The sequence below is a fragment of the Phodopus roborovskii genome, unplaced genomic scaffold (assembly GCF_943737965.1).
Source record: "Phodopus roborovskii unplaced genomic scaffold, PHOROB, whole genome shotgun sequence".
Taxonomy (NCBI): domain Eukaryota; kingdom Metazoa; phylum Chordata; class Mammalia; order Rodentia; family Cricetidae; genus Phodopus; species Phodopus roborovskii.
The window spans coordinates 9619679-9763857 of record NW_026126412.1 but is presented as its reverse complement, the minus strand read 5'-3'; the positions used below and the strand labels follow the sequence as shown (position 1 = coordinate 9763857).

General features: G+C 38.3%; 1 protein-coding gene across 6 annotated transcripts; it reads right to left on the bottom strand.

Annotated features, from left to right (window-relative positions):
• Positions 1-61823: 61823 nt before the first annotated feature.
• Positions 61824-127937, bottom strand: Tmem161b (transmembrane protein 161B). 6 transcript variants are annotated; one of them, XM_051182813.1, is made up of 13 exons: positions 127638-127685; positions 102575-102678; positions 93688-93754; positions 89988-90071; positions 88305-88402; positions 82490-82646; positions 74027-74178; positions 73455-73515; positions 72752-72892; positions 70056-70169; positions 65229-65403; positions 64159-64255; positions 61824-63064 (listed from the first exon to the last, which is right to left on the bottom strand). In XM_051182813.1, the coding sequence occupies exons 6-13, from the start codon at positions 82552-82554 to the stop codon at positions 62793-62795; spliced, it is 1077 nt and encodes a 358-aa protein (XP_051038770.1). In that variant the 5' UTR covers positions 82555-82646; positions 88305-88402; positions 89988-90071; positions 93688-93754; positions 102575-102678; positions 127638-127685; the 3' UTR covers positions 61824-62792. The 6 variants fall into 6 exon arrangements, with proteins under 6 accessions (XP_051038770.1, XP_051038771.1, XP_051038768.1 ...); XM_051182814.1 differs by lacking the exon at positions 127638-127685 and adding an exon at positions 97934-97958; XM_051182811.1 differs by lacking the exon at positions 93688-93754 and having other exon boundaries at positions 127638-127924.
• Positions 127938-144179: the final 16242 nt, after the last annotated feature.

Genomic DNA, 144179 nt, shown 5'->3' with positions numbered 1-144179 from the left:
GAGTTCATAAGAAGTAGTGTCACTGGGAGGAAAGCTGAGTACATATAGAAAGCATTTGTGATCAGAGAGTGGATATTACAGTAAGTTTCCATGAAAATAACAACATTACCATGACTTGGAAGCACAAAAAGACAAAGGTCACCTCTGGGCTCCTTAGAATCTCACATATTCTAGCTTGCAAATCAGACCTAAGTATGGAGTTACTTTATCCAATTAATTTTGACCCAGTGATTTCGTTCACACCCAGTGGGAGCTTTGTAATCTGTTGCACAGTTCACCACCTATCTCTTAACCTGTGTTGTTCAGAAGCCTGATTTAAGGTGCGGCTTCAGTGATCTGAGACTTGGATGACTAAAGAACAGGACCTCCTTTCCAACTCATGACACACAGTTTTGCATGAGTGCAAGCTAAATCTTGGTTGTATTTGTTACTGTAGCCAAATCTAATCTGACTGATAGAAACCCAAATAACTAAGAAAAAAATTGAAATACATTACCCCAAATATGGTTTACTCATAGTCTATTTATTTTTAAAAAAGTATCCTTAAATTATTATAAGAGTTTTTCTAAGGCACACAATCCCCCCCAAAAAATCTAAGGCACACAATCCCCTTCCCCCCCCCAAAAAAAAATCATGCTAATTTAGGCAAGAATGTGCCAAGATTCAGAAACTCTGTATCCATTTGTAAAGAGCCAGCAGCACCCTGGACCCACTCCAACTCAGATGCCTTAGCACCACTGAGCCACATAACCCAGAGAACATAACGAATCACCCTGAGTGGGAGACTAGTTCTGAGCTGTAGATGGGAGTCACAGCAGACAAGAACTGTATATGCCTGGATGGTATGCAGAGAACAGAACAAAACACGGTCAGAAAACAGGTCAGATACTCACTAGGCACAGAATCTCATGGTATGAAAGGCAACTAACTCTCATCTAATGTTTGGCAATTTAGCAGTGATCAAAGAGGCATATAGTAACTATGGTCTTTTGAGGACTGATATTGTCAATGAAGGGCAGCATGGAGAGAGTTCTCTGCTTCCTGTTGGGAATGTCTTCTGTCTTTCACATACTAGGAAATTTGGTAAGAAGAATTTGATGCTGCAAAATGACTACAGTTATGCTTGCCAGCATTCACAAAACTTTTCATCAGTTTATGATGCTTTTATTCTTAAAATAGCCTGGTAGTGATGAACCTAAAGAATCTGCCTCCTAAATCAAAGAAGCACAAAACATATACCTAATTCATTGTTAGTCAATGTTCTCATTTCCCGGCCCACAAACTCTTGCTCATCTAACAATCAGGGATGTTTTTTGTTTATGTGTGTGTTCCTGCCTCCCATTGAATGACTCTAGCAGAAAGCAGCAGACCCCCCCAAGCAGGATAGCCTCACTCTGAGCTGTCATTTATGGCTTATAATATATAGTACACTAATAACTTCATGACATGGTTATTTCCTTTCTTCACTGTTCAAAGGACACCTGGCTCAATGGAATGACTAGCTTATTTTGTCACACTGTAGGTCATCCCGACCCTTAGAAACAGAATTGGAGAGAGGAGAGAGCACCATGCAATTGTCACACCATTACTCTAAGCCCTAGAAATGCAATGAAATACCAAAGTTCAGAGATGCAAAAGAGGCTGCTGGGAAGGGTGGCAGTTCTCTTAGATCTGACAAAGATAATTCCAGAGCTTATGGCTTCTAATAATAAAGTTTCAAATTGGCATCATTTTGATGTATGGATGCTACTGACAGAGTCCTCTTGAGGTTACATGAGGGCTCTCAGGAGTTAACACCCTAGGCCACAATCTAGAAGATGAAATGAGATGAATTTATGCATTTCGGTAAGATGTGTATCAATGAAGGGGAAAGGGAGTAAATAGAGGTTTTGCACGTGAAGATTCTGAATAAGCATTGCTTATCTATTGTTGTCACCATTAGACTATTTTCCATGTATTAAGCATTTTCAAAGCCAAATGCTACAATGGAGCTTCTTTTGTTGACTTTACATCTTCTTCTTCTTTTAATGAACGAGTAGGGTCTGCCACCTTAATTACATAGAATGATATTTCTTCTCCCTTGTCATTTAAATTCTGTGTAAGCCATGCAATAAGGTGCCACTTCCATTTAAACAAATTAGGTTAATGGAGTTTTGATAACTCTGCCACTTTTATTCAAAATAAGCCTAAATTAGACATAGGTGCTGTTAACTCAGAAGGGAGTTTTATTTGAAAAGTATGTCATTGGTTAGATAAGGCTTTTTCCAGCTCTCACAAAATACTTCTGACTTTCAGTGACTTGTATTATTCATCTTTGTGATGCAAAACTTGGTTATGGCTGGGTTTTTGCCAGGCAAGAAATTACAAAGAGAAATGAGAAATTATTTATCAGAGCAATGACCACAGTAAGGAATCTTCCCTAATTATGGGTTGTACCACCATGGACTTGGGACTGCAACTCAGTCATTTCAGCAATAACTCTTGGACTTTCAAAAATCCCCGGCTGTGATGGAATAGCACAGCTGGAGTTTACTTGTTTACATACAGAAATATAGCTGCCTGGCTCATTTTCCTCCTCTTGCTGCATTAGAAGGATTGGATATAAATACTTCTTTATTCTCCAAGGAATATTTGAAAATGATTGGGAGGAAGGTGACATCATAAACAGGTGATCCTGTTTCCAAGGAATATTGAGAAAATGAAAAGAAGAATATTCTTTAAAATAGAGGCATAGAAACTAAAACAAAGTTAGAAGATGAGATCTAAATGAGACTCCTCTTACCAAGGGCTTTGTTGTGTTGCTTTGTTTTGTTTTGTTTTCCAAGCCAATCACAGTTTCTCTTCCCTTCCTCCTTTCCTCCCAGTCCTACACCCCCCCCAAACTCCACCATCCACTCTAGTTCCTTTCTCTTCAGAAAAGTAAGGGCCTCCCATGTATATTAGCTAGCAATGGCATATCAAGTTGCAGTAAGATTAGGCCATTCATCTCTTATCAAGACTGCATGAGGCAACAGGAGGAAAGGTTCCAAAAATCAGGAAACAGCATCAAAGATAGCCCCTGCTTCCACTGTTAGGATCCTACAAGAAGACCAAGCTACACAACTGTAACACATGCAAAGGGCCTAGGTCAGTCCCATGCAAGTTCTCTGGTTGGCAATTTAGTCTCTCTGAGTCCCTGTAAGCCCAGATTAAGTGATTCTGTGGGTTTTCTTGTGATGCCCTTGACCCCTCTGACTTCCACGAGATTCCTCAAGGTCTGCCTATTGGTTGGCTGTGGGTTTCTGCATCTGTTTCCATCAGCTGCAGTTCCACCAGCAAAGTTCCTCTAACGACAACTGAGCTAGGCAACCACATGTAAGTACAGCAGAATAGCATTAAGAGCCATTCCATTGACTTTTTACCAGTTCTGTTTGGTTCTATTCTAGGTCTCCATGCTGTCCTGCCTCTGAGTCCTGGCCCTCACCCAGTGCAGGGGTAGGTTCCCTCTCATGGTACCCCATTACAAATTGTAGACAGGGCAAATTGTAGGTCAACGATTATGTGGCTGGGTTGGGGGTCCCAATCTCTCTGCTGGAAGTCTTTCCTGGTTACAGAAGATAGCCAGTTCAGGCTTCGTATTACCCAGGGCTAGGGATCTTATTTGGGGTCATCCTTATAGATTGCTGGGAGTTCCCATTGCACCAGGTTACTAGCTTATCCCAGAGATGCCCCTAATTTCAGTTGTCTCTCCCAGTACTCTCTTCTTCTATCCTCCCTCCACTTGATTCCCCCTGTTCCAAACCCTCCTTTGAGACCCCTTCCTAACCCATACACCTGTGATATATATTCCATTTTCCCTTCATGGTGAGATGTGTGTGTCTCTCCTTAGGTCCTCCTTATTCATTAGCTTCTTTGGATCTGTGGATTGTAGCATGGTTATCCTTTAATTCACAGCTAATGTCCATTTATAAGTGGATGTGTACCATGTTTTTCTTTCTGGGTCTGTCTTACCTCATTCAGCACAATCTTTTCTAGTTCCATCCATTTGCCTACAAATTACGTGATGTAATTATTTTTAACAGCTGAATAACACTCTATTATGTAAAGGTATCATTTTTTTTCTCCATTCTAGTTTGTTTCCTGTCTCTGGCTATTGCAAATAAAGGTACAATGAACATAGTTGAGCAAGTGACATAACTGAGCATATTTTGGGTATATGCCCAGGAGTGGTATAGCTGGGTCTTGAGATAGGTCCATTCTCAATTTTCTGAGAAACCACCTATTGATTTCTAAAGTGGCTGAACAAGTTTACAATCCCACCAGCAATGCAGGAGTGTTCCCCTTGCTACACATCCTCACCAGCATGGTCTGTCACTTGTGCTTTTGATCTTAGCCATTCTAACCAGTATAAGATGGAATCTCAAATTGAACACAAAGAAAGATCAAGAGAACTACAAGACTGCTCCCAACTAACAATCTCAGCTTCCGTGGAAAGGCTATCATAAATGCCCTTCCTGGAGAGTGAGATCAACAACTAACTTCTCCATGGAGCCCTCAACTAATGCCTGTTGAAAATAGGAGCAAACACCCATACATAAACACTGAGTTGAACTAGAACCCAGAAGCAGATGGAGAGGACAAGACCATGCGGTAGAAGCACATAGAGACAGCTTACCTGAACAAGGAGGAGCTAATGGCCACTAGACTGATAGCTGGGAAGCCAGCATGGGACTGACTCGGGCCCCCCTGAATATGGGTCTCAGCCAGAAGGTCTGAGCAGTCTAAGAGACCTCAGACAGTGGAGCCAGGATGTATCCCTGGTGCACAAAAGGACTTTGCGAACACATCCCCCATGGAGGGATAACTGCCTTATTCTAGAGACAGGAGAGAAGCCCTAGTCCCTACTTCACAGGACCTGTCAGATCTACATGACCCCAACTGGATGGCATTCCCCTACATATGGAATTGTGGTGGGGGGATGGGAGGGGAGGGTGTTTAGAGTGCATGTGAGAGGGCAGAGAGGGTAAAAGGGAGGGAAGGAGGGAGGAAGGGCTGGGGGGAGGGAGGGAGGGAGGGAGGGAGGGAGGGAGGGAGGGAGGGAGGGAGGGAGGGAGGGAGGGAGAGGGAACTGGGATCAACATGTAAAATAATAAATTAAAAAAAAAATGCTTTGACTCCAAAATTTAACTTGAAGAACAAGTTACTGGGGAAAAGGATTTCTATTTTTGTTTCCACAGAAAATGAAAAGATGTGGATTCCTTCCAGACTAATGTGGTTTGATCACGCCAGACCGCCTGAAACAGAGTACAAGCTGATCCTACATTCAAAACAGCTGGACAAAACAGCCCTACAGACTACAGCTGGGATATCTGAATCTTCTTCGAATCCCCCAAGGCAGCAACCCTTACCAGCAGGAAGTAGTTTGGAAAGAACGACGCCCAAATTCCCAAATATTGTGTATAAATGTTTGTTTTCATTTAATTGGACTTTGTTATATAAAATTAAATTTAAAAAAATCCAAAAAAAAAAAAAAGATGGAATCTCAGAGTCTTTTTTATTTGAATTTCACTGATGGCTACGGTTGTTGAACATTTAAGTGCTTCTCCGCCATTTGAGAGTCCTCCATGGTGAATTCTCTGTTTAAATCTGCACCTCAATTTTTAATTGAATTATTTGTTTTGTTGATGTCTAGTTTCTGAAGTTCTTTATATATTTTAGAAACTAGTCCTCTGTCAGATGAAGGGTTGATCAAGATCTTTTCCCATTCTTTAGGCTGCCATTTGTCCTATTGATGGTGTTCTTTGTCTTACAGAAGATTTTCAGGTTCATGAAGCCCTATTTATTAATTGTTGGTCTTAGTGTCTGTGTTATTGGTGATCAGTTCAGTCCTGTGAAAAAGCATTCAAGGATCTTCTCGACTTTCTCATCTATTAGCACCAGTGCAACTGGATTTATGTTGAGATATTTGATCCACTTCTACTTGAGTTATTTGTAGGAGAATAGACATAGATCTATTTGCATTTGTCTACATGTTGCTATTCAGTTAGACTAGCACAATTTGTTGAAAATACTTTCTTTTTCCCATTGTGTATTTCTGGCTTCTTTATCAAAAATGAGATGTCCATTTGTATGTAGATTTACATGTGGATCTTTGATTCAGTTCCATTGATCAAACTATCTCTTGTTATGCCAATACCATTCAGTTTTTATTAATATTACTCTGTAGTAGAGCATGAAGTCAGGATTTATGATACCTCCAGAAATTCCTTTATTGTACAGGATTGTCCTAGCTATCTTGAGCTTTTTGTTTTTCCATATGAAGTTAAGTATTATTCTTTCAAGGTCTGTAAAGTATTGTGTCGGAAGCCAGGCATTGGTGGCACATGCCTTTAATCCCAGCACCTGGGAGGCAGAGGCAGGTGGATCTCTGTGATTTTGAGGCCAGCCTGGTCTACAGAGAGAGTTCCAGGACAGCCTCCGAAGTAATACAGAGAAACCCTGTTTCGAAAGGCCAAAAAACTGTGCTGGAATTGGCGGGAATTGTTTTTGGTAAAATGGGTTGAGCCTACCAATCTATGATCATGGATGGAGTAATAAAAGAAAGGCCACATAAATATGGAAAACCCACATAGAGCCTGGATACTGTATTTTATTGTTGACTACTGAGGAAGGAGCAACAGCTGCTAAAAGACTTTTTTAATTATAAATGGTGCTTGATTAATCCAACCTATATATTTTGAAAATACCTTGACTTCAAAATTTAAGTCTAAGTACATGCTACTTTGGAAAAGAGATTCTGCTTTTGTTTCCACAGACGGTGAAAAGCTGTGGATTCCTCTCACAGACTAGTAAAGTTTTGACCAACCCAGACCCCCTGAAGCAGTGGCCCAGGTGATACAACATTCAAAACATCTGAGTCCACTACAGCCAGGATCTGGCCATGGTTATTGGTTTTCTTAGGGTCCCCAAACAGCAGAAAGCAGTTTGGAAAGAACTACACCCAAATTCCCGAATATTGTTTATAAATGTTTGTTTTCATTTAAATGGGGTTAGTTATAGATGGTTAACGATCACAGACAATGTCTTTCTAAAGAAAAAAAATGGAATATGATATAGAAATGAATTCTTTGCATTGGTATGGATTTTGGTTTATTTATACAAATTTAAGGTAAATTTTGTTATATGTATATTTCTACTCTTGTTTAGGTATTGTGCTTGTACAGCTCATTTTAAAATGTAATGTTTTAAAACTACAGATTATAGGTAGTCACCTATAATACTCAAAACTTATAGTTATATTAGGTTTCTAGCAATACAGAGATAGATTTCAAATGGATGGGTATTCTTGAAAACCTTTCAAAGACCTACAGAATATGGCATTTAAAATGATTTATTAGGTATTTTCTAGACAATGAGACACAACTGCTCCTGACAATACCAATTACATCAGAAAGGAAGTTTGGCATCAAAGAAAGTCATTATGGAGTTTGCTTTCACCATGGCAGGGATAGCCATTTAGACAAGAAACTGCTCTTGCCCAGACTGATTGACAGAATGCTATCCAAACTGGACAAGCAAGCTACAAAGAAAAGTGACTGCTGAACTTGCCAAGGGACAGAATGATCCTTCAAGGCTCCTGCTTCATCAAAAAGTCTGCCAGACATTGTGGGCCTATGGCTGAAGAGGGATGTCCCAACATTGCAGAGGAACTTTGGGTGACTGTCCAGGCAGTGAGATGTCTCTGTCAATTCTTGAGTTTATGTATTTTCCTTCTGGGGTCTTAGATGGAGCTGAAGACAGCTAAGTTACATATAAAACTTTAGACTCACAAAGATAGGATAGATGGTAGAATATTTTCTTTAAATTTTACCAAATGTAAATGTATTGTTATATGTAATTTTACTATGTTAGAGTTAAAGCCTTCCTTTTTATTTAGAAAAGAGGAAATGATGCAGAGGGCATGTCCTTCTGTATGGTGTGAATATGTGTTTCTCATATTTCAACATAAATAATTGCTGACTAGCCAGTAGAGAGAAAGGTGGGGCTACCAGACTAGGAGAATTCTGGGAAGAGGAAAGACAGAGAAGCAGTCTTAAGTGAGATGCCATGTAGCTGCCGAGAGAGCAAGAGGTCTGGGCATAACCAGTAAGCCAAGATCATATGGAGATGTGCAGATTAATAGAAATGGGTTAATAATTAAGAGAAAGTTAGCCAATAAGGAGCTTGAACCATTGGCCAAACAGTTTATAATTAATATAAGCCTCTGTGTGTTTATTTAGTACTAAATGGCTGCAGGGCCAGGCAGGACAGAAATTATTGTCTACAGAAAGGAAGCTAAGTAATGGGATTCATTCATTGCTTCTGATTGTATACCTGATATGACCAGTTCCTTTAGTCACCTGTGGCTGTACCCTTGAACTATGAGCCAGAGTAAACTCTTTCTCCCCTAAGTTACATTTGTCAACATGTTTTATCACAACAACAGGAAAAGAACATTCACTTTCTCTTATAGCTGCCCTTACCAAGACATAGCCCACTTGAAGTAATGGCAGTTTCTTAATGTATCCACAAAATCATTGTAACTGTCTTTAACACACCACATGCTCTTAGATATTCATGCTTCCTGACTAGAAGGTACTAGAACAGTGGAGCAGTAGAGAGAAAATCACTTGTCTACTAAAGAGAAAACATCGAGTAGGACAAGTTTAAGATTCCTGAGCGTAGGCAATGGTTAGTGACTTCACTAACTTAACATCATTTACTATGTGCAAGAGAAACAAATATCTGGAGCTGTAAAGATAGCCCAGTGTTTATGAGTACTTCCTGTTCTTACAGAGGACCTGAGTTTGGTTCTTAGCACCTACATAAGGATATTTACAATACCATATTACTCTATTCCCAGAGGACCTCACTCTCTCTTCTAGCCTTGGCAAGCTCCTATATGCATGTGGTGAAGACGCAAACAAGCAAGCACGCACGCGCGCGCACACACACACACACACACACACACACACACGAATTTTAAATATGAGTCAAATTAACAAACAAAAAACCTCTAATAATAATTAATGATTAAGGCAATTTATGAAAAAAGATCTTGGTGGGCAGTTCAAGTGTGTCAATTACGAATTTCAATACCTGCAAATAATTTAACTAGAAAAATGCATACTCTACACAGAAAAGAAAAATTTATTTTACTGTAGTTGACCTTGGGAGAAACCATACAATCATGTCTGTTTATGGCATTACTACACTTTAGCTCTGGTTGCCCCACAGTGATGTCAAACTATAGATTCCCATGGTTCTTGAATCTCTTTCTACAGTGATGTGGTCCTGTACTCCTTTACCATAAAGAGACACAAGCCTGACACTGTGCCTGCATTGCAATAACATCAGACACTTTAAAAAACTCAACACTCAACAAAGACAAGCAAAGGGTTGTTTGAAGACAAGATATAGCATGACATCTTATCATAAACTTTATTAGGCTTTTAAAGAGAATTATTGATGAAAATGGATCCATGATGTAATAGACAGTCCAAGGAGCTACTGTAGCTCCTTGAAGGGGTCTAGCAGGACAAACAATGTATTTATGGAAAACATTCAGCTTTATACTAAAGCCAATATCATCTACTGATTGCTACTTAATTCTTAGCAATGATTTTTATTGATCTCCATGTTGTAGTAACACATGCAAATAAATGCCTTTGAACCTCAAAGACATACTTATGAAAAGAAAAGTATTTTTCCATCAAATAATGCTATTAGAATAGCTTTACACGCATTCATTTTGTCACTCATTAAGTAAATCTTAACTGAGTCTCTTTCTCTCATAATAGATGCTGTAGGGATATAAATAATGCTAATCATTTGGTCATCCACATTATAACAGCTTACATGACACTGTTCCAGGTACCATTCTATTTAATAGCTCCAAAAGCCTGTGAGATGGGCATTTTCATCCTCACTTCATAGCCCAAAAACAAGAGGCCCACATTATCAAGAGTCTTCCCATGATTCCATCCTCTTGGGAACAGAAAGAAGAGTCGCTCTATCTGAATTCCTTGTCTCTAAAGCCACACCATGTAATATGATTTCTTTCCCAATTCTGGAAGCATATTATCTTTAAATCGTTGTGCATAAATAATTATAAAAATGAATAATGATAATAAAAATAATACCATTAACTGAATACTATGTAAGTATCTTTCCAAGTGCCTGAATATTTGATAAATCACATTTTCTGGAGAATTACCTTTCTCCACCCATTGCCTTTCCTCAAACCAAATTCCAACCTTAATCTTGAGTTTTATCTCTCAATTTATAGCCATTTTCACAATGAAACACAGCTTTTAATGAGACCACAAAAGTTACTGCCTATGTTACACAGAAGAACAGTTAAGCCCCAGTGAAGTTTAAATCTAAGTAGATCATAACTCACTCAGCAGTGAGAAAATTCACTGTTTGGCCTGCTGGCTTTTGAGCAGAAAAGACTTGGATTGCACCTCAGAAATGTTGAAGACACCTTTGAATTTCACATCTGTGTCTTATGAGTAATCAGACTTCAAATGGTATAGCCACAAATGGTAAGCCTCTATAGTATAGTGAACGTCCTGTGGAAATTAAGAAAATTGTAAAAGTAAAAACTGTAGCTGATGGCAGGGAATGAAGAAGGCCTGATGGAGAAAGCAGCTTGAGAACTGAACACTGACGTCCATGTGGGACTGGGGGAAATTGTGGGGAAGAGAGGACGTTTCCTCCTCCCTGTGCAGAGGCAGGCAGGTAAGGATCATCTAGGTCTGTTCTGTATTAATTAACTAGTCTGTGGAGATCAGGGTGGGAGGCAGGCAAACAGAGTAGAATGACATTCACTTCATTTACTACCTGTGAACATCACTTTACAATTAAGGCCTGGGCTGTGGAGAAGTGTATTTGGTGGGAAAGTTTCTGAGAGTTTTCTGTCTTCCTCTTTTTCACTAAACAAGTACAGAGACTAGAAACAGCAGCTATTCGATGTCATGACTGTCCTTATACCAGGACCTAAGTGACCCAGACCTGGTTAATAAGGTAAAAAAATAAAGTCTTGGCAGTTACCTGGGAAAGCCTCTCTTCTGTGATGAAAAAAGAAGCCTAGTATGTCCTTCCATTCTTTCCTGCTACGTGGTAAAGACCTTAGAGATGTTATTACTACATTGTGTCTAAGGAAAATTCCACAGACAGGCAGTTCAGAACCACAACATTGCAGAACTTCTCAAATAACTCTTGAAGCCTCTCCTTGTGAGCTTCTTGAGATGGAAAGAAAACTAACTTCCTGTCCCTTGATCTACTCTGGGCTTATTTTCCTTTTACTCCCATCCACAAGAAGCTGGTATCAGAGAATGATGCAGTGATGCTGGTGAGGGGTGGCAAGTTTCAGCAGGGTGTCAATGGGTCCAAAAGTCATGTATGTCCACAGGACAAGTAGAACAGATCAAATCAATAGAACGCCTCATTATTCATAAAAGTTCATTCACACTAAAGTAAATAACCATTAACTTGTAACAGGCAATTTTGTTTTGTTTAATCTTAGCAAATAAAATAAATGTATTCAAATGTATGGATGAAAAGACCTGGGAGCCTCTCCTAGTCTAGCCCGGAATGGCAGCCTAGCTCAGAATTAACCAGAATGCTAACCCAGAAGGCAAGCCCAAGATAGAATTACTGAAGGAATTCTTAACTAGATTTTACCTGTCTATATTATAAAACTTAGTTTTTATTTGAAGTGAAGAGTGAATCTGTGTTCCTGAGGACTCTGAATTACGTCTCCAACCTGAGCTCTATGGCCAGGTCTAACGCCTCCCACTGCCTTGCTTTAAGCAGGTTCGGGGCAGGTTACAACAGCCTGTGTTCTGCTTTAATCTATAAACCAGTCCTCCAAAATGTCAGCAAAGTAAAAGTAGAGAACATGAGAGGGAAAAGCAGAGTCCACACTTGGTAGGTGGAGGCAAGAGGACCACGAGTTCAAGGCAGGTCCCTGCTATGTAGAGAGTTCAAGGCCAGCCTGGGCTACATGAGCCCCTGTTTCAGAAACAAAAATAAAAGGTAGTAAAGACTCATCCTTTGGGCTAATTACTTCAGAACTGTGGTGCTTTTAGTAGCAAACAGATTTCTGAATCAGTGGGGGTTGGGGGCTAAGAAGTTAAACTTGAGTTGGGACACACCAAATGTTAAGGGCAAGAGAGAGTACTGCAAGACCCCCAAGAGACCCCAAGAGTTTGGAGCCTGTCGGGGGGAAGGCCCTTGCCCCCAAGAGACGAGACCAGACTACTGGATGCAAGTGCAAGAGGTTATTTATTGTTTACACAGGTACCTGTGGACGCTTCAGTCTTTCGGGGACTGAGCATGCCGAGGTTAAAACTCAGGCAGTTTATATAGGGTTGGGGTGGCAAGAAGCAGGCTTACAGAAGCAGAAGCATGGTTACAGGGATTTCATTGTTTCATCTAAATGTAGCAGTTGTAGTTAACCAAGAACAGTTGGTTATTCGGGTTGGGCACAAAGAATACAAAGAATTCAGTTATGACTCTCTCAGCATCCCGGATACCGTTCTGCTGACCTTGCTTTGGTCCAAGCTGCAGACCACAGCTATCTGGTTGCCGTTGGATGAGAGCAGCATCTGGTTCCCTCCTGTACTTTTCTCATAACTTGACCTTGGCAAATTAGCAAGAGCAATTTAAACAGGCAATAAGCATAGTGGGGGTCTTTCAGTACCACATGTGTAAATCTTCACAATGTACCAAAAACAGGCCTGAAGCTCCCTGAGGAATACTGATTAAATACATGTTTTATTGGGAGCTGCAAAATAGTGCATATTGCCATAAGAGCTGTGTGAAAACCAAGGTGTGCCAGAAGCTCAAATTTGTATCTACCATGTTTTGGTCAAAGCCTTGGGAACTGATTGTTAAATTCAACATCACCACAATACTAGGAAGAAAGGTCTACAAATTCCACTTGTATGAGATCAAAAAGAAAGGGGGGGGGGCGTTCCCAAGAGTCTTAAGGTACAAAATATAGACACAACCAGTATTGAAATATCAGTGCAAAACTACAAGCCTTCGTGAGTGAAGCTTTCAAATACGTAATTTAAAATCAATTTTAAGCCAGGCAGTGGTGGTGCATACCTTTAATCCCAGCACTCAAGAGGCAGTTGGAGCTGTGTGAGTTCAAGGCCAGCCTGATCTTCAAAGCAAGTTCCAAGGCCAGAGCTATTGAACAGAGAACCCCTGTCTTTGGAAAAAAAATAATAATAAGATTTAGTTTTAAAACTTGTAAGATGCATTTCTCATTTTAATTTTTAATATAACAAAAAAATAAGAACCACAGCCTAAATATACTTTTTGTAATGATAACAGAGAAATTACCATTTTAGATTATTTTTTGAAACCTGCAGAAGGTTTAAAAAAAAATTCAGTAAGTCATGAACCAACAACAGCTCAGTGTTACTGGACCCTTATTGTATGTGGAGAAGGAAAGCTCTGAAGGCCCAGAGAAGATGACTGCCAGAAATACAGACCGACAGACAGATACAGGGCATAGACTTTAAAATCTAACAATAATTGGTGGAAAATGATAAAGTAGTAGAACTAGACATTTGCATTTTTTAAATAATTACCTTCCACCATATCCATTTGGCTTTTAGATTGTCATCCATAATAAATCATTGAAGGTAGATTGTTAGGAGTAAATTTCTTCCAGCAAGTGTATTCAAATCTGTATTGGTTTCCTATGCAGTAATATCATAAGAATTGACTAAAATATGGAGAAAATCCCTATATTTTCATGGAGTGTTTGCTTTTACCATGCTGTATTTATCTACTTAATCATGTTTATTTACACTTACTTTATCACCACTAAGCTATTGATTCAATGTATCAGGGAGCAGGAGATGCAATTGAAGTATGCCAGGCATCAGTTCTGATTTGGAGATAGGCAGGAGAATAAGTGTCTTTCCTCTAGAGGGGCTCCTGGGTCAAGGGGAACACAGGCCCAGGATTGACAATGTTTAAGTTTAGTAAAACAATAAATAAATCAATCAATAAATAAATATTAAAAAGTACATTCCTACTAAATCTTTTAATATGCAAATAACAGACTTCACCCTGGAAATTAGAGACTTCTGATTGAGACCAACATTAATGAGGTGGTAAACTAAATTCTTCTCTGTGTAGAAAACTAAAATCTGGCATTGTGGTAGTTTGAATGAAAATAGCCCCCATAGGCTCATAAGGAATACCACTATTAGGAGGTGTGCCCTGGATGGAGAAGATGTGGCTCATTAGAGGAAGTAAGTCACTGAGGGTAAGCCAGGCTGAGTGTCACCCTCTTCTGCTGCCTACATATCCAGATGTGAAACTGTCACTACTTCTCCAGCACCATGTCTATGTGTTATCATGCTTCATGCCATAATGACAATGGACCAAACCTTCAAACTGTAAGTAAGCCCCAATTAAATGTTTTCCTTTATAAGAGTTGCCATAGTCAGGCAGGCGTTGGTGGTGCACACTTTCAATCCCAGAACTTGGGAAGCAGAGACAGGCAGATCTCTGTGAGTTGAAGGTCAACCTGGTCTACAGAACTAGTTCCAGGACAGGTTCCAAAACAATACAGAGAAACCCTGTCTCAAAAAGTGTTACCATAGTCATAATGTCTCTTCACAGCAATAAAAACATGACCTAAGCTAGAACTTGGTACCAGGAGTGGAATATTGCTATGATTGGCCTGATCATGCTTTTGTTTGGAGAAATGTAAACTTTGGAACTTTGGACCAGGAACACAGTTGAAAGCTTTAAGCAGGTTTAATGGGCCATCCTAGCAGGAGCATGGAAAATGATGGTGCTTAGAATGATGTAAACTGTAGGGGGATGGCTCAAGAGGTTTCAGAGGAGAAGAATATTATTTATGTGACTTAGAGACTGTTCTTGTGAAATTTTGGCAAAGAATGTGGCTGCTTTCTATTCTTGCCCCTCCCCTCCCCAAAAAAAAATCTGCCTAAGACTAAATTTAAGAGTAATAGATTAGCAGCTTTAGCAGAGGAGATTTGCAGATAGCCTATTATTGACTGTGTTATTAGTGGCCATGCTTATGCATATCTGTAATGAAAAGGAGCAAGAAAAATATAAAATGTAAAGTTTGAGGATAAAAGGAACAGCAGGAAGTTTAATGGAGCTAAGTCCTGTGTTCAAAGAGATGATTGGATTAAAGAAAAGCCTGATGTTAAATGTAAAAAAAAATGGGGTGGTGACCCCAGAGCAAGACCCCACCCAGCTAATCTTCCAACTTGTGAAAAATGGAATTAAAGAAAAACTTAGGGCCACATGTGTGACAGCGCATACCTTCAATCCCAGTACTTGTGAGGCAGAGGCAAGAGGGTCTCTAAGGTTGAGGCCAGCCTAGCTTACATATTGAGTTTCAGGACAGCCAAATTTAAGCAGTGAAACAAACCATAGAAAACTGAAAACTGGTGAAAAATGTGTTTAAATGTGGGGCCCATGTTCCATCCGCAGGAAGCAGCAGAACTCAGCAGTTTCAGTCATGTGATTTTGGCTTCAGTGTCCATGATACAAGAAAGGGGCTGTGGAATCTCCTCTGTGACAAAGGGAAGCTACTGAAACCAGGCATGTGGCAGAGGTTTGACTGCATGGGGGCAGGAGGCCATTCGGTGAAGTGTAAAGTTGACGCCTGTATTGCTTTGGAGAACCCAAGACGTTGAAGATGCCAGAGTCCTGGGATACCTGCTGTGGAAATCTGCCAACAGGGAGTGGCACCAGCCCAAATGAAAGAATTGTGTTGCAGTCAACAAAGATGAAATGAAGTGGAGATCTAAAGAGCATTTTGACATCAGACATGGAGATGCAGTATTTGGAGTTTACTCAGCTGGGTTTCTGTCTTGCTTTGGTCTGTTATTCCCTCACTATGCTCCCTTTCTTCCCTTTGGGAATGGTAATGTAAGATATTATTGTGCAGAAAATTCAGGTCCCTTGTAAATCATGCAAACATATGTGGACACATTTTATGTCAAAAAAAAAAAAAAAAACAGTTACCTCCTCCAAAAATCTACAAGATTTTTGAAAGATTAGATAGGAGTCAGAGTAAGCTTTGTCTGCCTAGTACATTCAGAGACTCAGAAAAATCAAATTGGTAAGAGTATGGTGGCCATATTTCCTGGCTTTTCTAGAATGCTCAACAATAAATAGTCTACATGTTCTTTATAAAAAAGAAAGAAAGAACGAAAGGAAGGAAGGAAGAAAAAAAAACACTTAAAATGTCACTGTGTTGGCCAAAGTTCCCAAACTATTTCTCATACCTGAAACAAAAATTGTATTATTTGCCACCCTAGATATTCCAGAGGAGACTAAAGAAAAAAGTCCATCCTATATAGCTCCTCACAGTAGAGAAAGTGCAATGAGGGGCTAAGCTATGTATGGCTCAGGAATAAAATACTGTGTGAGCCTCTCTGGGTTTTGTCCCTGGAAGAAGAAGGAAGAAATGAAAGAAAGGTAGAAGAAGGGAGGGAAGGGAGGAAACCAACAAGCTTAGCTGCATCATGGCCCTGTTTCCATTGGTGCTCTTAGAACATGAGCAGGAACTAGCTGTCCCAGAGTTCTACATAACAATAAGTCAAACACCTTCATAAATGTAACTTTAGTTTTTTATTAACTCTATTTTGAACTGTTGTAATTGTAATAAATTTTTTCAACTACCAAAGTTCAAAACAAAGGCATGAATCATAATTTCAAAGAGTCCAACAAGAAGGCATAGTATGACCAAACAACAAACATCAACACTCAAAGTTTATCCAATTTAGCATTCCTGTAAGCATAACTCAGCTTAAAAATATTAGATCTTTTAAAATAAATTGATGCCCTCCCTCCTATGCCCCCCAACCAGCCTCCTATCCCACCCTCCACCCCCGGCACTCCACATGGAGGGTGATGCCTTCCAGGAGGGATCAACAAAATCTGTCAAGTCATTTGGAGTAGGGACTAGGCCTAGGCTCCCTACTCAAAGGAAAATCTTTCTGCCAATAGCATATTCAAACCACCTCATCAAGGAATAAAAGGTAGAACATGCCTGTCAACAAATGAAAAGCAATAGTGGAGTAAGTCTGTGTGCTTCACAGGTTGATGAAACATATTCATGTCTTTTCCCTTCTGTCATTCACTTGATCCTACTAGGGTCGTACAAACCTACTCTTCCCTTGGATTGAACTCATAACTTTCCCTCTTTCCCCTTGAGCATTATTGTATATTTTTAAATTCAGAAAATTGAATAGGAAAAAGCTAATAAGAGCATGAAGTATCTTTAGAATATTATAGCTATTTAGAATAACCATAGAGTTGCTTGTGTAAAACTGCCATAAAGTAAACATAAACAGGAAATAAGAGAGCAGTTTTACTGTTAAAAAATACATATAAAATTTCATTTTCACATTATGTAAATCTTTTTAACTCTGTGTTGTTTGACCTAATATATTTTTGATAATATTTTCTGTTATATGTGTTTGAAAAATGAAGAATGTTCACTAAATTGATTTTTTTTTTAACTGATCATTTAGCTATTTCAACCCCCACTTCAACCTAAACAACCAACTGTTCCCCAGAAGCAATCACTATCTGGGGTAACTCTCTTAAACAATTCAGTATCTGTTGCTTGCCTCCTGGATCCTGCACCATATGTGGTAAGCACTGTGCAGTTTTCCTGTGCTTAGGCTTAGTCACATTGTCACAGCAGGCCAAGAGAAAGTCAAAGAACAATGAAATCCAGCTACTCAGATGAGCTGTATGTTTAACTCCATCACTAGGCATGCGATGCCTTTTTGAGTTGTTGGCCAGGGCTGTCCAAGAGACTCCCAAAACATGCAGCCTATTGCTGTTTCCCTTGGTTATATCTCAGAGGTGGAAGGTATGCTCCTATTGCTGAAGACATATGCACTTCAAAAACAGTGCCAGAGACCCACAAGCTGGAAGTGACCAGAAAGCCCCCTTCCTGAGAACTAGCAACAGGGCCCTTAAAAGAAAGGAAGAAAGAAAGAAAGAAAGAAAGAAAGAAAGAAAGAAAGAAAGAAGAGAAAACACTGTAAGCTGTGAGTGGTCGCCCACACCTGTACCCTGGCATTCAGGAGGCTAAAACAAGAGAAGCTCTGTGGCTGCAAGTGAGCTACTTCTACATAAGTGAGTTCAAGGCCAGCTGCACACTAACACTCTACCTTAACTCTCCCCTTCCTGACTCTCCAAAATCAAATAAACATCTCAGTGAGCAGGAGCTATTTCTACAGTTTAAAAGGGTGTACCAAAATATCTAAGGTGGTAGGAGTCAGAATTAATGCCATGGAATTGTAGGAAATGTAAACATACAACTAAAAGCATTAGCAGTGGTGATATTTTTGAGTCTTCAATTTTTCAGCAGTTTTCCAATTTGCAAATACTAATTTCCAATCTGAAAAGAATTCAGTCAAAAAAAAAAAAAAAAAAAAAAAAAAAAGCATCCAAGGGAGCCAGTGAGATGGCGATGGCTTGTCAGGTAAAGGCTCTTAATGCCAGAGTAGTGATCTAAATTTGATCCCCTGAACTTACGTGGTGGAAGGAGAGAACTGAGTCTTGAAGTTGTCTTCTGATCTCACAGGCACACACACACACACACACACACACACACACACACACACACAAATTAATTAAAATTTAATCAATTTCTCTAAAATTTACTTGACCTATGTGACCTTTCATAATCTCCTTAGATTAATTTAACAGCACAATTGTCTCTGTCCCAGCATTTTCTGTCAAGATAATCACAGCAGTCATTCAATAAATGCATATGTGGCAAATAGCTGGAAAAAAAATCTCAGATAAAAGGTAAACTTAATGAAGGCATTTAGACACTTAAAAAGTCTGGCAAAATCTTTCTCATCTTTATTTGTAATATCTGCCATTAGCATGCAAAGCTATTTGGCTTTATTACACTCCAAAGTTATGTTTCACAGCTGTGTTTTTGTAGCTGTGAAATTTAGTTCTCTGATTACATCTTAGCTGTTTACATTTTAGCTGTGAAATAGGATTTTGTTTTTAGCTAGCTAACAAGAGAACTTCTGCTGCATCAATTTCAAAAATTGTCATATCAGAAATAACAGCCTTAAACACCTCAAAATGTCCTTTACTCTTTTTCATGATATCATCCATGTAATAATTAGTTATATTAAACATTTAAATTAGTTTATTGTTTTCTCCTTAGCAATCTCAGTTATATTCTGAACATCAGAAAACACCCAATGTAAAGGAAATGGTACATAAATATCCTTCTTCTAAAGTGAAATTCATATACACACAAGCACAAGTAACCTAACACACTACCCACACAAGGCTCAATGTGCAAACCAAACTAATTTGCTTAGCAAGCCTGTTCAGAGAGTCCAGAGCCTTGGTACTCAGAGAGGATTCTGGCTCATCACCTGGGGTGAGTGTAACATGTTAATTCTCAAGGACCAAACTGGTATTCTCAAATCTAGTTTTAACAACTTTAGGGGACTGCGCTTGTAACACATTTAAAAATCGTTAGTCTACCACTAGATGTTTTCTGCAAGATTCTTGAGTATACTCTGCAAACTCTGCCTTCCCAGATTAGGAGCAAGACAGGGTGGTCACAGATAGACTCCAATGTCTGTGCTCAATTTTGTGCCATTCTTAATGTAATCACACTTTGGAGAGACACATTTACTCCCTAATATTCATTCGCTGGCACTGTATTTGGAAATCCCTTTTTAGACTCAGTATAACTCACAAAATCAATGTCATTACATGATAGTGTCACCTCTTTTGGACCAAACCCAGCTTTTACACTGATTTTACTCAGAACACTAAGCCAAATAACATTGGGCTCTTTCCAAAATCAAATCTATTTTCAAGTATAAATATTTGCTCTCTTTGGGAATAGTATAAAGATTGGGCTGAAGGCTCTGGAAAAAAAAACAACAACAACAACAACAACAACAGAAGAATCCGATAACATTTAAATGATGGCAGCACTATGATATTATAGGGAGTGACTAGTTAAGAGAAAAACTCTCACTAATGTACACAATTAAGTTATGCTTGGGTGTTTTTTAAACAGGATGCGTCACTGAAGAGCTACCCAGCAGAAGTGGCAAGTTGTTACTCCCACTTTAACTGAAACATGCGATGAAGTTTCCTATTCTATCCTTTGGAGAAGAAATCTTCATGAAAAAAAGGAGATGCTTCTCCTGCCAGACCCTGAAAGGAAGCAGACATCACTTGTTTATGGTCCTGGCCTTTCAATAACAAGCTCTATTACCAGAGTAGAAAAAAAAAAAGAACAGATCTTTTGTTTGGGGCGGGGGAATGGGAGGATGCCTGGCCCCAGCAGGGGAATCCCCAGGGGTCAAATGCAGGACAGTAGATTCTGAGAGGAGAGGATGTTCTTTGGGACAAATTGCAGGGAAAGGATGGTGTGTGAGATCCAAAGATGAGCACCAAGATAGGAGTTATGGGAAAACCACCCTGACCCTAAGGATCATCCCAGACATGGTGAAAGGTAATAGTCCCAAAGCATAGAGAACATGGGGCACAGGGGTCCTTGTAGGAAAGGAAACTTCCTCCAGAGGGAATTCCTACAAAGCACTTCTGTGGAGCTTTAGAGTTCTTCTGCAAGGGGAAAGAAGCATTCTGAGAGTGTGATACTGAAGTTCAAACCCATTGAAAAGATCAAATTTCAGCCAATTCTGAAGCAACTCAAAAACGGAAAACAAATGGCACTTGTGCATCTGAAGTGTTGTGGAACATACCGTGACTGACATTTTGAAGTCATGGCTGCCAAGTAAAGACTTACAGCCAACAATTATCAAGGCGGTCAGTTTCACAAGTAACAACTCTATAAGCCAATAAAGTGTGAGGAGAGAGTAAAGTAGCATATCATTGATCCATGGTGTAGAATGCAACTGTCTGGTAAGGCATGTAGTTCAAGGAATAAACAGTGTGTGGTACCCATTAAGGCATTTTACTGAATTTGCTTTTTTTTTTTTTTTTTTTTTTTCATTTCTCATACTGTGAGAAATGTCACATATTAAGAATGCACAATGTACTTTATTGCTATCTAACAGCTTCATAGCATTGAAGAGAGAGATTTAAAAAAAAAAAACATGTAAACTCTGTACATCAGTCGAGGAAGTTAAAGTGGGTAAGTTTATGGGTTTGTGTCCATCTAGAATTGTATTATCCTGTATTCTTGGGAGAGTCTTATAAAAGCTTTTGAATCTCATTTTCTTTATCAGTGATGATAGCTGAATTGTAGTATCTAAACACTCAGTAGATGTTAGTTTCTGCTGCTGTTAAAAATAAAGTATATATTCATGAGGTGATTAATTCTATCTGTGTGGTTACAGAAAGCTTCAAGAAAAAAAAAATGTGTTTGAATTTTATTGTGTGGGATGAATATGATTCCCCTGGTAGAACGGAGAGAAACAGGATTCCAAGCAATGAACAACATGGGTAAAGAAAGTCAGAAAGACATTAAGGTCTTGGGAAGGAGACCGAAATGATAACATGTAAAACTGGCTTTAGTGTAGAAGACCACATAACCTATAAACTATGAGCAGCTGTTGAATCCTAGAGTAAGAAGGGTATATCAGTTTTTATTTGTCACTATCAAGAAACACTTTTGTCAGGCTACTTCATGAAGAAATAAATTTATTCTGGCTTACAGTCCTAAAGGTGAAAGGTTAAGGGGCTGCATCTGGTAATATTTTCTCGTTGAAGGAATCCTGCCAAGATGCAGAATATTACAAGTCAAGAGATAGGAGGAGCAGGCATATTTTCTGGTCTCCTTCTGAAGTCACAATAATTCAGTAGTGGGGATTCCATCCTGATAGCTAGTCCTAAATACTGCAGCCAAATTATGTTTCCTCCTTCTCAGCATGTTAATATGGAGATTAAGTCTCAACATATGAATACTCGGGGAACACTCAAAACATCCAAGCCACAGCAGATGAATGGCTGAGAGAGATCCTCATGTTTAGCATGCTGACACCACTTTAAGAAGAAAACAATTAGGTATGGTGGGGCACGAAGAACAAAAACAAGAAAATATCTGAAAAGAATCATAAACTAGAAAAGCTGTAGTCTCTGGACTGGAGTTGACATGACAGCACATGCCACTTCCTTTCCTCCCCTCCCACATATACTATATCCATATATTTATTATTCAGTTGTCATATAAACCCTGTGCTCTATCTCTACAGATATTAAATGATGGTAATGATAGCATCTTGTAAGACAAAGTAGGTTGACCCAAGAATAGTGTCTGGCAGGTGGAAAGAACTCTAGAAGTATTGTTGATTTTGTTTTGCTTTTCTCCATGAGGAATTCTCTCCCCCTTTCAACTAGTCTCTCCTTCCCATACCAATTCTTTATTAACAAAAGTCTAATTATACATTTTTGGGCTTGTAATGTGCATGGAATTTACAAAATTGATTAAACTCAATACATTTTAACTAGCTCCTCTTATGGTTGAAAATTTTTGAGGCACAGTAAAGTCCATGCATATAAGGAATTGCCTTCTCTTGCCTGCCCTACAAAAATGCAGATTACAATATGGGGAAAGTGATATATACACAACACCTTAAGGCATAATATGAAACAAAACAAAAGAGATGAGAGACAAAATGCAAAGCAGAAAAGCTTTACAACATGGGTGCTAGGAAACCCATGTTGGAACACTTCCTGCCCAAAATTTCTTGGGTCAAGCTAAAGAACCTTTTGATCAGCAGGAAGGTGTGGAGGCTAGGCAGTGGCATTCTTGTCTGAGTCTGTCACGTACTGTGAATTTGGTGCAGACTAATTTACTGCTCAAGAGCTTCACCAACCGAACAAAGACTACAATAATATTATGTTTCCTGTAGATGCTGTATAGATTACATAAATCAAAACATGTGAAGTGCTTATAGCACACACTATTTAGCTTGGAGGAAGCACATGGTAAGATGTTTACCACCTAAAATATAACCTAATCCTAAGTATCCTTCAGTATAAAATAAAGATAATAATTGTCACACTGACCTGAATAAGAAGATCATGGTGAGGACTTACAAGAAATGAGATCTTTATAGAAAAGTATTTTTTAACTGTTTATTATATAATATCCAACTGCCCAGTGTTATTTAAAGCTGTTTTTGTTTGTTTGTTTGTTTGTTTTTTCATGAGCTCTAAGTCAGCAGGTAGCAGGTATTTCCTTATTGTATCACTCAGACACCTTACAGATGGAAGCTCCATTTGGAGCTCATCCTACATGCATAAAACTATCAGCTGTACCTTGCTGGAATCCTAGTCAGTGAAAAGGTGAGACGAAGAGAGAAACAGCAGAAAAGGCAGCTCATTGCTTTGAATAATCATTTGACTGAGCTATCTTAACCGATGAACCTGTAGGCCTTGATGACCACATTTTTTTTTTACATGATATTAGAGTAAATACAGGAAATTCAATCTCTTTTAAATGTTATCCACTTGGGATGTCTGTTGACATTTTGCAAAGCAAACCATAAATGTACTTAAACCAATGAGTAAAACATTAAAATTAAAAAGCAGCCTCTCTTTTCTCCAAGTACCTTTTTCAAATGGCACAGAGAACTTTACACAAGCTCTGGGCACCTCTACATGTAATTCCTAGGGGCAATGGCATTCATCAGTACATTAAGCAGCCTGGTCGTGTAATGCTGAGTCAACCCCATTCTGGGATGTTCCTCCCATAGATGCAGTCCTGGTCAAGAGATATCATTACTCCAATGTGATGATGAGGTTCTCACTTACTGCCTTACAGAGTTTAAAAAGCCAGAGCCACCAATTTATATCAGGCTATTGTAACACTCTTGAACAGAATCTCATTTTAAAAGACACTGCCTAGAAGAAAAGCACCTAATCCACGATCATAGGATTGGTAGGCCTCTAAAAGATGTGTCTATTCTTCTTTTATAAATCTTCTTTTTATTTTCTGTTAGGAGTCAAGTGTTGGCACTAAGATGGTACTAGCTTATTCATAGCATAAAGCATATCTCTTAGTGAGAGAGCTACCACTAAGTCACTGGTATATAACTTAGCTTGGACAAGCTTATGAAAGTCAATTGCAGCATTAAGTACAAAAGTGGGGATGGTTCTAAATTAGCCATTTGAATGAAGGGTTGTAAATTAACCTGTGGGGGGAAATTAGCACTTTCTCTAAATCGTCAAAGCCCAATAGGAAACACTAGTCTGGATATGCTATAATCAGCTTAACCTGGAAAATGGTAGATACTACAACCAATACATTTGGCATGATTAATGAGTGACGTTTGTGACAGACAAAAGCCTAGAGTTCATAAAGTGCTTCTTACAGGGAAATCTTCAAAGCACAAATAGCAGTGTGTGTACTCTTCTGCCCCGCTGCCAAGGGGTAAAATTATATTATAGGTGGACTTTTTTCCCAAGGTGACCTAGAGCCTTAAAACCAAAATGTGAAATTTACATCTCTTGATTTACAGACTGTGTAACCTTTACTTAAGAATCTACCCAAAGTCAACTCCTACTGATTCTTTTCTAACTATGCCTGAGATTGAACAGGTAGACACTTCAGTTCTCAGAGTCACCTCCTCAAGGTGATGCCATTAAGAGCTAAGACTAGGGATGACATTCCAAGGCTCCAGGATAGCAAATGGATACAACTCTAAAATAAAACTCAGGACTGTTTTACTGCTATCATCAGCCCACAGCACTCCCTGAATCTCAGTGTTAATCACATTTCACAGCTAGAGTTGTCTTCCAGTCCACTAGAAAGGGCACAGGGAAGGTCATCCACATTTGTTCCCACCTTTCCTTTCCACCTGATACATGCTACCAAGACAAAGAGAGCTTGCAAGTAGCCAAGAGAAGAGGAGAGATCTTTAAAATAAATCCACATGGAAGCTCTTAGCAGCAAGTAATTCATCCCTACCCAACTTGGAACTCGGAGGCAGACATTACTAAGTGTTTAAATAACGATGGGCAAATGCAGCACCCAATGTATACAGCCCAACTGTCAACTTCTCAGGGTACCATGGAGAATAAGCAAAAGGAACCCTAAAGGCTGGCTTTGTAGACTAGGTATAGATGTCATTGCTTTGAATCCTTCCAAGTGTTCAGGATGCGTTTGTTAGTGGATGTAGTTGTCCTGTATATGGAACTTGTGGGAACCATCAGCAGAGCTCAGTGAATCTCTGAGGGCAAAGGTCAATCTTTCAATAAAGGTTTGGCAACATTTGGCAACAAGGCATAGACCCAGACACGTGAACCACATCTCCAACCATTGTCACTAGTTAGTCTTTCTGTTCACCCCTCTGCACCTGCAAAACAAAACAAAACAAGAAACTGGAAAACTGTGTGTTTTCTTATTTGGCTGCAGGTTTCAACACTACACAGTATTAAATACTGGATCATCTGGGCAGAAATATATGAACATGTTTATCACATAAAACAATGTAATCATTTACAAGAAATTCACATTACATAAGGGAACAAAAAAATTCCTAAAATCAAGAAAACATGCCCACCACGGCAATGAGATGAGTGAGATAGAGTTCAGGTGAGTGAGATAGCTCAGGTGGGTGAGATAGCTCAGGTGGGTGAGATAGCTCAGCAGATGCTTGCTGCATAAACCTGGCAGGCTGAATCCAATCCCCAGGACCCACTTAAAGGTGAAGGAGAGAACTGATCCTACAAAGTTGTTTAAGACCTCCTCATGAGCCCTCTGGAATATTTGCTCCCATACTCTGACACCAACACTCTCACTTGAGGGTCCACCTCCACACAACAGCTAATAATTTAAAAAAAATAAAACTGCATTCAGAACTTAAATGGCCTTAGACTTGTACAAGGATAGTCTGGTACAACCTAGCAGTGGGAAAAAAGATACAAGAAACAGGAGGAGCAAACTGTTGGCCACAGCCAACAACACAGATGATGATGAATCTCATTATGCTACCTGAAAGAGGGCAGATCAGAAAAGCAGCATAATGTAGGATTCCATTTATACTCCATTGAGGGAAGGGAGAAATGGGATGAAGTCAAAGTCTCAGGGCTCAAGGGCAAAAGAAAGAGCAACCACAAAGACAACCCAAGGAACTAGGGAGCAACTGCCTCCTGCATCCATGGCAGTTTCCTGCCTGCGAATGCAGAAAGCTTATAGAACTGTGGTTTTTGCTATACTTAAATTGAAACTTTAATTCAAGACTATAAAAGCTTCTTGACGGTTTCACTTTTCTTTCCCCCCATTCAGGAAAATTGTCTTCTGGGTATTCCTATTCCTTCTGCTTATCATATTCAAGAGTTTAAATTTAGCATCAGTGCCAACTTTTCCATAAGGCCTTCCCATGAGTATGTTTCCTCATATCCCAGTTCTTTAAAAGGAATATGCATTCCTCATGGAGCTAAAATCTCCTGCAGTTTGTACATCTCATTCCCCAACAAGTTCTTATACCTCCTATCATGTACGTTCTGTGTTTTTGTAGCTCGTCACAGTACTATGTTAATAGACATTAACTTTGCATTAATACCACATTCTCTTTCGATTCGCTTTTTCATCCAGCAGTGCCTTCCAGGTAGCGCATTCACTTTTAATTGCTGCAGTGTGCTTCCCTATAGAAAATGTACCAACACACTGTTTCACTGCCATCTGAACACTCTCTGGGCTGTTTCCTGTAGCGTTGTGAAGCATCACCTACACTGTGAAGCATCACCTACACCTTTCCCCTCCAGCTAGCGCATGAGCAACTCAAGGGCAGAAACCTTTCAGAGCTGCTGTTCCTTTGCCCAATTTCCATGGCACCTGAGAATTGCCAGTCACGTGACATGCGTCTCATGGAAGATGTTGTTGTATGCCCGGCATACAATACGCCCTCCCTAAAATGTGTTCGGTAAATAATCGTAGCAGAGTGTGCCTTCAAATTCACTGTGCCCCCACTTCTCCACGGGGTAAGATTTGAGGGGAAACGCTGCAATCCCCTCTAGAAAGTCCTGAAGGTATTTCGGGGCCGAAGAAGATCTCTATAAAACAAGGTCACCTCGCAGCGAGGCTTCCTCTTCCTCCTTACAGGATTTGCAAGCACTCTGCATGCACAGTTTCTGCGGTGACATTTTCCCCGACTTTTTAAAGGACTCGAGGTCAGTTCAGAGCAGTATTCAAAACTTGAATACGTTTTAGGATGTCTCGGAACGGTCGGGGTCGCAGTCTGAGTGTACATTAATAGTAACAAATTGGCTTTCCTACAGAATTATTCTTTCCTTTACGTGGGTCCCAGGTCACCAATCCGGAGCTGCCATTTAGCTACCCACCTCGAGCAGGTCCTGCGCCACTGCCCCCCCCCCCCCCCCCCGGCTAGCCCCACTCCTCACGCTTCCTGCTCCTAAGAAGATATAATGCCCTTTGAGCTCCTCTCCAGTGCTTTGTGACTTAAGGAACGTTGGTGTGCAAGACAAATACACACTGTAGCTGTGGGCATGCAGAACCATCTATCATCACCCTGCCTCTGGACGTGGCTGGTACTTTGTGTGTTTCAGAGAAATTAATCTGGTGTTTAGTGGGAGAAACCGGAGGTAAAATCAGGCTGCAGGCACCACCTTCCTGCAAACCCTGCAAAGCATTTTCAACGCCTCTGGCTCGAGCACTGCAAGCCCCCAAATTGACCTTCGAAAGGATTTCAAAGGCGGAGGTTTCCTCCCTCTCCCTTGCAGGCTCCTCTGGTGCGCCTGGGCATCCTTGTGGGAAGCAGCTGCCTGGACCAGAGCTGGGAGCTGCACGTCTAGGCTCCCGAACTAGGCGGGGAGACCCTAGTAGGCGGCGGGGTGGGGGCAGGGGGCTGGGGAGCCGGGCAGAGCTAGGCGGGAGGAGGGGTGGAGAAGGCGGGAGGAGGGGACTGCAGGGGGAGGATGGATCTGTCTGCATATGCATGAGCACCCAGCACTGCCCTCTTCCCAAGCAGCTGCTCTCCGGGAGGCGGAGGCGGAGGAGGAGGAAGGGGGAGGGGAAGAGAAGGACTAAGATGGGGCGGGGCAGCAGGAACTGCAGCTAAACTGGACTCGGGTTTGGAAGACCAAGAGGTGATTTGCATGGCGTCCGGTGATTGGCTAAGGTCTGGAGGCTGGGTCTGAGAGGTGGCCCCTGAATGGTTTGAGGAAGAAATTTCTGAATTCTGATTTCTGAAAGTCGGGACAGCCGGGTCGATGCAGTATGCAATCAGGCCGCAAGGAGGCGCGATGTCCTATCTTTGTTCTGCTTACAGGCTCTTTTTTTTCTGTCCTCCCTCAGCCGTCCCCGCCCCCACCCCAACAAGCACACTCACACGCAGAAAGTGCAGAGAAACCCTGTGATCCAGTCAACTGGCACTGCCCCGTCTATTAAGAAAGATGAACGCTCCTTTCTCTTCCATCTCCTTCATGGGAGAGCACTTTTCATTTCAGATTATCACATCAATAAATATTCTTCGAGGAACAAAAAAGGCACTTTGCCAAAAGATAAAAGAATATATATATATGAAATGTGTGGACTGTAGAGAAAGGCGATACGCGAAGGCAAGCGAATAGGCGCACCTATGTAAATAACGCACATAATCACATCAAGAACACAAAACACGAGGGCAGAGACAGACAGGACACCCGAGGAGAACATGAGCTGTTCCCAAAGTCCGCAGAGGCACACAACGCTGACAATCCCACGCTCTTCCCCAACATACGCACACACACATACACACATACACACACACACTCCTCCGAAAAAGCATTCGCATGAATTCACATACAGTGAAAAGATTGCAGAGGAGATACTGGAGCAGAATTCAAATGGTTCATCCCCTTCCCCTCCAAAATATACTCAAGCAGAATTTTATTTGCATAATACTAATTTACACAGGGCGCCATGAGGGAAAAAATGGCTCCACTAGAGAATATGTGTACACACACACACATACACACGCACGCACGCGCGTCTGGGGGCGGGACGCACCCACAGCCTGTGTCCTCCACCCACGGGCACAGGCAGAGGACAGATGCCATCAGCAGCAGCGCTCACTACAATTGTCGGAAAAAGAAACCCACCTTACTCAGCTACTAAACATGTTAGAGCGCCAAGGGTTCCTAATGCTCACACCAATATACTCTTGTTACAAAGTGAGTAGGATTCAAAGAAAAAATTGATGCGTCTCAGATAATTAAGTACTGGAACATATTCGCTCAAACAATACTTCAAAATGACTTCAGCCTGGAGATAGCTTTACTTAAACGCTTCTGGGGGAAAAAAATCCTAAGAAATAAGACTTCTATTTGTTATGCTTTCTCTCGGTTTATTATTTTTCCTTCTTATCTTTGTAAGAAGGTCCAGCATTTTTCTCTCTCTCCAAAAGAGGGGAGGTTTTTGTTTTGTTTGTTTTTTGAACCCAGGAGTTTTTCCAGTTGGTTGCCCAGTGAAGAAGGTGGCAGGGAGAGTTCCCCCCTTGCCTCCCAGACAGCCAGAGCCACAAGAGGCATTATTACACACCCCAAATTGCAAGGGCTGTCTATATATTTACGGATCTGTTCAAATATTTAACCTCTTAACTTGCTAAATACCCCCCTTCTTCCCTTCTCCCCTTCGCTCTCCCCTCTCCCCCCTGCCTGTCTCTGCCCATTCCTTTCCCTTTCTCTTTCTAAAAAAGGAAGGTGTAGAAAGCCGGTGCTAGAGTCCTAGGTGTTGCTGGGACACAGGCTCTACCTGAAATAGTTTTTCTATGGATTTCGAGTCCTAATAACCAGGTGTGTGTGTGTGTAGGGGGGTTTTTGCCATCCTAAAGATCACTTGTTTTTATTTTATTTTATTTTTTAAAGTAGAAGCTCTGAGGTAGCCCCTTAGCTTGTGCTCCTCAGAAAGGCTTTGCCTAAACCTGAGGGAGTTTACTGATCCTGTCTCCATCCCCACCCTCTCCACCGCTGATGTACCTTTCTTCCATCCACCTATTTCTGTCAAGAGAGGAGTAGAGGGTCAAACGCACATGAAGAGATCTTCCAAATTTTGCAAGTGTGTGGTGACCTACCAAGGCCAGGGGCGAGGTGCCCATCTGTGGCTGGAACTTATTAGGACTGCCAACACTGAGACATTTCTTTCTGCCTAAATCTTCCTTTGTGGGTCAAATAAAAGGGCAGAGCAAAATGTGAATGTATTTAATGGTGGGCCTTTATTGCAACAGAAGCCTTAGCTTTCACAGGCATGCAAATGTCCTTACTTTGATGGGCACAACATGATCATAGAAGAGTCTAGAGCTGATCTGATTCTGACCTTCCAGGCCGCTGCCTGCATCCAGCTCCACAGGCGGCTGTCCAGGAGAGGATTCCTTTTGATCCACCCACAGATACATCCCCCCCCCACCCCAGTGATGCTGCTTCATCTTGGACTCTCTCCAGTGACACCTTTTAAAGTGGCCTGAAGGTGCTTATCCGTTTCATAGAGGGGAGGGAGTCTCAAAGAATTGCAAGAACCCAGAACCTGTAAAGTTGACATATGAAAAGAAATTGATGCGAATTTCATCTGGCCTAAAAAAGAATACCTTTATTCATAATCTGTTGCCTGCTTTATTTCAGAGGCATCGAAACAATAAAAGTGAGATGAGTTCCTATCCCCTTTGTTCAATGGTTGGCGCTTACCAGCTTCCAATAACTTCCGAGGTCCCTCAGTCTGCTAGGTGATCCAGCCTGCCACCCTCAAGCTTCTTCGACAAACAGCCTTCACTTGCACTCAGCACACTCAAGTTGGGATCACACCTATCAGTGGTCCAAGAAACTCGCGCCCTCTCGCCCTCTCGCCCCCCCCCCAACCCTCCTGCAGCTGGTTTGAGTTACTGAAAAGCTGGCTTGTACGTGGCAATGAACTCTGCTCGCTGCTGTCGGAGCCAGCACGTACATATCAGCATCTCCCAGGGCCGCGGAAGCCTTGAGCAAAGGGATAATGTATATATTTTTAAGTGGTTTATAAACAGCAAAAACAAAGAACGTTTATGCTTGCCGAGGAGGATGGAAAACTGTTTCAGAACCAACCAGAACGCAAGCCTGTTTGTTTCCTTTGTGTGCCACATTAGAGGTGGGAGAACACTGCTACTGTATATCGTGGGTGCAGCCTTTCAAATGTGTAGTTTACAGGACTGTAGGATTGTCCCACATATTGCTCAAGCCCCTAAGAAAACCGTGGCAGTGGCCAGTGTTCTAGTTTCTCTTATCAGATAAGATATTCATCTGGCCTATCTAAATCTGCCTAAGAATGAAGGCTGCTTGTCATGCGTCCTTCGTTTTCAGTAATGTGTGCTACCCAATTAGAAGCAATTTAGGCAATCAAGACCGTAGGAGAGAAGAAGGTGTTAAAAATAGGTTTTCTAAACCTCAGAACTCTAATTTGGAGGAAAATCTAAAATTACATATGTAACGTTTCTTTACATAAAATAAATACATAATCTGGGAGTCTCTTGTTCCTTTTTCCCTAGGGGTCCCTCTCTCAATGACTGACTGGTTCGGGGGCATTCATGACGGAAGGAAACTGCAAAGCTCAATTGAAAAAAGGCTGGGGTCTCTAAATGACCACAAAGATCTGGGTGGGACTTAGTGTAGCTTTTCCTTGGCCACGTCCCAGACATTAGTTTCCTGACTCCATTGGCCCCAGGCAGGGAAGCCCTTGGAGGAGTGTGGAGAGATTAAGGGACCCCTTTTGGCGACTGTGGTTTAGAACCCCTGGCCTTAGTTGGTGAGGGGAAGAGCACTGCGGAGGTACGTTCTAGCCATCGGAGGGAACCGCCTTGGGGTTAGCAGTGCAGAAAAAAAGTGAAGACGATGAACTGAGAGAAAGGGGTTAGCAAATGCAGGTGCATGTGTCCAAACAGAAGGGGGAAAACAAAACTAAAAGATAAGAAAGAAAAGAAAAAAATGAGTCCAAGTGATGTCCTCCAGAGGACAAGGGAATGTGAAACTTAGAGGTATAACTTGACACTTAAGTTGTCTGCGGTTTCCCAGCCTCAGGTGTCTGTTGGCTGAAAGCAGGAATCAAAGGAGCTGGAACTCACTGGGGGACTTGGCACGCTCCTCTTTGCACCAAGCCTGCGTGTCCCGCTCCCAGGAGATTTTAATTTTTGCTGCTTGGCTCTCATAAGAGAGCTGGTCCAGAAAGCAACCAGTATGAAGTCAGACTAGGGAGGGGGGTGGGTAAGTAGGTGGTTATCGGAACCGTGGGCCTTTAATCCCTTTGACCTCTGGATCCAAACTCTCGGGAAGCAAACAAGTCAAAAGTTAGCCTCCCTGAAACTTGAGGCTCCTGGATGAGGCTAGTAGACTTCGAGGAAGTTGTACATTGAGTTGAGCCCTGGGTCCAGAAAGTCCGATTACACCCAGACAGATAAGACTGGCAGGCAAGCAGGAAGTCCCCAGTCTCGGTGAGATGACCACAGCCGTCCAGAACAGGATTCTACAGTGATCCCCCCCCACCCCACCCCTTCCAGAAGCCAGCCCTACAGACAGATAAAGTCATGGCATTATCTATTCCCTTCTAAGGGGTGGGGGAGGAGTATAGAGGTTGGGCACAATTCTTCAAGAGTGACTTAGGCACGCCACTGTTGTTTCACAACAAAAGAGTTTCCGGAGGAGGTAGCCATGCCTCCACAGGACTGTTGAGGACCTGGCCTGGGCTTCTCAGAGTGAGACGCAGAGGAACTGCCCCCAAGCACAGGCAGATGCCACAGCCCCACCCCAGGAGGCTTTTCACTGCAGTGTCTCAGATGGCAATGTAAAAATCCTTCCTAAGGGCACACGATCTAGCCACCGTTTGTTCTGATTGTTTGTGCCTGACACACGAATCGAAACCATTTGATTGTTAACAAATTTATCAATTCAAAAGTATTTCCATTGCCAAATAATTTCCCCTGAAAATAATAAAATTTCTCCTTGAAAAGTTCTTTTAAGCAGTCTTACAGACTACAGCCAGGATTTCTGCATCTTCTTTGAATCCCCCATGACAGCGCCCCTTACCAGCAGGAAGTAGTTCTTCGATGCCCAAATTCCCAAATATTGTTTATAAATGTTTATTTTCATTTAAATGGACTTGGTTATATAAAATAAATAAATAAATAAATAAATGTTCTTTTAAAAAGTAAATAGACCACACTGTTTTTTTTTTTTTACAAAATTGAATTAGAACTAGGGGATGTTTAAATATATGTAATGCTTATATAATATTTATAGTAATGAAATGTTCTGATTCAGTAGAGATAAGCAATTCTAAATAATTTAATTCCTGTTTCTTTGTAACGCCCACTATGCTGGCATGCAAATCAGAGTGGATATTACTGATGAGCTACACAATCTTTTCTTTTCCAAAGACCCCACCCAGTTTTGCTTATTTAAGAGCTTGGACTAAACAAAAGCCACACTTGGAAAGTTATGAAACTTTAAAAAGTTTACAAGTGAGTTGTTCAATTACATAAAAGGTAATAATACTAAAAAGTTAACATTTTCTTATATCTTTGAGTAATTAGCATCAATCATTCTCTGTGTGTTAGCTTTCCATGGGGACTTCCTAACTAGACTTGTCACCCCTTCACTCTGTGAGTTTATGTACACACAGCATAGACAAGGAAGACCTCAATATCTTTACACACACCTACTTGTGTATAAAGGGAGTGTTTAAGAAACATTCCACAGTACTTGGGACATTCTGAAGCCAAAACATAGCAAGGGCCACAGTACTCTCCCATTTACTATTTAGATATCGATAATCACTTTTCTAAATGCTTTGGAGAGCACAGGTCACTAAATTGAACAGTAGAGAATTAGAATCTGGAATTCCAAGTCCTCTTCCAAACATCTAGTGACCTTGAGAGATAACTTATTCCTATGTGTCATTTCATCTATGAAATAATCAGACAAGGTCCACATGCCGTCTAGTGCAACCAATCCACGGGTTTGTGTTCTGTGATGAGTCAATAAGGTCTGCAGTCAGTCTGTGGTTTCAGAGCAACTATCATGAGCCCCCAATTTAGGCAAGAAGTCCATGCTGGGTTTCACTTCTTCATGACTGGTGTTGTTCCTTGACATAGCTTTTCCTTTGCACAGACAAAAAGGTTGTCTCTTAAAGTAAGTTAAGGGCACCAAATTCTATGTGAATTTCTCCAATAGTGCTACTTTTAGTTAGAGGAAATGAAGTTCTCAGGAATTGTGTTATCTATAAGAATTCCGTGAATCTAAAAAGAGCTTGAATTTTCCCTTCAGCTGTTGAAGTTGGTGAATTGGTCCCTTTGGTAATTTTATAACTTTCTTTAGGAGACAGCTGGTTCACCTCGACAATTATAAGAATCAAGAATTATATTGAAAATATGCTCTCTGATAATGTCCTTGAGGTTGTCTTTTTCTCCAGTAACAGAATCTTTTCTGTTTCCTAGTCTCTAACCACCTCTGTTCCCTAGGCACAGCCCTCACCAAGGTCTGTGCTTGCAGGCCAAGCTTATTTACCTTAAGTAACACTTTCAGGATTCAGCCACAGGTGACAATGAACTCTTTTTCCCAATCCGAGTCCCAAGTCTATGAAATTAATTTCCATTTTGATAATCAAAAGACTTCCCTTGGAAATATCAGTGACTACACAAGCCACCGACAGATCAAGTGTAGGGAGGCGCTCCATCGTGTGAATAGGATCAGGTTATGGCTTCAATTGGAACAAGGTATTAAATGATTAAACTATGCCAGAAGACATGACACTTTTACCAAGCCCTTATTTTTCTTTTCTTTATCAAGCAGGAACAAGGATAGAGGATTTCTGGTTCTGAAACTCTCAAAGGAGAGGGTGGAATGCTGACGAAAATCACATCTGCAGCTAACACACTGGCACTAAAGAGTGGTTCTGAAACTTTACCCCCCACATTCCCCCCCCACACACACACACAGCAAATACACCTTCACTCACTCACTCATGCATCTTTGTTTCCCTTTAGTAAATTGCTAAAGATCCTCATCCCTTCATTGACAAGAGTCAATGTTAACATGCCGTAAGAGACTAAATCTGCATAGATGGAGTTCCAGATACCAATCTGGGTCTTATATCACCTAGTCTTCACACAAGAAGCTCCAAAACCAATTTGGGCACCTTGCTTTGCCTGCCTTGTATCAGACAAAGAGCACCAGCACTGGGTTGGTAATGACTTACTTCCCCCAGAACACGGGACCCATGATTAAGGAAGGGAGTGAATTAACAAGGGAATGAAAATATGCAGGGCACCAAGATCTATTATCACAACTTTCTCTAGCCTGAGCTACAAGCCTTGGCATGTTCCATGTAGCACACTTCACCCACTGTGGCCATCTCTGGATGAGCCCTACAGAGCAGTTGCTTTAGCTCTTATTCATCAGTTGCCATTCTTACATCCAGGCTGGATCAGAGTGAAGCCCCACAAAAATGGGTTATGACAAAATTCAATGACTGGACTGACTTGGACAGATTGTGGCTCTGGGTGTGGGTTTCCACACATACTTGCAATTCCTTCTGAACAGAGATGGAATGATGGGGGATGTCCTTCTGAATATATGTTTCTCTTATTGGTTGATGAATAAAACACTGGCCAGTAGCCAGGCAGGTAGTGTAGGCAGGGCTATCAGACAAGGAGAACTCTGGGAAGAGAAGCCTAGAGAGAAACACCATATAGCTACTATGAAGATAGGATTCTGGACATTCTCTGGTAAGATAAGGTCATGTAGAGATTCTGTATGGCAAAGGACACAGTTAACAAAACAAAAAGGCAGCCCACAGAATGAGAAAAGATCTTTACCAACCCCACATCTGACAGAGGGATGATCTTTAAAATACATAAAGAATTCAAGAAGCTAGTCACCAAAACACCAAATAATCGAATTAAAAAATGGGGGTACAGATCCAAATAGAGAATTCTCAATAAAGGAATCTCAAATGGCCAAAAGGCACTTGAGAAATTGCTCAACATCCTTAGCCATCAGAGAAATGCAAATCAAAACAACTCTAAGATACCAACTTACACCCATCAGAATGGCTAAAATCAAAAAACACCAACGACAATTTATGCTGGAGAAGATGTGGAGAAAGGGAAATAGTCCTCCATTGCTGGTGGGAGTGCAAACTTGTTCAGACACTTTAGAAATCAGAATGGCAGTTTCTTAGGAAAATGGGAATCAGTCTACCTCAAAACCCAGCAGTTCCACTCAGGCGCATACCCAAAAGATGCATATTCATGCCACAAGGACATTTGCTCAACTATGTTCAAATCATCATTGTAATAGCCAGACCCCAGAAGCAACCTAGATGCCCCTCAACCAAAAAATGGATACATGTGCTACAATGGAGACTACTCAGCGGGGGGTGGGGGCAATGAAATCTTGAAATTCATAAGTAAATGGATAGAACTAGAAGAAACCATCGTGAGATAACCGAGACATAGAAAGAAAAACATGGTATGTACTCACTCATAAGTGGATATTAAATGTAAAGCAAAGGATAACCTGGCTATATCCTCAACCTCACAGAAGCTACGAAACAAGGAGGACCCTAAAAGAGACGTACATGGACCCCTGAGAAGGGGAAAGGGACAAGATCTCTTGAGTAAATTGGGAGCATGGAGGAAAGAAGGAAGGAAGTGGGAGAAAGTGGGGGGAGAAAAACATGAGGGATCAGGAAGGTGAGTTGGGAGAGGAAAACAGAAGGAGAGCAAGAAAAGAGATACCCTTAATAGAGGGAGCCATTGTGAGCTTAATGAGAAATCTGGCACTAGGGAAATCTCCAGGGATCCACGAGGATGACCTCAACTAAAAATCGGCAATAGTGGTGAAGTTACCTTAAATGCCCCCCCTTTTTTATAATGAGATTGATGACTACCTTAAGTGCCATCCTAGAGCCTTCATCTAGTAGCCGACAGAAGCAGAAGCAGAGATCCATAGCTAAGCACTGAGCTGGACTCCTAGAATCCAGTTGTAGAGAGGGAGGAGTGTTGAGAAAAGGGGTCAAGACCATGCTGGAGAAACCCATAGAAACAGCTGACCTGAGAAAGTGGAAGCTCATGGACACCAGACTGACAGCTGGAGAACCAGCATAAGACAGAACCAGGACCCCTGAGTGTGGGTGTCAGTAAGGGGTCCTGGGCTGGGGCCTCTGGCATTTATCCCTACTGTTTGAATGGGCTTTGGGAGCCCATTCCCTATGGAGGGATGTTCTCTCAGCATAGATACATGGAAGATGTTCTAGGGCCTTCCCTAAATAATGTGATAGACTTTGATGATTCCCCATGGGAGGCCTCACCCTCCCTAAGGAGTGGATGGGGTTGGTGGGAGACATGGGAGGTCAGGAGGGAGAGAGAACTGGGATTGGTATGTAAAATAAAACTGTTTATAATTTAAATAAAAATTAATTTAAAAATAAATGCATAGGTTAATGGTTATATGTTAATAATTAAGAGGCAGCTAGCCAGTAAGAAGCCTAAGCCATCAGCCAAACAGTTTATAATTATATAAGCTTGTGTGTGTTTATTTGGGGCATGTGGGATCAGGCAGGACAGAAACTCTGTTTATGATGGAAGTCACCATCAGCTCCAGTTTTTGTGACAAGAGAAAACAATATCTCAACAAGAATAGAGATAACCGTGGCTGAAGAAAGTACTGGTGGTCATAAGGTTCAGTTGCCCTAGGTTCTTCACATCATCTAAAAAGACAACGCATAAGAAGAAAATAGTCTGTGGAGGGTTGGGAATAGTGAATCTATTTTTCTAGAGCGTTGTATTTCCTTAAAATGACAGGCGACCTTCCCTTTGTCCTCTCTGAGGAAGTATAATGAGTTAGTTTCTCTGCTTCATCTATTTTGGCTCTTAAGTCTTAGATCTTATGAAACAGCATTCAACTTTACAGTTTAGGATAGTGAAAGCATATACATATGTATGGACTAGAAATGCAACCAAGACAGCTAAATGGGGAAATGCTTAGGAGTTTTTAAAGTTTGGGCTGTGGGCACTTGGTCACTTTATATTAACAATCTTAGTGCAAATAATTTCTCTATAATGAATATAATGTAGGGTGGTATTTTTAAAAATTAGTTATAAATGTTGTTATTTTACAGTGATACCTTTTGAACATTAAATGGAAAGAATGGGCAAACATTTTGGTAATAAAAAAGCCCACAGATAAGTGTTGGAACATGTGGACTCCAGCCTCAGCAGAGAAAATACTCATCAGGGTGTGGCAATCACACACAGAAAGTTTCCTAGACATTTGTGACGTTATTAGATACTAGAACTGGCAGATCCCTCCTGATAAGCTACGTCTTTGAACGTCAATGTCTTCAGCTTTGTTCTGATTGAAACTAACTGAGCCCCACACTTGTCATTCTATGGAGCAAAAATGTCCTGTTTACAGTTATCACACCAAGCGCTCAGGATATGTCTCAGCTTCGTAAAAACCATATGAAGAAGCAAAACTCTTCAGCTGAACTCCACATTACAAGTTAATACTTAGTTATTCATTAAATGTCAAAGATTATGTCTTTCCAGCTTATAAAAATGAGGCTTATTGTTGCTTAAACATTTAAGTCAAAGGCCAAACATTTAACAATGGAAAAACAGAAAGAAATTTTTAAGAGACACCATGATCACAGCAAGTGTTTTAAAGAAAAACATTTAACTGGGGCTGGCTTCCAGCTTCAGAGTTTTAGTTCACTATCATTATGAGGGAAAACATGGCAGCATGCAGCAGACATGCTTTTACCACCACACCCTCTATTGTTACATTTTTTTTCAGAAAAAGAAACAATTGCTTTAATATGAGCAAAAGAAATGATGATTCAGCTGTACAGCTCTGTGTTTGGTACCTGGAGGTGTGTAGGCATGTGAGTAGTACACAAGACACTAACACATGTAAAAGCATGTCTGTCTGCATGCTGCCATGTTTCACACGATAATGATAATGAACTAAAACTCTTGAAACTGTAAGCCAGCTCCAGTTAAATGTTTTCCTTTATAAGAGTGCTGTGATCATGGTGTCTCTTCACAGTAATAGAAACCCTAAGACAGAGGGTTACCTTAGAGTTTACAGCATTAGCCCAAACTAGACCTGTGTGAGAGCAGGATTTTTGCTTTATCCCACATCTGAGAACAGACACTCCACAACTGCACAGGGAGTCCCTGTGCAGTCCCTTCTATGTCCCCAGGTATAAAGGGAGAGACACCTGGGGAGATTATGAGAGCATTTGTAGGCTGTGCATAGACCTAAAACTCTGTTGAGGCTCTCTGCTGCTGTTCTAGTCTGTCACAAATTGAAGCACTTTATAACATCTGTGGCTCTTCGATAACTTTGAATCACTTTAAAGTACTCATGCTCCAAACTCTAAAGTCTTTTCTTAGCCATGGCAAATGTACAAAAGGCACATCATCAAAATGACAGTAATCAACTTCAATATTAGGTATGAAAATTTTCTAGCTTTCTCTCTCTTTCTCTCTTGGTATTTGTTGTTTATCAAGTACAAAACAAAATAAAACAACAACAAAAACTGGTCATAAGGCTACAACACATAAAATCTCCATTTTTCAGCCATATTAAGTAATCAAATTCCAGAAAGTTCTGAGATGAACAAGTGAATTTCTTTTTGCTATCTCAAAGTAAGGTGTATCTTGCTCAATCTTTCTGTCTCTCTGTGTCTCTGCCTTTCTGCCCCATCCCTCTCTCTGTGAATGCACATGGGTGTCACTTGAATGTACACACACATCTATCCAGGATCCTGCATAATCTAAAGGAAGCCAACTAAGATGCCAAGACTACTAATGTAGGTCTTTAAAATATCCCTGAGTAAAATCAGTGCTGGAGACGGAAGAGGAGTGTGCAGTTGCAGGGGTTTCCTTTCTTTCTGGCTGGAACAGCAGTACTGTCTAGCTCACATCATCCTATTTTTCCTTGTCTTTAAATTATCAAGTGGATTTACTCAGCTTAGATTCTTTTACCTGATGCATCATATCAACTCTTGTTCACAACCAAAAATACATAAATAAAACCAAGCACTTGTTTTTCAATGAAAGTCTCATGGACAACTTGTTTAATAACTGTCTTCCATTTCCAGGGTATCTGAAAATATTCTAATAAAAGCATTCTATACCCATTTTGGGCACAATTTAAGTACAATTTATAGGGCTGGAGAGATGGCTCTGCAGTTAAGAGCACTTCCTGCTCTTATAGAGGACCCAAGTTTGTTTTCCAGCTCCCGTATGGGGGCTTACAACTGTCTGTAATTCCAGTAGCAGTGTCTTTCTCTGGTCTCTATGGGCACCGGGTACATATGTGGCACACACACACACACACACACACACACACACACACACACACACACACACACGGACGCACGCACGCACACAGACAAAACCCTCATATATGTAAATTATTTTTAAAAATTAAAAGTACTTAAAAGCACGTATAAAAATGAAAATGGTCTTCCAAAGTTGAGGCCGTAGGGAAACACATTATTTCTGTTTCATTTGCAGCTCTCATTGGTTGGCAGAGTCAGTCATATTGCTCCTCATATACCTGACAAGATGAAAGGTGCCTGCAGCCAGAGTCTATGTTGATGTCTGTAGCTCCTTGTCTTAATTGGGGTTCTATTGCTGTGAAGAAACACCATGACTAAAGCAACACTTATAAAGAAAACATTTAATTGGGGAGGCTCAATTATAGTTTCAGAGGTTCGGTCCATTATCATCATGAAGGGGAGCAGGGTAGCATGTAGGCAGACATGGTATGGGAGCTGAAAGTGCTACATCTTGCAGGCAACAGGTAGTCAGTCGACTCACTGGGCAGTATCTTGAACATAAGGAACCTAAAAGACTACCCTCACAATGATACACTTCCTCTAACAAGGCCATACCTGCACCAAAAAACCCCACATCTCCTAATAGTGCCACTCCCTATGAGACTACAGAAGCCACATACATTCAAACCACACTCCTGATGTCATAGAAGGTCATGCCAATGCCAGGGATTTTGGCCAACATCTGAGGCCATGTTGATATCCAAGAGCTATGCTGCTTCAGGAGGCCACACCAATCTGAGTGGCCTGGACTGCCACCTGAGACCATGTTGATATCAGAGCCTGCTGCCTATAACCACATCTGGGTTTGTGGTCCTACCACAGCCAGGGTCTGAATTGATGTCTACGGATCATGTTGCCATCAGTGACCAGACACATTTCCAGGATCTAGGCCTCAACCTGTGTCAGGGATGGCTTCCATCTCTAGGTGGGCCTTAAAGACCATCAGGTAGTGGTTACTCCCACAGTATTGCCAGTATTGTACCAGTGTTTCATGCAGACAGATCATCACTGGAAGTTTCAGTGTTTATAGTTGTGTTGGAAATCAGTATGACATTTTCTCAGAAAATTGGTAATCAATCTACCTCAAGACTCAGCAATATCACTCTCAGGCATATACCCAAAGGATGCACAATCATACCACACGGACATTTGCTCAACTGTGTTCATAGCAGCAATATTTGTAGTCACCACAACCTGGCAACAACCATAAAGAAAATATGGTACATTTATACAATGTAGTATTACTCAGCAGTAAAAAACAATGACATCTTGATATTTGTGGGTAAATGGATAGAACTAGAAAGGGGGGGGGGTGAATGAGGTAACACAGGCCTAGAAGGACTCATAAGTGGATATTTGATGTAAAGCAAAGGATAACCAGGCTATAATCCACAACCCCAGAGAAGCTAGGTAAAAGGAGGACCCTAAGAGAGACACATATGGAGAGCCTCAGGAAGGGAAAATAGTTAAGATCTCCTGAGTTAATTGGGAGGGGGGACAGAAAGAGAGAATGGGACATGGGAACAAGAAGACTGAATTGAGGGAGGGATGGAGGGACAGAGTAATTAGATATCCTGATAAAGGGAGTCATTATGGGGTTAGGGAGAAACCTGGTACTAGACAAATTCACAGGAATCCATAAGGATGACCCCGCTAAGACTCCTAGCAATAATGAAGAGAGTGTCTGAACTGGCCTTCCCCTTTAATCAGATGAATGACTACTCCAATTGTCATAGAATGTACACCCAGTAACTAATGGAAGCAGATGCAGTGGCCCACAGCCAACCATGGGGCTGAGCTCCTAAAGTTCCATTGACAAGAGAGAGGAGGGAGAGGGATCAAGACCATATGATGGGGAAAACCACAGAGACAGCTGACCCAAGCTAGTGGGAACTAATGGGCTATGGACTGACATCTAGGGAACCAGAATGGGACCGAACTAGACTCAATGAATGTGGGTGACAGTTATGTAACTTGATATATTGGAGAGACCCCAGGCAGTGGCACTAGGACCTATCCCAGGGGCATGAACTGGCTTTTTGAAGTCCATTCTCTATGGTTGGCTACCTTGCTCAGCCATGGTACAGCGGGGAGGGTTGTGGTCCTACTTCAACTTGGTATGCCAGACTTCGTTGACTCCCCAAGGAAGGTCTTACCCCCTATGAGAACTGGATGGGGGGTGAGAAGGGGGAAAGTTAGGGAAAGGTGGAAGAAGGGGAGAGAGGGGGAAGTGAGATTGGTGTGAAAAAATTTTAAATTAAAAATATGGACACCACCATTCCCTAGATTAAATTTTCAACTCTTACACCAAAGTTTTTGGTTGTTGTTGTTTAATTACTTGTATTGATAAGTTATAACCAGGGGCTCATGACACTACAGGAGAAATATTTAATATTTCTTTCTGTGTAAACATAGAAGCAGATCAATAGAATAAGAATGGAACTGACAAGCACAGACTGTATATAGTGGTAGAGTGCTTGCCCAGAATGTATGAGATCCAGTGTTTTGATCTCTAGCAAAAGAATAACATTCAGTACAAATACAGTGTTATTCCATTTATACACCATTGTTTCTCTTCTTTGGGAGCTGTCTACAAGAAGATTCATTTACTTTATTTTATGTGCACGAGTGTTTTCCTGAATGTATGTCTGTGTATACCATGTGTATGGCTGGTGCTTTAGAGATCAGAAGAGGGCATCAGATTCCCTGGAACTGGATTTATAAGGAAGGGTTTGTAAGCCATCTGATGTGGGTGCTGGAAAGGGAACTTGGACCCTCTTCCGCTCCTGATCTTAAACTCTAAGCCATCAATCCAGTTAGCATCCAGTTATGCCAGCACCATTGTTGAAGATGCTTTCTTTTTTTCATTGTATATTTTAGCTTCTTTGTCAAAAAATCAGGTGTTTGTAGGTCTGTGGGTTAATATCAGGGTTTTCACCTTGATTCCATTGCTCTACCTGTCTATTTTTGGGCCAGTACCAAGCAATTGTGTTTTTATTCTCCCTGGGATTTATTCTTTATGGGACTGGAGTTGCCTCAGTGGTAGAGTGACACCTAGTATGCATGTGTGAGGCTTAGCACTGGGGAAAAAGACATCTTAACATCAGAACTGTGATCTCAGAACAAAGACTGCCCCTGTAAGTCACAGCCATATAGCCTCATGAAAACTATATTAAATTGTCCTGTAGTCCTTATCTTGAGCCAAAAGAACAAATGTCATTTATACTCAAAAACTCGACTGAGAACTTGTTCTTGCATTGCCTACATTCCTGGAGTCTAACTGTACATAGAACCTAAATCAACTTTTAGATAGATCATTTTAGAATTGTTTCTTAGACACAGAAAAAAAAGTAAACATAGTAGAGAACTACATGTGCCTGGAACCTAGCTTCCCTTATTTGTATCTCATCCAGGATGGCACATTTGTATTATCCAAGGAACCCTGCATGGATACATTTTACTGCCTAAATGTATACTTTCTTTGGATTACTCTCGGTGATAGTTTGAATGTAATTGGCCTCCATAAGCTCAGAGGGACTGGCACTAATAGGAGATGTGGCTTTTTTGGGGTAGGTGTGGCCTTATTGGAGGAAGTGTGTCACTGAGGGGATGGGCTTTGGGTTATCATAAATGCCTAAGCCACGCCTAGTACCACAATCTATTTCCTGTCGCCTTCTCATCAAGATGTAGCCAGAACCATGTCTGCCTGTCCGCTGCTGTGCTCCACACCATGATCATGGACTGAATCTCTGAGTCTGTAATTGAGCCACCACAATGAAATGTTCCCCTCCTCCCATTTTCTTCCCTGTCCTCATGCCCCCTCCCCGAAGACCTCCCATGGGTACCAACAAAGCATAGCATATCAATAAGACTAAGTGCCTCTCCTTGTATTTAGGCTGGGCAAGGCAACCCAGTATGATGAATCAGTCCCCAAGATCCAGCCAAAGTATCAGGGACGACCCCTGCTTTCATTGTTAGGAGTCCCACAAATAGAGAAAATATGCAGAAGGTTTATGTCAGTCCCATGTAGGCTCCTTGGTTGTTGAGTCAGACTTGGTGAGTTCCTATGGTCCAGGTTAGTTGTTTCTGTGGGTTTTCTTGTTCTGTGGGTTGTCTTTGACCGCCTTAGCTCCTATGACCCTTCCTCCTTCTCTTCAGCAATATTCCCTGTGCATACCCTAAAGTTTGCGGTGAGTCTCTGCATCTTTTTCCATTAGTTACTCAATGAAGGCTGTAACAGGTCTTTCTCTGTACTGCCAGCTCCCAAATAACAATACAGATACTTATTAATTATGAATGCTCAGCCTTGGCTTAGGCTTGTCCTACTAGTTTTTACAAATCAAATTATCCCACTTATATTAATCCATGCTTTGCGTAGAGTGGCATTTTACCTTTCTTTCATTCTATATGTCTGACTCCCTCCATGTCTCGTTGGCTTCTCCCTGCACCTCAATTATCTCCTCCTATTTCCTCTCTTTGTCTAGATGTCCCACTTACACTTCCTACCAGCCCAAGAGAAAGTATGTTGCAGTCAACAAAGCTGAACAGAGTTGAAGATCTGAAGAATAAAACATGCTATTAACTGCAAAGTCTAAACCACTGAGTGGGAAAAAGAATAACCCAGACCTCTTCTTCATGATGAAGCTGGTGTTATGGAGTTTAGGAGGAAAATCCCAGAGGTAAATCTCTGCTCTCATCATACCACACCAAGGGTACATACAATAACTAAAGTGACATTTTTTTTTCAAGCATTGACACCACAGTTACTCCTTTATTCTGTATATTTTGTAAGGAAGTTAGGATTCATGTTCCACTTTTTGGGGCCCCCACCCTGAGGATGAGAAATCTCTACAAACAATTTGGATTTGCTGTAGTTGAATCTTAACTCTCCCTAAGACTAGGGCATTTGGAGCTTGGTTCCCAGGGTGGTGCTGTTGGAAGACAATGCAGCCTATATTAGCTAGGAGGTGTGACCTACAATAGAGTTATGGAATCTTGGTCCTTTCTCATTCTCCTTTGCTTTCTGGTCATGAGGTGAGCAGTTCTGCTCTTCCATGTCTTTCAGCTGTGACACACACTGCCTCATGTTGCTTTAGTTTTATGACACAAAGAAGCTAAAATGAGCCCATGTAAGCAACCGACCAATTAAAAGCTTAAAATAATTACTGATCTTTGTTCCTACGGTTACAGGATGATTTAGTGGCATCTTTTAAAAGCAAAGTCATTAGCCACACCACATTCAGGAGCAATCAATGTGTTTTAAAACTTTAAACTGATGGGTTTAACAACTCAGAAAAAGCAAAGTCTCTGAACAGCTTGAAACATTGTGTGCATTTGTAACCACACTGCTCCTCCCTTACAGAGAGGGGGGTGGGGAGTAATCACCTCTGTGCTCTCAAAGACTGTGAGTAGATCTATTATTTCTTCTTCAACTCTTAGGCAAAGTTTACTGTTGAAGCAATTTAGGCCAGAAATTTTCTTTCTGGGAAAGTTCTTAAATAATGAATTTATCTTCTTTAATAGTTATTCAGATCTTTTATTTCTTCTTCTGCTGCTGCTGCTTTGGAAGGCTACCTTTCCTTCAGTAATTTGTTCATCTTATTTAAATTGTCAAATTTACTGAGTTAGGGCTATTCATGTTATATTTTTTTTCTTCATTTTTTACCATGGATACTTCAAGCAATATAAATTCTTGCAACAGGTTGAATTTTACAGTAAGAACATATGTATTTTTCTTCTGTATTGTACCATTAGAATCTCATGTTAAATGCATATCTGTCAACTTATCACTCATGGTACTAGACACCTATCTTAATGTTTGGTGGACACATATAGTAAACATCCCCTTATATATTCTAGGCATACCACCAATTAGAGTGGAATAAATATGAACTCTTTCCCCATTATTGTTTGATGTTTTCCTTTTGAGTAATATTTTCAAGGAAATAAACAAACAAGTGAATGACTACTGAGTGCTGATGAATACACACATTCATTTAATCTAAATTCTATCAAGATAAGTGTCTTAGGTTTCCTTTGCTGTGGAGAGATGTCATGACCATAGCAACTCTTATTTATTTACTTATTTTACACCCAGACGCCCTCTGCTCCCCTCACTCCACTCCTCTTAACCCCTCCCCCCGTCCCCCCTCTCCCCCAGTTCACTCCATGGCAACTCTTCTAAAGAAAACATTTAATTTGGGTGGCTCACTTACATTATGGTCATGGTGGGGAGCATGGCAGCTTGCAAGCAGATGTGGTGCTGGATACAAATTGGCATTCAGGAAACAGGAAGTTGACTGACACACTGGATGGTATCCTGAGCAGTGGAAACCTCAAAGTTTGACCTCCCTGTGACACACTTCCTCCAACACGGCCAAACCCACTCCAACAAAGCTACACCCCTGAATAGTGCCACTCCCTATGAGATTATGGGGCCAACTACATTCAAACTGCCATATTCCACTCCCTGGTCACCATAAGCTTGTAAAAATGTAATGCAAAATACATTTAGTTCTTTGGGACTTTTATCACGAAGGGATGCTAAATTTTGTCAAGGGGTTTTTCTGCCTATTTAACACAGGAGGAGAAGAAGGATGGGGAGGATGGGAAGGGTAGGGAAATGAGTAGGGTAGATAGAGTCAAAGTACATGGTATACTTGAGCTATGATACTGATCACCACATGTAATGAATATACTCCAACAAAAACCAAAAACCACTGGTACCTTCTAGAGTGGGAATACCATTTCCTAAGCAACTATACCAAAACATATAGTCTCTGTTGCTTTGTATGCTTTTCAACATTTGGGGATGACAGGCTTCTTACTTTTCATCAATTTGTTGGTTATACCTGGCAGTTTTAATTGGCATTTCTCAGATAACTAATGACTTCAAGAGGCATATCTTTTAAAATAAGATGTGAACTGGAAGCCTGTCTGTGAATAGTGATGGGAAACAAATATTCAACTCCAAATTAAAACCAGGAGGCAATTAGCATCTTCCACTTCAATCCAAAAGGAAATTAGTGGAAATCAAATATACTCCTTTACTTTTCAAAACTAAAATCCACAAACATATATATTAACAAAAATTTATAGACTGTATTAAGTGGCAAGGTACTGGGAAGGAAAATAAATAAACATTTGATTGTGCTACTACTAACTGTAGTATCAAGCCACAGCCCAGAAGAGCCCAATCAGGTAAGAGGTTTGGTTTGCAAAAGGGGGCTGGGGTCCACACAACACAGAGCCATTCAAGACCAAAGACAGAGCTCTAGAATGGCAGGGGGTTACCTCATGCTTTCAGATGAATTTTGAAATTTCACTGGATTTATTCCTTGTAGACAGTATCTTCACAAAGATATTTCATGCCTGTATAATATACTGTGTGGTGAGAATATTTCCCCTCCTGGTCCCCTTCCCTCTCTTTTCACCAGCCAGGTTTCTTTGTTACTCTAGGCAGTTTTGCTGCTACTCTCCAGCCATATATCATAAAATCTTGAAACCACAAATGAGAGAGGTGTACAGTATCTGTGTGTCTGTGACTCAATTACTTAACATCACCAAGTACAGAGGTAAGATCAAGAAGTTCCAAGTAAAAGATAATACCACTGTTTGATGTGGTGATCTATACAGGACAAATTGGTGGCTCAGAATCTAGGATGTGTTTTTTGTAGGTTTTGTGTGTGTGTGTATGTTCTTTCTGCTAATGGACTGTGGTGAAGGTATTATGAACTTCTCTATTTTTCTTCAACTTCTATAATTATATCATAGTTGTATATTTTTCTTTTCATTAAGCAATCTTCATTTTAGGCCATGTGGCTCACATACATTAATCCACTACTGATAGAGCTGTATGCATTTCATTGTTCATGGTTTTACACTGTTCTGACTCTCACTAACTTTTCATTCATACTGTGAATGAACACTATTCACTTTAGCCTTCCATTTATTATAAATGCTTAAACTGATTATTTTAGGATTTCAATGTGTATTTACTTTTAAAGAAATAATAAACACTAACTTCTTTCACAAACTGCAACAATCTTTTAATCTTTTTCTTTCCCATTGTTACTATACACTTTGGGCCTGTTGAATTAAAAAAAAATAATTTTAGGTGTATGTTTATGTGCTGAAGTTGTATTGTGCCACGTGTATGGAGGTGCCTGAGAAGGCCAGAAAAGGCATTGGATAGCCCAGAACTGGAGCTACAAGTGGCTGTGAGCTATACCATGTGGGTGCTGGGAATGGAACCTGTGAATGTGAGTGCTAGGTTTTGGCACCAAAATGTTAAGTGTGTGAGTGCTACAACTCTGGGGCTGCAAAGGTGTCCTGACTTACCTGGAAACCAGGCTACCTAGAGCTGCAATAGGACAGCTCAACCATGGACAGAAAGGTGCCCTGACTTGTCGGGAAGCCAGGCTACCTGAAGCTGGGGTGCTGTGAGTGTGGTCTTCCTGCAGGATACAGCAATCCTGCTCCTCTGCTCTAGAGGGCCTTTACAGCTGAGCTCCCCTCTGTTCTCTTAAGAGAGCGTCCTAAGAGTTAACAGCTTCTTCTTCAGCCCTTCTTTGGCTACAGTCTGCTGAAGGGGAAGCACCTGCAGAAATGCAGCAATCTCATCCGGCTATGGAAAGTTGTTACTTTTTCTGCAACAGCCTTGCTCAGCTCCCAAAAGGAACATCTCAGCAAGTTCTATTCTGCACTGCCAATGAAGATCTTTCATTAGCTTAGCTTTCAAATCCTGAGTGTGTTTCTTTCACTGGCTCTGGGTTCAGAGTCAAGGTAATCAGGGATTGGTTAGGTTCCTACTCAGGCATTGGTTGGTTTCATGTTCCAGTTGGTCAGGGGCGGAGTTGGCTCTCTCAAGGCCGAAGTGGGTTTCTTTGGCTGGCGGGTTTTTTTTTTTTTTTAGTCAGTTCTCTTAAACTGGTCATTTTCCAACTCCAAATATTTTGTGAATTTGTGTGTGTGTGTGTGTGTGTGTGTGTTGCCTGCAGTATGTATGTATGTGCCATGTGTGCAGTGCCAGCAGAGTTCTGCAGAGGGTATCAGATCACTTAGAGTTGACGTTACAGGCAATTCTGAGCCAGATATCTTTAAAACACCATCACATAGCTTGGCAGTGGGTACTGAAAGAAGACGACACTGCCCCAAGCAGTGCCCTATAGCAACCTGAGTTCTTTTCAGAGACCCCTCTTAGGTAAAACTGGGCTTCTTGACAGCTGCCCTAAAACGGTGTCAGGATAAGTCATTATTAGTTTGTATGAACTTCTTAAGTTAGTGCCACAAGACTTTTTAACAGATCTCAGCAATTAGTAGAAACAGACACCAGAAAGGGTAATATGCATTCAAGAGTCATTATATAAATATGTAAGTATAAATACATAAGTATATAAATATAATCTGGGTGGCTTCAGAAGTTATACCTTGTAGCACAGCTAAGGGACCTTCCACTCTTTCCTGAGATGCCCCTGAGAGGATTGCACTCTCATAAGTGACAACATGGTCATAAAGACTGCACATGGGGTTAAGGCTTGGCCTCTGCTGCCGGTGGAGTTTACAGTCTCGCTCATGAGCTTCCCACAAGTTCAAGAATAAGGCTGGGGAAAGAGCTAGGCCATGCTTGCCCATAAGCTCTGGCCTAAGCATGGCTCCCTGTTATTTTTACCAGTTCTATTTGAAGTATCTAATATAAAAGAAATATTGTCTCTATATAATCAACCTATAGAGCGAATTTTGTTAATTGTGTAGCATTCTTGATTTTCGCATGGTGAAAGATTTAACCCGATTAGGTGTTTGTCCTTCCCATGTCCTCTCAGTTTCTCAGCTTTCCCATTTCCTATCCTATCTCTGTCACCCTCTCCCCCTTTAGCAAGGATTCATCCTGCAGTATTCCTGTGTTATTTTTAGCATGATCTTGTTGACCACAGACTATCTAAAAACAAAACACCTTCCCTACCTAGGGGGCAGATTTATCGGCATATTTACTTTCTATTAACACACTAATTCTAAGATGGAGAGTGATAGCATCTAAACAGCACAGCATCAAGTCCAAAATCCTTCTTCCCCAACTCAAAGATACATGAGATCATCAGTATACAATCAACTCCTTCATGAGAAATACAGAAACCAGTTGATCTCTTGTAACCATGGCGAGGAGCAGGCTATACACTGAAGCTGGGATGAAATGCTGCCACATGCACTTATCAGTCCCTCCAGAGCCCAGTGAACTGCCTAGGAGGAAACTAGCCCACAGATTCTCATTAGAGACAGAGTGAAATGCACAGCCCACATCAGATTTTGGGGTTACAGGCAGCAGCCGCAAATGCCTTGTTTCTTTGCAAGTGCTTGTCTTTGGAACCATGCTTCATGTATGCAAAAACAATCAAACAAACAAACAAAAACAAAGCATGAAATACAAACAACAAACCTTAACATTGAAACTGGGTAGGAGAACCCATACTCACTTAATTTAAAACTGAGGTCCCAAAATACATGTCATGAGTATACTATCAGTAAGGAACACAAAACTGAGGTCCCAAAATACATGTCATATGTACACTATCATTAAGGAACACACACACACACACACACACACACACACACACCACACATACAGAAAGAGATTTATTGTTTCCCTGTGCATATTAATAGTATAACTTTAATTAACTTATTTAAACTAGTGCTAGAGAAAGCTCACATTCACAGCCTGAAGGAAATTTGAACTGCTGAATAGCGTTGATACTGATTCAAAGCCTACAGCTTATTTTTTTAAATCTAAAATACTTCTTTGGTAAAGATTTATTTATAAATGTTATTTATTTATACATATATAGTGATATGTAAGCCACTCCACTGTAGCTTAATCCAGGGTCTCTGTACCTGAAGGCACTATTCTGTAACAAGAAGACCTATCAGGATTACATCCTAGAACTTAAATCCTTTGGCCATTCTTAAATGTACTTTTATCCACTGGTCCAGCTGTTCCAATTTATATAAACTAATAAAACAGAAACTTCTTTTTGCAAATCTAAGTGTCTAGGTGTGCTTAGTTATATTCTAAACTGCCTTCAAGTTTAATATTTTAAGGGGATGATGATCAGGGAACAATACTTGCAGGAATTAATGAACACCGAAAAGAACTTTCTTGATGGAAATGCTCAAAGTTGTCCAGTAGTTTCAGTAACTAATTTTTATATTACAATAATAGTTCTATTAGTATTCTTGTAAAGAAATGTTGAAGTGTAAGTGACTCAAGAGACATTCCAATTATCTGACATTTCTTTATTGAGTGGTGTTTCCTACTCTTTCTTGGATGGTCTTCAATGCCCCGAGCAGTGGAGTGGAGTGCTCAATCTAGTCCCTCCTCTAAGAAGAAAGGCAGATTCTCTTTGGTCTATGGTAAACAAAGTGATTACCACCAACTACAGTGATCACAGAAACACTGTCTGAGAAATGCACTGGGCAGGGAAGCCAATTCTGGCTGCCAATCTATCACCACAGTACAACAGGAACATACACTGACTCACCGTGGACCTTTCAGCTCAGCCAAATACCAAAAAGTGACTGCAGTCTGTGTCATGTGGGGTAGTACTCATTGGATTGCTTGAAATGAACCCACAACATCAGGACAGATAATAAAGTAGCTGATTAAAGACACAGTTTGTTGTCATAGTTTTGGGGCAATAGATAGTGGAGCAAATGGTCATCAATAGCAGCTTGCAAGCTTCTCCTTGCCCCATCAAATGTTTTAGTTAATTTACAAACTATTCAAGTACAATCTTTCCCTTTAGCCTTTCCCACTGATTTTCTGTAGAGACCTGATAGAACCTTACCTTTCCAATCTGACTTGTGATAAATTTGTATGTTAAGCAAAAACCTGTTAGGTGACTAAATACTTTAATTTTTAAATGTTTCATTTAATTTTGGTTAATATGAAATGAGTAGCTTTGACACATCAAATGCTTGACTGAGATAAACATTTGTTACATTTGCATCCATTTTACCTATGACTGGTGAGATATTTACTTTAAAATTATCCAAAGTTATCAAAAAATTATAAAGACGAAGATACAAAATATCCTTTCATTGAGCAATTGCTAGAAGCAATAAAGGAACAATGAATGGGAATGTTATACCCAACCAGGTGTACAATAAGCTATTTTCAAACCTTGGAAATCCCCATTTCTTACTACTGACCTCAAGGAATTTTCATGAATTCCACTTTCACTTGAAAAATAAATCAACTTAAAATCTATATTCTAAGACCTATATTTTCAAATAATTAATATTTTAAGATAATTTTTCTTTTTTTTTAAACCTAGACCACTGATGTCTAACCATAATAGAACATCAACTTTAACTTTAAGCCACTTATTCAAAATAGGTGTAAGGACTTCTTATCATAATGACAGAAATTTGAACATTTGATAAATACTTTATTCCATGCTTGAAGAAACTATTAAAATAGAAAGAAAAGAGTAAGCACAAACACACTCATGTAATAATTGTAATAATTCCTGTATCTTTTCACTGCTAACTTGTGGTTTTATATTTTTAATCTTAGAATTTTTTATTCAAAATTAGGAATTACTTAATTGTACAATTACAGAATGAAAAATCTACTACAAATAAAAATATGTGCTAAAGCTTATTTTTGTAGAAAACATTAAAAACAATAAAACTTTCTCTTTCTAGTTCCTACTTCAAATGACTTGTCAGATTTACATGACCCCACCTGGATGGCATAGCCCTATATGTGGAGTGTGTGTGGGGGTTTGGGGAGGGATGGGTGGTCAGGGTGCATGTTACTGGGGCGGGGAGAGGGGGTAAGAGGGAAGGAGGAAGAGGGAACTGGGATCGACATGAAAAATCAAAAAAACAAATAAATAAATTAAAAAACAAATAGTGTTGGCACCTATGAACACCTGATTTTGACAAACAAGCTAAATTTATACACTGGAAAAAAGAAAGCATCTTCAACAAATGGTGCTGGCACAACTGGATGATGGTGTGTAGAAGACTGCAGATAGATTCATATCTCTCGCCACACACAAAACAAATTCAAATGGATAAAAGACCTCAACATAAACCCAGCCACAATGAACCTCTTAGAAGAGAAAGTGGGAGGTACCCTTGAACAAATGGGTACAGGAGACACTTCCTGAACATAACACCAGTAGCACAGACAATGAGATTGACAATTAAAAAATGGGACCTCCTGAAACTGAGAAGCTTCTGTAAGGCAGTTGACAAGACCAAATGGCAGCCCACAGACTGGGAAAAGATATTCACCAACCCCACATCTGACAGAGGGCTGATTTCCAAAATATACAAAGAACTCAGAAGCTTGTTACCAAAACACCAAATAATCCAATTAAAAAGTGAGGTACAGAGCTAAACAGAGAATTCTCAATGGAGGAATCTAAAATGGCTGAGAGACACTTAAGTGCTGAACATTCTTAGCCATCAGGGAAATGCAAATCAAAACAACTCTGAGATACCATCTTACTCCTGTCAGAATGGCTAAAATAAAAATACCAAAGACAGTTTATGCTGGCAAGGATGTGGAGAAAGGGGTACGTTCTTCCACTGCTGGTAGGAGTGCAAACTCATACAGCCACTTTGGAATTCAGTACAGCGGTTCCTCAGGAAAATGGGAATTAGTCTACATCAAGATCCAGTAATTCCACTCTTAGGCATATACCAAAAAGATGCACATTCATACAACAACGACAGCTGTTCAACTATGTTCATAGCAGCATTAGTTTTAATAGCCAGAACCTGGAAGCAACCTAGATGTCCCTCAACTGAAGAATGGATGAAGAAAACGTGGTACATTTACACAATGGAGTATTACTCTGTGGAAAAACACAATGGAATCCTGAAATTCTCAGGGAAATGGATGGAACTAGAAGAAATCATCTTGAGTGAGGTAACACAGTCACAAAAAGACAAACACAGAATGTACTCTCTCATATATGGATTTTAGACATAGAACAAAGGATTACTAGCCTACAATTCACACTGCTTTTCCTAGAAAAGCTAGGAAACAAGGATGACTCTAAGAGAGAGTACATGGACCCTCAGAGAAGGGGAAAGCGACAAGTTCTCCCAAGTAAACTGGGAGCATGGAGGGAATTAGGAGAAAGAGAAGGGGAGAAGAGGAGGAGAGAGGAGGACATGAGGGAGCAGGAAGATTCAGTAAGAGGAAGAATGGAGGAGAGTAGGAAAAGAGATACCATAATAGAGGGAGCCATTACATAGAGAAATGCCCAGAGATCTACAAGGATGAACCCAACTAACAATCTAAGCAATAGTGGAAAGGCTACCTTTAATGCCGTTCCATGGTAATGAGGTAATGAGTCGTTAGACTACCTTATATGCCATCCTAGAGCCTTCATCTAGTAGCTGATGGAAGCAGAAGCAGATACCCACAGCTAAACACAAGCCAAACTCCTGGAATCCAGTTACAGAGAGGGAGGAGTGATGGGCAAAGGGGTCAAGTCTAGGCTGGAGAAACCCATGGAAACTGCTGACCTGAACAACAGGGAGCTATGCACCCCAGTCTGATAGCTGGGAAATCAGCATAGGACCAACCTAGATCCCCTGAATGTGGGGGTTAGTTAGGAGGACTGGGCAGTCTATGGGGCCTCTAATAATGGACCAGTATTTATCCCTCGTATACAAATGGACTTTAGGAGCCCATCCCACATAGAGGGATACTTTCTCAGCCTAGATATATGAGGGAGGACCTAGGCCCTGACCCAAATGATATGACAGACTTTGAAGGCCTCCCATGGAAGGCCTCACCCTCCCTGGGGAGCAGAAAGGGGCTGGATTGGGGTTTGTTAGGGGTGATAGGGGAGAATAGGAGGGTGAGGGAACAGGGATTGACATGTAAAACAACTTTGTTTCAAATTTAAATGAAAAAGAATAGTGTTGGTGATCCAATTTGCACATGTTCCCTGTCAGTGTATTTAATACACTTGGTGCATAAATTAAAATAAGGCATATCAGTATTTATTAGTCTCACAGTAGGCAAAGTCCCTGCACTCAAGTTGTTTGTTTTGTAGTGAGTGCTCCACAGCAATAATGATACTAACAATCTCTGCACCCGAGTCCTTCAAGTACTGGGAAACCATGCTCAGTGATGCTTTCCATACTCCTCTTGCTTAAAATGTAAACTATCTCCAACTCCACATTCCCTTCCATGATTTATCCTTCTACCCTGAACTCATCAGATCATTCATATTTAACACCCCCTGTAAGTGACATATGCATTTGTTTATTTTCTGCCTCCCTCACTAGATTCCCTCCAAGACAATTTAGCTGTATTTAGTAGGAATTAAGGGCCCAGTTCATGCATGCATGCATGCATGCATGCAAAAAAAAAAAAAAAAAAAGTTAATTATATACAGAATTGGGATGAGTTATTTTTATTAGATTTGTATTTGTGCAAAATCATGTTAGTTCATTCAAGGAAATAAACTGTCTTTTGCCAAATGGGTGTTACATGGAAGAAATACAAAATGCAAAAAGTATCTCATTTACTAAAAACAGAAACAGAAGGCAGTCATAAAGGCTGTGCCTTGTCTTTCTTCTATAGGAAGAAAACACAAATGAGTAAGAACATTTGCTGCTCTCATGAAAGGTTGGCATCAGCTTTCTAAGCATTGGTCAGTGTTTATGTTGCTTGGAAGCAGCACAGCATACAGGGAGAAGAGTAGAGGGTGAGATTGTATAAGCCACAGGCCTTTCAACCTGATGCTTCAAGCTACTGGAAGTTCTGTGAAGATGCAGAATAAGCTACATTAAAAAAAAATCACTTAGCTTATTTTGCTAAATAAAGTCATATACCACAAGAGTATTTTCAATTATGTGATGGTTCAGAAAATGTGTACAAATTCAGAGAATGTTGAGATTTTCTGCTTCCAGATACTGAGAATTTAAAGTTTCCATTGAAAAGAAGGAACTATCCAGTGATATTCCAATTATGTATTTTAAAATGAATTCAAATCCCTGCTTCCTGGACCTAATATAGGTGATTATCTCTTCTGAATCATGACTCTAGGAAGAAATGGATGTATTTTTACCAATGATATTTATTGAAGAAACAATAAGACAATGGACCCATTATGCTTGCATTGGTCACTCCATGCATAACAACTGGGATTTGAAGGAAATGTATTAAAACGCATATAAAATTACATGCTTTTCATTTCAGAAATGTGCTAATAGAAGGAAGCATACAGCTGTGAATTTTATAGTGCATTAGGGCCAAAAATTGTAAAATGAATTCTACAAATCATATTAGGCAGTGTTATATAAGGGTTCTTACTTAATGTGTCAAACATGGATTTAAAAAATACTTGGCTTTTGAAACATATTCTGATGATTTGAGTCTAACACAAAAAGCCCAAATAACTGTACTGGTATAATTGTAGATGCAAAAATATTATTTTGGAGGAAGGTGTGCCTTTAATTCTAGCACTTGGGAGGCAGAGGCAGGTGGATCTCTGGAGTTCGAGGCCACCGTCCTCTGTAGAGTGAGTTCCAAGACAGCCAGCACTACACAGAAAAACCCTGTCTTGAACAATAGTAATTGAAAATTAGAAAAAATTATGTGGTTTATATAAAGCACAAGAAATTTCAATTAAAGAACATATTTCTTTGTGTGTGTATATATGTATATAAACATAAATTATTTATATATATACATATATATATATATGTATATATATAAATAATTTATGTTTAAGAAGAGCACCTTTGCCCAAGTCCATAGTATACTTAGGGAGAGTTCTATATTCTATATAGCACTTTAGTATATGCCTTTTATCTGACATGCCACCATGCAATCTGTGAAACACAAAACAGTAACTTTTACAGTTGCTGATCTTTAGGAGGAAATATAAACACCAGGTGCAATTCTCTCCAAGATTAGCATCTCAGAACCTACACATCCAACATAAATCAAACTCTGGTATAATCTTGGAAGTTACATACTTATTTCAGTGATGCTGGTACAGCTGGAAATACATTTGAAACGTTTTAGAAATACACACGCAGTCTCATTACACTGTAGTCAAAATTCATTTCAATCAGTTTTAGACTTAAAAAGGAACTCATTAGTCTTAAAATATCAACTGCTTCCAAAATATTTAGATCTATATTAAAGACAAGAATTCGCTACCCTGAGATTATTCAAATGATTGTGAACCATAAGCTATGAAGATTAACTGCAAAAAATGCTTCAAAGCAGTACCTGCTTTCAGTAATGGTAACAGTACTGGAACACAGTAGACAGTTTCCTAGGACAACTGTATGAACATTTAATCAATAAAAGACAACAACAACAACAACAAAAAAATCCAAACAAAACTCAAACCTATTAATTCCTTATAGTCATTCCTATTAAAAATTAAATCTTTCATTGAGTTTGACTGGATTTATTTAAAGCCAGATTATCTCATCTCTGGCCCACTAAGTAAAATTATTATTTTAAATTTCAGACACTACAAGCACTATGAAAGAAGCACTATTAAGCAAAGCTTAAGCAATACAGGTAAACTTAGAAAGAGAATATAACTTTTGAAAATGAAAGAAACACCAACAGGCCACATCTGTCAGAAAACCAGGAAGGCTGACCGACCACAGGTCTCTCAAACCCACTGTTCCCCAGTCTCCTCCCCAGCTCTGCAGCAAAACACCTGCAGCAGCTTTCCCTGTCCCCATCTACTGTGGCTCTCACAGATTCGTCTTCTGACCTCCCCCCCCCCCCAGACTCATTGCTTTGTCCCAGCTCCCAGCCCCAGCAGGCACTCCATCCTAACCCAAGGGTCTCTCCAGCTAGAGAAACAAGTAGACTGAGGTAGATCCACACCTCTTCTGCTCCAATTTTACAGCTCTGTAACTGTGCTCTCCCTTTCCTCTGACCCCATCCACAAAGAATCAGAAAGAACATCGTCCACAACCTTCCTTCCCACAACTCATCCCATTATCCCAGTCTCCAAAACCAGCAGGCATTCACTGGAAAGACAAGAGCTAGGACCGGAAAATTTTCTACCAGGCAGCACACACTCACCACATTCTCCTTAGTTTAGGGAAGAAGCAGAAAACAAAGAACAGAACAATCACTAACAGAGACAAAACCAGGTACCATCACCCAGATCTAAAATCATCCCAATCCCGTATGACTAGACATCAGCATAAAAACATAATCAGTAACAGCAAGGACAGTATGTGTCCACTAGATCCCAGCAACCCTACCACAGCAGGCAGTGAATATTGCAACACAGCTGAAATCCAAATAAATAAATAAAATACAAAAATAAAAAAGACCATAAAATATGTATGAAGATGATAGAGGTTTTAAAAGAGAAAATGATTAAGTTCCTTAAGGAAAACAGGAAAACAGAGTTGTAGGAATAAAACTGTTTCAAGATCTGAAAATGGAAACAGAACCAAAAAGCACAAACTGAGAATTCTAGAAATGAAAAAAATGAAAATTTGGGGAATTTGAACAGGAACTAAAGAGGCAAGTTTAACCAACAGAATACAAGAGATGGAAGAGAGAATCTCAGGCATTGAAGATATGACAAAAAAAAAAAAAAAAAAAAAAAAAAATAAGAATATACCAGTCAAAGGAAATGTTAAATTTAAAAATCTCCTATAAAACATCCAAGAAATCTGGGACACCATGAAAAGACCAAATCTAATCATGAGAATAGAGGAAGGAGAAGAAACCTAGTTCATAAGCCCAGGACAGATTTTCAACAAAATCATATAAGAAAATTTTCCTAATATAAGGAGATGACTAAAAAGGTAAAAGCATACAGAACTTAGCCAAATAAAATGGACCAGAAAAGAAACTCTCCATGACTCACAATAATCAACACATTAACTGTACAGAACAAGAAAGAATACTAAAAGCTCCAAGGGAGAAAGTCCAAGAATTACACCTGACCTCTCAATGGAGACTCAACTAGCCAGGTGGCGAAAGGAAGACATGCTGCAGACTCTGTAGGAAAGAGTCACAACATTAGGAAGGTTGAGAACCACAGAGAAAGACAAAAAAAAAAAAAAAAAAAAAAAAAAAATCCAAATTAGAAATGAAAAGGGGGACATAGCAACAGACAGCATGGAAATCCAGAAAATCTTAAGTACATCATTCAAAAGTGGACTCTACCAAAATGCAAAGTCTTAAAAAAATAATACCACTTGTCAAAGTTAAATCAAGATCAGAGAAGCAATTTAAACATGTCTGTAATGCCTAGAGAAATAGAAGCAGTAACTAAGTCTACCAACCAGAAAAGCTCAGGGCCACATGGTTTTTGCACAGAATTCTAGCAGAATTTCAAAGAGTTAAGATCAATACTCCTAAAATTATTCCACAAAATAGACTACTCCTGAATTCATTTTTTTTGAGGCTACAAGTGCCTTGATATGAAAACTACATGAAGATCTAATAAAGAAAGAATTACAGGCCAATTTCCCTTACAAATATAGATGGAAAAATACTCGAAAATAACTTGCAACCCTAATCCAAGAACACATCAAAATGATCATCCACCATAATCAAGAAGGCTTCATCACAGCAGTACAGGGATGGATGCAAAGATACTCCATGTTCACAGACTGGTAGGATTAACATAGTAAAAACAGCATCCTACCAAAAACAATCTACATATTCAATGCAGTATTCACCAAAATTTCAACACAATTCTTCACAAATCTTGAAAGAATATCTCAATTCCATATGGAAGTACAAAACCCTCTGGATAGCTAAAACAATCTTGAACAACAGCAACAAAAACTGTATGAGGTCTCATAATCTCAAGTTATACTACAAAGCTACAGAAATAAAAAAAAAAAAACAATCGCTGTAATGGCATAAAAATAGATACACTGATCAATCAAATCAAAACCAGATACACTGAACCTGATAGAAGAGAAAGTGGGGAAGGACAGCTTCCTGAACAAAACATCAATAGCGCAGGTACTAAGGTCAACAGTTACATGGGACTTCATTACACTGAAAAGCTTGTGTAAGGAAAAGGACATAGTCAGTAGGACAAAGCAGCAGTCTACAGAATGGGAAAAGATCTTCACCAACTGCACACCTAATAGAGGACTAAGAAACTACGTCATCAAAAACCCAAATAACCCAACTAAAAAATGGGGTATAAATCTAAACAGAATTTTCAATACAGGAAACTCAAATGGCTAAGAAACAAAGAATGTTCAACATCCTTAGACATCAGGTCAATGTAGATTAAAATGACCCTGAAATTTCATCAGAAACCTGTCAGAATAGTTAAGATCAATTATACAAGTCACAGGTCATGCTGGTGAGGATGTTTAGCAAGAGGGACATGCTTCCATTGCTGGTAGGAGTGCAAACTTGCACAGCCACTTTGGAAATCAGTATGGTGATTCTTTAAAAAAGTGGGAAATGATCTACCTCAAGATTGAGCTATACCCAAAGGATGTTTCATTCTACCATGGATACATGGATACACTTGTTCAACCTTGTTCAGAGACTGGAAACAGTCTAGATGTCCATTAATAGATGAATGGATAAAAAACATGATATATTTATACAATGGAGTAGTACTCAACTATATTAAAAAAAAAAAAAACTGTGCAAATGGATGGAATTAGAAAAAACGTCATCCTGAGTGAAGTAATCCAGAAAGAGAAATATGGTATGCATTTGATTATAATTGCATATTACTTGTTATATATCAGTGCCTTATTCAGGCATCATCAGAGAGGTTTCCCCCTATAGCAGACGGGAACAAATATAGACACCCATAGCCACACATTATGCAGAGAGGGTTGGAAAGAGAGAGAGAGGGAGGGGGGCATGCACCTTGGAACATAGCTTAAAACAAGATGTCTCCATCAAATTCCTCTCCTCAGAGGTCAGGGAACTCCATAGAAGAAACAGATGGTGTTGGAGAGACAAAGGGGACAGAGGACACCAGGAGAACAAGACCCTTCCTGAGCAAGGCTCATGTGAAATCACAGAGACGGAAGCAGCAAGCCCAGGGCCTAGACGGGTCTGCTCCAGGTCCCCTACACACACTACAGCTTTCAGTTTAGCACCTTTATGTGTGTGAGTAGGTCTCAGATTCTTGTTTGCTTTTGGAGTTCTTTTTATTTTTCTGTTGACTTGGCTTGTCCAACTTCAATCTGGTGGTTTTGATTTTATCTTACTATATCTTATTTTGTTATGTTTAATTGTTGTCTCCTAGAAGCCTATTCTTTTCCAATGAGAGACAGAAACGGGTGGATCTGGATGGGAGAGGAGGTGGGAAAGAATTTATGTTTAATAAAAGGCAACAACCCACCCCCCCCAAAAGAAAAAGAAATTTAATTTGGGAGAAGTCACCAAATCGTAACATTTTAAGTATATGCACAAGTAAATCACGCTCTATTGAGCTTTAAAAAATGTATTTTAATCTCATTCCAAACAAAATTTCTAGATACAAATACATCTTATTCAAATCACTTTTTAACATTCTGCAACATAAAATATTATAAGGATTCAATATTTTCATCTTTTATAACCTCAATATATTATATATTTAATATATAATATAAACACAATACATACATGTAGTCAGCAGGATTACAAAGTAATTTTTAAATTTGATCAGTATTGATAAATATTTTTAGATTAAACATAACTATGTAGAATCAAAAAAATAAAATACAGCAGACCCAAAACTAACAGTGAGACTGCAAATGTTCAAATAGCCAATCATTTGAAAAGAACTTTCAAGCTTGGTGGCATACATTTTAAACAATACATTTGCTACTCTCAAGTAGCAGTACTTGTAGACATTAGGCATTTATATCTCCATTCAATTTAAAATGACTATGCAGCTTTTCTTACTGTAATATACAGTAGCGTTCTCTTCCTTTCTGTTGGATTATTTTGTTTATTTGAAGACGAATAGATTACCAACAGAAGTGAGTTTAGTTCTTTTCCCTCCCCTAGAGCATGGCTCAGTTTTGAAGATTGTTCTATAGGCAGCAACTAAGTAATAACAGTACCACAACACCATGAAGAATAACCAGTAACTGGAGTCCTAGGAGTCTGTTGGAGATTTGCACTGTAAACCAAGGCAATCAGAAGGATTACCCCTGCAGATAGCCCTCTCCCATTACTTAATACAGTGAGTTACAATTCCAATGCCACAGTGTAACAGTGTAACAACCTTTCCTGGGATTTTTAAATATCACAACATGGATTCACCCTGAGAGCAGAGGAAGCATTGAAAACAAGACACTCCAATAATTCTTTTTCTCCTTTGTATTTGCATTCTTCTTTTGTCAACCCTTCAAGGGCACAACTATTCGAATTTGAAGTGTGACTTGGACATCCATTTTTGACTGAAATTCATGCCACTGTCAGATACTGATGATAGAAAAGCCCAAAAAGGCTTGTGGAAAAGAGGCAAGCTGCAATCCACCATGTCAAAAATGACAGAAGTCCCCGAAAAAGGAGGGGGGTGAAGATGGTTTTTAAGCTGCTCAGTGCTATGGTGATTTGTGTAACAGTCACCTTCATCTTCCCATCAGCTGACGGTAGTTCAGAGACAGAGTTGGAAGGGAGGTTATTCACTGGTAAGGGAGAGACAGCTTCTGGATAAATCCCCCAGGAATGATTGCCTAGAATATTCAAGACACAAACTTGATAAAACAAACAAACAAACAATCAAATAAACATCAGAAAACCTTACATTCCCCCACCCATATTAGGAACTAAGTTTAGTGATACAGTAAATCATTTTATGTTGAAAATAAAGTAGTAGTTTTCTATTTGTTAAGAGAACACATTTTATAGGATGGTTTTTAAAATAAAATTATTAAAAACCAAGTCTGAGAAGACTTTCAATTCACTGTAGTAAAATCTGGAAATCCCTAAGCTATGAATCGATCGCCTTTACTGACAACAGACTCATTCACTTCCTAGAAATCCTTTCTACCTCCACAGCATCACAACAAATGTCTTTCTGAGAAACTACGGATGACATCAATGTGAGCAACTACTAGTGGCTTTTGAACTGGTTTCATCATAAGCTTTTCTACCTTGCACAGGATATGACTCACACAATGTAACTGAGGTACCTGCCTGGTACGGAACACAGGTTCTAGGGCACATGTATATTTATCATCAGCTCTATGCTTAGGTGAGCCTACTGAGATCATACTTAAGAGTTTCTTTGCGCTTCCAAGCCTGAACAATAGCAGGCTGCCCATCTAAGAGAAGATAAGCAGGGTAACAATGGGAAGTTCCTGGTTATTAGCACATAAGGAAACTGATAGTTCAGACCTCCCTTATTCCCTGAAAATCCTTTACCCTTTTTACATAAGTTGTCTAAAATTAAACTCTCTACACAATCCTGTAGTCTACTCAAGTTTACAAAGACTTTGTAATAATTAAATATTAGGCAGTAACAAACCTTTAATTCACTTACTTCTACATTAATGTCTAAACAAGTACTTACACACATTATATGAGAAATCTGGAAATTAACATTAAAATAATAACCCTTACAATCAGAAAGTAAGAAAACCATATACTCCTGGGCTTCTAACATCAAGACCAATCAACTTCTAGAGATACAACTTTCCCTGACTCCTCCTAAAGCTACAATAACCATAGCAGCAACATCATGCGTGCATTTCTGTGCCAGTAACAGAAAAGGAATTAACTATAGGTAGAAAGCATGGGTATTTTTCAGTTGCCATGACATGCCTACCTAGTGTTTTCAAAAGCAGAGTTGTATGAAGCAGCATTACCAGAGGGGCCACATACTGCAGGGCAATGACACAAAGGTAATAAAAGACTCGAGCCACCTGCAACCAACAACATGCTTAAGTCTCTAATACAGCCGACATATTACGAGTGAATTAACTTTCATAAAATCATCCAACTGAAATGCTTATAAATAATCCTTTCACAAGAAGAAAGCTAAATATTATTCATTTACATTTCATTATACACATACCCTGATTTCAGAAAGGCTCAACCTAAAGGTAAGATTTTAGAATTTGGAAATAGTACAAAATTTTTAAAGAAACATTTCAAAGGTAAAGCAAAATACTAAAATCTCTATGGAGAACTACTTAAATATCAAGGTAAATAACTGTGACAGGAAGGTATGTATAATCATGAACTTATAAATAAATAACACTAAATCATCATTCTAAATGAACACATTTGGGGTCAAATTTTGAATGACATGATAATATATGAAACAAAATGACAAAACACAGGGGCCCCAAATTATAGTAAGTCTAAAAGGAAAGAGGACTAGATTACGGACCAATTATAATGGTGGTAGATTATTCACATTTTTCTTCTCTAAAAATCTCTCCTAAGGGCAGATCTCTGAGTTCAAGGCCAGTCTGGTCTACAGAGCAAGTCCCAGGACAACCTCCAAAGCAATACAGAGAAACTCTGTATCAACATAACCAAAAAAAAAATCTCTCCTCAGTACATAACATTCACATGGAAGCACATGGAGGAATGTTAAAAGGAATGATCAGAGGCACTAAATTTCCCACCTTTCTATTCATGAGGTCTGGACAATATATTATAATACCTTTCTGATCATCAGTCGGGTCCCTGCTCAGCCACAGCTTTGCAGCACCCACCAGTATTGACGCTTACAGCCAAAGGCAGGAAGACAAGTCAGACCCTTGTTCACCACCAAATCAGTAAGGTCTCTGACAAATATCAGCTTATGGCTTCTGTAACCTGTTTACTGTAAGGATATGAGATGGCTTATGCCAATTTTGTTTTCATTATGATTGTTACATAACTTACCATTTTCTGTAGCTCAACTGTACTTATTCGGCCTGCTTCTTTCTTCATTTGATCTACACATTTCTGGGCCAAGTTTAAATATGCTTGCAGATGACTTCGCATCATGGCCAACCGCAAAGCACATAACAGGATTATTAACCAGAGTCGCAGAGTATCGAATGTGGCTTCTGTCATTCTATAGATCAAAAAGTTGATATGGTGCTCTCAGGGACTGCAATATACTAGCACAGCAGTTCACAATGTAGAATACAGAAAAATCTGTACTTCCCCAGTCAACTGGTAGACCCGAAAAAAAAGAGTTCCATTCTGCCAATAACTTATCTAATGGCTTCTTCATATGTGCAAATTAAGTAAGAAGATAAATGTATAATGAAAGCACAAGTCACAACAGAGTCCCCCTTATATCTACTGATGTCTATGGAAGAAATGTAAGCTATAACCCAGGTAGTGAGTCTCAATGCTTAAGAGATGAGAGAGTCCCCAAGGGGACCATAGGTCATCAAGGTGGAACTAATCAAGTCAATGACTCATCTGTAATTTGCTATAAGTTTTGCCTGTTTATATACTTATTTGGTTGAGGAGATTTCAGTCTATTCAGTTTCCAATTAGGACCACTGAAAACTAAAAAAATTCTTCACATATTACAAAGATATTAGATACCTCAGATTTCTCTAAAAGCCACTTAATTAGCCTATTATGTTCTAAGCAATGCCTCAAACTGAGTTTACGATTTTAGCACATCTTTTAGCTCAAGATTAGAGAAGACTGGGGGAAGCAGAGACAGGTACATGCCTGAAGCTCACTGGCAAGACAGTCCAACCAAATCAATCAGCTTCAATGACTCCCTGTCCCAGAAAACTTCTAGCAGATTGTTATCTTGGAAAGACACCTGCTGTTGACACTGGCATTCCATACGCATGCAGACACACATGTACCCACTCCCCAGCACATATACACGCACACATTCTCACCTCCATATACAACCTTTCCCTTTTGTGTGTTTCTATCCATTCTACCATCTAGTTCAGGAAGCATTTTCTTAGTTCCAGCTCCTATTTGGGTCATCAGTGTGAGCGCATCAACAGTCATGCTACATACCTTGGGATTCATGTTGCAGATTAGAGTAGTAGCCAGCTCTGTTCAGCTACTACCTGAAATTACTCATAGGTAGTCCCTTTCAAGCAGAAATCACAGTTCTTACAAAACAATAAAACCTTTAAACCTTGAAGGACATTAGAAAGTCTGTCTTCAACACCAAAATTTCCTAGTAGTCTAATTTTTGGAAGGATGTCCTAAGAGTATGGTTTTCAGACCTGGCTTTTTATGTGGGTTCCAGGGACCTGAACTCAGGTCTTGTGCTTACACAGCTATCAACTTGACCAACTGAGCCATCTTTCCAGGCTGCAGAGATCAGAATATTATCCTATAATGATTCACAATAATTCTCCCCTAAATATGCCTTTTCTCCCAGCAGCACATGGGAAGTGAACTAGAGGCCCAGAATATGTGCTTTGGAACATCATTCTGTTGAACTGCAAGGGATAAGGAAAGGCAGGGAAGATAACAAAGTGTGATTCTATTTAACTGTCAGAAATGGGAATGAAACAAAACTTTCTAATCTATATCGTTTGTTTCCTTTTCCAAGGTTATGAATGTACACAGCTATAAAACTCCAATGTGAAGGCACTGTTGTCTAGAAAACATAAACACATAATATTTAACAATACATTTTCACTACAATAAGAGACAAATGAGGCAGTCACATAGAAGTAACTACACAGGATGTAAGCGTATCTGCAGCCTTGAAGCTTTCCAAGGGACGTCTGGAAATTTGATCCCTGGAGGGTAGAACAAGAACGGATTGGTAGCACAATGAAAACAGCTACTTCACAACCATCAAGGAGAACAAATATAAAGTTACTAGAATAAAAACGAAAATGAGTGACTAACTTTATAAGTTCAGGATTTGGTATAACAGCTATTAAGTATCTTGTAATTCATACTAATGTACTTTAGTATGAATTAGTATCTGATAATGTGATCAGATGGGGTATGTCAAGAAGAAATCTGAGCTGGGGTAAAACAATAGGTCAAGAATAGGCAGAAGCCAAGTGTGGTAGCTCACACCTTACACAGTAGTCCCTGGGAAGCCTGAGCTACACTCTGAGACTTTATCAAAAAGAGAAAAAGAAGCCCAGGTATGAGATGAGGTGTATGAGGACAGAGGCAGATGATCTCTGTGAGTTCTAAGCCAGATGGGGCTGTAGTAAGTAAGATCTTGCCTCAATCAATCAATCAATCAATCAATCAATCAATCAATCAATCAATCAATCAATCAGAGAGAATGGAAAGAAGGGATTCTCCCCAGATTCCAAGGTAATAATGGGCTTTATGATAACTACTGATTTTTCTTCTCAGGCTAAAAACACACAAAGGCTGCACATACCCACACTTTACTTTTACAGTAATGTATCAGATTATATGCATAAATTAATGTACATTTCCAAATTGCACAGCACCAAATTTCTGCTTCTGACTACAAATACCTTTCTATTCACCAACACGTTTATGTAACAAAATAGTCATCATTTCTTTTTTGACTGTTAGTCATTATTTCATCATCTATCATAAGGACATTGGAATTTAATAGAAATTTTAAACTAAATTATTACCTCACAACTATAGAAGAGTGAGATGAAACATACTTAGGGTTATAATTCTGACTATTTATAAAACAGGGCAGAAGCCAAGATGAGACATGGTTTTAGCAAGAAGACCCCAGGCTGCTGTATATAAGCAAAATGGAACAAATTTTGGCATTGCTACCATCTGGGGAAGGGACAAGTGTAGGCCAGTCTGGCCTTAATCTCCTGATCTTCCTGCCTCAGGCACCCATAACTAGGATTATTAGATATGCACTACTATGTCTGGCTCCCTCCAAAATGGCTGAACAACTATTAGCCAAACTAACTTCTGAGTCTGCTATTTAATATAGGCAATAACAACAGTTATTGGGTGGTAGTGGTGCACACCTTTAATCCAAGTACTTGGCAGGCAGAGACAGGCAGGTCCCTGTGAGTTCGAAGTCTGCCTGGTCTATAGTTCAAGTTCCAGGCCAGGATCCAAAACTACAGAGAAACCCTGTTGTGAAACTGTCCCCTCCCCCACAAAAAGAACAATAACTACAAACAATTACTATACAGAACACCAAGATAAAATGTTGAGATCATTGATACATAACATAACTGGTTTATGACAAATGCTAGTTTTTCCTAATTTTACTTGTAATCTGTCAAATTAAAAACACTGTTGAGGTCAAGTTGGTTTAGTAATATGGAGCATAAGTATTACTTCTTCAGTGGGTATTTTCCTAGTTCAAGAAGAGTAAGTAAGAAAAAAATCATCATGGTCTCACTGTTTCTATTCTTTAAGACAAACAAATATATACAGAATTTAAAAGAAATACATAATATCCAAAACACACTGTGGAGTCAATGACTAGTCAGGCTTTTCTATTTTAATTCTGATGAGATAATAGGGAAAAGAATATCGCTGAGCATACTACCAAGCACTGGTTTTCAAAGACTGCATTCCATGCATTCTTTCACTAATTCTAGCAATAATCCTGTGAAGTACATACTACTTCATTCTGCAGATAGGGAAGCAGAGGCAAAGTCCAGTTAAATAATCTGCCTCAAGTGACAGTTTCAGTGAGGGGCAAAGCTAGAGTTCAAACCTGCTGTCTGAACCTTTCAAGAACTGTAGCATAATTCCACAACACTGTATCTAACACACAAAGTGGCTATTAATGTCTTTCAGTAAACTGCTTCTATATCCTTGACAACTTATTCTGCTAAAACACAGTTAGTCGTCTAACTAGGGATATCTGAACAAGTATTAAACATAATGTTAAGATATAATTTTTAATTTTCCTAAGTATGCTGTAGACAAAACTTCTCATTTGTTAGAGATGGAAATTATAGTACTTATTGTATAAAATGTATCTAATTTATTTGAAAAATATTTTTATGCAAAAAAACAGACATGAAGCAAAAGGTTAAAACTTTCCATGGATAAGGAAATGAACAACACTTATATTTCCCTTGATATTACTTTTTCCTCCATATATTTCACAATAGAACAATAGTAAAAGCACTATACTATACACAGCTCTAATGAGCTGCAAAATAAGAAAAATTTAAGATGACAATTGGTGTGTACAGGCTAATATTAAAGTAGTTATCATGAACATTCATTTAAAAAAAGATCAAAAATGGGTTACAAGATGGTGTGCAGCTTTAACTTCAAAAATTTTTCAGCACTTTCATTATTATTAAGAAATAAAGTACGCCATGCTGGACAAAGGTGGCACATGCCTTTAATCCCAGCACTTGGGAGGCAGAGGCAGGTGGATCTTTTTGAGTTCGAGGCCAGCCTGGTCTACAAAGTGATTTTTCAGGACAGGCAGGACTACCCAGAGAAACCCTATCTCAAAAAACGAAAAACTAAACATATAAACAAAATGCCTCAATTTATCAAACAAAACAAAACAAACAAACAAAAACCAAAAAAGCAAAACACTGAAACAAATACTTAGATATAAACAAGGCATGGTAGTCAGGAAACAGAGGCAAGCAGATCTCTGTGTGAGTTCAAGACCAGTCTACATAGTGATGAGTTCTAGGACAGCCAGGGCTATACATTCAGACCTTGTCTCAAAATAGCAAACAAACAACAAACCTACCTAAAATATAGTTAAGCGGCATTTAGGAAAGCAGCTTTGATTTATAATGAAACACAACTCAGCGCTCAAGTCTCCATACTTACAAAGGGACACTTTCTTTCCCCAGTGGTGGGTTCATGATGTAGTCTTTGGTGATTGGCTTTACCCAGAGCAGAACCATAAATAAAGGTGCTAAGAAGTTGATATGAAGTAATGTTCTAAAAGAATGCAAAAAATAAACATAAAGATCCAGAAACAAAATGTGCTAGTAAAGTGTAACTTTCATATTATTACATTTTTAGTCATTCACTGTTAATCGGAGTCCTTAAGAGATGAGGTTGTATCTTAGTTTTTCAGATGAGAACATGTAGATGTAGAAAGTTAAAAAAAATGGCTAGAAGGATATCTTAAGACTAAAATTGAGGTTTGTTCACTTCTACTGTAGACGCATTTGGCAATCCCTTATTAAATCCTTAATTCAACAAACAGGTATTTTAATGATTCTCTAACTTCCTATACTCAGTAATTCCTATGGTAGATACACAAGTTATCTGATAATTTTCAGCAGAACTGAGCAAAATGCTTGCTCATTACTCATAAATAAATGACAATGATTATCAAAGTCATGATACCAGAAGGCATATGGCAAATGAAACACAACTTATAACTGAGGAAGCATGCAATACGAAATGATCATTTACAATGTTAAAATTACATCAAAATCATATGTGACTCAAAATCTGTATTTCTTCTTGGACTGTTACACACACAGCTGAAATTAATTTCTCTATTATATTGAAATAAAGATGATCTTTTTTTCTTGTTTTTAATTCTGTGGAATAGCTCTTGTTACCTAGCCTAGCGTGGCCTCCACTCCACGATACTCTCAGGCTCACAAGGACTGCAATAACAGACAAGAGCCATCACAGTCAGTCTTGCTTTACTCACAATAATGCTACACTCCTAATTCAGCAGCAAAGGCGATTTCTGGATGCAGCTAGAACCTCCTTGTTAACTAGTATCTAAATCTGTATCCTACAGACACACATGGCTGCTAAAAAGTCTGTTTTAGGGAGAAAAAGGCAAACTTTGACAGACTGCTTTATTACAACATACTGTTTTCAGTATCAAGAAATGATAGTTTAATTTCATTATTAATTAATTTCACAATCAACAAATACAATTAAGCACCAGTCAGGGTTTAACCACAGGCTTAAGCACACACAGTTTAACACATTATCATATAGAGGACACAGGGCTGAGTCAGGCAGTGAGGTGGCAAGGAAAGGCAGTTAGGATCCCTATTACTGTACAAGTCCCAGTGCCTTGCCACAGAAGCAGACAATGCTACTCCCTTAACCACTCAAGTTACCCACAACAGAACTAGCTGGCCCCAACTACTAGAACGAAGCAGAGCGCTGTACTATAGCATGAGGGTGTAGTAACCTGGAAATAAAACAAAGTCCCAAATCCCTGAAGGGAAAACACTTAAGCAACAGCCACATTTTACTGACGATAGATGTACCACCCCTGTCTCCAACCATCACTAAACGCTTTATGTTTTATAAAGTGGTTCTTTCATCCCACAGCCTTAGTAAACCATAGAGGGCAGGGAAGAAAGAGCAGTATTAGGTATGCAGTGTTGCTAGGGAACACTCCAGTATCAAGGAGCAGCCCACAGCGGTTTCAGTAGCTTGAGAAGGGCTCCCCTCCACCCATCCTTTTCAGCTTATTTAAATCATAACACTGGGGTTAGTGGACTGCAGTCTGTGTATGGGGGGGGGGCAGGTTTTGTCTTACAAGAAGCCTTTAGCGAGATGGGTGGTGGGAAAAAAGCAGGACATAGTAAAAAGCATGCTGAGAAAAAAAAAAGGAGATGAAGTAGTGTGTAATGGGGGTGGGGGACTAAGACAAGTAAACACACACTAAACATGTAGAAAAATGGAGTCAAGGATAAAGGGAAAATTAAAGAACAGAGGTGAAAAATAAGAATGCAAGGGCAGGAGAATCAGCATGATTAAATAGAGTTCGAAAGAACAGTAAGTGTAGAAACTATGACTACTGGAGAAGCTTAATGACTGCACATATGGATATAAAATGGAGTGTTTCAAGGGCTTGCACTGCAGGTAAGGTAAGAACCTGGATCTAAATAAAAGTATACACAAGCCCGCCTTTCTGTTCATAAACAAACACCCCCCTAAAACAAAACTAAAAAACAAACCCCAAAATAATTACAAAGAAAACAGCAAAGGGCTTGGAACCATAGGCAGAAGTGTTTTCTCCACTTCAGAATCAAAATAGAATTTGGTGGTTGAAACTAATTTCCTGTATTAATTTGCAATCTCAAAAAAAAAAAAAAATACTGAGTTAGTGTGACACACAGATCAACAACTTAATGAAAACATTTCTTACAAATATAACTCTTATGTTTAAAAATATTTAATATCTTAATTAAAAATAAAATATTTGAACAAACATAAAAAATTTAAAGTATTTAAAAATAAAACCTAAAAAGAAAATTTCCACAGATTTTCAGTTCCAATAGACTGAAATATCATAAATCTCAGATTAAAAGGAATTAATATAAAAATTGGTACTCTCAAGTAGAAACACATTTAACAACAAATGTATTTTTAAGACAGGCTTAAAATTTCAAAGAGAAACTTATAGCTGAGAGGAAGTGGTGTGATAAGTATTTATATTAATTTTAATAACTTATTATTTTATCACAATAATATACCTTAATTAAGATGGAAAACATATATTTATCTGCATGTGCTTATGTACATTTTCCGCTTACTGTGTAATTTTTTCTGTTGCCAAATTCAGGGCATCCAGATGCATTTGAGCCAGCCGTAATCCAGGAAATGTCAAAAAAGCCCCAATGAGTGAACAGAAAATAGCCAGGAAAAATTTGAAAGTAAGTTTTGAAACAGGACCCCTAAAAATAAAGTTTTAAAAAAAGCTGTTTTTAGTTAACTTACCAAGAAGCCATCTTCCCCCATTCAGTTAATTTACAAATCACAATAATATCAGTACATCAAAGAACATATCTACAAAAATATTGAACTTATTCATAATAGATCTTGGTGAATAACAAGCTAAAGCAGGTATTTCTTAAAAGACAAATCCAGGCTGCATATTGAAATGACACACGGCTTGGATATAAGCTGCTTTCATCTTTGGAAACAGTGGGATTATTAGAGCAAATACAGCTAAGAACTTAATGGGAGTTCTAACTTCACAACTGTAAGAAGTTTTCCTAGAAGTGATGACACTGGGCTGGAGATGCAGGCTCAGGGAAGCCCTGACTTGTATGCATGCATTAGTCCCTGGGCTTGATTCCAAAGCTGCAATGAGGGAGGGAGAGAAGTGACTATTACTAGGAATTATTTTACTGATGAAAATCAACTTAATTATAATATATATATTTTCTATAGCAAAACTGCTTTAAGAATGGAAAATGGAAAATTTAAGTAATGCTCAACTTTTCAAACACTTACTGAGATTCTAAACCCTGCTTTTCAAGAAACTGCATCGCACTGTCTGAAAAATTTGTAAACCCTGTAGGAAAAAAGAGATTATTCTTTTGAGGGTAAATACAGACCTCCTACAACAGAGCATCTTGTAGGTTAGTGATTAGCTGTGTGTGTGTGTGTGTGTGTGTGTGTGTGTGTGAGTGTGTGTGTGTGTGTATGTGAGAGAGAGAGAAAGAGAACTACTATGTTATCATGCAATAAAACCAGCTATTAGCAAGAACAGTCTCTTAAATGTCCCTTTGATACTTGTATATTCCATGAGTGCATAAAAGTTGAATTAATTCTTTAGCATTACATACATAAATTAATTTAACTTTAAGAAAAAACTGAGGTTGAAGTATTTCGGGGAAAGGATAATAAAAACCTTGGCTAAAACAGCAATAATAATGATCTCATTGAAGATTAATAAAGGTTACCTAGAACATAAAACAACCTCAATTTTAAGTATTTATTAGACATAAAACTAAGTTAAATACTGAAATCAAAATTATACCAGACGAATAAAACTGATTTTTAAGGTTGGGCAAAACTATTACCTGTTTCAAGTCCAAACTCCAGGTAATTCTCCGTTACAATCAAAACTGCCATTGCTTTAACGAAGAAAAAAAATCCAAAGGTGACACAAACTGACCTTTCACCACCGTCTTCTACTTTAAAATAGTGTGTAGTTAATGAAAATAGAACTTTGCTGCAGAAGGAAAAGTTCAGGAAAAACCACAAAGATCTTGTGGGAGCTACTCATAACATCTTTACATGATGCAAATGAAAAGAAGTAAACATTATCCACTTCCGTTCTATCGATTTGTCTGTCAGGTGTACTTTGGAAGTAATGAAAACCTTAACGGAAATAGGGCAGAAATAAAGGAAATCTAATATGAGTTTATAGTTTTATACTACGGAAAAGTAAACTAGAATTAAGTTGCAATTATAGAATGTATTTCCTATATATATGACCCAAATTAAATGTGGGTACTACAGAATTTTATGCTAATAGGTTTATGACAATAGTAGGATGAAAAGAAGGAGCAGAGATTTTAGGCAGTTAATTTTTATATTGGGGATCTTTACCAAACATTTATATTTATTGCTTACATTTATAATTAAACACATATAATAACACAGGATTCATTTGTAACCATTTAACAACCCAAAATTTGAAAATTACTAATAGTTGTAGGTAGCCTGTTATATGAAAAGTGTTAAGGGCCATCATTCATGAGGGTTAAACAAAGACAAGTTCCACTTGAGAATACCAAACCAAAGTTTCAATGTGCTCACCTTGAAAATCAAACTAAGAGATCATGTTACCTGAGCCCCATATAACACACTCACTCATTTCATTAGGATCAAATCAAATATAAACCCAAACCTAGAACTCAGACCTTATGTATACAATTCATGCTTCTTGAAAGGATAAACCAAACACATCAAATAGTGCAGCAAGTAAACAAATCTACACACAAGCAACTTTGATGGGAATGTTATGTTATACACTAGAAATAGTGAGCAGTCACTTAGTGTGAGCCATGAACAAAACAAGACACATTTAAAAAAGCCCATGCTGGGGGTTAAGTAAAGACCTGAAAGTTATGCAGATTAGAGGTGACTGAGATTTGAACCTAGGCAGTCATAATCCAGAGCCTGGGCCTCCTTATCTGCCTCCTTAAATTATACAAAGCACCTAATAAGTTATATGTGGCAGCTAAAAGATAAAAGATGGAATCTTTAGCTAAGCATTCTTGTACGTTTTAAAGGTAGCAAGCTCTATGCTAAAGTTGAAGCTAATTTTGTTTTGCATTTTATTCTAATTAATGCATCAATTAAGAATAAATGGTGTTAGGGTTCCAACATAGGGTCTTCTGCTTTCTAGGCATGTGCTGAGCCACAGAGACATATGCACATCCTGCTACATTAGTTTTATAGCACAGAATAAATCTTCAAGTCTTCTGAGTCTGGAAAGTTGACAATCTCTTCAAAGTACAGAAAGACTTTAAAGAGCAATACTGACACACGTATTTTGCAGAGCAGTACTTTATGGTGCTTCTCCTTCATTCCTCCTAAAATCCCTACTATGACTGTATAAATCTTAACTGAGCACAGTAGTCAATCTTTTCCTACTTTGACTATCTACTCAATAATTTATAAGCAGCGAAGAGTATACTGTTGGCATTCCCAACTTTGGCATGATTTTGTACTATCAATATTAACCAAATTATCATATTTCAATTAAAATGGTTCATAGGTAGAAGCAGATTTCCATGTTATTTTAAGAAAGATGATTTTTTTAGCTTCTCTTCCACAAAACCAATGTATATAACCAGATATTATTAATTTCAACTTTTGTGCATAAGATTTTACCAATTATGCTCTTACAGCTATAGAAAAGACTCTTCAATATCAAGATTTTTGATAAAGCCTCAGGGAACCATACTATTTTATATTTACCTTAAAGTATATATACATATATAGATATAGATACATGTCTCTTTCTCTCTATATATATACATATACATATGCGCGCACACACACATATATACATATATATACATATACATATATATGTATATATATATATATATATATATATAAGCTGATAGTGTTCCCTACAAGAAGCAGAGACTAACAGTACCAGGGATGAGAAACACATTTTGAGTTGTTGGTCAGGGCTGTCTAAGTGACTCATAAATCAATACAGACTATTGCTGTTCCTATTGCTTTTGGTTGTGTCTCAGAGGTTGAAGGAAAGATATTGCACACTTAAGACATAGGACTTGGATAACTGAGCAGCTAATACGAAGGCCTCCTTTTTTTCAGTCTAGCTTCCACAGCATGTAATACCAGAAAGTACTAAGCAAAGTGACAAGGGAGAAAAGCATCCAATATTCTGATCTAGCTGTGATGCTTATGAAGCACAGCGACAAGGCAAGATAGCCTAAAGTGCAATAATGACATTTGTATTTTGGTAGTAACTAACTGCTATCTGATTGGACTTAAGGTTTACTCAACAGCAGGGAAATCATGTCTGGTACTAGAAATCTAGCCAACTACCTGGGGCTGGAGAAATCATAGATCTTAGAAGAGAATCCACTACCTTCTACTTTTTTAGACAAGCGACTACATTCTAATACTTACGCTTATAACTACAAATAAACACAGCTCTCACCCATCATGAAAGAAGCTTCTCTTTACAGCAAATAGAGATCATCACAGAAAACCAACAGGACACAATGTGGAGATCATGAGACTCTGGGAAACTCAGCCCCAGTTGATACATCTACAGTACATCTCTTGTAACTTAAGGTTCAGAGACCATTGTAGACTAAGGGGAGAGGACCAGAACCTCTGCTGTGTCCCTACAAATGGCTGTCTGTAGAACATCTGAACAATGACAACGCTAATATGGAAGGGGAAAAAAATTTCATGGGGTCCAACTCCTAGACAAAGAACTACAGACAATGAATGACGACTGAGAAAGGGAGAATCAGCCTCTCCAAAGCATGAGCACTCTGATTATCTAATACAAAGTGGTTAGCCCTGAAATCATACAAAGAACAGAAACAGACACAGAAGGCTATATTTATGTATTTCTGCATCTTTCTCTCTACACACACATATACTCACCAATAATAACCAAAGGAAAATAGGCTATTAATTTGAGAGGGAATGGGATAGGACTTGGATTGGGTTGAAGGAATGAAAAGGGAGAGTGATGTAATTACATATTAAGAGACCATGTCTCTGACAAGAACAAAGAGTCTCCAATCAATTTTAGCAATACAAGGATAGTTCAACATTTGCAGATAAATGTAATTCATCATGTAGCTAAGGTAAAAACATAGAAATTAGAATCACCTCTATAGAAAACTTTTGCCAAAATCCAGCATCACTTCATGATAAAGTCATGAAATAGCTATTGATAGTGGGAGCATACATCAGCATAACAAAAGCTATATACAACTAACCTATTGCTACCATCATATGAAATGCAGAAAAACTTAAACTCATTCATCCTAAGATCCGGAATAAGATAAGGATGTCTTTCCACTTTTATATAATACAGTTTGAAGTCTTAGCAAGACAAAACAAAAGAAGGAACTAAAAGGGATACAAATAATCCTTTTTGCAGAAGATATAAGAGACTCTAAAAACTCAGCCAAAAATATTTTCAGATAAATACTTTCAGTAAAATGGGAAGATACAAAACCCATAAGAACGAGTAGCCCTCTTATATACCAACAAAAAACACATTGAGAAAAGAAAATCTCATTTACAATAAACATAAAAAATAAAATTAAAATGCCTCTGAATAAACCAAACCAAAGAAATATAAAAATTCATCAATGAAAACTTCACAACAAAAAAGAAAGAAATTAAGGAAGATACTGGAAGACTGAAAGAGTTTCCATGTTCACGGTCTGGAATAATCTTGTGAAACAGCCATTTACCAGTTCTCTGGGCTGAAGAGATGGCTTAGTAATTGAGTGCTTAATGCTCTTGCAGAAGACCCCAGCACCCAAACCAAGTGGGTCAACACCACTTATACCCCAGCTCCCAGGGATCAGCTACATCCTTCTGAACCTGTATCTTCATGGCACACATTCAGAGACAGATATACAGTTAAATAAGGAAAAAGTCTCATGTCAAGAAAACATGGCTTTTGTTATAATATACCGAAATCAAACAAGTATATTTACACTTTTTTTTTTTTAATGGAAGAAGCAGCATACTGTGATTGTGATTATCAAATACTTAATTCTGGCATGTGTAGCAATACCTAATAGTGACAGCTAAATTCATTCAAATGTAAGAAAAAAAGGAGACTACATTCTAAGAAGAAATATTAGTTAACATGCAAATATGATTAATATTTTAATGAATGAGCATAAAATATTCTCTATCATTTTCAACAAATTTGAGATTATTTTTAAAAACATGATCATGTTTCTACTTAAGTGATTTTCATATAAACTGAAATTTGTTTAACTATGGAGAGATTATATAATTGTTTGTGACTATTATAAAAAAATGCAGTTTTTTTTTTACTCAAATGTTTAGGCTATGCACATTTATTTTTATTGGTGGAAAGGCAACTAAAATACTTGAAACTCATTATACTTTTCATTTTACACTATAAAACAAATAGAAAAAACTCTAGAAACAATATTAAAATTCTATTACATATTTTCATTTAAAGCTAATAATAAGCACATTCATCCTTATGACTTAATAAAACCCTTTTCAAGACAATTGTTCCAATGATACAAAAGTTTGTTAACATTACCTTAAAATTTACTTATAATTTTATTTGTGCAGGCTTAATTATTACTTAAAAAAACACATAATTCTTCCAGATGTAAAATTATCATGTATATATATGTGTGTGTATATATGTGTGTGTGTATGTGTGTGTGTGTGTATATATATATATATATATGTATATTCATTTATTTTTTATTTTACATATCGATCGCAGTTCCCTGTTCCTCCCTCTCTCCCTTCCATCCTATTCCCCACCCACTCCACAGGGAGGATGATGCCTTCCAGGAAGGATCATCAAAATCTGTTAAGTCATTTGGAGTAGGGTCTAGGTCCTCCCTCCTATCTCTAGGCTAAGGGAGTATCCCTCCATGGGAATGTGCTCTCAAAGTCCTTTTGTGCACCAGGGATACATCCTGGTTCCACTGTCAGAGGTCCCTTAGACTGCCCAGGCCATCTAGCTGAGACCCGTGTTCAGGGGGTCTGAGTCAGTCCAATGTTGGTTTCCTAGCTATCAGTCTGGGGGTCCATGAGCTCCCCCTTGTTTAGGTCAGCTGTCTCTGTGGGTTTCTGTACCTGGTCTTGACCTTTTCTTATCATTCCTCCCTCTCTGCAACTGGATTCCAGTTCAGCTGTGGGTGACTGCTTCTGCTTCCAGAAGCATATAAATTGGTTGTTAATCTCATTATCTGGGAAGGACATTTAAAATAGCCTCTCCACTGTTTGCTCATTGTTAGTTGGGGTCAACCTTGTAGGTCTCTGGACATTTCTCTAGCATCAGTTTTCTCTTCAAACCTATAATGGCTCCCTCTATTATGGCTTCTTTTCTTTTCTTTTTCTTTTTTTTTCCTCTATTTGTTCCCCCACTCAATCTTCCCAGTCCCACATGTTCTCCTCTCCTCCCCTTCTCTTTCTAACTCCCTCTCCACTCACTGCCCCCACCCCCACTATGCTCAGGAGATCTTGTTCCTTTCCACTTCTGTGAGAGACCTTGTATGAAACTCTTAGGCCTAGTTTCTCTAGAGGTGTGAATTATAGGCTGGTAATCCTTTGCTCTATGTCTAAAATCCATATATGAGTGAGTACATACTATGTTCCTCTTTTTGTGACTGGGTTACCTCACTCACGATGGTTTCTTCAAGTTCCATCCATTTGCCTGCATATTTAGAGATTACATTTTTTTCCCGATGAGTAGTATTCCATTGTGTAACTATACCACATCTTCTTTATCCATTCTTCAGTTGAGGGGCATCTAGGTTGCTTCCAGGTTCTTGTTATTACAAATAATGATGTTATGAGCATAGTTGAACAGATGTCCTGGTTTGCATGGATATGGATCATTTGGGTATATGTCTAAGAGTGGAACTGCCGGGTACTGTGGTAGACTGATTCCCATTTTCCTGAGGAACCGCCATACTGATCTCCAAAATGGCCATACAAGTTTGCACTCCCACCAGCAGTGGAGGAGTGTTTCCCTTTCTCCACATCCTCTCCAGCATAAGTTGTCATTGGTGTTTCTAATTTTAGCCATTCTGACAGGAGTAAGATGGTATCTCAAAGTTGTTTTAATTTGCATTTCCCTGATGGCTAAGGATGTTGAGCACTTTCTTAAGTGTCTTTCAGCCATTTTGGATTCCTCTATTGAGAATTCTCTATTCAGTGTACCCCACTTTTTAATAGGGTTATTTGGTGTTTTGGTGACTAGTTTCTATGAATGTTTTAAATTATGTCAGAAAACAAGGATTGAGTCAACCAGACTCAATCTAACAAGATTATACAAGAAAAAAAATAATTAAATATATCTGAAAGCAATAAATACGAGCTTTATTTTAAAAACAAAAATAACCAAGGTTCTCAATTAAAATAAAAGAATGTCACCCTTGAATTTTTAGTTTCAGAAAGAAAATTAGCACTTCCCAGCTAAAGGAGAAAGTCATAATAATTATAAATCAACTGACAGAAAGAAGGTCCTATAATTCCAATTCAGGTCCCCTATTTCATTCTGGAGTTCTGACCAGAAATCTTAGTGCTAGCTAAACATGTGTGTTTGTTTCGGGTAGTAATATACTAATGGCTACACCACATAAAATAACCTGCATGAGAAGCATATATTATATATTCCTACATAAGCATTAAATGTAAGTAAAGCAGAGAAAGCATTCCACAAAGTGTATCATCAATATCTTAAGACACAAAATAATGTAGTCATAAAACAAGCAGAGATTCATAATAACAAAGAGCTCATGAACATTTTAAACTAGTAGAAAAGCCTAAACAAGAAACATAATAAAACAGTGAGAAACTTAAGAATATCTCCCAGGAAACCTAAAATTATATACATAAACTACAGATGATAATTCTAGATGCTAACATAGGAGCCTATACTTCCTCCGCAAGAAGCATCCCCAAAATGTTCAAAATGAAGAGAAACTCATCAAATGATTACATAAAAAGCTTCCTAGAACTCATGAACATGTATTTCCAAAACTGGCAGCTTTACAAGAACAAGATCATGTCCTTCTTAAAGTACAGTACTTACTTTTGCTTTGTTAATCTAAGGGTAAATATAGGACTTAATAGCAAAATTTCAGAATACCCAAAACAAAGAAAACAAGTTCCAGGAGCGCTGTATTTGGGTGAGAGAAGGTACAACATGAGTTTTTCAACACTTCAGAATTCTGATGAAAAATTATTTTTGAATTTTCTACTGAGTCAAATTATCAATCAATAAAGACAGCTTAAGGCACACAAAACTTCAAAAACCACCTTTTCTAAAGATACCAAAGCAGAGTTAGTTCATCCTTGCAAAAAGAAAGTGAGCAAAGGAAGAGATCAAGGCACCTAAAAAGGGAAACAGGGAATTTCTTAACAAGACAGCAACACTGAATAATTAATGTTCCAGATAAGAGCTAATTAAAAGTTTATGAAGACAGAACTGGGGATGGTCAAGCAGAACATACTAGATACCCAGCATGAGGACCTGAGTTCTGTTTGGGAACAACATGGTAGGGAAAACTGGCTCCTGCAAGCTGTCCTCTGCTCTCTCCCCACACATGCGCACACATAAAGTAATGCACTAACACAACTGTGTAGTTTACAAAGAAACGAGGGCTCCAGAAGGATAGCTCTGTAGGAAACAAGACAGAAATGATGTACTGATCTAATGATGTACCATCGCTCTGGGAAAGCTGTTTCCATAAAATAATAAGAAATTATTCAAGAAAGGTAATAAAATGTTTTGCCACAAACAATATCTTCATAGGTAGCACTGTGAAACTGACTGAAACTTAATAAAATGCTATCTCTATTGGGGGGAATGGAAGAGGAGAAGGGAAAATTATAATAATATGTAATTTCACAATATCAAAGTTAGCACCTGGATGGAAATCTGCCCTGTATCCCAGACACAGAAGGTCCCTTAAAGAATGTCTGCTGGCCTTTCTGACTCTCCTTGGATAAAAAGGGAATGAAATGAATGACACCTTTCTCTACATTGGATTTTTTAAACTACCTAACTATGTTGAAATTTTAAGAAGTTACATAAAGAATTTCCATTCAATATGATTAAGTTATACTGTGTATGTAAGAAATTGTTGAAGAATAAATTTGACATATCTTAGGAATTCAACAAAGGAAAATTCTCTAATAACTGACAAAAATCTTTTTAAGTTAAACACAAGGCCTAATGCTCTAAGTACAAAAACAACCCAAAAACACAATGTTAATGATGGTTTGAAGGATACATTGCAAAGGATAAAACCAGGAGGCACCAGACTAGGCTGATATTCATTTCCTGTGTAGGCTTCATGAAACTATAATAGACTTCAGTTACCAAATACACAACGGTAGCAGCCACTGTGAAATCGACCAGCCACTGGTACTCTGGAAAGTAATGCAATGCTGAAAAATAAAGGGCAAGAAAAGTGTCAGTTAAATGTTAAGGTCTTGAGGGTCTATCCATATAACTCTCTAAGTATGGAGACTTTACTTGCATACTCAAACTCTAAAATTTTCAGATATAAACATGCAAGAGACAGTCAAATTTTACCAATTAACACTAAATTTTGATAGTTCATAAATTAAGTAGTGAAAACCCTGATCTGATTACTATAAATTATTTAAATTGCTGTTAAAACACGAATGCAAATCAGCTTATTTTTACAAAAATTATGTAAATCATTTTCTTTTGGTGTATCTATGTTAACCGTAGCCTCAATGGATACAACTTGGTTTAAAATACACAAGGTTTACATATCATTTCAGAGTTAAACTTTGCTCTTAACCATTGATGGAAGAGTAGTGATTTGTGAGTTACTGCACACAACAGTAAATGAACAAACACTTCTTATTCTCTCTTAGAAAAAACCCAAAACTGATACAGTGCTGATTTTACATAAAACCACAGCTTTTCAACAAATGGTTCCATCATTCAGCACTTACATTCAAAATAAAATTCTCTGGTAGTACATGTAATTCTATTGCTTTATGTATTTCATTTTATTTAAACTTTTTACAAAATATAGTGTCTTATATCCTCCAGAGTGTGATAGTTATCAATTACATACATAAGCAAACAAAGTAAAACCGATATTCTTGGCCATATATTAACCCATATAATCATGTCTTTTATTTCTATTTAATATAACCATATACATCTCTTCAATAGAAAACTGGGAGTGAAAAGAAGCTCACAGAGGGCAGAGAGCTCAGTTGTAAAGTGCTTGTTTATATGAGACATTTGGAAGGAGTACCACACAAAAAGGAAAAGAGGCTCAGAAAAACCCATCTGCATAGACGTACACACACACACACTCACTCGCAAAAATACAGAAACAACAAACAACATACACTGTCACTGCTGCTGTGCTTAACAAGAATGTTCTTGATATTAAATAACTAGTTGTTAAACTTATACCATTTGCAAGTACTTTTCAAAACTGTATGTAAAATCATAAGTTAAACTCCATGCCACATCACCTAAGTGCATTAAAATAACAAAATTCTCAATGGTTCTGTAACACACAAAATAGAACTGCCCTGTTATTTAATTTTATATAAACGAGTTTTAAAAAAGAGGCTTGGTACTGATACCTACCCCAAGACCTCTGAGTATAATATTAACACAGTGTTTGGCTAAGTAGCTGGTAATTTTTCAATAATTTGCTGATAAAAGACTACAAAAATATATAGAAATCAGTATTTTTACACAACTAAACACATATACAGAACTCATAAAAACAAATGTGATAACTGCTGATCAAAATAACCAGGGGTTTTGAAGATAAAAGTAAAAGAAAAAGGATGGCTGACAGTCTTAAATGTTTAAGGGAGCTTATAGGATTGACCAACAGAGCTCTTCACTGGTACTGAGGGATATAGGTTTCCTATAGGTACCTAGAAATTTTATATAACTTACTCAATCCTCAACTGATAATGATTCTGATGTTACTTTATATCATAAGATAATTTTATATAAGATGCTAGATAAACCTGCTATGGTTTTGTTGAAGATAGTATGACTTAGTTCTAGGAAAAATCAAATTACAAAATAATACTTTGTGTATTATTTGCAGTATTGTTTAATCTAATGTTACCATTTTAATATACAGAAAAATAGATCTCAAACCAAAACTAATCATAAGAGATAGGGAATGACCCTACAAACTTATCAAAGGAAAATCTACCAAGAGGACACTGAAATTCTTAATAACTATGCACGGAATCCAAGTTCATAAAGGAACTACAATTAAAATTACATTCTCACCCTCAAACAGTGATAATGGTTGTCTTCAATACCCAATTCTCACCAGTAGATAGGTCATTCAGACAACAACTAAACAGAGAAATACTGGAGCTAACTGATGTTATAAACCAAGTGGACCTAACATACATTTTCAGAACATTTCACCCAAACACACCTCATGGAACTCAAAGACTTTCCAGTAAAATCAAGAAAAAGACAAAGGTGTCTACTCTCTTCATGCTTATTCAACATATAGTACTTGAAGTCCTATCTAGAGCAGTAAGACAACTATAGACCATCAATGGTAACAGAAAAGGAAGAAGTCAAAGTTGGCAGATGATATGATTTTATACATAAATGACCCTAAAAACTCCACCAGGAAACTTCTATAACTGATGAACACTTTAAGGATACATAACAAACAGAAATTAGTATACAAATCACAAACTGAGAGAAAAATCAAGAAAACAACAGCCTTTTACAATAGCCTCAAGAAAAAAACAGAATAAAAACATTTAGGATAACTCTACCAAGTAAGTGAAATACTTGTATAATAAAAATTTTAAAATAGCAAAAAAAGAAATTGAAGAAGAAAAGCTATCCCAGGCTCACTGACTGGCAGGGATAGAGTGAAAATGGACAAAATTAATCTATGGATTCAATGCAATGTCCATCAAAATTCCAATGCAATTCTTCACAGAAATTGAAAGGGAAAATTTAGTTTCATATGAAAACTAAAGGAACTGCTGGAAGTATCACCATATTCTGTATGTCAATGTGTATTACAGAACTAAAGTAACAAAACCATCATGGTATTGTTATAAAATAGACATATTGATCAATGGAACCAAACTGAAGACCCACACCACGTAAGTCCCTACACCTATGGACACCTGATTTTTCACACAGAAGCCAGTAATATACAATGTTAAAGAACACAGCATCTTCAATAAATGATGTTGGTCAAATTGGATAGAAACATATAGAAGAATGAAAACAGATCCCTATTTATTACCCTTCACAAAAACATAACTTTAAATGGATCAAGGTCTTCAATATAAGGCTAGGTAGACTGAATCTTATAGGGAAAAAAAAAAAAAAAAAAAAAAAAAGTGGAGAATAGTCTTGAACTCCTTCGCAAAGGAAAAGTCTTTCTGAACAGAAAAATGATAGTACATATACAAAAAAACAATTAATAAATGGGACTTCATGAAACTGAAAAGATTCTGTATGCCAAAGGACACCATTACTCAGACAAAATGGCAGAATACAAAAAGGGAAAAGACTTTTACTAACTGTACATCCAATAGAGGGTTATTATACAAATTATATAAAGAAAAACAATGGAAACCAAGAAACAAATAGCTCAATTTGAAAATGTAGTAGAGATTTAAACAGAGAATCCTCAAAAGAGGAACCACAAAGAAATCTTCAACATTCTAAATCATCAGGGAAATAAAAATTAAAATTACTTGGAGATTTCATCTTATACCAGTTAAGAATGTCCAAGTAATAGCTCATGCTGTCAAAATGTAGGGTAAGGGGAACACCAGTCATAGCTGTTGGAAGTGCAAACTTGCACACTCACTACTAAAATAAGTCTTGCATTTACTTAGGTAGTTGAGTATCAGTCTACCTTAAGATCCAGTTATATCACTCTTAAACATATACCCAAAGGATTCTACATCTCACTATAGAGATACTTGCTCAACTATATTCAATGCTATTCTATTGGCAATAATCAGAAATAGGAAACAACCTTGATGCCTAACAACTGATGGATAATTTCACAATGAAATATTATCCAGCTATTAAAGAAAAACAACCTGAAATTATGAAATTTGCAGGTAACAGGCAGAGCTAGGAAAACTCATCTAGAGGGAGGTAATTCAGACCCAGAAAGACAAATATGGTATATAATTGTTTATATGTTGATGTTAGCTTTGAAGCCTTCAATCAGCATGCTACAATCCATATAACCACAGAGATTAGGTACAGGAAAAGGGACTAGCAGGGTGGGGAGTACCTCCCAAGGAAGCCAACATGAAATACACAGTTATGAAGAGACAGGGGAGAAGATGGAATAGAGGAGTAAGGGGGATATTGGGAGGGACACCAAACACTAAGGGACAATTGAGGCTTCATAGGAATGCCTGCAACTATAGAAGCTTCCTAACAAAGCATACATGCATGAACGAAATATAACTGGTGTCACCAATAACAATGCCCCAAGTCATCTTTTGCCACGAAGTGAAAACTTCAGGGCCAGGAATGGGCTAGATCTAGATGTCTTGTTGGTCAAAAGGGCCCATGAAAACCCCTAAACATTTCAGGCTATTGGCTGCTCTCTATAAAGTCCCTCCCTACAGGGTTCAGGAAGCTTTGTGGTAGAGGAGGAGGAAAGACTGTAAGTGTCAGATGTGATGGATAACTTCAAAGAAATAGTGCCATCCAGACGCACAAGAATGCCACGGATACACACAGGAGCTCACAAAGATTATGGCAACATGTAAAAGACCTGGAAAGGTTTAAATCAGATGGGGTCCCAATGTTGAAAAAGGGTAGTGGAAGCAGGGATCTGTTCCTAATAGAAAAGCTATCTCCAATGGATATTGGCTTGCAAAGGAAAAATTAGTCTTCACCAATTGAGTCTCATTGGGTATATTAACCACACTTAAGGATAAGCCTCCTGCCAAGCAACAGATGGCTAACACAAAACAAATTCAATGGTATTATTGTCAATTTTTTGTCTCAGAATATTTGGGAATTTTTGTCTTAATTATCTTTTGCTTGTATACTATGATTTCTGATTTTGCATTTTTGTGGTTTTTAGTGATGGAGTGTGTGTGTGTTTCTTGTAACTTTTCTTTTTTTAATTCTGGTTTGTTTTTTGCTGTTGTTTTGTTTTATTTTATTTTCTAAAGAAGGGGTGAGCGTGGGGTTGAGAGGGTGGAGAAATGGGAGGACCTAGAGAGTTTAGAGGAGGGGAAACTCTGACTAGAATATGAAATATGGCATTTCTTTAAATAAAAAGTATTGATTAATATGTTATTTCCTCACTTTTCGTGTAATCCAGTGGTTCTCACATCTGATTATAAATTAAAATTACTTGTTGCAACTTTTGAAGTTAAATTCCCAGAACCTATGCTAAGTTTTTTAAAGAGTAAGGAATCTTTATTTTTAAAGATCTCTTCAAGTAATATGAATGTATAAGGTCTGAAAACTAGGAGCACCATCAAATGTCTTTCCCCTTTAGGATTCAATTAGCTTCATATAAAATTCTTTGTAAACTTAAAATCATTATAGTCTTATTATTATAGAAACTGAGAAGGAGAAGTACATTATTTATTCTGATGTATTCAATGGATAAAGACGATCTGTGAATAATTTTTTCAACTTATTAATACCTAATACTACTAGAATAGTTGAATTATTAAAATTTAGATACCTCAATATGCAAAATATAGTTTAAAGTGCATTTTAAGGTATATTGTAGGAAATAAGTTTTGGAAGCTATGATCACAACACCAACTGTACTCTAATAATCAGAAGTTGTAAAAAGGCTGCTTTCCCAAACTGGGGAAAATAATATCATGTAAAGAGAAAAGAAAAATGTCATTTAAGTAAAGTCACTTGGAACTGTTAAGTTCATTTGGAGAAAAGCATGTGTTAGACTCCATGCTCTGTAGAATGAATTCATGACTAGGAAAACACACAGATTTATCCCATAAACAAACAAAAGCATAGCCATAATAAGCAAAGGGCGCTTGCTGCCATAGATTGGTGTAAGCAGAACACTTACAGGACTCCCTTACCTAGAGTATCCACTTCTGTAACAGACTTGGTTTCTAGATGAAGGTCAATATCTTTTGGAATGGTTAGTGGTTTATTTTCAATGTGACCATTGTATTTTCTGCAAAAATTAGATGAGTAACACAAAAAACAAATTACTTAGTTATCCAAGTGTTTATATCCTACTAAATGCAAAAGAGATTTTAAGTTTCAGTCTAATCTCCTAAAGGAGATCATATACTCAAAAAGCAGTTTTTCAAAGGAGACTACAAAATGCTGAAGTACTGTGTAATGGACCAGAGGAAGACTTACCTAAACTAGAAAGAGTAACAAAATCTTGCCTGCTAGTATAGTGTTTTACACCCATTTTTTCCTACTCTCTATTGAGATTTAAAAGCAATCTATTATCTTTTTCATAGGCACAAGATGAAAAGAAAATAAAATTCTCTTTGAAATGATAAACTCACACACACACACAAACACAGGTGTAATTATATGTAGGTCAGAGATGAATGAGTATATTAAAATTAATGTTTGTAAGAAATTCAGAGACATAAAAAGCAAATGTTGAAGGTGCCTACAAAGACTTATAGGAGACCAGCAATGATCTTTAAGTGTACCTGTGTCAATTCTAAGTTTAAGTTTTAAGGATAGTCACCTGAATAAGTAAAAAGCCCAGTTTTAAAAGATTATTTTCAACATTATATCCACTCTTGAATAGTAAAAATGCAGGAATCTCAGTGACAACTTCATGTAAGTAAATCACGCCATGATTACTGCTGTTAGTAAGAAGAGAACACTACCACTGCATCTTTCTGCAATTACAACCCTGAAACATTCCTGTAAGGGCTAGGCATGTGCAGCACAGCTGAAGACTGCCTGCCTGCCTGCCTGCCTTCCATGAAACCTTGAGTTTGATCCTAGGATGCCATTATGAGGAGTGGTGATACATGGCTGCTATGGGGAACTGGAAGCAAGAGGATAAAAAAATTCAAGGTCTTCCTCTGCTACCAGCCTGGGCTACATAAAACCCACTCTAAAAGAAGGAAAACAACAGATTATAAGGCATGAAAAAAATCCAAATATTTACAAAATGAATAGTATACTGCACAACTGTTTAACAAGGTGACAATGGCCATCAAAAGAGTTTTAGTGGTTGAAAACAAAAACGTAACTAAAATTAACCTGGATTAAAATTCTGGTCCTTTTATAAAAACTTGGGAAATTCATTTGATACTTTTTAAATTATTTTTTATTGTGTTTTTGCCAGAATCTCTGTTCCACATGCATGCAGTGCTCTTGGAGGCCAGAAGAGGGCATCATACCCAATTAACTTGTAGTTACAGATAGTTTGTGATTTGTCATGTGGGTGCCAGGGATCGAACCCTGGACCTCTGGAAGAACAGCCAGCCAGTATCCTTCATCATTAAGCCATCACTTCATCTCTCATTCAACACTTGTATTTATATACAGTTTTCACTTACTGAGATTCATGGGTTCTGGTGTTAAATTAACAATATTAACCACTTAAGAATAGTTAATCTTTGAGTAAAAACAATTACTGATTTTTTTTGCTTATATTCAAATTGCTATTTTACTGCAATTTGCATGGGTTCTGACTTGAAATCCCTTTAATCAAAGCATAAACTATATCTGCATAAATGACATTAAATATCAAATGTTAGAAGCTCATCAAGGTAACTCACCTGTCCTTTTTGTTCTTTCCTTTCTGCTGCTTCCCTGCAAGGATTCTTAATTCTTCTTCTGAAGGATGCTGATACCACCTCAAACTAAGGGAGGAAAAAAAAAAAAAAAAGCCCTTTAAGTAAATCACTTAAACTTAACCAGATTATTTATTTAGTCTACAAATATTTACTGAGTTTCCAATTTGTGAAGGCACTGTAAGGAAATAATCATGTGACAACTGCAATGCAAACAGACATTGATGCTTAAGCCTTACAAAGCTTATTAGATTCATACCCAGCCAACACTTAGATGCACTTACTAGATGCCAGGCCCTCCTATGCTGTATGGATTTCTAACATCCTACTTACTGTTCCATAAATTAAAGTTACATGAACTCTGTAGGTGATTGGGCTCAATAATTCCCTACCATCCTTCATTTAAATAAAGTGACAGTTAGCTTTCAAAGGGATGAATGAGTGCTCCCTTGTATTTATAAGATATCTTTTTCTTCTTTCTACCACACAAAATATCATCATTTAATCTTCCTAAGCACCAACCACTTCACTATGACTTTGTTGTTTTACCAAGTTGTCTCACTATTTACCCATCACTTAAATTTAATAATCTTACCCCTAGTGTATCCAAATGTTACCATCAGTTTGTCCAACACTTTAAACTTTCCCAACTTTACTGCAAACAGTTTACTTCAAACCTGAACTCGATTCATAGTCTTCTGTGGTCATGACTATCACCAAACTCTATCCCAGACCCTTCTGCCTTCCCTTGGACATCCTTCTCATCCACCCACTCAGACTCTACTTAGATCTTTTTCATAATGGATATCTTTTCAAAGTCTATTAGCACATTTAAATCCTTCCCAAGGCTACTCAAGTCAGCATGATGGGTAGGGTATGCCAGGACTTTCATCAAGATCCTTGACACTACACTGTTAAAAAGGATAAATACAACCTTATGTTCCTACACTATTTTTTAAATCAGAAAACTCTAGATTATAACATGACATGTCTAAATTCAAAGAAATATCAGAAACTAACTTGTTCTTTTTAAAAAATGCTACAGATTTGACAATCTGAGTAATGACTGAATATCTGATATAAAAGAACTTGATAAAAATTCTGAGATGGCATTGGAATTATGTTAATTTTTAAGTTTACATTTAGAAAGATACTGAAATATTTTATGGCTAAAATAATATATGTTTAAAATTTGCAACAAAATATGTTGGGGTGAGGGTAGATGAAGCCAAGAACAGAATTAACACAGGAATTCATGATATCTTGTCTACTTTGTGTCTGAAACTCCCTACTAAGATGTGTCACAAGGCCTTAGTGTGACTCCCTGCTCCCACAGCCCCTGTGTGCTGAGCCCAGAGACCCCCATCTCCAGTTTCCTTTACAATCATTTCCTACTTTGAAAGAACACACTCCCTTGACTAAAATGATATTTTATTTCTCACTAATTCTTTCATCTTTTGGGACTTTTACATAATTCTTCTCTCTGGCTATAAACACCTACACTTCAATTTATTTCCTGTTTCACAAAGCAGTGATACAGAATGTATTGTCTGTTCTTTGCTCATTCTGGGCAAAGCTTTGAAAGTTCAAATCAACAGGTAGTTTGTTATGCTAATGAAGTAATGCTAGTTCCAGGATTGAGTCTGGTCACAGGAAACCCCAAACACAGGATGAAAGGGCTGGAACTTTCAGTCACTTAACCTCCAGTTATAAGAAAGGGACTAGAGCTTGAGTTGAATCATTGAAATTAACGATATAAAATCTAGTCTATAAAATTGTATCTATGGTTGAAACTCCCTAAAACCTCTGGATGCCAAAGTTTGCTGCAGTCTTCTGGTTGGTTAACACACGGATAGGCTCAGAGGAGGAAGCCTTCAAGGTAAGAACCCGAACATTGATCAGGTGAGACAAGGAGCCCAAAACACCAGGTCCTGAAATGTCCTTGTGCTGGCAGCAGAGGGCTGGCCACAAAGGACAATGTATGTTTAGATAACATAGCATCATTACAGATTTTATGGATGTCCAGCATAGTTAATGCTAGACACACAGGGACTAACTATGAAGTAAGCATTGCAGGTCAGGGGAATCCTTAAGTAAACAGTAATGTCATCCATTATATGACTATTTTTGGCAAAATGCAACACTCACATGGGTTTTGTATAAATGTGGTCTCGAGGACAGAGGCCTTTGCCCACGTGTGTCTGTGTACATGCTTGTCTTCCTGTGACTATACCCTCCTATGCATGGCTTTGTGTGGGCCTTGAGGCCTTTGCCTGGAGTGAACAGCCTATGTATGTCCTATCTTCCTGAGACTTGACATCTTCTTATACTTCCAGGCCTCCCATGACCTGCCTTCATTCCTGGCATGGAACTTGGAACACATCAGCTCTCTGGCCAGGACACCTGGGAGTTCTGCTTTCCTGCTCCCTATGGACCCTTGCCTTGATGTTCTACATGAAGGAGGAAGGTGAGGAACTAAAACTACATTAATCCCTTCTGGTGAGCAGCTCTGGACTGGGTGTCTAAATTTTTATCATAAGTGTGTTGTTACATATTTCCCCCAATCTCAACCCATCTCCTGATTGATTATAGTGCTACTTCTTTAGAGGAGAATTGTTAAAGTGGCAGGAAAAGGTCCTTTAACAAAAGCTATTACCTTCTAGTCACAGAAATGAAATCTACCTCTGGGTGGAAACAAGCCATTCTTTCCTCCTTAAGGAGTTAATCCAGTTGAGTAAGTCAACTGGCTGGTTATGTGGACACCCCTAGGAAAGGCAGATTCACCCAATGTCACGTTAAAAAAGAGGGAAGGAATATTTACTCCTTTAATAAGATAATAGACCTTTCTTTCCCAGAATTCCCACCCTCTGTACAGTTGCTCACAGAGCAGCTAACCTCTTTTCTTTTCCTGTATCTTCATCTCTTTTGAAAATATACTGTACCGGATGCTTTGGGTTTCCTCACTCTGTGTCAAGTGTTTCAAACCATTTATTGGCAGTGGCTTCCTGCTTCGGAATCAATGTCTAACGGTAAAGAGGCACTTTCTCTCCTCGGCTTTTCAGGCAGCTGCTGACATTTAGAGTTTGCCTGCCCTAGAGTTTTCCTTTTAAGACTCAGTAAAACTGTCCTAAAGATTTCTTCCCAGTCTGTTCTCAATTTCCTTATTATTGACACTAAGAACCCAAGAGGGGCCGTGGCCTGCTTGTGAGACTTTAGTGATCCTTCCCAAATTTTCTGGTAATATTCTACATGCAAAGGACACAGAAACTATGTGCCTTTCTCCAGATCTTATCATATGTGCATCTTTTACAGAATGATAAGCACAGAAGTTTCCTGAATTTCATGAATCACTACTCTATGAATTACTGAATTGTAGTATAGCCAGCTGCCAGTTGGTTAGATAACAATACAACACTACTCTAATTTTCCTGAAGCTGACTTACTATTTTATTATTTTTTGTTTTTTGTATACTTCAAAGCTAGTATAGTTACTGGCATATAGTAAGTGCTCAAAAAGGATCACTGAACCAAAATAATTCAGTTTTCCTCCTAGCTTAATGAGCACACACACACACACACACACACACACACACACACACACACACACACACAGTCCCTACATCACAATTAACAGGTGAGGAGGAACTTCCTGCTATTTTCATTCAAGTCCAGAACTTTAACTTACAGTTGATTCTCGTTATTCGCGGTAGTTATGTTCTATAAAGTCGCCGCGAATCACTGAACCATTGCTCCTAGGGGAAATACAGGGTTAGGTTCCTGCAAGCCTCTGGTCATAACAGCTTTCATCAACTGATCAAGACATAACCTTGTTATATGGGTTTCTATTACAAAATGCTTATTTAAGATTGCTGATTCATAAACATTGAATTCACAGCAAGTAGTATTAACTCATTCTGAACATAGCCTTTCTAATGTCTACAGCCATAAATATGGCATTTTCCCATGTTTTGCTAATTGTTCCAATGTAATTTCCATGAGCTACATCACAGCTTTTCTGTGCTTATGAATATTAGACAATGACTCAGTCTTCTGTTTGGAAGTCATTCTATTTTGTTTTTTGTAACAGGATTTCTCTATGTAGTTTTGGCTGTCCAAGAAGAACTCACTATGTAGAACAGGTTAGCCTCAAACTGCTTCCTGAATGCTGGGATTAAAGGCTTGCATTACTGTGCCTGGCCTGGAGGTCATCTTTTGAAAAAGCAAAACTATCAACAAAAAGTCAAAGTGAAATAAAAGTAGCCTTGACTAGACAAACAGGGTGGTTTTTTGTGAGAGTTAAAAGAAGCAAACAAAATAGCTTTGTTAGGCCCCAACTGGGAAAATATGTGTAGGTCCACAACCATTTTTTACCACCTGGTAGAAATCCATGACTGACTAGGAAGGCTCTGTCCACATAAGAGCTCTGGTGTTACAAATATTTTAGTCTGTGGGATAATCTCAAGTGTAGAATGAAGAAATATTGGTGAATGCATGGTATTCAGAAGAACATTATATAATTATATATATATGTGTGTGTGTGTATACACACACATATATATATACATACATACATACATATGTATATATATGCAACAACACATTTAAAAGACTAAATTTATAGTTGTTTGGATTTGAGAAATAAAACATGAGTGAAAATCACAGAATTGATGAAATACTTTAAAAACTTTTATCATAAAAGTACTATTTCTTTTGAAATTAATTCAGGATGGTCACACTTATTTGTGAGAGATATAATGTAAGCACGTGTGTACATGCTCACGTGCACACATGAACTAGAGGGGGATGTGGTGTAAGCACACGTGTATATGCTCACATGCAAACATGAACCAGAGGGGGCAGTGCACTGCATGTTCTCTATCATTCACTCTTCTGCCCTACTCCTTTGAGGCCATAGTCTCTCCTGAAACCCGGAGGGAGGTTGTTTGTTACTGTCAGGCAGGCAGGAAGCCTCAGAGCAGCTCCTATCTCTGCCCACTACCATAAAAGGGTGACAGGCACATTATGGGACTATTGGGTTTGTTTTTTGTGTGCTTAGGATCCAAACTCAGAGTCTCATGGTTACCCAGCAAGTGTTTCACTCACTGAGCCATCTCTCCGGCCCCTACCTTATATTTATAAGTCAATTTTTCTAAAATGGAATAGATACTGTAGTTCTTATTAGATGATTTAACTTCATTAGGGTTATTTTTACAGATGAACTCCAGTGTTACCGGAACCTTTTAGGAACATCTATTTCTAATCTACCTCTCATTCATTCATTCTTCAGCCATTTATGGAGAGCCCACCATGCTCCAAATACTTTGACATGGTTATATACCTGATTCAAACTCAAGTTAAATAAAGCCCAAATCCCTGACTTTTTGATGCTTCTATTCCAGTCAGAGTAGAATTTAACCATTTTTTTAATGAAATTAAATTTTAAGTTGTGATACCACATTAAAAAAAAACAAATGGTAAAAATATGATTTCATTTATTAGTTATAAGATTAGATATATGGGTTAAAAAAAAAAAAAACTTTTGTGAATCAGTACTTAACCAGCATCCCTAATGGGTAGGAAATGAGAGAAGAGCATTTCAAGCAAGAAACAGCATGCCCAAAAGAACAGAAGTTTAAAGAAATACGCAACATTGTAGTAACTAAAAACCCAACAAGGCAATTATATTACCAAAAAATTCAAGAGGTAAACTCAAGAGGTAAGAAAGGATCAGATCATGCAAAGCCTTACAAGTGATGATAGTATGGAGTAGTTTGGAGTACAGACTTTATGATAAACTAATAAGTCTCAAACTGAGAAGATTCATTCAATTTACAATTTAAGATTTATTTTGTTAATCTGTGCATCAGAGAGAGGTGAGAAACAATAGCAAGAAGATATACTCTGGACAGCAGTCACCAAGCAAAACTCAGATGGATGCTGGCCTGATTTCCTTTAATAAGCAGCAGTACTTTGCAGTTTCATTCTATTCCACGTGGTTCCCACTTTCTATATTTTGTCTTAGGAAAATGACTGCATGTTTGCAACAGCTCTACTGGGCCTTCCTAACATGGCTACAAGAATGTATGAAGAGGAAAGTTGTTAACTATGTTAAGCAAAAGCACAATGTAATTTGTTAACATATTATGGCATGACTAATGGGGAAAATTAAATAAAAAGATTAGGAGGAAATGCAATATTTACATTATTATTACCTTTATATCAGGGCATTTAATCTACTACCTTTTATAAAAAACATTTTTTATTAATTTGCCATCTTTGTTTTCCATCCAGAAGGTGTGTAATGCTTTTGAAGTGGGAAACAACAAAAATTACAAATTAAAAAAGGCTCTCACCAAGACCTGAACCTCTCACATTTAAATATATAATTTCAGTGCATTTGCTAGCAGTTAACTTGGTTGACTACTGTCGGTCCTTTTTTTTTTCACTTATGTTGAGTTTATATTAATAGCAATATTTCAGATAATAATAAAGTTAAGCTGCTGTTGTACTTTACTAAATTATTGAATCAAGTCTATAATGGTCATTCTCATATCGGCCACATACATAAAAGATCTGACCACTATAACTATTCAGCAGCACTGAAAATCAAGTAGCAGAAACTATAGAATTATTGGTCTGAACTTGGCTATAAAAATTTAAGTAGCAGGGTCATTTATATCAAACCTCTTTAGAAATTTGAAATGTAAATGACCATGAAACAAGTAAACAAAAGCAGTATTAACAGAGCAAGCTATGATGATTTTACCATATAATTATGTAAAACTTTATTTTGGGGCATACAGTACAGATCACTGCTGAAAACAGAATGTCTGTGTCTCCCCAAACTCTTTTGCTGAAGTCTAGTAACCATTGTGACAATATCTGGATATGGGGCTTTTTGGAGTAAATTAGGTCATAATGAACTGGATCCAAGATCTTTTAAAAACAGGTCAGAAAGTTGGCTTTCTCTTTCTGCCATGTTGAAGATACCCAGAGAAATCAGCAGTATGCAAACAGGTAAAGACTCAGCAGAACCAGGTCATGTTAGCATCCTGGTCTCATGAATTCCAGGCTCTAGAACTGTGAGAGACCGGCTTCTCCCTATATAAGCCACTCAGTTGGTGGTACTTTCTTAGAGCACTGACAAAGGCACTAACTACACAATTTCAGTTTTTATTCTAAATGGTCATAATTCTATTAGGTGGGGATAAATAATCCTTTGCTATTTGTTGGAAGATTTCAAAGAACATCATGAATCTGGAAGTTATTAAGGCAGAGAGCAAGGACTTAAACGTTCCATAAAGGCAGTAACTGAAGTTTTAAATCTTTCCCTTAGGTTTTAGGGCCTACCTATTGTGCATTTGAATAGTAGGTTGCTCTAACAGAAAGAAACTTCCAGATTGTTGACTCAGGCAACATGCAACCAACAACAGGCAAAAAGAATTCAAACAATTGAATATCGGGGTGTTGTAACACCCCACTCACTCAATATGGAATGACACAATATTAGAATACATTTGACCAAATTATAATTGAATTTTAAGCTATTATAATATGTATGTTATGAGAGAGAGAGAGCAAGATAGCACAAAAGCATGCATACCTGAGCACAAATGTGGGAGTCAGTTTTCTTCTACCATGAGGTCTAGTGATAGAGCCTTCAGGTTTATGTGCCATGCACTTTTACCCACTGAGCCACCTCACAGGCGCTCAAAACATATTTCTGCTGAGGGACATATGAAGGAAGGTAGCAAACCAAAATGGGAAATTACAAAACTAAAAGTGTAAAGAGAATTGCATGCATGAGGTTTAAGCTGCTCAACAAGGAAAATGAAAAGCAAGGTGACAAAGAAAGTACCATGAGTCAGCAGTACTCTATGTCCATGCAAACCCACTATTCAAATGTATGAAGACTGTATCCTATCACTTACCTCTGTGCAAAGAGGGCCAAGCAAACTTCAAAACAAAAAGTAACGTTCATTACAACAGAAAGTAGAGAGTTCTTTGGCTCAAGTGAGTGGTTAAAGAAAGCTGTTCACTCTAACTATATAAAGAAGGCAACTTATTAGGATTGTCCTTAAATGAAGGACTGGAAGTCTAAGACAGAGCATCAGGCTCTGAAGAGTTGGTTTTCAGGGTCAACAGTACACTTTATGGCATATTGGCCTAAGAGATGCTACTACTTAAACAACTCAGCTTCTCATAAAGGAGAAATCCCTTCAATCAAGTCTGGTAATCTTACAAAAGTACAACTAACACTGCAGATAACAGTGGCCGAAAAAACCTGCAACCAAACCAGATGGGTTTCAGAGTTCAGATTTTGGAATTTTGCAGACACATGATATCCTGGTGTTGGATACAAATCTAATGACAAAATTTGTTTGTTTTAACATACATATAGCCTGGAGGTAATTAAAAACAGTGTTTTCAATGTACATACAATTTCACTATTACCTGGAACATAAAGTGTTGAACTGTCTATGTGTGGTATTATACACCTGTTTAAAAAAAGTTTCAGACTTTAGGTAATTTTAGATTGTGAATGGTCACTATGTATTCTCCTATTACAGCCTGGAAGGATGGAACATAAAAAAGATATGGAATAAATTTACCTCCATATAACAAAGTAAGAGGTATAGAATGAGCAGTAAGATAGTAATTAAACTTCACTTCATAGTATGCTTCTATAATCAAAATCAGTGTTGATGGGCCTTTTGACTTATAACATGGCTAGGTGCCAAAGAATAACACTAAGAACACAGTAAGTGAAATCATATACTAGCAGTAACTACTGATGTGTATATATGTATGTGAGTATATACTACATATACACAGCATTCTTAAAAGAAAAAGCACTGCAAAGAAAGAAAACAACAAAAATAATCCTAAATTACTCAACTGCCAACAGAAATCACAGTTCCACTTGTGGTTAGAGAAACACATCACATTTAAAACCCCGTTCACACATGATGGAGTAAAAGAGAAGCTATCATTCAAGAAAACACAGAAGTTCACCCCTTATACTTGGTGGTATGTACCAAAAGCCCTTAGTGGGTATACTTGAAACTGCAGACACTATCAAACCCTTTATATTCTATGAGTTTTTCCTTATATATACTCATTGGTAAAGTTTAATTTATAAGTTAGAGTAACAATGAGTAATAAGCAGCAAAATTATAGCAATAATAAGAGTTGTTAATATTGCCACTTATAACTTCACTGTACTCTCCTGACCCTTATGCGAAGGCGCAAGGTAATACAATGCCTAAGTGATCAAATGAAGTGAGGGGTAAATGACATAAGCAACCTGATCTACAATGGAAAGATAAAGATACTTGAATGCTGCACTCTGATAGCACACAAGTAAGCCTCATGTCCTGACATGGGTCTTAAGTGACTATCAAGCATAGTGTAGTCAGTTAGGAACAGAGTGCAGTTTCATTATTCTACTCAGAATGGGGGGTGTGCCAATTAAAAGATAACCTCTTTATTCTGAAGCCTTTTCCCATTCATTGTTTTCAGACTGAGATGGGCTGTAGTGGAAAATAAATCACAGGTCTAGGGAAACCCATTGCCTAGACTATGACTTGGGCTTCTAAAAGGAAGTCTATTTATTTCTCATTATATGGACCAGAGTAAACAACTTATTTGCCCACATGTAAAAATGGAACTAATACCATCTATTCCAAAAAGAGAAGTGTTCAATCTTGTTTTTATTATTGAAGTACAAAGAAAACAGTATTACCTCCTCCCTCTAACCTTTAGCTAGCTGTAGTGTAAAGGCTCCAACTTATAGAATGAATGAGTCTATTTCTAACCCTGATACTTCAGGATCTCTTGATCCCTAATCCATTCTTTTCATTTGCCAACCAGCACAGCACTTTACAGTAAGAACACAAAAAACACAACAAGCAGACAACTAGAATCCCCATGTCTCACCACTTAAAAGATAACTGAATTCCTCAATCACCATCTTGTGAAGAGTCCACCCTATCACACCGCTTCCCTATTTGATTCCATTCCTGTCTGGCAGAAGTGAAACCTACAGCAATTCACATGCACTGGGATTTTGGAGGTTATAATGTGTCCCAATGCATCTCTTTTCTTACTTCACTCAGAATATCCAAATGAGGCACTAGATTTTTAAAAAGAATCTATTTGTATGTTTTCCATACATACAAAAGTAATATCAATGGAATTAAAGCAGATTAAAGGCTTTACAGATTTTTTCTTAACAACAACAAAAAACTACTGTTAAAAATTACAGTAATGTTATTTAGTAAGCACTAAAAAATGAACTTTTAATATTAAATGTCTTGTTAATTTTAAAAACTGCTTGTTTTGTTCGGTATAGTTGCTTATTCCTTGAATGTGCTCACTCTTTTAGAAAAGTGGCTGAACTATGAAGTTTTTTTAACCTCTGCACTGCAAAGATGTAATCAAAGAGATACAGGACATAAGTTAACATGAACTGAAGTCCTAAGTTCTTAAGAAAGTCATCATTTATTTATATTATCAAGGAATAAATGAATAGTAAGATGATATACACAAAAACTAAGAAAAATATCCACCCAAATTCTCTAGGATACTGTTGATTAGTGATATCTATACATGTATTCATTTACATAAATCATCTCACTAAACAGTTCTATAAAAAGTAATTCCCAAGTCATCTTATAATAGTTTTCAATTGCTCAAATGGCTTCCAATGAAAACTATCATTTATGATTAATCACACATACACCACTAAGAAGCTATCTAAGTGTTTTTCAATTTTAACACATTATGGTTTCATATCATCGAAGGTTGACAAAACAGTAATTATTCTAAATGTTGTAAAATCAATGATCTTATTCTACTGAATTAGTTGACAGAGCTGATGTGAGTCCAAAATGTCAGCATCAAACTTTACAAATGTAGATAACATTAAAACATAAAACAGTAAGGATATGAAAGAACAGAGAAGTAACCTTACTAGAATATATGTCTATTAACAGAACTTTATTTAGCATTAAAGGCAGCCTTTATTAATACAAGATACCAATTTGTTTACATAACAAAATAAGATGAAATAGGACACATCCTTGTAAAGGACCAAACTTTAAGTGATGGGATGCAGCTCGGTGAGAGCTCTTAGCATAAATAATATCCTGCATTCAATTCCCAGCACCACAAAGAAGAAAACTTTGGAACACATTATTCTAATGTTAACAACTTTATTTTATATATCTTAAGGTTTTATATGTTTAGTTCTAAGTCACCTACTTATAACTAGTGATAAATTTGCACAACTGTTATTTTACTTTGTTTTGTCTCTATGAAATACAAAACAACAACATTAAGCCTATGTAACAAAATTTCAGTCATAGATGGCAGATCTGTATATGGGCTTCTCAATTTTATCAAAAAAATTTCATCACTATTTATTTAAAATACATTTAAACAGCTTGTTTACCATCATCAGTACATATATAAATGTGCAGTATTAAAAACTTAAGTCAGAATATTTTTCTATAATTATCACACAGAGAAAAGTATAAAACATAGCAAAAACAAATAAAACAGAAAGTAGATAAAGGAAACTTAAATTTTTAAAAGAGAATAGTCTTCTAAATTAAAGACTTATTTGTCTTGCTGCAAAAGAAAGTATTAGTAAGAGTCATCCATTGTGTTTAAATTTCATAAGTCCTAAACAAAAGAACATGGTCAACATTTGGTCATCTATTGAAGTAATTATGTACCAAATTTATCACTGACCTTTCATTAACCATACAAGAAATACACATGACTTATATTTTTAGGTATAAATTTTTCTGTAACTAGGCCATCTAATTTCTTTTCTTCTGATTTTATTATATTATACAAATTTTAACATGACAACCTAGGTCTTTTTTGGAAGCAGTGGAAATAAATATTATCAAGTTTACAGTACAATATAGATAAATGCATATAATTCCACTCCATATTTACTGAATTAAGGAGAATAAAATTATTTCCAAAACAAAGAACATCTAGTTCTTTTACTAATTTTTTAAATTAAACCACCAAAAGCAGGACATTTCTCTAATTTCTAACATTTAATAAAACACTTAGATTTCTAAGTGTTCCCTTTCTTGCTAATCAGCTTTTAAAGGTAAATAGAAAAGAAACTTCCTATTCTCAGTGGCCAGAGAATAGATGGAAGAGAGAATGGGAATACGAATTGAATTCTTATCCCTTGCCCTGTTGTCTTCGTGCAATACAAATAAACTACCATGTCAAGAGAAAGTAAGATTTCTCACATTAGATCATAAACAAAATATCACCACAATTCTTTGCTGTGATTCTAGAAACAAATTTGAATTAGTACTTAGAGGACGCTACTCGGCCGTGTAAGCTGAATGGCGACATGCATCGTCCAGGTGAAGTGGTATATGCTTACAATTCTAGTACTTGAGAGGCAGAAAGAGAAAGATGAGGAACTGAAGGTACCTTAATTACATGGTAAATTCTAGGCCAACCTGGGTTACATGAAGCCTCATCTCAAAACAACCAAAAAAGTTCCCATTACAATCAGCCTATCCCTTACTTACCTGCCATTACAGAGTAGCCAACGAGCAAGAGAATAGTGAGGTATAATCTTCTGCATGACACTGGCCATCACCATGGTAACAACCAGCTGTATACCTATCACACCCTGTGTGAAAAAGGAAACAAATAAATTTAACAATAAATTAACTAATGTGTAGGGATAATGCTAGAAAACTCTCTATACATTTTGAAAATTATATTTTAAGAAAACTGACTTTAACAATAAAATATCTCATTCTTGTGGCATTTAGGTATTCAAGTCCACACACTTAATTTAAACTTAAAGCACAATATGTGATGCCACTCACATAGTCATCTACTCAAATTACCAAAGTATGTATGTATGAAAATACATATGTATGAAAATACAAGTAAAAACTTATTCCCAATAAATACTCTATAAATTAAGGGTATCTGATCAATTTTGGTAAAAATTCTCTGAGATGCTGAGAGTACATTCTTTTATGGTTGCATGAAATGTTCTGTAACTATGTCAGGTTCATTTGGTTTTCAACGCCTGTTAGCTCTAGCATTTCTCTGTTAGTGTTAGTTTGGATGATCTGTCTAACTGTTGAGAATGAGGTAGTGAAATCTTCCACTCTGTGGGAATCAGTGTGTGAGGGTTAATATGTGATTTAAGCTGTAGTAGGGTTTCTTTTATTAACCTGGGTGCCCTTGTGTTTGGTGCACATGTTACAAATTTAAATGTCATCTTGATGGATTTTTCCTTGATGAATATATAGTGTCCTGCTCTGTACCTTCTGATTAGGTTTTGTTTGAAGTCTATTTTGTCAAATAGTAAAATAGCTATACCAGCTTACTTCTTAGATTCATTTACTTGAAACATCTTTTTCTATCCTTTTACCCTGAGGTGATTATCCTTGATGTTAAGGTGTGTTTCTTGGATGCAGCAGAAGGATGAGTTCTGTTTTTGCTTTCATTCTGTTAGTCTGTGTCTTTTTATTAAAAAATCAAGACCACTGGCGTTGAGAGATATTAATGAGCAGTATCTGTTGATCCCTGTTAATTTGTATGTGGGGTGCATGTGTGGGCACGGTACACATGCGTACTTCTTCTCTTTTGATTTGTTGGTCTGAGATTATTATTTCTTGTGTTTTGTTGGGTTTAACCTCTTCAGGTTGGGATTTTCCTTCTAGTACTTTCTGTTGGGTTTAGTGCATAGATAGTGCTTAAATTTGGTTTTATTGTGTAAATACTGAAAACAAATTGCCAAGACTATAGGTTGACCTCTACAAGCTGATGGCAAGGCCCTATTACTGAAGATAACACATACAAAACTCACTGAACATGAAGAAGTCAAGCTGGGGTGCCTATATAAAGTTTTCTACATGCTAGCTAGCATCGTTGGTAAAAGAAACTATTCATGCTACAAGGGAAATTGAAAACACCAACCCAGCCACAAACCTTTTGATCTACAAAGGTATCCTGCCTACATATGTTAGTGCTGTGGGGTCAATCAACCAAAATCAGATTTGACTTAAGGCCTACTCCATGAGATGGAAACCTTACCCAGCACTGCTTGGGTGACCAAGAATCTGAGACTAGATAACCCAGTGACCTAGGGGAAAATCAAATGCTACTGTTCTAGGTAAAAAACATATCATTAAAATGACTAATGATGTCGTGTTATATATGCATCAGTGACTTGTTCAACCATCATCAAAGAAGCTTTTTCCTACAGCAGATGAAAACAAATACAGAGACCCACAGCCAGACAATATGTAGAGACCTTGGGACAATCAACCCTAAACAGTATATCTCCATGAAGTCTCTCCTCTCAGGGCTCAGGAAACCCTACAGAAGAGGTAGGCACAAAGAGTGCAAGAGCCAGGGGGGATGGAGGACACCATGGAAAGAAGTCCCTGTACATCAACAGGATCAAAGCGCATATGAACTCACAGAGAATGACACAGCGTGTAGTGAGCCTGCACAGGTCGGCATCAGACAGGGTCCTAGAGATGAGACTGGACATATGCCCTATCCTTTACCCAAAAGCAATCTTAAAGTGACGTCCACTTGCAAATAAAATTTTAGGTTTCTCTAAGGAACTCTCAAGGGGGAAACAAACTACTCTTAAGGGTAGGCTGTATGCCTAGCAGTAGATAGCCAGCACAAAATGAACTCAACGGCATCTTTGGAGGTTCCCTGTCTCATAATATTATGTCAGGGCTTCACATACATATAGGATAATAACAAAGTAAAAATAAGATAAAAACTAACATACCGGAATAGGAAAGTTGAGTCTCTGTATTTGTTTCTTGTGACTTTTCTTGGGCTCTTGTTCTTCTATTTGTTTTTTCCTATTCTAGTGTGTTAGTTTTTGTTTTATCTTATTTTATTTTATTTCATTTTATATTATTATTACCACTTAGGAGCCTGTTTGTTTTCCAATTTGAGACAGAAAAGGAGTGGATCCAGACAGGTTGGGAGCTAAGGAGGAACTGGGAGGACTAGAGGGAGGGGAAACTGTAATCAGGATACATTATGTAAAACAAAACAAACAAACAAAAAACAAAAAAACCTCCATTTTTAAGAAAAGGAAAAACAATAAATTAAGGACATCAAAATGGTGAAAGCATGGCTTTCTTCATCTTTTTCTAATTCACTTAACAATGAAAACACCAAACTTTAAAACCAGCAGGCTGGGAAGGGTGGCACATACTTTTAATCTCATTACTCAGGAGTCAGAGGCAAGAGGCTACATGCACAGTGAGACCCTATCTCAAAAAACAGAAGAATAGCAATTACAAAGCCAAGCACGGTAGGAAACTGAGCTGAAGGAAACTAAGGTAGGGACATTGGAAGCCAAACTGGACTATTCTATCTCTAAAAAGAAAGAGAAAGAACCAAACCCAAAACCAAACAGCTCTTTTAGTTCAAGATGGACTGATCAAACTGAATGGTTGAAGAGCATTAGCTATATGAAGTGCAATGGCAGAACTTTGAGTTTCTCTCTTCAAGCCCTCAATCTAACAGCTGTGTGACTTAGGCACACCATTTAAACACTCTGTACCTAGGTTTCCTTGTCCATAAACAGACAGTAATTCCACTTACTTCACTGACCTGTTCATGACTATTTGTAGTGATCGCCACCATTAGAAGACAACTTCTCAAGTAAGGAGTTGAGAGGTGGTTCTTGAACAGGACTATTTTTTAAATGTCTACTTCAACTCTATTTCTATATTTCAATGTCTTAAATTGTGGCAACTGGATTATAGATAGAGCATCTTTTATTTCACTTCACATCCAAGGTTACATTATTTTACTTCACATTCTCCACTCTTTTTCCTATAGGTTGTAACAGTTCTATCTCTACACTGAATATAACAGAACACTCTTTAACAGTATGCCAGAAGGTTGCTTTATTTGAAATTATAGATTTAAAAGGCAATTTACTTAGTAAAGTGTTGCAAACAAAGTGAGCCTCGTTCAACCTGGCCTTGAAAATAGTGTCAGTGGCGGAGCATCTTCAAGGTTAGCCATACAGCATCACACAGACACAAAGACAATTTAACAGTTCAGTCATTCTTGTCGTCAACTGTAAAACCATATTTTACAACTGTAAAACCGCATTTAATAAGTAACCACCATAAAAACTTAATTCAGCAAGATTGATCTAGAAGATGTATATGATAGAATGTGATAAACTGGGGAAGGATATTGTTCCCCTTCCTTTACACTACAACTATAGTGAGATACTGCTAAAAGCTTTACTGTTAAAAGATGTAGATCATGTAAGTAAGGCACAAATAATCCAACAAAAATCATAGAAACTGATGTAATGATCAAGACTTGGAGATAATGATGCTGTACCTTTGGTACCCAGAGAAGAAAAGCACCCTAGAGATGATGTTGAAAAATTCAGAGACTGTTCAAATATGGAGTCAAGAAAGAATAAAGAACTCACCTTGAGAAAGGCAAATGCTATAGGAAAGCTGGTATATTCTCAGTATTCTGGTTCATGTACAACTAAAACCTGAGCAAGGCAAAAGCATAACTTTAATATGTTCAATTTATTATGTCACTCTCCACTTCTGAAATGAAGCTGAAAATAGCTTTCCAAAACCTCATCTACCTGCTGTGCTAAACATATTATTCCGTAACAGGAATCTTTCAGCTTTCTAAGAGAAATCATCAAGTCTTTCCTAGAATGTGTCACTGTTAGATGACTATACACATCCCACTAAACGGTAACATAACTTTTACCCTAAAGCAGGAATCTACATAAAGAGGTCATTTTAAAATTATGTGGAAAATATTTGACCATAGTTACTCCTTTTCATACACATACAGGAAAAGTACCTGGAGTATACTGTCAAAATTGTAATTTTTGGAGAGCCGTTTCACTAATTTACTATTTTACTAGTACTAAGACATTAGCAATTGTGATATTCTTCTCAGTTTTGAACATCTTAAAGTCTCTTAAATGTCCTGAATATTTTTCATGATTTCTTTAACAAAGAATACTTAAATAAATTTAACAACATAAAACTTGTAGACTGATACTTTGAAGCTACAAAGACCATCACAGTCAAATCTCAAACATGCCACCATGAAGCCTTAATGTTTTTTTATTAGTGCTTCAAATTAATAACTTAGCCAAACAGTTTCTATCTGATTCACTGACTTTAGGTTTAGATTCCCTTGACAATTGGAACTGGGGAAATTAATTTATAAAATAGTTTAGGGACCCAAGACTTAAAGCCTATAGTGCCTTGGCGTGAACCTTCCAAGTCTACTAACCTGAGGTCATGAACAGCAAGAAAAAGTTACATTTTCAGTATTTAGAAGAATAATCATTTCAATTTTTGTCATTAATAATAGGTTTAAAAAATCCTACCAATGAAAATTAAGTAATTCTCAAATAAATAAAATATATACCAAATACCAGTAGTTTCTTTTGCTTGTCAACACTGGAAACAAAACTTCAATAGTGAAATACAACCATGTTGTAATTTTAAATTTTAAGCTTTGAAAATTATGTCACTCTCAGTGGAGTTGACACTTTGTTATGTTTCATTAAACTAGCTCTCCCGCTGACAAACAAATTGAAAGGAAACACACATTGTTTACTATTAGAGGACATATTTGCATATAAACTTGGGACTCAGATCACCCCAAATGGTTTCAATTATCATCTCCCTTACAAAAAAGAGAAAGGCTATTTACCCATCAACCTACCCACTTTTTTCTCAACTGTTTAAAACGTTTTAGTGACTGACACCAAGACATACTGAGGTAGACTTCTTAAACATTTTTACTCCAAAAGAACAGGAAGCTTATCATTTCAACCTAGATTAATAAAAAACTTAAGAACTGACACTTTAAGCATTTAAACAAACCTTCTCTAGACAATTAACAAAGGGAAGCAGAATCTAAACGATCAAAATCATACAACGACCTGGTTATAGACTCAAGCAGAACCCAGGCACCTAATTTCAAATGTAATGATTTTTCTACTAAAGTCTATTGAATTCACTCAATTAACATGTATTAGGGAACAAGCTATTCCATGGTTCTTTAGAACACTAGAAGCAAGGAAATGAACATGGTCTTGACCTTTAATGAGCACTTAGAACATACTCAGATGGAAGATATATATTATATTCAAAAGTGATGAGCAGATAGGAAGTCCATGATAACATAACAAAAGGAGAGAGAAATTGAGAACAAAACTATGAAAGGTCATTTAGGAAGGTCAAGCATTATTCAAGAGGCAGCGGTTTGGTCAATAAACACTGCTAACTGCTTTAAGAGAAAGACAGAGGGCAAAACGAGATATTGAAAGGTGAGACTATCAGATTTAAAATTTAACCTTAAGGCTATAAATCCACAACAGTGCTTTGATATGAGCAGTTACGAAAAATTCTGGATACCAAGAATGAACAAGGAAGAGCCCAGCAGCACTAAGACTACTGGCCCAAATACAAGAAGAGTTCAAATAGGAAGCAGGGCAGCACTGTCTCTTACTTTAGTGACAAGCACTATGTATGTTTGTGTCTTTGTATCTGTACTGTCACAAAAAGAGAAAAACTTAGAGCACATAGTATAGCACATGAGAGCAGAAACACAGGCACATATCATTGTGCTCAGTGTAATCTTATTCGTTGTTCCCTTATATGCTAATCTTGCATTATAAGTTTTGATAATATATTCTTTATAGCCATTTTATTCATTCAGCTGTCATGTGCTGTATGTACTATGTGCTCTGTTCTAAATATTGCTTTGAGTGCTAGGAGGTTAACTGTCATGTGCTGAATGCAGGATTCATCTCCAGGTGGTTGACTGAACAATGAAGGCTCAAACTTAATTTAGTGGACAATGCACTGACCAAGTCATGCTTTGATGGCACAATGGGTGCGTGGGCACTGGTTAGAGGAAATAAGTCCCTTGAGGGTGTATCTTTAATGCTACAACTTATTCCTCGCCCCTTTCCATCTGCCTTTCTATCTTCCTTCTGCAAAGAAATGTGCTCTCCTATCTCACCACAGCATGAAAACTGGAGCAGTTGACTTGGACTGACACTTTTAACACTATAAACCAAAATAAACCTTTCTTTCTTAAAATATTTTTGTCAGGTATTCTGTCATGGCAACAAAGCATCTAACATGGAAAATATTTAACTTTCATTTCCTGTTTGATAAAAACATCACTTTGGAAGTCTAAGTAGTCAGAAATGGGGGAATGAGTACTGCATATATAAAAATTAGACACATTAGTAAACTGCTTAATCAAAGAAAAACTCTAACACAAAAGGGCAGTTAAAGCCAGGAGGAATGGATGGAGTAAACCACTCCAGACAAAAATCAATTTGAGTATGATTGAGCATAAAGGGTAACAACAACAGAATACAGCTGAGGAAAGCTCAACTGTATGGCAAGCTGTTTCTGTGTGGGTGGTGGGTACAAGTGGTAGAATGAAGTAATCTCAAGAAGCAGGTGACAGGCTTCAGAGAGCAACACATGGCTACAGCCCAGGTCTTCAGAAAACACACGTTTACTGGTGTAGTAAAGATAATCAATCTGCTTGAGACAGACTGACAGAAATCAGGTTTGGAAGAGTGCTATGACTTAATTTACAGGAAAATTTAAGATAGTATGCATCAAATTTACTAAGGGTCCATTCAATTACTGTCTTAATGTATGAGCTACACATATAGGCTGCTTGGTGAATTTAGCACAGAAAACAGCAAATAACACTGAAGGACATTTCACTCAGGCAACGTTTAAGACTGATGAAAAATGCATACACAGTAGAATTTTGTAGTGTGTAAAAGATATTCAACCCCAAATAGTTCTGAATAAATATGTTTTACCTGGCTTAGACTTCCAACTGATAACACAAACCTGTCTGCTCTTTCGATAAAAACAAATGAAACACTATTCCTTTTGACATGTAAATACAACTGATATGGCTACACTCTAGAACGAGCAGGCCAAGGAACCAAGCGATATCTAAGTTCAGTGTGAAAGGACATTATATTTCTTCCATTGTATGTTGATTTCATCCAAATCTGGAAATGCTACCACCCCACCACCACCTACAAGTGTGGTAAATTGTAAGATAAATGTCATTGCCTAGTGTTATGGTAACCATACAAATTTAGGGAATAATTAAGCCTTCAAAGGTGGTCTGGGAAAGTCTGGTTCAAGAAATGACATCTGACTTAGTCTGACAATGTTAAAAATGGACCCCACTCAAAGGTTGCTCCAGTCAGGGCAACAAGCAGGCTGGCATTTCCACACCTATCCTCCCCAGCTCCAATCCCCCAGTCTCATTCTCATCTCTGTAGCAGAACACTTGTTGAGGTCTGCCTTTTCTCTCTGACCCCATTCCCAATGGCTCACAAAGATCTCCTCAACCATTCCTTGCCCAACTAATCCCAGTATCCCAGCCTCCAACACCAGCAGGCTTTCAATGGGAACATACCTGAACAGGGTCACGGAAATAGGTAAGCAACTAAAGACCTTCACCACTCCCTCCTCCCCTCTAAATCCAATCCCCTAGACTCATCCCCAACTCTGCAGCAGACACCTGTAGCAACCCTGCTTGTCCCCTGCTCCCAAGTCCTACGGATCCCACAGATGTTTCCCTTCTAACCTCTCTTTCTCAACTGTATTCCAGCCCCAATTCCAGGAGGCACAGACCATTCATGCCAGAAAACCAGGTAGGATGCCCACAGATTCCCTCTTCTACCTCTGTCCCACAGATCCAATATCCCAGCCTTGTCCCCAGCTCTGTAACAGATCACCTGCTGCAGCCTTCTCCTCCCCTGCCCATATCACCTGTGGATCCCACAGACCTTCCTCTCCCAACTTCCCTCTCTTCACTTGCTGCTTTATCCCAGGCCCCAACTCCAGCTTGTACTCTCTGCTCACTCCTGCCAAGAAAGCAGGAGGCTGTCTTTAGATCTTCCCTTCTCCTTCTGCAACTTGAGATCTAACACTCAGTCTCATCCCCAGAGCTACAGTAATCCCTCTTTGGTGACTATGCTTCAATGTCTTCCCCAATTCCAAGGAGACAAAATGAGTACATCCTTGTTGAACACTCTGGCCTCCTGTGAGAGACTCCTGTGGACTCTCCCAGACCTCTAGCCCATTCCTAATTGTCAATTCCTAATACCCAGAATCAACATTTTATCTGGAACCGCCAGTGGCCCTAACTATCATGTTCATAAAACATTTCCTACCAGGCAACACACAGGCCCCACATTCTCCAAAAATCTAGAGAATAAAACAGAAACCAAGGAACAAAACACCCACCCAACAACAAGAAATGGGGAAATCAGCACCTAGATATATAATCAACCCATCCCAGATGCCTAGATGCCAGTGTAAATCACAATCAATAACAGGTAGGGCAATATATCCTAGCTGGGTACAAAATTAACTCACAAAATTCAGTAGACATCCTATATACAAATGTCAGACTGAGAAATTAGGGAAACAGTCTTTCACAAGAGCCTCAAATAACATAAATGGTCATCCTACCAAAAGCAATCTACATATCAAATGCAATCCCCATCAAATTCCATACCCAATTCTTTACAGATCTTGAAAGGACAAGTGTCATCTTCATATGGAAAAACAAAAATATCCAGGATAGCTAAAACAATCCTGAGCAATAAAAGAATTGTGGGAGGTCTAATCATTCCTGATCTCAAGTTACAATACAAAGCTATAGTAACAAAACTGTATTGGTATAAAACAGACATATCGATCAATGGAATCAACACTTCTATGGACACCTGATTTTTGATAACAAAATCAGAAATAGACACTGGCAAAAAGACAGACTCTTCAAAAAAATGGTGCTGGTCAAACTGGATAGCTGCATGTTTGCACGAATGCCTGCACAAAACTCACCGCCAAATAAATTCAACACCTCAAATAAAAAATCAGGTACACTGAACCTGATAGAAGAGAAAGTGGGGAAGAGTTTTAAATTCATTAGCATAGGAAAAGACTTTCTGAACAGAACACTGTTAACACAGGCACTAAGATAACAATTAATAAAAGTGACCTCATGAAACTGAAAAGCATCTATAAGGACATACCATCATTCAGACAAAGCAGCAGTCTACAGAATAGGAAAAGACTTTAACAATCCACTTTTACCAATCCATAGCTAATAGAGGGATAATATATAAAGAGCTGAAGAAGCTTGATTATTAAAACAAACACCACAATTAAAAAATAGTATATAGATCTAAACAGAGAATTCTCAGAGGAATCTGAAATGGCTGAGAAACACTTAAATGTTCAACACCCTTATCCATCAAAGAAATGCAAATCAAAACTACTTTGAGATACCACCTGTCAGAATGGCTAAGATCAACAACACAAATGAGAGCTCAAGCTGGCAAGGATGTAGAGTAAGGGGAACACTCCTTCATTGCTGGTGGGAGTGCAAACTTGTACAGCCACTATAGAAATGAATGTGCTGGATCCTCAGAAAGATGGGAATCTATCTACCTCAAGACCCAGTTAAACCACTTCTCCATTCTATGACAAGGACACTTGCTCAACCATGTTCATTGCTGCTCTATTCATAATAGCCAGAGATTGGGAACAACCTAGATGGCCCTCTACAGAATAATGAATAAAGAAAATGAGTTACATTTACACAATGAAGTATTACTAAGTTGTTAAAAAAAATTACAGCAGACAATTTGTGGGCAAATGAATGGAACTAGAAAAAAATATCATCCTTAGGAGATAATCTAGATTCAGAAAGGTAAATATGCTACGGATTCCCTTATATATGGTTATTAGCTACTAAATAAATGATAAGCAACCTATAATCTTTAGAACCAGAGATAATAAGCAGAGGCAAGGGACAAGGGGACACGTGGATCTCCTTGGGAGGGGAAAATATGGGTGGATGGGGGACATGGTGAAATGCTAATGGAATGATCAGGTGGGGAAGGGGGAGGGAGGTAGGACTGAGGAAGAGAACATGGGGAGAAACAGGTAGAATTAAGGGCTGCTTGAGGTATGTATGGTATATAAACCCAGTACAGAGGAAACTCCCTAAAATATATGAAGGGGATCCTAATGAGGTTTTCTAATAATGGGAGTGACGGGAGTCCTTACTGGCCATCTCTTGTCACCAAACAAGTCTTCCAGTATTGGGACTGGGTTTCATTCAATTGGCCAAGGGGGTCCCATGGAAATCCTCAAACAATTCAGGCTGTTGCTAAGACAAAGGGTTGCTCTCTGCAAACTGACTGAGGGGCCCAATGGACCCTGGAGTAATTGGGCTGAAACCTAAATAGTGTCTTCACCCCCATGTCCTAGTAGTGTCTTTAGTGTGGAAAGGTACTCTGCAGGCTACCAAAAGAAAAATTTAAACATCAACCACCACAAAACCTTTGTCTTACAATCTGTCCTGCCTGCAAGATATGCTAGGGCAATGGTAACACAGAACTTATGGGAGTAGCCAACCAATGTCTGATTTGACTTAAGGTCCCCTCTACAAGATGAAACCCACGACCAACACTGTTTGAATGACCAAGAATGAGACTAGATAGCTCAGAGACTGGGGTAAAACCAAATACTACTAAGGTGTAAAAAATATTTTTTAAAGTAACAATAAAATTATTCTTAATGATATTCTACTATACTCAGATCAGTGCCTTATTCAATCATCATCAGAGAAGCTTCCTTCCTCCTGTAGCAGATGGGAACAATACAGAGATGCACAGCCAGCCGTTTTACACACATGGGGGGGGGGGGAGAGGGAAGGGAGGGGGAGGGGAGAGAGAGAGAGGGAGAGAGAGAGAGACTCTCATCAGAATGCATAGCTCAAATGGGAGTTCTCCATCAAATCCCTCCCCTCAGAGTTCAGGAGACCCTGCAGACAAAGAGGTAGAAAGAGTGTAAGAGCCAGGGATGGAGGAACAGTGGGAACAAGGCCTCTGAATCAGCTAAGGAAAGCTCATCTGAACTTAGAGATTAAAGCAGCAAAAACACACCCTACACCAGGTCCTCTGTGTATATACTATAGCTTTAAGTTTAGTATTTCTATAGGACTTCTGGGTGGACAAGTTGGTATGATTCCTGTCTCTGCTCTTGAAGCACTTTTCTTTCTGTTGGGTTGCTTGTCCAGCTTCAATGTGATGGCTTTTGATTTTATCTTATTATATTTTATTTTGTCTTGTTTGGTTCTTATCTCTTAGAAGCCAGAGGAAACGGGAGGTGGAAGGAACTAGGAATAGCAGAGGGAAGGGAAACTAATCAAGCTATAAGAAAAAGAATCTATTTTCAACAAACAAGAAAATAGTTCAAATAGTCAACCCCCCCCCCAAAAAAAAAACCTTTCACAACAATCCTAAAAAGATACATTTTCTGGATCCATTGTGCTTCTCTTCCCCAATAATTAAAAGATCTTTTATTTCAGGTTGTACTGGCGATTGAACCAGGGCCTTGTTTATACTAGGCAAATATTCTACCAAGCTACATCCTTTCAGATATACCTTTTGGATCATCCTTTTTTTTTTTTTTTTATTTTTAAGTGCCTGTATATAAAAACTTGATGGGTTACACTGTAAATAAAACCAATACATCATTTAAAAAGACAGAGAAGAAGAAGAAGAAGAAGAAAAAAAGACCCCCACTGATACAAGGGGAAAAGGAAGAAAAACAGAGGCAGATGTACCTACCTATACAAAGAAAAGACATGATCCAGAAATAATGCCAAAAACACACTCACTATGAGCTGCATACAAAGGACTTTTTCTGTAAGAACTTGGACATAATTCCTAGATCTTATGTAGGAAGCAACCAAATCAATGGCAACTTAAATTGTAATAGGAAAAATATCAAAAGCACCGGGGCTCAGAACACAGTTAACTAGTACTGTATCACCTAGCATGCACAAAGTCTGATACCTATCCAGAGCAACACACCAAAAAGAGAGGTGGGGGGAGGCAGAGCAAAAAACTTATTTCAAGCAAAGCCACAAAAGTAAGAGCAACATAACAAGTAATATCGTTTTGGCATTAGAATAGAAACTATCTTTTCAAGGAGAGGGTAAAACTTGGGCGCAAAGAAAAAAAATGAGCATAATTATTCATTGAGAAAAATTAATGAAAAAATTTGCTGTTATATAAAAATTGTGGTTCTGTCCTACTGAATGGAATCATAAAATAAGTATGAACTACATTAAAGGTAAAACTGTGGTCACCATGGGTAATATGAACCTGGTCCAGAAAAATCAGAAAAATGAGGTCAAGATTCTATACACTTTGCTGGTATCATGCAGTTATTTTTGAAAACTTTGATTTTTTTTTCAATGGTTTCAATTTAGCTCCTAAGAATCAGAGTGGGCAGAGGATATAAGCTATAAAAGGGTGGAATATATCCAAATTATGAGAATTTTGGGTCAAAAACAAAAAACATAGGTATTGACTGGATGATTGTCAAGATTCTGTAAGTATTTCTGAGTGATTACAAGGTTAGGTACACTATCAAAAACATGAACAATCAGGATTATAACCTTTAAATGTTATGAGAATTAAAAAAACAAATAAAAGAGCTTATCAATAGCCAAATACAGCACCAGACAGTATTTGAAATGTCCTTGAAGAACAGCCAACACTAACAGCACGATCTCTGAAGGTGGAAAAAAAAAAAAAGGCATAAAATAAACACTAGGATTATCATAAAAAAATCAATGTCATTAAAAGGAGGGTTAGAAGTCTAAAAGCAAAATCTGATAAAATCACACAGGTGAATAACCAGCAGCCCTAAGCAGAGGCTTTTGAGATAGCTGTTTTAAGAGGTCAATACATTAGAATGGTTGCTTTAAGAGGTCAAGAGATTAAGAACAGTTTAGACTTAATCCAAAAGAGAAATCCTCTACATACTCCAATACTGGTTAAAAAAAAAAACAACAACAACAACATAAAGCAACGATGAACATCCAAGTCTTTCTCATGCACCATCCCAAGTACACTAGAATTGATTACATGAGCATTCTGCTTTGAGTCAGGAACAAAACAAAACAGAAACCAGTGTAAACTGCCCTTGCAGAGGACCTCCCTTAGATTCCCAGAGCCTTTTCAGGAAGCTCACACTGGCCTTGTAATCCAGCTCCAAAGGAGTCCAGTACTTTGGGATTCATCAGAAGCCTAAACGCCTAAACTCCCGGGAATATACCCATACACAGACACCCACAAACACATCATTTTAAAATAGTAACAAATATTTTAAAAATTAGTAAAACTAATGTTTAAAAAGTACAAAATTTTCAAGAAAATGCCTAAAGGCAAGGCAATTTTCTTATAAGCTAAACCTGCAACGCGATAACTTATTAAAAAATTCAATTGATCTCCAGAGACTTAAGACTTAGTAAAGCATGAACTTTTGTTTTATTTTTGAAGTCTATCTCAGAAATTTAGTCAATTCTCTCTTTAAATGACTTGCTTTTTTGTTTGTTTGAATGATACAGTTTTGTTTTTTTTTTTGTTGTTGTTGTTTTTTCTAGTCAGTGGGTATTAACAGAAAGGAGTTGGAGATATCACTTAGCACTGGGGAAAAGTTTAAACAAAACTGCTTATTTGAGGGTTAATACATTTGTAACCTCAGCACTTGGAGAGATTTTTATCAGAACAGTGGATTCAAGGCTAGCCTGGCTTACAGAGTTAAGTCCCAGAATGGCCTGAAGTGCACATTGGAGGGAGAGGCAAAGAGAACATAAGAGGTATGATGACCACAAACACTTCTAGTAAAAATGAGTAATGAATAAATTAAAGATAAAATGCAAGCATTCAATAAACATTAGTTGAAATTATACTAGAAAATAGTCTCAATCTTGAAAAATAAGTGTCTTAAAATTCAGGTCAAAATCTACAGTATAGTGAAATGCATACGGGTTTTTTCTATGTCTCTGATGATCAGAAATATATGCTGACAATTACTTCCAAAATCCAGTTGCTGAGTCTTCTACTTATTTAGCTGGTCATGGTAGCATATATCTGTAATACCAGCTCCTGGAAGGCTGTGGCAGAAGGATCAGGAGTTCAAGGCAGCATGAAGGACAGAGTGAGTTCCACGCTAGCCTGGGCTAATTAGCAAGAAACTGTGGTAAAAAACAAAAAACAAGGCCTATTAGGTAAGACGTCATGGTTTCCCTTTTGAACAAGGCTAAACAGAAAAGAATGGTTCTAGTGACAGAATACACATACACAGACATCCCCACAAACCTAAGAATATAAACCATTTGGAATTAATCACTTAATATCATCATAAACATGGCTGAAGTCTTTAGAATGATAAAACTCTTTAAATATGGTAAGCTAATGGAGTTTTGGTTTTGGTAGAAAAAAAAAATCTTCCAGCATGATGTCCCTTCAGAAAAGAAAGCAGAAAGCAGAAGGTGACATTGCTTTCCAGAGCAGATCATGGCATTAGCGCCAACAGCAGCAATCAGCAAACAAAGACTACAAACACCAGTTGAGCATAGCATGGAGTGGAGGACAAGCAGATAATTCAGATAACTGAGATTATTAAAGACTCCTATTTATCACAGAGATAAAAATGTGAAGTTTGCTTTAAAAGGTAAACACAGGGTTATAACTCAGTAGTCAAACCTGACCCTCAGCATTATAAACCAAAACCTTACAGTGCTAAGTATATTCCGTAGGAGGCAACTGCTGGCAACCTATAATATACACAAAACAAACAAACAAACAAACAAACAAAAAACAGCATGTGAAAGGCTGCTCTTGACATGGTGGTTGCACCAGATAATGGTTGCTTTTTATTATTCCAGTGTCCACTCACACTAATCACACCTCTTCACAACCCAAACAAGAATTTGATGCAAAGATACTATCACTAGTATCTGTCATCTAGTAGGTGTTTCCACCATGTGACATGTACTGCAGAGTAACTATGAATGTGAGCCAACAGTTGTACATTTACTAGATTTCTCTTGTAACTCAAATGTGTAGCTATTGAACATAAGCTTGAGATGAAAATACCTCACCAAAAATCCTTTTTTACCTCTTAAAAATAAATCTGTGCTAATTAACTTTTCAGTGGTCGTGAAGAAGTGACATGGTGAGATGGTCTTTGTCAGTTGACTATATGGAAGGATAGGGAAGCTTCTCTAAGAGATTACAGCTTTTGTAACTCCTATGGAAGCAAAGTTTCAGTTGTAAGCAATAGTCACTACAAGTGCAAGGAGGAAGAGAGAGGCAATTGCTAGAGCCCCAAGGAAAAGAAATGGGTGTGACACAGGATTAGAACAAGTATGAAAAAGAAATCTTATGGTAATTAAGAAATTCCAGTTCACAGCTCCACTCTCCAATTCCTTCTCACTCATCAGCATTACTTCAAGTCCATGCCCAAATCTAAATGGTTAATACTCTGGTATAAAGGAATCTTTTAACTAGATATGTTTAAGGAAAAAGACGTACTGTTGTAGTAGTAACTATACTACTGTACAATGACTCACTGTAGTAATGGAAAAAGTTTAGCACCTATCTTAGAAATGTCAATCATGTTATGCCTAACAGTAATGACTAATTCCTCTAATACTATCTGTTATATTAGGTGTCAACTAGACTTGGGAAGATTTTCCAAAAGTACAAGTACATAACAGTTATAAAAATCACTACTTATTTTTCTAAGTGGCTCTAAGGCTTAAAGTTAGGGTCTTAAACATGACGCTATGCTAGGCAAGTACTCTACCACTGAGTCACATATTTTCAGCCTTCTTTATGCTTGCTTGGAAATAGGGTCTGGGTATATTGTCCAGGCTGGCCTTAAACTCTACAGCTCAGATTACCTTGACCCTGTTATCTATCCTCTTCCTTCTGTCTCTAGAGCAGCTAAGAGTGTAAGTTTGGAGCACCAGGACTAGGAAAAATAACTATTTCTTACTGTAATAATATCTTTCTAAGAAATTGGTATTTAATTTTTAACATTGGATTAAACTTTGGAAATCCAATTCTTTTATAAGCTGAAAGTTATCAACTCAAACAATAATCAGCCTGGCCATGTAGCACAGTGGAACAGGAAAACTAGCTTAGAAGTCAAATCCTATCATTGCTATCTATATTTCTTTGAACAAGTTACTCTAATTTTGTTGTGCCTCCATCTGTAAAATGGAAGTTAAAAACAAAACCCCAGAACTTATATACTTCATCAGGATTTAAATCAAGTTCACTTTTGAAACACCTGATGGATTCCAGCTGCTAAATACACTTAGCTATTACAGTTACTGATGAAAATGAAAATTCAATTTTTATCCACCTATAGTGCTTTTAAAGTCTTTAACTTTGAAGGACTCTCTCAGTTTTATTCTTGCTGCTGTAATAGCCATGACAAAGGCAACTTAGGAGAGCCAGGCTCAACTGGCTCACAGTTCTAGGTTACAGTCTATAGCTGCCAGTCTCATGACAGCTACAGTCAAGATCATTGAGCAGTGAACTAACACACTCATGCTAGTGACTGACTTGCTTTCTCCTCCTTCCTATGGAGCAGGTCACCTTCACAGGGTGACCTTCCTACCTCAATTAAGGTTAATTTTCTTAGGAAAAACTGAAAGTGTTGCCCCCCTCTCCCCAAATCTTACACTTTATGCCAAAAAATACAAAAGGTATTCCATCTATTTTAGTAATACGATTACCCCTTCTGTTTTATGTTATAAACTGGGATTGTTGGTGCCTGAGGTATATTTTCTCAGAACTCTAATGAAACAAGAGTACTAACATGGCATACTGTGGACCCAAAAGCAAGGTTGTAGAATACAATCTAACACACAAAAATCAAAGACCTCACACCAGCATAGAACAAGACTCTGCCTTTAAAATGAGCTGAAGCTATATATATCACAGTGGTAGAGCATTTGCCTAGTATGAAAAGTCTTGGGCTTATTCTTCAGCATCAAACCACAACACAATTTTTATAACAGTATCCAAAATAAAGTGAAAGATTTAAATATAAGTCTAAGAAGATATAGCCGGACAGGGTGACACACACCTATCCCAATTTGAGAGAAAGTAGAAAGAGAATCAGCACAAACTGGATATAAACCCAATCTCCATAACAAGCATCAAGCCAGCCAAGACTATGTGTGAGACCCTTCCTGTCTTAAAAACAAAAAGAGAAAATATGAGCAAGATCTGATAAGTAAAGCTAAAAGACTGATGTCTAAAACAAAGACCAAAATAAATGGGAGACACTCCATGTTCATGGATAGCCAAGACTCGACATTTTCAAGACATGGATTCTTTTCAGCCTGATCTATACCAATTAGTTTATTACCAAGCAAAGTCATGGGAAGAAGGGCTGGGGAGATGGCTCTGTAGTTAAGAATATGTACTGCTCTTCTGGAGGACCACAGTTTGGTTCCCAGCATTCACTTCAGGCAGACCACAAATGCCTATAACTTTATACAAGGGGATCTAATCCTTCCAGTCTCCTTGGGCACCTGTACTAAAGCACATATATTCTCAGAAATGCATAATTAAAAATAATAAATCTCCCAAATCATTGAAAATCGTTCTAGAACTTAAAAAATTAACCCCCAAATTTATAAATTTAGGCAAAAGAGCTAGGATACAAAAAAAAAAAAAAAAAAAAAAAAAAAAGACTACCATTAATAGATTTCAAGACTTACCATAAAGCTATAATAATCAAAACAGTGCAGTACTGATGAAAAAGACAAATTAATCAATATAATAAGGTAAAAAGGACAAGTATAGCCCAACAAAATTTAGGTAATTAAACTTGGATCAGAAAATAAAGGAAAACAAAGGAGAAAAGTTCAGTACTTTCAAAAAATGTTGGAACAAATAAATATTCACACTGAAAAAAATGAATCTAGACATATGCTTACTCTCATACATAAATTTACTTAGAACATCATAGGTGTAAAACACAAAACTTAAGCGTCCCTATAAAATAACATAGGAGACAACTTGGTTGACATTGGGTATGGCATTGCCTTTCTAGACCTGGGGCTGGAAAGATGGTAGCCCCTGAAACTGACCAGATTCACTAGGCCTTCCTGTCAGAACAAGCAATAAAAGCAGAGAGTCCTCGTCAGACAGAAGGGCACCAGGCTTCCAAGAAGACTCAGACTAGCCAAGCTGCAAAGACTTGAGACTATAACAGCTGCCTAAAAAACAAAAGCCAGCCACGCTTCCTGGAAAAGGTACAGACCAACTGAAGCACCTGGAAAGGGCACTCTCCATCCTGTTGAGCTGACTGCAGGCTGGGCAGTGTGCTCCAGGTTCCCAACTTTGTGAGCTATTCCCCCATGCTTCAGGGGAGGGTCTTGGTGATCCAGCTGTCTCTGAGTCATTTCTGCTCCTGTAAGTAACCCTCAGCAATATTCCATAAGTCACCCCAAGAGAACTTGTCAAGTTGGACTTTGGTGATTTCCATACTTAGGTCTGTCATGGGCTTCCTATCTGGGATGAGTAGACATGCGTGTTGTGTCTCCCCAGGAAAAGTTTGGACACACAAAACACACCTGAAAGTACCATAATGGCAGAGTGCTTGCCTAGCAAGTGCAAGCCCTGCGTCTGTCTCAGAATAAAGGAACGAGACAGGTAGAAGAAACAGTAGGGAAAGAAAAAGAAACTTTCAAGCTGAACACCTAGGAAAACCTTGGTTTTTACAGAGTAGAAGAAGCCAATCTGCAAGGGTTTTAATAATTCATGGTTCCAATTATGTAACATTCTGGAAGGCCTTGATTACAGTGAAAAATATCAGTGGTTGCCAGAGAAAGGGAAGTATGAATATGAACAGCATAGAGACTTTCATGGTAGTTAAATAATGTTACATAATAATGATGGGTACACAGAATGATGAATTCATCCAAACCTACAAAAAGTACATTAAAAGTGAGTCCTGGGCTGGTGACATAGCTCAGTAGATACTGGTGCTAGCCATTGCCACTAAACCTATTAAACTGAGTTCCATTCCCTGAACCCATATGATGGAAGAAGAGAATCAACTCCCACAAGTTGTGACTGACCTCCATATGCACGATAAGCTGTTAAATGCACAAATACAAACACAACAAATAAACATTTTTTAAAAGGAATGCTAATACAGAATATATATTTGAGTGATTATAATGTATCAGTTGTATGAAATGTACCACTTTGAGCTGGGCATAGTGACACATGCCTACAATTACAGCATTATGGAGGCTGAGGCAAGATTTTCGGAAGTTCAAGACTAATGTGAGCTATATAGCCAGAACCTATCTCAAAAGTAAAAATGAATAATTTTTACTTTTTCGAAAAGGTGAAGACCCCTAGTAGGTCAGTCATGCCCTTGGGCAGGACCAACACCAGAGAGACGCTGGACAACACAAATTAGACAAAGAACATGAAATTAGCAGATAGGGTGGTGGAGGTGGATCTGGGGGAAAGGGGTGAATATGACTGAATTCACTGTACAAACTCTCAATGAGTAAAAATGTATTATTCTTTTAAATGATGAGGATATATACCACTCTGGTAAAGTTACAGATAATGGGAAGGACATGTAGAACAACAGAAACTTATACATACAAATCCAAAGCTAATCTAAAGCTCCTCTTTAAAATATACCTTCAGGGGCCAGAGAGATGACTTAGCTGTTAAGAGTAGTGGCTGTATTTCCAGGGGACCCTCATCCAATTCTCAGAACCTATATGACTACTAACAACCATCTGTAAACTTCGGGCACTGCACACACACATGCAGGCAAAACACCAACATACATAAAAAAGCAATTAGTTAATACAAAGTTAACTGGGTTAAAAAAAAAAAAAAAAAAAAAAAAAAAAAAAAAAAGCCCTAACCTCTAAGGGGCTGGGGATGGCTGAGAAGTTAAGAGCACCTGCTGCTCTTGCAGAGGATGGAGTTTGGTTCAGAACACTCACATATAGACTGTGTCGACTGTGTCTATTACTGCAGTTCCAGAGGATCAACACCCTCTTCTAGCCTCTGCACCAGCTATACAAATGGTACATACATACATACATGCACACACACATACGTACAGGTAAGCACTAATATCCACAAAATAAAAAATGAATCTTAAAACAATGAAAGGCTTCTTTTTTTCAGTATGTGACATATAACTGCAATTGAGGAAATGAACGCCATTATCTACATGCTTAAAAATAATTATCTGTAATCATTCTGCTCACCAAAATCTGTAATGATTTTACTGGAAGTCTTATACAGCTAAAATCAATGTACATTTTACGACTGTTCATCAGATATATTACAACTGTCTAAAGTGTAGTTGGTAAATTTGTACTCATATGTGCCAGTCAAATGTTATGTTTCATCACAGTAACCACTATCATTTTCTACCCTTCTGCTTTCTTTGTTTCATTTACCAAGGCTAACATACTGTCTGCTTCATTACAAGATCAGCATTAGCCTCTCTTCATGAAAAGAAGCTCCAAAAAGGCAGGTATGTCTGTCTCATAAAGCTACATCCTTGGCCTAGCAATGTTGAAAATAGTCAGTAAACAGTTATCATATGAAATAATGGGTTTTTAGTTTATTTAGCAGTTGTCTGGTAAAACAAAGGAAATAGTTATTTCAAGCAAAAAAGAGAACATCCACTTTACAAGGACTTGAAAACTGTTGAAAAAAGTTTCCAGAGCAGATGATATAGTTCATCCTCTCGAAAATTCATGCTAGAATTTAGCTGCCATTGCATTAAGAGGGTAGGAATTTAACATAACTCATGTTTCAGGGCATTGCCATTAGGATGTGATTACAATCAGATGAGGTCATCATAGGAGTTCCTATTTCAAATCAAGGAAAGTAAGCAATGAGAGGATGCATGCATTCACACACACCACACCACACCATGCATTCATTGCCCCCACCCCACCCATTTTGTCCATCTCTTGTCATATGATTACCTGAAACAGTTCACCAGTGCCAGCAAAGTCATCAGTAGATGAGGTCCATCAACCTTGGACCAAAACTGCGAACCACAAACCCCTTTCTACACAATATACACAATCTGTGTATTATTAGTAATGGAGGAGAGAGTAAGACAAGTGGTATACAGAAGGTATACAGAGTGAAAGATAGTTTATGTTTGTTGGTTTTTTTTTTTCTACAAAGTTGAATTAACCAAATATTACCTGGAAAACCAGGAAGTCCCAATACAGCATTGACTAGGCCTCTTGAAGGACAAAAAAAAAAAAAAAAGCAAGGCAGAATCTCAGTAAAAGTCAGAAAACTTCAGAAGAAGTTTCTGCCACTACATGTTCAATACTAAATCCTCCTTAGAACCTATCTTCCAAACTGCATGTCAGATTTTCATTCAAATGCAAAGGAACTTCTAATAAAACCATCCAAGTATCTTAGCCTTTCATTTTCCTCTATGCATTGCTTGTAGACCACTTGTTTCTGACTTAACTACAGAATTTATTAGAAATAAAATTCTGAGTTGGGAATGAAGTCTTATGCAATAATCCCAGCACATACATAAAATAATCCCAGACTGAAACAGACTAGTAGGGAGTTCAAGGCCAGCCTGAGCTATTGAGTAAGAACATGTTTCAAAGAACAACCAAGCAAACAAGCAAAGATTCTGAAATTTCATAATGGGGTCCAAAAATACATTTTTACTAAGAATTACAAGTTTGTTTTTTTCTTTATGTATCTATTTATTTATTGAAGCTGACTCTCACTACATAGACACGAATAGTATGGAATTCACTGTAGACAAGGCTGGTCTCAAACTCAGAGATCCCATGCTGGGATTAAAGGCAGGCACCACCATGCCCAGCCATTCCTAAGTAAACTCAAGTATCCCAATACTCTAAGTTCATTAGAAGTCACCTATTCTATGATGTCCCAATTTAGACTCAATGCACTGATCTGCACTTTTAAAGTGTATTTCTCCCATAACATATACCACATTAACTACCCAGCACTAGTCCTCACCAACTCTGACTATGGCAAAACTTTCTGTCTCCACACAGCTAACAACTGTTACATGAACTAAACAAGTCAGGAAACACCTACAACTCAAAATGCTAGCTCCTACAACAGAAAGTATACCAGAATTAGTTGGTTTACCTTCAGTAAATTTTCTATAGAATATTTTCAAAAACTGAAAGCAAAATAATTCAGAGAGCTCCACATGTTCTGTCTACACCACAAGCTTATTGTCATTTGTTTACGATTCAAAATCATGATACATACAGCTCACCCCTGAAGTTTGGGATTAGATACTGTATCAGAGAATGATAGGAAAAAGTAAATTTATAGCCAATTAAACAATTATAAAACCAAAATGTCCATTCTGGGGTAGCATTTATATGACAGTAGTGAAATATTGGCCAAGTATAAGGATAAAGATTTTAAGACTACCCACATGATGTACTAAAAAAAAAAAAATTAACAAAAAACAAAAAAGAGAGAATGAGAATTTTTAAAAGGAACTATAGGGCTAAGGAAACCAAATTAAATCTTAATCAGAAATATGTATATATCATGAAACAAAGTTCTAAGTCTAAGAATGTGAATCATAAGATGACTTAAAGACCAATTCTACTTCTTTTGTCAGAAATCTAGAAAGTCTGATAGAGTTGAGTAATCTTACCAAATTCGTCTTCAGAGTTCACATATGGTGCTCAGTGTATTATTAGCCATTTAAAAGAAACTGCTAATTTAACTGAGCTGCATCCTAAATTCAGCCCATCCTCACAAAATTCAATTCTTAGACATTTTTATTTTTTTGGGGGGGGGGATCCCAAGCACTGACTGCAATAATTACAAATACAAACATGATCAATTTCATAGCTGTGAACAGCTTCAGGCCAGTATCTCAAAACAAAAACCAATGTCACAATGGAGACAGATCACTACCCAACCTGACACTGGGAATCACCGAGATCAGCTAGAAATACATCTATTTTGTTGGAGGTCCCAGAGTGGTTTTACAGACCTTAGAATGCAGGAAACACATTCTAATTCAGCTTCCCGGTGACTATAATGTACTGAAGAATTTTATTAATATTCTATCTTCAACTTTCTAGATTAAGAAGTCAAAAACTTACTTTACACTTAAGAAACTGAGACCAAGTTCATTAGATGTCACCTCAAGTATGTCATTGCCTGTTTCTAGACTCCACATGGTTCTGTAAATTTGAAGGGGGTGGGAAAATTGACTAGATTTTGATTCCTTCTAGTTCTAATATTCGTTCTTTAATTTCATTATGTCAAATAAAAACTCTCTGAAGAAATGTAAGCCATAGTATGCAGAGGTTCAAAACAGAAGGAAAAAAAAAAAAATAACCTTAAAACCAAAAGAAACACAAATCACCTGGTACAGCACAACTGGAACCAGATGAGTTTGAAAGTTTTTATTCTCAAGTTCATAAGGCCTTCTAAAATCATCACACACAACAGCTAAAATTCGCAATATTTGAATCTGAAAAACAGGCATCTGCCTCTGATGCCAACATTCTGGGAAGCAGTGGCAGGCAGATCTCTGAACTGGTGGACAGCCTGATGTACATAAAAAGAAGGCAGCAGGCCAACAAGTGCCTGCAGATGAGGGTTGGAAATCTCCCACACGCTTAATTGTCCAACTTTACCAGAACCCTGCGGTCTTGGAAACATCAAGTCTGTCTTTAAGATCCTTTAATGTTCCAGAAAATATCATCACTATCTAACTGCCCTCCTCCCATTTTCCTATAAAGCAAAAGCCTTGCCTTTCCATAAATTAACTTCTGTACTGTGCGATCAGTCAACACCCGCTTAACTAAATAAAGTTGATTAAGATTCTCTTTCTACAAATCCATGCACTTATTCCACTTTCAGCCAGAAACAGCACAGGAGCTCTCGGGATGACTGACTTCACAGTCAATACCCTCTGCTCGCTGTCCATCATACTGATTTCCATCCTACCTTTCCAAACCAGGCTCTTTCTACATTCACTCCTCCGCATGAAATCCTTCTTACCCAACCTTTAAAGACACTTGCACATACGACTGAAGCTACTCTCCCTACTGCAAATGCTCCCCTCTCAATACAATGCCTTCACAAATTTTCCTTTTGGATTGAATCTGTTGATACTTAAGTCGACTCTTTGTTTTAAGTGACAATTTTTCCAGCTGTGAAACAGCTGAGTTTTAAGAGAAACCAATTGTATCTTGAGTGCCTAGCGTTGCTTGTCTCCAAGAAAGATACAGGCAGGGTTCAAAGGTACTTCTACACCCTTAAACTCCTGGCCACAAGCCAACCCACCTCGGGAAAAGGTGACAGCGACTCGGTGATGAGCGGAGCAAGGTCATCTGGGGGCCACCTGGTGCCACAGGCCACGAGCAGTGCAGGCTACTCAGTCGGAGCGGTGCGGCCGACCCAGGCCTCCCGCGGGGCCGCGCGCACTCTGGGCAGGTGGGGTCCCGCCAGCAGGTCACCCCAGCGCTCCGCAGGTTCCATTCAGAGCCGGGGCATCCACCAACCAACCGGCTCCTCTCACAGACTGACCTCCCCGCCCTTCCCTCCTGACGGCTGTCACTCTGGGCCGTGATCGCACAAGGACTCACCATAACGCCAAGAAGAGGTCGCGAGGCGGACACTCTGGAGTCGCCGGGAGCCTCCTGCACCTCGCCTGCAGGTTCTGCAGAACGGACCTCTCCAAACCGCGAGGGAAAAGGTCTTCCGGCTCTGCCGGAAGTCCTGCCCGCGCGGGACAGGAAGTCCCTCCCTCTCCTGACCGCCAGCGACCCCACGCCACGCAGAGATGAGGGGACGCAAGGCGTCCGCTAGAGCTACTTCCGCGGGTGCGAGGCGAGGGCGGCGGGCGGGGCTGACCTTGAGAGGCCGGGGGCGCAGGCGCGCAGGTAGGTGGGCGGGGCTCCTAGGTAGGCTGGCCGCTTTCCGCCAGGCTGGTGGAGCCGCCGGGTCGGAGGCGGGGGTCGCCTGGGTCGGAGCTGACCTCGCACCCTGGGCTCGGTGAGGATGGAGAGCTTCCCAGTCTGTATTCGTGCTGAGCGAACTCAGAAGTTGTCCAGCTCAGCCAGCGTCCTTTCTGCCTTCATTTTCCTTACGCGGTACCTTGGATTCTTGGTTAAAAACCCACGTCCTGCCGAAGCACCACCCTCTCTTAGGTCAGTGGAATTCGACTTTTACAAGTTCTTCGCTTTCCACAGACGCCAGCTGGAGCCAGGGGATATCTACCTAGAACAGGAACCAAGAAGGAAATTCAGTGTGGACACCTCCTACCTACTTAATTCCAATATGAACAGAAAAGGCATTGGAACACGGAAAGAAGTGAAATTCTCACATTCATACATGATATACACGTGTGTGTGTGTGTGTGTGTGTGTGTGTGTGTGTGTGTGTGTGTTTTGGGACCCACCCACTCACCCCCTAAACATCTGTAGGGGCAAGCTCTTTCCGCCTTTTTATTGTGATGAGAATTAACCCTAGAGGCAAGTTTGAAATAACTACACAGAGCATCTTGATCCAGAAATGTATCAGTTTGAGAAGCCTTACCAAAACTGTACCCATCTTACCCTTATCCATGAGATATCTTTTACCATAATGTGGTTTCGTCCTGACAGAGTACCTGGAAGTAATGATGTTCAACCTCTAAATGGCCGGCCCAAGGGCTCTGGGAGGGACTCAGTTCTGAGCCACCTAAAGAAGTTCATTAATGGGGTGGGGGATGGTAAGCAGAGTGGCAGGCAATACAGAAAGAATAAGAAATGACAGAAGCTGCTGCAAGTCCAGTGGCCTTGGGGAGTAGTTTGTGAAATAGATTCTGCTGATGATCAATCCAGAACTTCCCCAAGGGTTCAGTTTCTGCTCTACAGAGATGAGGTTGTAAATAGGCAGGCCCCACCCAAAGCAACTACAGGTGGTGGAGTGCAGTGAAGAGGGAGTGGGGTTGTCTGCTGGTCTGTGTGGGGAGGAAGAAATGGTGGGGAAGGAGAGTCGCTATGAGCCTGTCAGTGACATCACATTCTGTGAAGTCTTACTCTTTCATTTATGACAGTGTCGGTCTTCTAGCTGTCCTAAACCTGGCAGCCTCATCGAGGTTCACAAAACACCTCCTCCTATATGACAGTAAGCTGGGAATCAGTGGCAGGATACAATCCATTCCCTGCCAGAGTGAAAACAAGAAATCAGTCAGGTTTTGGAATCACCACTTTTAATAGACTGTCATATCCTATACTCTTTGTTTTCTGCATGGCTTGTTGATTAACAATCCTTGGTTAAAATCCTTTAAGTTTACATGATTGATTAGCTCTGTTACCCCATTACAAAATCCATTATACACATAGTACTTTTAATGATTAGTTTGTGTGTGTTTTCATTTTTAGCTGTGTCCAGTCATTTTATCCTATAAAAAAAAGCTCTATTTTCTATTGATTACCTGTTTCTTTTTTAGAAGAGAATTTACCCCTTTCCATTTTTTAGATGGATAGAAGTCTTTGACAAAGATTCAAATTGAATCATAAAAAGGAGGGAGGGGAGATGTGATGATAAAAATTGAATGATCTTTTTGGCAAAGGAGTGCAATTTGAGAAAAGTCTTGTCTCTTACCAGTTTGGATTTGTGGTGACTTAAAATGTCCTCTTTAAGAATTGGTCTCAAATATGTATAAATATTAACAGAAAGCTACTTATATCAACACTGACTCTAATCTCAATATTTTCCACTTATTAAAATTACCACTTTTTCAAAGTCCAATCCCTGTCTTTTACAAAATGTGTTGGTTCTTTTCATCCCTTTAAAAGGTTCCATTGCTTTCTCTTTACTAAATATGATTATATGTTTTATTCTGCGATTTATGTTGTTTTGCTACTTGTCTGTGGCTATGTGGAAAGTTAGGTTCTTGTTTTTGTTGGGTTTTGCTTCGTAGTTAAATTGTACTTGAAATTCTTTGTAGGTAATAGTAGGAACAATTGTGGACCAGTAACAATAAAATATTGGTCATATTCTGCTGTGTATGGTTAGTGGAACATTATGTAATTGTTCTAAAATGCCACTAGACTAGTCTCAATAGTGGAAAATGGTTGTCTTTTAAGTTACAAGAGGACCGGTGAGTGTGGAACCTACACAATGTGTTTAATGCCCTTATCAGAGACAAAAGAGCTTGTTTCCTCTTTTATTCAGCACCATGTAAGAACATATCGAGAACTCATCTACCAGCCATGAAGAGGGCCCTCTTCAAATCCACCTTTGATAACTATGAGAACTGATTTTGTGGCTTAAATCACCCAGTTTATGGTAATGTTGTTACAGCATCCAAAGTAAAGAATGCAAAATTGTGTTCAGTGCAATTGCTTTGACCCAAAAATAGGTCCTACACCCACAGAAAAAGATAATTCAGAGTTTATTCATTAATACTAGGCATTGATTTTCTAAACCTTTCTATGATAAGGATAATAGGGAAAGTTTGAAAACCTTATTTATGAAAAAAAATTATATTTATCAATAAAACTTTTTAAAAATCCACCTTCCTAATCCACTCTACCTTCCTAATTTGGGAGAAAAATCCTTCAGAAGTTAAACCAGGCATATGACCATAACCCAGCAATTGGAGAGAAAAGAGACAGGAAACTTGATAGGAAGGTTAGGCTGGCTGGCCAGCAAGCAATAGCAACTTGTGCTTTTGGTTGTTTTTGTGTGTGTGCTTTTGTTGTTGTTGTTTTTATTTAAACATGGATTCTGAGATTCACACTCTGCCTTCACACTTGAACAGATAGTGTTTTACTGCCTGAGATATCTTCCCATAGTGGGAACTTGATTCCATGTATGAAACCTTTCTTTCCCCCTCACCTAAATCCTCCCTGATCCTCCTCATCAGCTACCCACCCATCTTCATGTTTTTTCTCTCTTGCTTTCATTGTAAACAAAAATCTAAGAAAGCATAGCAAAAGGACAAACAAAACCACAGCAGCAAAAAAAAAAAAAAAAACACACACACACACACACACACACACACACACACACAAAGAAATCAACGACCTCATAAACTAAAAAGCTTCTGTATAGTAGTAAAGGACACCCTCAAAATGACAGTCTACAGAATGATAAAAAAGATATACCAATTAACATTTGATAGAGCCAGTATGTAGAATATACCAAAAATAAAAACAAAGAACAACTAATTAAAAAATGAGGTGGGACAACTAAGAGTTCCCAAAAGATGAAACACAAGTGGCAGAAAAAAACACTAAAAATATTCAGCACTTTTTCTTATTCATCCCAGGTCTACATGTCCAGGGATAGCACAGCCTACAACAGGCTGGATACCACTCCCACATTGCCATTTAAGAAAATGCCCCACAGACCAGTCTGATGAAAGTAATTAGTTAACCGAGGTTCACTTGACAGTTATTTTCCTAGCCCCAGGAAAATGTCTTATTCAAACACCCTACCTAGATTGGATCCCACATAAAACACAACACACACACACACACACACACACACACACACACACACACACACACACACACACAAACACCATCACAAACAGCTTTAGCCCCATGAAAGTACCTCTTTAAAATCAAAATTAACTTTATTCTATCATGAAATATTTGTTTTCATCTTTAACTGGGAGAGGCCAGATGTGATCAGAAGTTATCCTTATAGTAGAAATGTCCTGTAACCTGGGTAATCCATTAGAGTTGACTCTTGATGGAGGTGATGGGTTGGGGGAGGTAAGGGGAAGCTAGACCCCAGGGCATGAGTAAGAGAGCTGGCTCCACATCCCATCTTGTCTGCCATGTGGTGGCATGGGAGAGCAAAAGATGCCCTCACCCCCACAACAGGCAGGAGAGCTGTTGTCTGGGGCATGAGAGATGGAAAGCTGGTCCTGCCCCTCACCAGCTGTAGCATTCAGAAGAGTGGCCCCTGGGAAATACAGTAGAGCTGGCCCTGGCGGTGTGGGTGTTGGTGAGCTGGCCTCCAAGGGCTTGAGAGCAGAACTAGCCCACCCCTTGCTGCCTAATGCATTTGGGTGAGCTAGCTGGGGCAGTGCTGGGAGAGCTCACTATGTTGGCGAGGGCAAAGGAGAGCTTGTGGCCTGACCAACCCAGCTACCACCTAGGCCAGAACGGGGGCTGAGTTGGCCCACCCCAACATCCACTCCATCTATGATGTGATAGAGCACATGAAGGGTCTGGTCCTGAACATCCAAAGCTGTAGGATCTCCTTTACATGAAGCAACAACAAGATAGCCAAGAGGGGTCCCAGTATCAATAGTGTGGCAGAAACCAGAGGCCTCCGATCAGACCAGTGACTTACTGCAATCAACATTTGCAAGTAAAGATGTATGGAACAAAGGGTATACTGTGTGACTTACTGTGTCACAATACAGCTTCCTCGATGAGTTTTTGTTTTCTTTTAAATTTCAATTTATTATTTTCTGGGGGAGGTTGCAAGGACAGAGGGCAGACACAAAGGGACAGAGAGATGACTGGGATTAGGATGTGTAATATGAAATCCACAAAAAATCAATAAAAAATTAAAAGAGAAAAAAAGGGCATGGCCTGTAAGTGAATAAACAATGAAAATATAAGGAATAAATACTAGTCTGAAAATCAAAATTGATAATTTATGCCATTTCAATGACAAGAGAACCCAGTTTTGCAAAATCTTAGAAAACTTTTATTAGCAGAATGGGCAATAGTATGAAACCTGAAACCATAATCTAACTTGAAATTTTTGAGACAGGTAGATAGCAAAACCCAAAGTGTTACTGAACCATATAGATATGATTTCTTACCTCTTTAGAAAGCTAGAATCTTAAAGTGGCAATATCCCTGGAACATCTATACATTTCTAATAGGAGTTGACACTGCTATAATTCCAAAAACAATCTGACACTCCTAATAAAGTTGAAGATGAGCAGTATCTCTGGCCCAGGAAAAATTTATCACAAGATAACATTCATAACAGGATCATATAAAGCAGCAAAATCGAGAATAATTCTACTATTAATTTTATAGGAAAGTAGATAAATATGTTGAGGATATTAATACCGTAGAATATAACAATAGAAAAAAATTGCAAGTATGAGCTTCAATAGTAAAATTAGTCAAGCAAAATAAGAATTTAAAAAAAAAAGTCTTATAGGATTCTACTTAAAATTTAACAACAAAAATCAAAGTAAAAAACTCCATAATAAATCATGGGTTTACTCTTTTTTTTTCCTTCATGAGTATGGGTACGTGCTTATGTGGGTGTAGTTTCACCCATACATTGGAAGGCCAGAGGACAATAGATATATTCCTCAATGGATCTCCACCTTTGAACATGTTCTCTCCCTGAATCCAGCATTCTCTATTAGACGGACTAGGCTACTGAACATTGCGCTGCCAGGATTTCCTCTTTTCTCTTCCATCACCAACCCCCGCAGATGAGGTCACAGGCTCCCAAGCCTGGCTGTTTATGTGTGTACTGGTCCTACTGTTTGCACAGCCAGCACTCCTACCCACTGAGGGTCTCCCCTGCCTGTAGTTTTCCTTAAGGTAACATTGTCTCACCTAAAATTAGATAGACTGTATATAGCAGTTCACGATTCCTCTTCTGTATATCTCACATATATTTTATAAATGCTTATTTGAAACTAGTCACTGCAATAATGCAATTCTAGATCACAGCCAGTGACAATACAGCTTAAAAATATCTGTATGTATAATAAACGTAAGCATGATCTAAATTATCATCTATGTAGATGTTATAAATAACATATGCCTGGCATTGTGTTGCAATTTTTAGACAAACTGCATCATCTTTGTGGAAAGATCTCTAAATGGTTAGTATATATAATTTATATAAGAAAAATTGTAGTTCAAAGAATATGAATAACTTTTGTCAAAATTATAACATATGTAGCAAAGCAGAGTTTAAGACAAGACTCTATTTTGTTTGTTTGGGTTTTTTTTTTTTGTTTGTTTGTTTTGTTTTGTTTTAGGAGGCAGGGTTTCTCTGTATTGCTTTTGAGGTTGTCCTGCTGGAACTTGCTCTGTAGACCAGGCTGGTCTCAAACTCAAAGAGATCTACCTGCCTCTGCTTCCCAAGTGCTGGGATTAAAGGCATTCCGCACCATCACCCAGCAGAGCAATGCTTTTAAGTACATAAAATATACTACATCAGATTGTATGTATGAGACAGAGCAAAAAAAAAAAAAAAAAATTCAGTGTAGGCATGTACTTTTAAGTTACTGCATTAATCAATGGAGGGTGCAATTGTAAAATTTTAGAATAACAACAATCAGTTGTACCTCGAGACTCACAACTATAATATGATAGAAAAATATTTGTAACTTTTTATCGGTAAAAATACAATAGCAACATTGATTTAGTGTCTGAAAGTAGATTTTACTTAGAGGTTAGCAGACAAAGTAGGATTGCAGGTGGGGGCCATTGGTAGAACACTTGGTTAACGTGCATGAGATCCTATGTGTGATCCCCGACATAAAGAAAACATTAGTAGGCATGAGAGTGCAGGTGTGTGTCAGCAAGAGAGCTTTTGGTGAGGATATTTGAGACCCTGTATTTGATCCTCAGCAAAATGAAATGGCAGATATGGGACTGAAGGTGTGGGTCAGTGGGAGAGCACTTGGTCAGTGTGCATCAGATCCTCTCTTTAATCCCTGCCATAAATGAAACAGCGGGCCCATAGGCAGTTAATGTTTTTTCTCAGCTAAAGCCTGCTTGATGATTTTAATCTTACTTTGTAGAGTTTCTGACATATATTTTACTTCAAAAATATCATCCCCACAAAACCTACCGCTTTCTGGCTTGAGATGACAATCAAAAAGTGATATGCAAAATCCTTTAGTTTATTAGTTCATTAGTGAACTTGTGGGCTGAGAAGTGAGCATAAGAGTAACCAAAATGTTCATATAAACAAGAGGGGCTGATACGGAAGGTTTTATGCCTATCTGGTTTCAGACATTCACTGACAATGCTATTCTTCATAAAATAATTTATTGTTGACTCCGTACCATACAGCATATGCAATTTTTCAAAGCCTCCAGCCATGCCAAAGTCAGAGAAGAAAGTTCAAATAACTGGACACCTTTAAAAGTTTCCTTGATGAAAAAAAATTTTTTTTTTTTTAAAGTGAAGTTTTTCACTTGCTTTTCTTATGATTTAGCATACTGCCACAGCACCTGGGGAACCTGACTCTGACCAACAAGGAGGAATTGCTTGGCTAATTGAAAGTGACAGAAACCTTGGGAGAAAGCAATAGCATACCAAGGATAATTATAAAAAGTAACATGAGCACTAAAGAATGATGTTAAGAACCTAAAGCTCCCAAATGAGGTTAGACTTGGAAAAAAAAAAAAAAACTAAGAGAGGACAAATAATGGACCTTTTAAAATTCTTCTCGAAACTGGGCGATAATCATGGCTGAGCCATGTGTGGCTTCTCATGCTGGCTTAGTGCTAACAGAGAAAGCAGAGCTCCCTGTCTTGCTCCATTTGTAACAAAGGAGCACATGCTGACATGGGGAAAGAGGCTGCGTTTGTGGTGTCAAGAACCAGGCTTTAATTCCTGTTCGCGTTATTAAAATGTTTTGAGGCATTGTTTTGCACTGAGCTTCTCCAACAAATCAGAGAAAAAGAGTCCTCCTGCTAAAATTGGACATCCCCATACTGAAAGCATCCAAAACCCCAAATGAGCTGGTATAGACCTCATGATAAGGAATAGACTCCATTGTAAACCTGTTTGGAAAGTAACTTTGAAGTTACCAGTGGGGCTTTCTTTAGCCTTGTTCTGCTTACTGAGCCCACCCCTTCATCCCAGCTCACTGTATCACCTATATTACAGAATGGGACACTACTCAGTTTTAGAATCATCTATAAAAGCTAGTCTAGTCTTTAAGATATATGTGTTGTGATTTGGACATTCGGCAACACTATTATTCTGGGTAGGTGTTCCTCCCATATATAAGGGAGATAACATTTCTCATAGGACTTTTCTGAATAATGGAAACAACACATTTAAAATACTGAATCAGGCTCACAAATTGTCTTAGTTAAAGTTGTACTGCTGTGAGAAGACACCATGACCATGGCAACTCTTATAAAGGAAAACATTTAGTTTTAGCTTGCTTATAGTTTCAGAGATTTAGTCCATTGTCATCATGCCCAGAAACATGGCTGCATGCAGGCTGGAGAAGCTGAAAGTTCTATATCTTGATCTTCAGGCAGCAAAAGAAGACTGTCACCAAGCCTAGCTTGAGCATATAAGACCCCACAGCCTGCCTCCACAGTGATATACTTCCTCCAACAAGGCCACACCTACTCCAACAAAGCCACACTTCCTAATAGTGCCATTCTGTATGGGTGAAGTATTCAAAGGCATGAGTCTATGGGGGCCATGCCTATTCAAACCACCACACAAACCTAAAAAATAGAAACTCTAACATTCGGGTTCTTCTCAAAAGAGAAATTTGAACAGTTGTTAAAAGCAATTCTGACAGTCCCTAACCATTCAAGCTCAGATTACATCATCTTCTATAAATGGTTTCTGTTTCAGGCTTTGGAGTGAAAACTATATGAGGTCACACACATATTTGAGAAATTGCAGGAAACAGGGCAAACTAAACTGAGCAAATGTTCACCTTTAGGGTAAGAAATAAAATTCTTTAAAATATACTTATTTATTTGTGTGTTTGTTCATGTGCCTGAGTGGTAGAGCCTCTGGAGCTGGAGTTATAGGCAGTTCTGGGTTGTCTGATATGGGCACTGGAATTACACTCAGTGCTCTTCAAGAACAACACATGCTCTTAACCACTGAACCTTCTCTCCAGTGCAAGAAGTGGAAATCCTAAACTCTGAACTATAGTCCTGTGCCACATTATGATATTTTGGTCATCAGCATGTCACATATGACCATGGTTCCGCCAGAGTCTAATAGAGAGAAAAACATTTCTCTAGCCATCCTAAAACTGTAACTCAAGTTATATGTTTGAGGTAGTTTTGGTGTTAGAAAATGCACTGCACTGTTGGTTGTATAGAAGTATAGTCCATACTTGGTCACTATTTCACTGGTTTATATATATTTTTTAGTTTATCTCCTTTTGACAAAATACCTGAAAAAAAGCTACTGAAGGAAGACATGATTTCAGGTTGTAGTTCTGGGGATAGAGTGCATCATGGAAGGAAAGGTAGGGGGACTGGAGCAAGAGGCAGCTGGTCACATTGCTTCATAGCCAGGAGGCAGAGAGTGATGGATGCTATATCCAGTTGGCTTTCTCTTCATCTGGTCCAGGACCCTACACATGGGGATGGTGTGGGCCACAGTTATGGTGGCACTTCACCTCAGTTAACCTAAACTAGATAATTCTCACAGACATGTTCAGAAGTTTGACTCATAGGTGACCCTAGGGCCTCTCAAGTTGATAACACCAACCATCCCAATGTTCTTTTATCATTTTTAAGGGCAGTTCTACCCACTTCAAAAATTTACTGGGCCAGAAAGATGTGCAATGGGTAAAGGCACTTACTGCTGAGTCTGACAAATTGAGGTCAGCCTCTGGGACCCAGAAGATGGGAAGAAAGTACCAACTTCTACAAGTTGTTCTCTCACCATACACATGGTGTGGCAGTCACCACACCCCCCCACATACAAATACAAAAAATTTAAAATAATTTTAGAAAATTTATTGTGAAACAATGCAGTGTGTTAAGACAGAATTATCTTTATTTATTTTCTTATTTTACATATCGATCCCAGTTCTCTCTTCCTTCCTCCATCCCTCCATCTCTCCCTCCCTCCCATGCCCCCGGACCACCCGCCTATACCACCCCCACTCCACATGGAGGGAGATGCCTTCCAGGAGGGGTCAACAAAATCTGTCAAGTCATTTGGAATAGGGACTTATGTAGTGTGACCTTGTGGTACTCCTCGGCTTCTGGGTGCCAGAATGAATCCCTTTCCATCTGAGCTGCAGTGCTTAGAGTTAAGGCAATGATTTTGGAGCCTTGCCTTAGATTGCCAGGAGAGGCATTCTCCCTGTTTTTAAGTGGAGAAAGAAGGAGGGAAGAACAAAAATGAAAAAGATGAAGAAAATAAAGGGAAGGAGGGAGGAAAGAAAGGAGTAGAAAGAAAAAAAAATTAGAATAGAAACATTGCTTGAAGAATCTCTGAGGAAAAAAAAGAAAGAAAACAAAGCTTCATAAAAATAATTGTACTTGATTTGCAAAAAAGTAAAATAAAAAGGTAATTCTTATATATAATTACAGACAAAAATGAACTTTACCTCAACCAGAATCAGCCAGCAAACAGAATTTTCCTGTGTGGTGAACCAAACGAAACAGCTGTGACTAATAAATTGTTGGTTGGCTTTACATCTGTGTTTCCCCTATTCAAGCTTCCCCTCTGGGCCCCAGTGAAAGATTTGCTCAAAGAAACTCTGCTTCATTTGTTTTTATTTTTTGAGACAGGATCTTACTGTGTAGCGCTGGCTGGCCCTGAACTCATGGAGATCCAACTGCCTGTGCCTCCAGAGTGTTGGGATTCAAAGAGTGCACAACCGTGTGTGTGTGTGTGTGTGTGTGTGTGGTTATAAAGATAGGTAACGGGAGAATATAATAATTATTATCTCATGTGGTTATGGGCCAAGATATCAGAAAGATATGGTTGAAGCTGAAGACCCAATAAAGCAAATGGTAAGATTCAGCTGAAGTTTGAAGTCCTGACAACTTGTAGCGTCAATGATGTCACTCCCACCACAAGGCACAAGAATGAGGTCTGTGAGTGATGGCATAAGCCCAGATGTTCAGAACCAGGTCTGGTGTCTGACAGGCTAAAGGACAGTGATGCTATAATTCCAAAGAAAGCATTATTAAAATATCTGTCTTGGCATGTCCATGATCAACTACTAGATGTGCCTGCTGGCTCTGGTGAGGGCAAATCAATGATTTAAAGACCAGTCTCCTACAGAAATATAAACAGCTGTCTGTGCATCCTTTAACCCAACTTGAGTAACATCAAATTAGTCATCACAATCGTGTTTAAAGAAAATAACAGAGAAAGAAGGAGGTCTGAGGTGCATTAGCAGGAATAACAGATAGTGAAATGGATGTTAAGAGAGGGACAAGGGTCTGAGATGTGTTTCAGGGTGATTATTTGAACCAAAATGCAGTTATTAAATTACACAGTCTCTGTGGTGTTATAGATTACCAGGATTCAAAAGATACCTACAGGATTAGTATTGGTAGCAGCGGAAAGACATGTTTCAGCAAAGCAAAACCAGTGTTCCCCAAGTCAGGCAATCAGAGAAAGCGTGTCTGATTAACAAATGTTTCTGCCTATTTTTTTTTTTTGATGTGTAGAAGTAAATTTGTGATTGTGCACATATTTAAAACAGTCATATTCAAAGTATGTATGGGATAAAATACTTTTAAAAATGTTTTCAAGCCTCAAATATGCAGCTATACACAAAGTAAAGTGATATAAAATGAAAATTGTATCATCTAGAAACTATCCTTTCAATTTTGTTTGACTGGGGATTGAAGCAAGAACCCACACAAGTATAATAACCAATTAATTAGAGGGTGCAATGAAAAGACAAACAGATACATTGCAAAGCAAATGCCGCTGCTGATCTTGATGGCTTTGTCCAGCTGTTCTGTTCAAGGGGTCAAGAGCACCAAGTGTGCCGCCTCTCTGCTGCTTGGTCTCCAACCACGCCAAGTTCAAGTGAGAGCAAGAGATGGAGAGACTTTTCCTCCAGCTTGTCAATTGTCATGCAGCAGATAAGGCCACACCCTATGCCTGGTACTCCAAGGCTATTGGAATGAGTTCCCACAACACTTCTCTCTTATGTGTAAATAAGAAGGTTCTAAACCTAATACAAAACTATATATAGCAAGTATTTTCTAGGAGAAAGAAAGGGTAATAGCAAAAATGGAAGTACAACCAACAAGAACATCAAGCAAGAAATACCAACTAAATGTCTGGGCTATAGGTAATTGGCAAATAACAGAGATCATTCCAGTTCTGTCCTATTCTGAAGAGTCTAAGTCTTGTACTTGATACACCTTAGCTAAGATATGAGAGGATAATAACTGTGGCTATCTATTCTTCAACCCCATCAAAGACCTGAAAAGGAAAATATTACCTAAATAAGCAGGAAGTGCAAGCAAGCAAGCAACTTCAAAAGATACAAGAAATGACAGAAACAGCTGGATACCTGGACACACTCAAAGTCTTTCAGCAATTTTGGGGCAACCAATTCTGACTGTGGGCCTAGAATATCTGACAGACCATTTTCAGAAGCAGGGAAATGCAAAAGACTGTCCGACCCTGTCTCGATAAGGTTTAGCAGTTGCATTTCCTTGTATCCTGCTCGTCCAGATTGGACAGTGTGCTACTGTCAGCAGCCAAGGCAAGGGCAGTTCTTTGCCCAACTTGCCTGTTTTGCCAAGAAGAAAACAAGCTCCATGTGGCTTGTCTCTGGTGCCCATGATTCTCTCAGGAGTAGATCTCAGCTGCCAGGAGCAGTTGTGTCTCCTGTCAACAGAATTCTAAATTATTAAAATATTTAAATGCCATATTCTGTAGGCCTTTGAAGTACTTTAAGATTACCTATCTATGTAGAGTGCATCTCTGTGCATCTAGAGAACCTAACAAACATAACTGTATGACAAACATGGATGACTAGTAACCTGTAATTCTTAATAACCCATATAGCTTAAAGGCTGAAACTTCACATCATAAAAATAAACAATGTTTAAACAGATGTGCAGTGTGACCTTGAAATTGTAACAATATATAAAAATATCTTGATCAGAGGTAGAAATGTGTAGTACAATATGACTAAAATAGCCTTAATTTGTAACAATTTACAAAATGTCTTAAGCAGAAGTAGAAACATACATAGAGTATAACAAAAATAGTTTTACATTTGTGTACAAAAACATTGTAAACAGAAATAGGAACATACACAATATGACAAATATAAATAAATTTGTATCAATATACAAATTACCTTAGACAGGAATTAAAAAGTAATTTTACATACGTATCAATATACAGGAATCTATATCAATGTAAATTGTCTAAAACTAAGATTTCCTGATAACTTGTGATGCCAAGATAGGATCATGTTCATCTTGGAAAGAATCTTTTTTTTTCCCTAGATTTTATTTATTCTTCTTTCTTTTGTATGATAATATTTTTAAATTTAAATTTGAAACAAGCTTGTTTTACATGTCAATCCCAGTTCCCTCACCCTCCCCTCCTTCCCTGTCTCACTCCCAACCCCAATCCCATCCCTTTCTGCTCCCCAGGGAGGGTGAGTCCTTCCGTGGGGGATCTTCAAAGTCTGTCATATCATTTGGAGCAGGGCCTACGCCCTCTCCCATGTGTCTAGGCTGAGGGAGTATCCCTCTATGTGGAATGGGCTCCCAAAATTCATTTGTATACTAGAGATAATTACTAATCAACTACTAGAGGCTTCATAGACTGCCCAGTCCTCCTAAGTAACACCCATGTTCAGGGGGTCTGAGTCAGTCCTATGCTGGTTTCCCAGCTATTAGACTGGGGTCCATGAGCTCCCCCTTGCTCAGGTCAGCTGTCTCTGTGGGTGTCTCCAGCCTGGTCTTGACCCTTTTGCTCATCACTCCTCTTTCTCTGCAACTGGATTCCAGGAGTTTTGGCTCAGTGTTTAGCTGTGACTGTCTGCTTCTACTTTTTTTTTCCTTCCTTCCTTCCTTCCTTCCTTCCCTCCTTCCTTTCTTTCTTTGAGACAGGGTTTCTCTGTATTGCTTTGGAGCCTGTCCTGGAACTTGTCCTGTAGACCAGGCTGGCTTCGACCTCAGCAAGAATTTTAATGTGTCTAATTTTTTTTTTCTATCTAGGGTTGCTATTGCTATGCTGAAACAATAGGATTAAAAGCAAGTTGGGGAGGAAATAATTTATTTGGGTTATACTTCCACGTCATATTCCATTACTGTAGGAAGTTAGGATAGGATTTCAAGCATGGCTGAAAGCTGGAGCCAGAAACTGCTGCTTACTGTTTTGCACCTCATGGTTTGCTCAACCTGTTTTCTTATAGAACTTGTGGCCCAGGGAACTAGCAAGTAGCACACACAATGGCCTGGGCCCTCCCCCATCAATCATTAATTAAGAAAATGCCCTACAGGCTTCCCTGCATCAGACACTCTTACGGAGACATTGTTTCAATGAAGGTTACTCAAGTTGAGATAAAGCTAACCAATAATAGAACACAGTATCACAATGTAGCACAGTGTGACATTACCTGTAATAATTGTTTGCAGTCTAATTTTCCTCATGATAAAGTTACTAGCCAAATAGGAAAATAAAATGCAGTAAACAGTATTTACCTGGGACCAATAGAATTCTGGCATTCATCAACAGGTATTTTTTAATTGGGACACAGGGTGGGGTGACAAGCTAGATGATAGTACTCTCAGGAAATGATAACAGCAAAGGACAGTGACTTTTGAATGGAAGTAATTCTCTACAGAGGACATTTGCATAGACCTGCATGTTCTCCTTGGACAGTATGTGTCATTGATTAAAGAAGACATAGAACCCATATTTATCCAAATTATACCTGCTTCAAAATCAGGAAGGATATATTTTTAAATGGTTCTAATTAGAGTAGCCAAAACTGTCAGAGCTAACATTCATTATCATAAACAGAATCCAACAAACTAGTAGGGATTTTCACACTTATTCACTCATTTAAATGCTATAAATTTACAAAATATTCCATATGTATATCTATGTTGGGTTTTAGAACAATGACTAAAGTATTAAAATCTGGTAATGGAAACAGACTTGTAAAGAAGTAAAATATAACACAACATTCTAACTTATTATACTTAGTAAAAAAATTAAAAGCTACATTCAGTTATATGGGGTGAATGTACATCAACATGTGTGAAACACCGCTAAGAATTTCATAGGCTGGAAGAATTTACATAGATGAAAACATACATGCCGCTGAAAACATAAAATGGTTGTATGTAGAGATGTGGAGAACTGTTCTATACAAATCAATTCAATTTGATGTAACAATATTCTCCGACAAATCTAAAATATAAACATAAAGTGATATGCATAAGTGTATGACAATTACAACAAAATAATTTAACATGAATTTTTAAAAAGGATGATGTTATAACCATGTGAAAGATATCACATTCATGAAATCAATGTGTTTTTGTTGTTGTTTTAAGAATCATATTGAAGACATTACAGCATGTCCAACTAGAAGGCGGGGGTCATAGTGTTTTATTCCATATTCTTTAATATAGCAAAATTTTTTAAATGTTCATGTAACATTTGAAAAATAATGGCAATTTGTTAATAGGATTTTCAGCTTAATATTTCAGAACATGCTGGGTGGTGGCGGTGCATACCTTTAATCCCAGAACTCAGAAGGCAGAGATAGGTGGGTCTCTGTGATTTTGAGGCCAGTCTGGTCTACAGAGCAAGTTCCAGGACAGCCAATGCTACACAGATCACAGATAAACACTGTCTTGAAAAATCAATCCATCAAACGAACAAACAAACACAAAAAGAAAAAGAAAGAAGAAAGAGATAAAATTTTAGAATATTTTTACTAATGTCTCAGTGACATGAAATATATTCTCAATGAAAAACAAACATGTTTTATTGTATTCTTTTGTAGATGTGTATAGACTGTATTTTTAGAAATGTTTTGCTTAGTGTTTTGCCCAGTAACAAATCTAGGACTGACTCACATAAGAATAAGCAGTAAGGTGAAGAAGTTTACTTTAGGAATGGTTGAAGGGAAAATGTGAATGTTTATCATAAAATGTATTTGAGATGTCAGGATGACTGTTTTCAAATACCCGAGTTCCTGCCATGTGGAAAGAAATCACATTTCAACCCAGTGGTCTCAAAGGATTTGATGAGATCGCTGCCGGGATCTATATAGCAAACCATTTTAGCTCAATGTCAAAACACTTACACTGTCCACTCGTGTATAGGCAATTTCATTCAATATCAAGAAATGCTTCCTAAAAGCACAGAGTAAAAAATAAGTGGGTTCCCAGACAATTCAAACTTAAATTGTCACCTTCTAGATAGGAAGTCCTACATGACATTCAACTATCA

Coding starts and splice junctions, on each gene's coding strand:
- Tmem161b (XM_051182811.1), bottom strand. Junction 90,072..102,574: donor TGGCTACTCTGTAATGGCAG/GTAAGTAAGGGA, acceptor TTCCTCCCTTAG/TTTGAGGTGGTATCAGCATC. Junction 65,404..70,055: donor GGGAAAGAAAGTGTCCCTTT/GTAAGTATGGAG, acceptor TTTGATCTATAG/AATGACAGAAGCCACATTCG.